This window comes from Morus notabilis, unplaced genomic scaffold (assembly GCF_000414095.1).
Source record: "Morus notabilis unplaced genomic scaffold, ASM41409v2 Scaffold538, whole genome shotgun sequence".
Lineage (NCBI taxonomy): Eukaryota > Viridiplantae > Streptophyta > Magnoliopsida > Rosales > Moraceae > Morus > Morus notabilis.
The window spans coordinates 352,078-477,953 of record NW_010359796.1 but is presented as its reverse complement, the minus strand read 5'-3'; the positions used below and the strand labels follow the sequence as shown (position 1 = coordinate 477,953).

Here is a 125,876-nt window from a genome sequence, read left to right as displayed (position 1 = left end):
AGTAGTTCGTGGGGTCGTATTAACGATTTCAAAATGTTAATGAATGATTTCTTAAGCAAAGAGATCTTGTGAACTGGTAATAGAGTCTATTGCTGTAAGCCTAGATAGGATGTGGAGAGTGCATCCTCGGGGGCAGAACCCGAAACTCGGTCCGGGTAGGCGAGGCACTTGGTTAGGTAAGTAATTTGTACTAATTACTTGCTGAAGCCTGTAACATGGTTATTTTCAGTTATATTTCCTTTGAGAAAAAGGATGTGAGGTTCCGGCTGTTCTGTCGGGACTGAATGTCTTATTTTATTTATGTATTCAATCATTTACTCATGCGCTCATTTATTTTAAATATTTCAAATTATATCCTACTGGGCCTTTTGCTCACGTTTTATGTTTCAAATGTCTAAAACCCCTCACAGGAGACTCTAGGAGCGGGGCACAGTAGCGGGAGTAGCTGAGTGGTGCTACGGAATGATCAAGTGAGGATTGTGTTCATCCTCTGACATAAAGTGTAAGGAATATGTAAGAATTTGTAATAAATGACATTTGAATTTACTAGACTGTGGATGATGTCTGTTGTAATGATTAATTACATGAGCATGTATGTACGATACTGTATGTCCTGTGGGGTGGAGCCCTATGTGTCAGAGGCTCCTGGATTCTGTAATTCATTTATATTTTAATGCAGTCAAATGTGGGGCCCGGTTTGGGAATCTGCTTTATTAATCCCTAATCGAGCTCCACGTCACCCACCCTGGTTGGGGGGCGTGACACTATCTCTCTATGTTGCATGGCCCATACAATCAAGGGGGCTAATGTTGATACCCAAAATTTTACAAGGTGTCGGCCCGGCCCAGATCTAATAAATATAACTCCAGATATAGTACGTGGACCCAAGCCACGTTTCGGGGACTTCTATGTGGGCCATGGTTTGGCAGGCTAAGGAATGTGACCGGGCCCATTTTATCCGGCCCAATTAGAGCCTTGGCCCACTTGGGGTGGTCTTGGGTCTATGAGGGAATTAGGATAACGTGGGTTATGGAGGAAATTAGACAGAGTAAAACAAATTACCTAAACTTGCAGTAGAAAAGCCTATTGGTCTATTACCTTGCAATAAGAGACAAAGTGGCATTTTTCCACGTCTTTGCTTTCTTTCCCAGGAGGCAAATGCAGTCTCTCCCCCAAAGAATAATAAGGAGTCAGGATATACACAAATAAGATAGGGCAAGCTCTTGACCATTTGGCTGCCACCCTCTGACCTCACCCAAAATGGCCACGGAACCCCATTTGGCTGCCTAATGACCTGCTTATTCATCTCTGGGGTAAACCTTCCTCTAGGATCAACGAAAGTTGCCCCTGAATCCCATTAGAAATGTCTTACTGACGGGGACCTTTGGGGGGGATTTCAGCCAAAGTTCAAAACGGCTGGCGGGAAAACTTTCCTCCCCTTTACCACGATCCTGGTCTATAAATACTGTTGTCTAAACCTCTCAATAGGAGACAAGACAAGGGAAATGAGGAAGAAGGGCAGATCAAATTACTCTGTTCTAATCCCTATGGATTTCTGGTTTCCATCAGAGTGACTGACGGAGAATCATATTCTCCATAACTTCCGGCGGAGTCCCTCTAGAACAAGTTTCTAGGTGTTCTCCCCATTGGAAGTGGTAACAAAAGCTCCCGAAACATCAAAAGCCCTTAACCATAGCCCAACACCTCGAGATTGACTGTTTGCTACCTTCACGCACTACATCCGTCGAAATCATTTTGTTCACAAACAGAGAAATATAACCCCGTTACCCACTTAGAAACCTCCTCCATAAATCGGTCACATCCCTCTCCCACACTATATGCTCACAGGGAGATCCCCATCAGAGATTCTTCACCCTCGCTGAGCCGAAGCCGCAACGGGTGTCGCCCTCGGATACCGTCATCCTCGGGGTCATCTGGGTTTTGCCTACCCCAGCCGGGGCCAATCTCATCCCCTCGGCCACCGTCGACACCAAGAAGTACCCACGGCAACTCTCTGACCATGTCAATCAACGAGAGCACAGTCCTCACAAACCAAAAAGGGGCCACGCGTCCCCTACCTTTCACGTCGACAAGCCCTCACCAAAAGAGCCCCAACAATGATATAACTATGATGTTTGATAAAGATTTATAAAAGCAACACTTTTTAAATTATTTGAAGAAATTGAAAATCATACCTTTTGAATTTGACTTATTTTTGTTATATTTTTACTTTAAGTAAAAGTAGTATTTTTTATTAAAAGCACAACGATCCCAATCTACGACGTCATTGAGTACATTACAGATTTCAAGAATTACATAATACAAGTTTAAACATTTGAGCTAATTTGGATAGTGGATGTCAATTTAGTCAGTGTCCTCGTGGCTTAGCCTGCATCTTCAATTATATGTACATACATAAACTTTGAACATAAAGTTTGCACAAGTTGCCGTCAGTACATACCACAACTTCATCATAAAGCTTAAACGTTGAACATAGATAGCGACATTACCAATCAGGTTAGTGAATAACATTTTATATTTCTTTATTCAAAAGTGACAATATAAGGCACGAGTGGTGTGATCAATGACGCCAAATAATACTGCTCAAAAAGTATGCTAAAGAAAAAAGAGTATCCTCACGCAATGCATTAAACACCAGTACTTAATTAATTTGTCAATGTTAGGACCAATCCATTTTAAGAAATCAACGAAAATTCAATAAATTTTATGACTATAATTCATATCTGTAATACTGTTAGGCTGGTCTCTTTGGTCCCCAAAAAAGTTGCGTGTTATTAAAAAATTGCTTGATCCAATCATGAGAGAGGATGGTCACCTCAAACTATATCTTGGTTTGAGCTATGAAAATCAAAGGATCTTTTGTCCTGAGCTTCAAAAAGATTGGAATAAATTCCTATCACCATTCTAATTCTGTATTATGTTTTCACGGAACTAAACGCCCTTAGGGCCCGTTCACTTCGCTGATTCGAGTTTATAATTCGAGTTGAGATGTGATTTTGTGTGAGAGCTTTTTACTGTAGCAAAAAAGTTAGATGTGACTGTTTCTGAGAGCTTTTTACTGTAGCAAAACTCGAATTCTAAACTCGAATCGGCGAAATGAACGGGAATGTGCGGGAAATAAAAATTGATTCTTTGATTTGTTTGGGTGGTGTTGTGGACCCCTTATGGAAATTAACTACAGTATGGAATGGAGTTCAATTGTATTTTGACAAAAATGCCCTTAACCTTAAGCTAATTTTTTTTATTCAATTAAAAAAATTTCTAATTCCAAGTGACAAAAATCATTATTTGAAAAGTAAAAATCAGAAACAAACAATATAGTTTTTTCTTTTCTTTTTTCTTTTTTTAAAGAAAGAACGAACTTCATTCAAAATTGGCAATAACAATTATTCTCACATAAAGTCCCAATGAAAGAGGAAGAAAACCTAAGCAAACCAAATCTAAAGGATGAAAAAAATGCTAAACCAGCCAAAAAGTAGCAACACCATTCCCCTTATGAGAGGTGTAGCAAACCATGCCACTTTTAACTTGACAGATAAAATCCTTATAAATGTCATCAGTAACCTCAGGAGCTCGCAAGGTAGAACCTTGAATTGATCGAATGACGTTGATGGCATCAGGTCATTCAAGCACCCACCTCTAAAAGCCTGAACATGAGGTCAAGCAACCTTTTTATAAACCAATCATAAGAAGGGTTACGGCCATTAATCGGGTTTTCAAGAAAGCTAATGGAATGCCAAAAGTATTTAACTTTAAGCACACGAACCACTAGGAAACTAGGATTGGTCAAAATTGCTACTTTGTTTGGCAAGAAAAACCTTATTAAAACCCATTATATCCCCGAACTCCAAACGTACCTCTCTTATGCTTTGTCGCACATAAGTTCTCTAATTTGACCCAATGAATCTTCCGATCATCATCACAACCATGCCATCTAAAGTTCTCATAACGTATGTGGAGGTAGTTTGGGCAACTTGGACTCATGAGAAACCACAAGTGAAAGGTACTCAAAGAGCTAGATCACTCGTACATTCTACATCAACTTTAGGACTTTTGCAAACCGCCAATTTCTATAAGTTGATTTATACTTACCCTGTGGCTCTCTCATTTCAATATATAAAAGTTTCTTTCATGCTAGATTAAAACTATTAATAATTAATTCCTTTTGTTTTTGTTTTATGCTAGAAACCTATTAGTTAAGCTCTAATTTGTTATAGAAGCTTAACAAAGAAGAAAAGAACTCAATGTTTAAGCTTCGGTAACAAAAGAACTTTTTTTTGTTTTTTGTTTTTTTGCTATGACTACAACAAAAGAACTTACATTAAGAACAAAAGTTATTATTATTAGGGACCCTATATAATTAAGTTCTTTTCATCAAAAGTTACCTATTGTTAGAGAAGCTTGAACTGTTGGACATTACATTATATGCACCAAAGAAAGTTGCAAGTAACTGGAAAAGGAATCACGCATGGTAAAACCATTTCAACTTTGCAGGTTAACTTTGGGAAGGAAAAAGGTGAAGAGGATAAGACCCGCAAAATGCATTGAACCCAAAAAATATAATAAATAAATAGAAGGAATAAAAGAGCCAGCTTTGGCCCTGATTAATTTATTATTATCAGTAGTAACCTAGCTATTTGTTTTTCCTGTTTTAGTGGAAAGATAAAAAAAGGACTTCCAAACTTCAAAGCGTAGAGATAGAGAGATAGATGGATGATGAATTATCAAAGACGAAACAGTCAGAGGAAGTTGAAAGCGATGTTTGGTCATGGCCAGTCAAAACGAGCGTTCCCTTTCATGGTGTTAGACGCTTAATATATATGTGTGTGTGTGTATTTGTCAATGTATATATATGTGTACAACAAGGCCTCTGTTCCATTCATCACATAATTGTCCTTCTTTTCGGCCTCTCTCTCTCTCTCTAGCTGTATAGAGATGGAGAGTTAAATTCTGCCCTCAAATTCTTATATATATATCTTGTTTCTTAGTGATGCTGACTGATCATCTATACTAAACGGACAGCATGATGTGTTGCTAATGCTAACCAATCTGCCACAACCGAACTCAACCCACGTGATGCTTCACTGTACCTGTTTTAATATGCTTATTTAACTTATAGTAGTACTACTAAATAGTACTATACCAGAGCCTATATTTCATACATAGCTAGGGCTCTATTACTTCTCTCTCTCTCTCTCTCTCTCTCTCTCTGTTCACTCAAAGGCAAGCATTTTAGCTAGTTTAGGTGTTCCTAATAATTTAGGGTTTCACTTTTCATACTCAAAAAAGATTATTAACAGGATAATAAAAACAGCAGAGCTAGCTCCAAGACTGTAAAAAACTCACTCACAAAATACCAAATTATCTCAGGTGGGCGTGCTACAGTCATATTCTCTCATCAGAATAATTAAGGATATTGTACTCGAGTCATGTCTTTTTAATCCATATAGGTGGTTTTGAGTTGCTTAAACAGATTTTCATACATACCCAGATTAAACCATACCATGAATTCTCTTTGATTTCCTTTTTCTGATTTTTTTTTTTGGGTGTAATTTCTATTACTGTTCTTTGTCTTCCTGAAGCAGTATACTGCCAGTTTGAATCCCACCTTGCAGATCATAGAAAAACAGTGAGCGTTTTCTCTTCAAAAATTCTGAAAAAATAGCATTTATTGACCACTAGACAAGTATGTTTCCTTTGAGCGGCATTTACCAACATTTCCCAGAGAACACTTCTGAGAATATTTACCATGATGAAAACCCGAATTCCTCAAACCAGGTTCAGCAATATTCCCGGTTGGCATATTCGAACTTACCGACGATCTTCGAAGACGATGGAATGCTCTTGAGTCACTTGTTGTCCCAAGAGCAACTGATCTTCGCCGGCAATAGTACTTCTCACAGTTCGCAAGCTCACACCGACGAGATCAGCGTTGTGGCTTCAAATCAAGCAGTACTTGATCATCATCACAGTCCCAGTACTCATGAAAACCCTTCAAAATTAGGGTTTACCAAGAAGCAAAGAGCAAAAGTGCAGGCCATAATTAGTATTCCGCGGAGGAGGATCGGGAAGAAGGACAGGCACAGCAAGATCTCCACGGCTCAAGGCCTCAGAGACCGGAGAATGAGGCTTTCGCTTCAAATTGCTCGAAAATTCTTCGATCTTCAAGACATGCTGGGCTTTGATAAGGCGAGCAAAACTATCGAGTGGCTGATCACGAAGTCGAAGACCGCGATCAAAGAGCTCAAGGCCAAGCAAAGATGTTCTTCTACTTCGGAGGGTGTAGTCGTGTCGAAAACCGCGGAGAAGGAAGATTCCGGTGATGATCATGATCATGATGAGTCCTTGATTCGGATGCGTAAAGAGAAAAAGATCAGAAAATCACACAAAGTGATTGCAAGGGAATCGAGGGATAAGGCGAGAGCAAGGGCGAGGGAGAGGACAAGAGAGAAAAATCTTGAAAAATCGAGACTAAGTACTACTCCCACTACTAGTTCAAGTCCAGAAGCTGCTAATAACAACACTACCAATACTAGTGTCGATTTGGGAAAGTTAAGGCCAAACAATTCTTCTCTGAAAATGGGGGCTTCAAGGTTTGATCAAGAATTTCCCGGATCTGATCAGATGCTAGATTACTCAATATCAAACCATATTGGAGGAATCTCAAGTGGGGCAAATTCCGAGGATGATTTTCTGGGCTTTCCGGGCAACTGGGACATTAATATCATCGATGAATCCTCAAAAACTGAGTCTTTTTGCGGTATCACAGTGGCAAACACAAAGCCTGTAGTCATCGGAAACGTGCGAACTCAGAATCCTTGTGCCATTTTCACGACAACCTTATCATTCGACACCGAAGAGAAGAAGCCTACTAGCTCGTTTTTCCCGGTTATCGCCACTTCAAATGCCCAAAGAGAGAACCCTAGTTCTATTTTTGTGACATCGTCATCATACACGCATATTGTTGAAGAAAACCCTAGCTCCGTTTTCATGGCTACGAGTACTATCAGCCATAATTACGCTGCCGAGGAACCCTAGACCGGTTTTCGTCACCACCTCAAACATTGTTCGTCAAGAGCAAAATCCCAGTCCAAATTTCCTCATCGGCACGGCGAATGTCTTTTGCAGTACTCTTAATTTCTGAAAAAAAAAAAAAAAGAGTCAAATTCTCTTGCAAGCTCGGATTAATTTTCTGTAAACGGTTAGCAGTTCACTGAACTCAGAAGTATTTGTATTATTTTCTCGAACTCTCCCCCGCTTGAGTTTTGAGCTGTCTTGTTGTCAATATCATTATAATATTCCGATCTATTTTCCTTATTTAGTATCGGTATTTATATATTCTTAATGATGATAACAACAATATTTCTGATCATAGTGAAACAACTATTTTTAGGGCAATGACGTCTTTGATAGATATCAGATTGTCCATATATAACACATCCAGTTAAAAATTGAAAGACCTATATATGTAATATAAAAAGAAAATTAATGGGTTGATTTTAAGTACCTTTTTCGGAGAACTAATTATTTATGATTGTACTAATTTTAGTAATGTCGTTGCATGCCACGCCACTTTCCTACTTAGTATTTATGTCAGTTACACAAAGTATCTTTTCTCTGGTCAGCAGGGTTGGGACTTGGGAGGATGGAGTACTATATCAAACATGAATAATCATATAACATAGGTTTAAATTTGATATCTTCTAGGAAAGCTTCTACAGAAAGTTTGATATAGATTCGAAGATTCAAGTTTAAGTTGTTCGCAGGGATGAATTTCATATGATGATGTTGGTGCAGCAAGAGCACCGCAAAGATTGTTAAGTCCTTTCAGTAACCAGGTATTGATCGATACGATCTATATATAAACTCCATTGTACATCACATTCCACAAGATGTGATTATGAAAGAGCTTGATAAGAAAGAAAAAGAAAAAAGAAGTTCTACAGCAGAGACACATATGCAACGAGTCTTGAATGGCATACATCCTTTATATATTTATATATATATACAAATTTATATATATATATATATATATATGTTTCTGTTATAAGGTCCAGATTCTTCTTCTCTACAAAGTTCATATATATATTTATTTATAGATGCACAATTTGACACAATTTGATGATGATGGACAGAAGCTATTTTCTTGTTTCTTATATATATCATTCACTGCAAAGATCTTATATGCAAGTGAGAGTGAACTAGGCCTTAAAATTCTCTTACCTTTTTTCTCTCTCTATGATGTCATAGTTATTTTCTTGTCTAGCTTAGTAAACTCATGACGCCAAACTTGATACTATATAGGTGATGATTAAATATTGCTGCAAACAATTACTACTCCGTTCATTTCACTAGTTCGAATCATAACTCAAATTTTTACTACATTATTTTCTTGCCTGAGTTAGTAAACTCATGACACTGGACTTGATACTATGTAATGCTTTAATATGGCTGCAAACAATTACAAGAACCCATGCAGGTAGGTTCTCATGTTGCGGAAGTGATATTATTATAATATAATTGGTGGATATGTAGTTTTGTCTGGAGTACCAGCAGAGAGTTGGTATAATTAGAGTTTTAGGTTCGCTAATTATAATTAATATTCCTATGTAATTTTATGTGCTTGTGCATGAATATAATACTTTATCTATACTTAAAGAATTCGTTACCTTACCTTATCTTGAATGATACCATGATGGAAAGAAAATTGTCACACAATAAAAATATGCATTCAAGGGTGATGCTCTTGTTTTTGGTATCTAAACTTTTTAAGCTAATTAGTAATTATATATATCCCTTTAATCAATTCCTAGTCATGCATTTGAGCTGGGGTCCATTTAGGTCTAATATATTTTATCAATATGGACATATGAAACTACGAAATATAATATTATTCTGATCAGCCCAAAAAAGGAAAAAAAAACAAAACAAAAAAACCGGCGAGACGATCGACTATATATTTATTGCATAATTGCAATGATATTGAGAAAATGCAAACGCGGAAATGTAATTTTTAAATTTAGATGAGCATATAGTCATGTATCTTTCCTCTAATTACTTTGACCTTAAGACCCCTTAGGATTTTTGGTTCCCATTTCTTGATCTTGCGTTCCTCAAAGTCAAGTATAATTGCGCAATTATACTTGCATTAATCATCAGAACCTTCTAATTTAATTAAGGCCAAGTTAATGATACGACATTAATTTCATTGTATGAATAATCGTGATGATCATTAGATAACTAATGTACCCTTAAATATCCGATCACAAGTCTAAAACATTTCGTATACGTACATGTAAAGATCAAGAACTTCAAGAATCAATAAAATAACTTTGTACCTTTTTAAGGGCGGCCTTCTTAATTACTTAGCAGAAAATTTCCATTCCTTACAAAAGGATCTCACATCTATTAAGTTTAATGAGGAAAACAGATTCGGTATTTTAATTTCAAATATTTGTAAAGAAAAAAAGGATAAGTGGTCAGTAAAAGGTGTCAAAAAAAAAAAAAAAAAAAAAAAAAAAAAAAAAAAAAAAAAAAAACTAGCATTAGTTAAATCTAAAGATGGCTAATGGCAAAAAATCGCTTAAATTAAAAAAAAAAGTATATATCTAGTCTACTTTCCACCTCTAGAGGCAAAAGATGTATGGCCAGCTATATACATATATAGTGTTAATTTTTCCTAGTAACAGCGTGTAGATAAACAATCTTCCGAAGATTATCTCTTTCGCTATTCTGAAATCGATGGTTTCAATTAACAAAGGCCGATCGAAGCATAATACGTACTGCATTATATATAATTACTAGCTTGAGAGAATAGTAATAATAAAAATAGAGAGAATAGTAATAATTGATATTACTATTTATATTAAACCTTTAAATTATGGGTTTAGGTTTAAAAATGAATATTAAACTCCAATTAGTCTTAACATATCATTACCAATGAATAAAAATCAATTAAAAAATGTACGTTTCATATACTACCATAATATATTACTCTTAAAATCCTATAAGTATTGACATATATTATTACTAATAAATAAAAATCCATTCACAAATATAATTTTAATATGTTAACATAACATATTACTCATAGTATTAATATAACAAGTCAAATAATAATATTAAAATTCCAAAAGCTAAACAAACAAGTTAATAAAAAAAGAAAATGAAATGAAATGAAATGAAATGAAATAAACAAAGTTAAAGTGTGAGGTGTAATATGAGGTGTGAGAGAATGCATTAGCCATGTGAATAAATCTTGACCATTGCATTTCAAGTTAAAAATAATTGGATAATGTGAACCATTGGATTAATTTTCAGAAGAGGGGATAACCACTACCAGAGATAACAAGAGTACAAGTCTACAGTTTACAGAGTACACAAAAACGTCATTTGAGAATTACGCCGCATTTAAAATACATGAAAAACAACAACAAAAAAAGGAGGAAAAACGGAGCAACCTCTTTATTGGTTTTTCTTTACCTTTTTTTTTCAGAACATTGGTATATGTATATAATTATGCATACGATTGTCTATTAGACGAATTCTTATTGTAACACTAACAGGCGTTTAAAGTAATCTTATTTTGCTGCTTTATGTTTTCATTTATGACGATAAAACTATTCAAAAGTTGCTAAATTATCGTGCTTTCTTAAAAAAAGGGTGGTATTTTTTTTTCTTTTAACCAAAAAACAGAGAGCATGAAAAAACTAGCAAGCAAGGACTAACTAGTTTTCCTTACCCTATGGTGTATGCTATGTGTAAACATAAATGAGATTAGCTATATATATGTGTGTGTGTGTGTGTGTTTACCAGACCATAATGAAATGAGGTGTAATAATTAAAAAGATAATAATAATAGAATTTGGAAAAACGTAAAAGAACAAGCATGAGAATTAAGAGATGTGGAATTAGAATTAGAAACGATATAATTTCCTATACACACACACACACACACACACACACATATATACCATGCTTACTCAATTTAAAAATATAAATTCTATCAATTTAATTACTAAATTTCCTTCTGCACTATTAAATAATGATCACTCGCTTGATAAGATATGTAAGTAAATACGACACTAATTTACATCGGAAAACAAACTAAGAAAAGTGTTAGAATTGATATGCTCTTCTCTCATTACCTAAAATGTGTCTGATCTGCCAAACTATCACTTCTCATTTTTCAAGTAAACACATGATTAGATGAAAAAATAGGAAACACCAAGGATATATTTTACTCTACAAACTATCACACTGAGTCCACAAATTTCCAAATATTATGGTTACGGCTATTATCTTTATGCTTTGTAACTTTGGAAAGTGCGTAATGGGAAGATATGCCAGGACAAAAATTTTTTCTCTACACAAATTTTTGTGTCAATTACAGCCGGCAATTAGCTTATCCCAAGTAATGGATTAAAGTTTACACTGATGAAGCGGCAAAATGGTGCCCCAAGAAGCTTGGTATAGGCTGTGGTTAAATCTATCAAGTTTATCGAGATTTTTTGTAAAAGTTGTTCTCGAAAGCCAATTTTGATATTCTAATTGCTTTTGAAGAGGAACTTAAGGGAGTGTTTACAGTGGTTTGAATTGGTGTCCCAAAAGTTTAAATGAGTTTCGACTCTTAACTATTTTGAACACTAATCTCATTATGGGCTTTGCATATTTAGCTGCTCATGGTGTTCTCGGAGATTCATTAGAGCAGTTGTTCATGGTCCTTGATTTCTGTTTGCAACTGGTTGGTTTGGATATGGCTGGCCTTTCTAGCTTTCATAGTTAGCCGATTCTATGTATAAATATGAGCTTTTTTCCTTTTTATTTTTTGTTTTCTATGAGTTTTGGCTAAAAGGTTTTTAACTAGGTATATTTGGATATGGCTGGCCTTTTTCTAGTTATCGCTTTCCTAGTTAGCTGATTCTATGAATAAATATGAGCTTTTTTTTCCTTTTTATTTTTGTTTTCTATGAGTTTTGGCTAGAAGATTTTTAACAAAGTATATTTTAAGCATATATATATATATATATATATTAACAAGGGGTGAGTCTTGGTTCTATCTTTCAGGAATAATTTTTAGCTTTTACGCTTTACTTGTTAGTAACTTTATTTCAAGTCTTTTAGATTGTATTTTCCACTCTTATGCGTTTTTATTTGAATTCTTTGTAATTTTCTTTCCTTTTATAGAGTTGAGTGGTAGACTTAGTGTGCGATTGGTTGTTCTTCAAGTGTCAACCTAATTGTGATGTGTGTTTCTACCCTAACTCTAACGCTATTTGTCCATTCTTGCTAGTTCAACTCTTTAAGAATGGGAAAAGGAAAAACTCGTGTATATATCTAGACATCTATTTAGTTTATTATCAGTTATGTACCTATCTAGTTAAGTGTAGTTACCATCTTACAATTGTTGGCATGGAAAGTTGTCATTGAAAAGGATGGTGTTGTGGTATTTTTCCTAAAGGGTCCAGAGGATAACCAACTTCCGATCAAATTGAAGTGAGCGATCAGAAGCTGATAGGGAAAAGGACTTCAATTTAGATGACAATAATGTGTGATTGTGTGTTCATAGAGGTGGATATGAAGAAGTTGTGGAATCTCTTGGATATTTACGAAACCTATGAATCCCGTGCTGAGATCGATGTAAACATCAATTTTCTGTACGACATCGAGATCGAACATGATTAATGGGATATCGAGATATCTACTTGTTGATGATGTTGATGATGTTTTAACTAAATAATTTTGAGAAATTTCTTTGTTAGAAATTGAAATTAAAAGGAACTTTCAGGATATTCTCATGATCATAACTAAATGCACGAGATGAACCCTGCAATTAGGATCTAGGTTTTTTTTTAATTGAAAACGTCAATAATAACAAAAAGAGATGGAATTGTTTATTAATTCATTCACACACTCTGAAATCCACTATATTTTGTAGGTTCTTAGTATCTCTCTTCATGAACAAAACTTCAAAAAAATAGTACTAATAATCCCAGCTTATATAGCAAACTAGTTCTAGTGTAGCGTATTTGCTTTGTTAATTAGGTTGCTTAAGCAGATTTGGTTCTAATTCGGTTTGTTCTTTAAACTTAACCTATATTTGTGCCTACTGTGTATGCCTATTAGAAATGTTTTAGACTCAAAACTTGCATACATACTAATATATAATAAATAAATATATGATCATGTATATATAGGGAGATAGGGCGTGAGTAGATTGAAGCAAGCAAGGTTGAATTAGATTCACATCTTTATAGGAGGTAGTGCAAAGCTCCTAGAAAACACAAAAGTTTTTTTTTTTTTTTCTCTTTTAGAAAAGGGAAAGTTATTGCTGGCAAAAAAAGAAATTTGATGCACATATTTACTAAAGTTGTGTGCTTTAAGAGATGTACACTAGTAAAAATTAGAAGTTTATTATTTTCAAAAGAAAAAAAACGGAAAACCAAAAACTAACCTATGAACTGTCCACAAAAATACAAAACAAGGATTTAGAAGAGACAGAAGGAAGAACTTTTCCATGTCAGACATCAGCTTTTTTTCTTTCTTTTCTTTTCTTTTCCTTTTGTTTTTTTTTTCCTGTTCTCTATTTAACATGCAAGGCCGTAAAGAACAGAGAAAGAAGTAAATGCAAGGCAGGAAAATAATTTATATATTGCTGGTTCAGTCTGCGACTATCAAGAAATATTAAAGAAGGTCAAAAGAGAAGATATAGTAATGACACCAGCTGTAGTCTTGGCAGATTTATAACGATATAAAACAGTCAAAGAACTGTTACTAGATCTAACTATTAGTTTCAGAAAAGTTCTATTTCTATTAAAAAAAAGAACATGTTAAAAGTATAACAACTTTTTCCTTTCTTTCTTAAAATCAAAAATCAAAAGGGCAACAACTTTTTGTCATTACTATATATGCACTAATTGGTATCTCTCTTACACCCTTTTCTAGTTTATAAAATTTTGAACATGAAGAAATACCATCAAGTTAATTTAATTAAGTGGAAGCAGCAGCAGCAACAAAAAGGGAAAAGATATAAGGTGAATAGGCCACTTAATAGACTCAAAGCTGAAGTAGGAAAATTTTATCTAATTAAAGTAGAACTGGCTAAATCTGTTTAGCTTGCTCGTTTGTTAGTAATAATTATATCCATTTGAAGCAGCTTGTTTGTCAGTAATAATTTAAGTGTATTTGCTTTTTGTTTACCATAGATTTGATAGAAAATAACTGGATAAGTTATCTTAAAAAAACTGCAGTACTACGATTGGTTAACAATGAATTATATATGTTCTTCTAAACGATATGTAAATAGATATATCTACAGAAAATCATTTACTTTTAAAGTAAATAAAAGAAAAGTTGAGAGGCAGTACTTGACTAGAAATGTGTTTTATTTGCGGATCACTCTATATTTCAAATGGCTAATCCTGGGCTGATAAAATCAAAGCCAAATTAAACTTCTCAGAAATGTGTTTTATTTTTATATTTTTTTTCCCTCTAAAAAGAAATTTGTTCATAACTTAGAATGCACCGGATAAAACCAAAGGTTCGTCATGGTATAGATTAACTTTGGAAAATCATGATCGTAACAACATTTACAAGTACAATCTATATTATATAATGGAAAATAAACCATGAAACAGTCCTCACAAAGCTTAATATAGCAGTGCATATGATTGTGCATTGTGCACTTATATATATGTGTGTATATCCCATACCGATTGCAATGAAGCTGTGTTTCCGATATCAATATCCCATTATACAAATCTATAACATAACAGATATCCATGCATGCAATTAAGAAATATAACGACCGATTTTACTCTCCCAAGAAAAACCAGAAACGTCCAAAGCATTTAGTACAGAGAGAGAGAGAGAGAGAGAGAGAGAGAGTGGCTAAGCCTAACACAAGATATATATATATATATATATAGGATGATTAGGTTCTAATACTCACTTGAAACGCTTTGCTTTCTGACTCCAAAAACCCCCCCGGCGGTTCCTCCAATATCGGCCAAAGTCGAAGCAGCAAATTAGAAGCAAATTGCTTAAACGACCCTCTCAATAATGTCTATATTTGAATACAAACAAATGGCAACAGTTAGGAAAATATACTTTTTCAGGATAGAAACCCTTATATCGTTGAATACATGCATCACATCTGGCTATATTATATTTATATTATATATATCTGTATATGTGTGTATGTATATGTATATCATAATAACAAGAGAAAGACGAGCGAAAAAAGAGCTATATACGTTGGATTTGCTTGTCTTTGACTCGTTTGCGTGATGTTATGGCAGTGTTAGGTGAACTAGTTTAGGCTTTTGTATATAGCCGGTACGAAAAAGATATATTTTCCTCAGTTGCTTTTTGAATAATTTATGATCCACGATGAGTCTATACTATAGTCTTTACAAGAAGGCTCTAGCTAGTAGTGTGTGTGTGTATATATATACACACACATTATTAAAACGAGATGAAATCTCTTGAAGAAAAAGACAAAAGAAGATCGGAGAGAATCCAAACAGAGTCGAAGAAGATCTGTTTGTGTTCGTGCACTGCAACAGCTACCTTTCAATATGTACATATAGAAAGCCATAATTTTACTTTAACAATGATTTGCTTTTCTTTTGTTTGTTTGTTCTTTTTTTTTTTTTTTGGATTGAAAAACTTTAATAGAACGTGTCAATTATAAATTTAATATTTAAGTGTAAAAAATACTCTCTAATATGATACTATTATTATGGTAAATTTTTCATATATTATATTTTGTAATAAATTTATAAGACCATCTCCAATTTAAATGCTAATGCCATTAGCTTCAAAAACTATGGTATGATATGTATTTTTATTTTTATTTCAATATATAATGCTATTTAAAATGTTAAATCTATTTTTTCTTATAATCATTAAAGTTTAAAAGTTATAAAAGTAAACTTTTATTTTTAAAATAATTAGAAAATGTAAAAGTTGCAACGATTATATGAAAAAATAAACATTTCAACCAATAATAATCAAATGTCAAATTTCTCATACGTTATACTTGGTGAGAAATTTCTCATAAAGTATATAGCATATGGTAAATTTAACAACAAATAACATTGCATTGGAAAGTAATTTTTGCACTCAAATTATAAATTTACAATTAGCACATCAATTATAGTATTGCATTGGAGATACTCTAACATATGATAAATTTGACATTTGATTTCTATTGGTTGTTATGGTTTCTATTTCATTCAATCATTACAACTTTTACTTTTCAAATGTTTTAGAATTAAAAATTTACTTTTACAACTTTCAAAGCTTAATAATTATAAAAAAAATAGATTTTAACATTTCAATTAGCATTATACATTAGAGCACAAATAAAAATAACATGTGCTATCATACTTTTTAGTGTCAAATATTAGCATTAGCATTTGCATTGAAGATGATCTTGTGGTGCATTTACTTCGGAATTGTCTTAAATCCCACACTAGGACCAGTCCAATGAAACATTTTGGTATTCTCTAGTATAATAAAACATCTTACAGATACTTTATCCTTTTAATAATATTAAAAAGATACCTTCAAGTTTTAGAAAACAGTTTTTTCATACCCTAAACCTGATTTTTTGTGCCTAAAATTTCAATTGCGCCCTTACCATAATTCGAAAAAATAATTAACATTACAATCATTTACAAGGTTTTAATCACCTCTTTTCAAATTACAACACTTTTCGGAATTATAATAACATTTCGACCCATTTAATGAAAAAGTTGTGGTAAAGACACAATTGACATTACAGATAAGAATTGAATTTAGGGTGCTAAAAAAATATTTTCTACAATTTAAAGTACGGTTTTAATACTATTAAAATAATAAGGTATCTATAAGATATTTCGTTATAATAACGGGTACCAAAATAATTATTATTTTACTAGAGTAATAAAGTAATAAATATAGATTTTGTTTATAAGGGTATTATAGTGATCGTATCACTATCAGGATTGGGAATCTCCAATTTGATAAATGCATAGGATTTCTAATCTTAATTCTAATTCTAAATTTATGTGGCGCCACACAATATGATCATTTAAAATAACAAAAAAAAAAAGAAATAAATATGGCATTGACTCTCAGATAAGTAAACACTTGCATTAATTGTTTTCGTAATGCGACAATTTTTTAAATTAAAGTATATGTTTTATGTTTTCCAAACTGATGTCTATGCGTAACCAACAGTAAGCTAGTAGTTTGTGTTTTGTGTAAAATTGCAATCATCAAATAGTAATACAGCCAGCAGGCTTTTGCGGCCAGAAAATGTATATACACATATATATATATTTATATACCTTGCAGTCACATGTTACCATCAATACTGCCAATTTAGTTGTCGGATCAGAAACAAACTGTTGTATATAGAAAACTTGTACAACTAAGACCTTTTGGATCCTGCTCAAGTACTGTTCATATTAGAATGATGTTTGTTGCGCTATATATATATAGACACACACACACATATATATATATAGCTGAAAATCTTTCTCTCAGTCGTATTGTGAGGATCACTGTCACACAAGAACCAGTGTTTTCGGGTCTCCCAAACCAACTCATAATAAATACTCCAATATGTGTTTGCTTTTACAATCTTTTTACACGGTTCGTTGTTTAAGCTGTGATTCCGGAATTCTGTCCATATCTCTTGTTTCCTTTTTTGTTTTTCCAGTTCTAGCTAGAACCCCCAAGATCTGACTACATATCTTATGCAGAATATGCACAAACACGTGACAAGTTATGTGAACTAATACTGGACGTTGAGACAGAATCCGACAGTAATCTATGCATGTGAATGTGTATATATGTATAAATATGTGTGTGTATATATATATATATATATATGCACCAGATATATAACCATATGCTTCGGAAGCGCTAGGTAGTTTAAATAGGCAGACAATCCTTTCTATACTGCTGAAAACAAATTATCTTGAGCTATAGGATTACTGATTTCATCTATGGGTTTTTTGTAAGTCTGTTCTTTTCGTTTTGTAGAAGGTCATGAGAGATCCATATGCACTCCAGCTAACCCTCCAGGCTAAGGCTTAGGCTTTTTATTCTTTTGTCCCCAACAAAAATTTTTGTTACAATTTTTCTTCTAGAATTTGCCCCTCACACCCTGAAAATTTTTACTTGCAATATCTTGTAATTTTAAAAAAATAAATAATAAATAAAAGGTATCAGAGCATGTTTTAACATTTAAAGATACTCATATTTTGATTAATTCTCTTAACCTAAACAAAAAAAAAGTAATTAACTCTACTATGTGAGCTTTGATTATATATTTTAACTCAAAACTTTGATTTAATTCATGCCACTGAATAAAATTCCTGACTCGTTGCTGGACATACCAGCATCTTATCCCTACAATCCTTATTCACTGAAAAAGGCAGAACAGATTCCAGAAGAAATGCGTAAAGGGTGCAAGGCTGGATTTTTTGGACACATTATCTTGTAGAGATACATACATACATGTGTGTGTATATATATATATATATATATGTTTCGATAAACTGGCGCCAAGGACATCTTTGCACAGGAAGAAAGATTTGCAGAGACCTTATGGGATGTTTGTTTCAAGGATTCATCATTGGTTTTAAATCATGGTTCTTGATTCTCTACGGTGTTTTTCTTTCACAAAAAAATTTAAATTTCAAAAATTAAAATCATTATTGATAATTCTAAACCTATAAACCAAACATCCCATAAATTACTACTTCTACTTCTAGAAGAGTAGTAGTTCAGCTGATAGCTGAAAATTGCTTCCTTTCTTTCCAGCTAAGTAAAGCTAAGTACTTTTATCATCTCAAGAGTTTTCAGATGAAAACAACTTCTAAAGTTCCTGCTTGGATTATGACCATTCAACGAATTCTAAGTCATGTGATGGAGGACATGTGCGGTAAAGAAAAGATAATTTTGTATTATAGAGCTAAAAGTTCTGCAATATGAAAGTATTTATTTATTCGTTGAAGTTGGCCATCGGACTGATGCTTTATAGCTATAGCCAGAGAGATCAATTTTCTGTTTGTTTTGCACCAAAATGGTGTAGCAACTTCTTTCTTATTTCAAAAAATGCATAATCAATATACAACAAACATCGCACGCTAAATCTGATTAATCTGTTCCTCAGGGAAAAAAAAAAAAAAAAAAGATTAATAAGTAGATTTACTATGAACATGATCTATCGATCAGATTAAAGGAAAACCAAAACCACATCCGACGTCGGAAAGCCTATAACACGGGGAAGGGTGTACCACATTATCATAGTGAACACTCTAAGCTAGTAATGTCTTGCAGTTACAGAAGCGCCCTTGCGTCGACTAGAAGCAACAGCAGTGTTTGACCATGACGACGGCTTGAATCCCCCGGTCAGGATGTTAGATGCTGCAGCAGCACTTATTCTCCTTTTCTTGGACTCCAGCTCTATTCGTTTATTAGACGCAGACGCAGAAGATCCAGCTGGCTCTGAAAATATTGAAGCAGCATTAATCAAAGCCCGCTTGTCCTTTCTATTTTTCTCAAACTTGGAAGAGAACTTCACACGTGCAGAAGCAGCAGAATCTTCTTTAGAAGCTGGAAGAAGTCGCATGCCTAGTCCCATTTTCCTGGAGGCAGCCTCTTCTTCAGCAACTCTTTTCTTTTGACCCTGCAATGGATGAGCCAGCAAAATTTTAGCAAAGAACTGATACGAGAATGGAGAAAATTCAAAGAACTGAAATTATGTTCGGGAAACACACTCGAAGTTGGGCACGGAGAACTTTGTTAAGGGCATAATCATCTGAGTGTTGAGCATCGGAGAAATTCTGTAGCCGCACCAATACTGGCTCGGCTTCTTTCTTCTTCTTCAAATCTTGTTCTTGGTGTTCGAGACGGTAAAATGGATCTGAAAGCTTTCCTCTTTCTGAAAAATAAAGTATCCAACCATGTTGGTAACTGAATATGGAAAACGTATTGAAAGTAGCTGATGTTTATTTAACAAAGAGATACCATTACACCTCTCTTTGTTTTTCAATTTTTGCTCAGATAGAAAATGACCTCAAATCAGAACTAATTTATAATCTCCTCTAGATGCTTAAAAAACCACAGCAGGAAGTGCAAAAGTTTCTGCATCCTCAATGTCAAATTCCTCGGTCTTTCGTGTGGCACCACTGATAATGACATACTCACAACTCTTTGGATCTGTTTGAATGACAATCTCGTGTTTACAACACGCAGCCTTCATGGTAAAGCTCCATATCTGGAAGAATAAACATTACTGTTAATAGATGCATCAAAGGAAACAGAAATATGTTGCTTGTGCATGTGTCAGATTTAAACTCTAAAATATTAGCATGCAGCTTGCTAAAGTACCTTTGTAGAATAGTAATTTCCCACTTGCTTTTTTTCAGCATTAAAACGAACGCCCTTTGCAATCATAGAATTGCATCCACCACACCATATATTGAATGGCATCTCAAACCTGAAATTAAACACAAAATTAGCGATTCAAAACGGTACTCTCGGTTTTATACTTGTAAAGATCTTTAACTAACATAACCCTCTGCACTTGTCTCCATCACTCACTATCCGGCACACTTTAAAGCTAGAATTTGGATTACAGACCAATGCTACAACTGATGGTAAGATTAACATAAAGCACGATCCAAAGTACAAGGGAATCCCCATACTATACTATCAGCAACTGTAAGAAAGGGCAAAATCACGTATAAACCTTTTTAGTAGTTAGTACTATCAAAAAGGTAATGTAGAAAGAGCATGCTTTGTTACCTTATGATCAAAATACCCTGGTCTATTTTTCTTGCCCTCTCCCTCAGAGCATGTTGACCATGGAATTTGTTCAGAGAACCCTGAAAAGAGACGCAACGTAAGAATCTGAAAAACTGATCAATCATACAGTATTCCAACAAAACTATAAAGGAAAACTAGGATACAAACATACCTGATTCGGGGTCCATTCTGGGGGATAGTAAAAGTTGTCTGCCCTTGCAGCTGCAAGTGAGGACTGTAGAAATCCAAAAAAACAAGTTTAGCAGATTGAATGCAATGACTATAAATTTAGGAGAAAAACTAGGAACTTAGGAGACAACATCTCCCCCAAAGAGGGAGATACTACGACCCAAGTAATACCTAATGTTGATATCAAATTCAAACATGACAATCACACATGAATTAATACAAGAATATTAGTATTAAAAAAATTCTCTCTTTCCAAAAAAAAATAATAAATAAATAAATAGAACATCTCTCAAAAATTACCATGAAAAAGTCTTTTACAAGCACTCAATCAAATGAGAACCCTTGTGCATATATCATAAAACCATATCTGACATGTATAGAGTGCTAAGCAAGTGTTGGACAAACCATCAAATGTTTGATATGACACGGCTTACATGTTCCCATCCTTAAAAGAAATTTTACTCTTTCTATTCATAAAACTTTCCCAACTTTTAGCGCATCAGAGTAGGATTTGTTGAGGCAACTCCTCATTAGTCATTACCATCTCAAAATTCTACGGTCAAGGTATGATGGTCCATTTTTCAGTTTAGAAACTTAAAATGCATCTTAAAGCGTGTGCTAGTAAATTTCTTGGAAAAGTTTGTATCTTCACATCGTAATTAAAAGGTACTATACTTTCCAAATAGATGAATTTTGTAATTCTTCCTCCATAATCTTGGGAAACATATCGTAAGATACATAACATTGTATGACAACTAACAAAGGACTGAAGAAGTATAAAACCAGCTTATGATCTGCAATAAAGAAATCTGAGCTTTCTGATAATAACCTTCCTATACAAGGATAGCGTCCTTTTTAGTTATGCATGAATGTGGCAAATGGCAAATAAATAATTGGGTGCAACGTCAAAATTGACAAGAGAGAATGTAGGACCCACTAGCAAGACAGGAAACCAAATTTAACTTCAACTATAATAATTAACATCAATAAGAAAATCACTTCAACGTCATAACGATATTACATAACAAAGTACATATCCCTGTAATCATAATTCACCTAAAAATCTTAAAAGCAACGCAATCTAAACTCTTTGTAACAGAAAAATCTGTATGCCCTATTTAATATTGCAAATGCCAACCCAAAAAGAATCCATTACATTCCAGACGAACTTCGATTACTGAAGAAAACCTAAACTGAATCAATAGGACCCAAATCCCTAACAGTTATTATTACAATTATCATACAGTCACTTCTTAATTGTTCAAACATACTGGAACTTGGAACAACTGAAGATGCAGAAAATCGAATATAGCAAACAGGAATTCAGCTACCAGGGGGGAGAAAAAGAAGAATTTCAAGCCTAGCTAAATAAAAAGGACAGAAATTTTACACCATTATTTAGGAAATAAATTCCAGAAGTACAAGTCTAATTGATGCAAAAACCCTAAATTTCATAATCATGTACCGTAATTGGGGAAAATACAAAGAAAGCAAAGAGAAGAAACCCTAATTGGTGAATTAAGGAAGAGACGAGAGAGATCGGAATGTTACATACCATTTTCGAGGATCGGGATTGAGACGATTAGGTTTCGGAAGAATCGGATTTCGGTCGAAATTTCTGAAAACAAAGATTAATTTTGTTTGTTCGTTGTCAATCTCGGCGAGAAAGGTCTCTCCTTTTTACGCGTAGAGTGAAAAGAATTCTCTCTCGTTGTTATTGTAAACTGGAAAACGAGAGACGGTGCCGTTTCGTTTCTGGTATCTTCTGGGCTATTCTTCTGAGCCCATTAATACTAACCCAACCCAATTCTTTTAAGTCGATTTTACGAATCTACCCTCTTTATGTCTTGCAAATTGAAATGGACAGCACATTCTTCAACAATAGTTTGATACTTTTTCAATTTGCTACTTAAAAAAAAAAAAAATCTCATTTAGGTGTTCTGTTATTGAAAACGTAAAGATATATATCATATAATTATCCTAAACCAATTTTCTGGAACATGAGATGATAATTCTTCCTTTTAGTAAAAAAAAAATAATAATAAACTCTTAACCCAAAACCAAAACAATTTCAAATCTATCTCTCATGACCAAAAATAATAATAATAATAATAAAAATAATCTTCAAAATGGCAATTTTATGTTTTAAAAAAGGGTTTTGGGGGTACTTGGGGTGATTTTTGTTAGAACAACATGATAATTACATAAGAATTCAAAACCTAAGGTACCAACTACCAAATTGAAAAATTATATATTAAATACAGGGTAACAGAATGATATATTCCCTCATATTCACAAATATTATATGTATATCCTTATTTACTCTAATTAAATTTAATTAAATGAAACTTGAATGCTTTTTCATTATCTATTGTCAAATACATTTGGGCAAGCTGTTGTGTACTGTATTTATTTTTTCTTAGTTTAGGTTTTGTCTCTTTAGGTTTTCTTAGTAAGGTTTTTAATGAGTCAATTTTAAGAATAATCTTGATAAATACTTCTTAAAATGAATGGGTCAGAATTTTTACCTTTTACTATTTATTCATAACCTTTTTAGTCAAATAATTACACTAACAAAATGGTATTTATTAAGAGTAAGGGGTAAAGGTCCAGACTCATGTACTCTCAAGGGTAAATTCTCCAGGTGCATTTAGAATTGGTTTCAAAATGATTTTATTTTCAATAAAAAATAAAAATGAGATTGTTTTGAGAATCATTTTGGTACCGATTATGAATTTGCGTTTGGTTAGTTTTTTAAGAAATTGTTGAGTATAATAAAAAAAGTGAAATCGTGTTTATTAATTAATATATTATAATATTGTTGATAACTACTAAAAAATGAAAATAGAAAAGTGAAAACAACGTTCAACTGTTTTCTAATTCCTTCACAAAAACAATTCTCACTCTTTTCGTTTTCAAAATATTTGCTAAACAAACGTCGTTTCGTTTTCATTTTCATTTTTTGCTTCTTGAAATACTTGAAACCCGTTTTCAAAAATGGTTCCAAATACGCACTCCATTTTTTCCAATTCTTCTTCTCTAAACGTAATTCCGATGAAGAATGTACGCTTTTTCTCTCACTAGAATTTTTTTTACCACATGTTTTTTTTTCTATATAAGATTTTAACAAGGCGCGTTTTCTGTACGGTGGACACCTAAAAGGTATTATTGTGAATAAATTAATGTAGATGTCACCCCTTGGTATTCAATAACGTGTATGGATATTAAATGTAAATTATTTAGCATCCACATTATGAGACTTATAACTTTCATTAATATTTATAATATTTATAATTTATGTCCTCTCATCTCACCTATTTTTATGGCTCTTGATGTATTTTTCATCATTTACAACTGAATGAAAGATTGAAACCTGTTATTGTCTCTCATATTTCTATTGTTCTCTTTAATTTCTTAGAAATTTTAGATTTTTCTATTATTTTACGTCGGTTTTGACGATTTTTTTAACACCCTTGATCATAATTGTTATAACAAATTTTTTATAAGTTCAGGTTAGTATTCCACATCGACAATGTCAAAATTCAAAGCTCAAATTAGATCTTGCTCAAGTCAGCTATGGAGTAATAAATAACTTGATAATAGTCAATTTTCTAGCTCAATTCCGTAGCTCGCAGCCAAACTTTAAAGCTTAATGCTATGTTTGGTATGATGGAAAAGAGGAAGGAAAGAAGTGGGCGGAGGAATGACTGTGTGAAAAATGATAAAGTGAGTTGTTTGGGAGGAAAGAAGTGATGAGGAAAAGGAAAATAGGGTGGATAAAAGTTGTTGTCGGATTCACCAATTTTTATCTTTCCAACATTGAGTGGAAAACTTTAATCCATCCATTGAGCCTAAAATAACTTTTGTACCCCTATTGTAAAGCTAAATTAATATTAAATAATTAGTAAAATAGTCTTAGCCTACTGAATATTTTCTTTTCTTCCATCATACCAAACAAACATAAAGGAAATTCAACTTCTTTTCTTTTCTTCACATTTTCTTTCTTATATGTGTTTTCTTTCCATTCTCTTTTATTTCACTCTTACCAAATGGAGTGTGAAGGAGGAAGAAAGCTCACAAATAGCTGAGCCAGGATCACAAATATGCGACTTATAAATGTGTGAGCTCGCAACCTAGTGAACTCATGGAATAGCTAGCCTATAGTTCAACCTAAACTCCTGCAAAGTAAGTGAGATCATTCCCCGCTCGCATTCCCTTTTTTTTTCCAAGTCCAGGTTTCCCTCTTGATTCCAACACTTGTTGAGTGGAGTCTGCTAGATCAAAACCACGACGTCTGATAGAATGTGGACTGAAGAGAAGAGCTATGTTCGAGAAAGAACCATGAGGTCAAAGGGGTGAACACGGGTGATGTGTGGTTACACCCAAAATGAGTGGTTTCTTAGGGAGAATGATTTATAAATATGAGGGGAGTAAGCTGAAAGAAGGGTCTAAAATTCTAATATCTTGAATCCTTACTGTTAGAGAAATTTGAGTGTAGAGGGTGAAAAGAATACATAAACAAGAGAGGATTTGAGGCGTATAGGAATACTTTTTTTTAAGGTTTTATTTGCCCTCCCTTCTCAAAGTTTGTTAATGAGTTTTAATGGCAAATTACCCCCAAGATACAACAAACCCTTGAACATAATATCTAGCAATAATATTGAGTTCCAGAGCATAAAATGAAGTCTGTAAATTTTCTGGAGAATTAATAAAGACAGAGGTGTCATTTCATGAATGAATGCATCCTCCTTAAACATTACAACCATTCACATAAAGGTACATTTTCAATGTAAAGGTATCTTTTCATGGATTAATACACTTATTACAATAGTTATATATATTACTAATTGGTGTTCAGATATGTATGAAAACATATCACCAATGGATGTAATGGTTCGAAACGTTTTAGATCACATAAACTCATGAAAACATTATTTTCAGCATAATTTCCGCTGCAGTGGATGTTTTCCCGCTGCAGCCGCAAAAAAACCCGAGACATGCAAACATTTCGACTGCAGCCAAAATATTTCAGCTGCAACCAAAATGTTTCGGCTACAGCCGGTTTGGCCGAATCAAAGCAGTTTTTTCTGCCACAACTTTTGAAGTCCCTTTAACACGAGTTTTCATGTTTTAATACTCAAACAACTTGTGATCTTGATCAAGATATATTACAATCTCTCTAACAATCCCCCACTAGATTGTAATATTTCTCCAGAATTAACAACGATAAACACACACATACATGAAAGTATCTTTCAATTTTAACCTCCAATTAGTGACTATACTTCAAAGTATTCACAAGACAACAGTGTGCTTTGTATTAAACTTTGTCTCTTGAGCAAATACTGAAAATATATCACATATGTGTTATCCCAAACTTAAAATCTGTTCCAATCGTTTAGCACTATTTCGGCCTTGTGCTCTATCTTGGATTCATGAACATTTACAAGACTAAACCACAGTCTTGTTAGGAACGACACCATTCCTTATGTTCACTTAGGTGAAGTTTCAAATTATTTCTCTAGCTACTATGAGACTCGAACTCCATTAAAAGTATAAACTCAACCTCAATCACGTAGCTATTTTGTACCGACATCTTGGAAGGAACTAATGAAATTTTGGCGCTAACCCGGTCACATAACAATGACTTGTTCTTACCCATTTAACTATGGAATAGCGGTACAACTACTACATAGTTGGGTTACCATCATTGGTAACTCTTTCAAATAAAGGTTTCAGTCTCATTCCACTAGATGTTTCTTTGACTAAGTCTCTTGAAAGACCTTTCATCAAAAGATCCGCTAGGTTTTTGTTTGTCCTAATATAAATAATATTGATAACACCATCGGTTATTAAATGTTTCACATATTCATGTCTCAAGCTAATATGTCTAGATTTTCCATTATAAACTTTGTTATAAGCTCTAGACAAAGTAGCTTCACTATCGCAGTACAAAGAAATAGATGGCATCAGTTGTGGCCACAAATCAATATCAAATAATAGATTTCTCAGTCATTCTGCTTCTTTGCCCGCAGCGGCAAGTGCTATAAACTCACTCTCCATCGTAGAATGAGTTATGCACGTTTGTTTCTTAGAAGCCCAAGACACGGCTCCTCCCGCAATTGTGAAAATCCAACCAAATGTGGATTTGTTATCACTTGCACTTGTTCTCCAACTTGCATCTGAGAACCCTTCAAGTACCACTGGATAGTCATTATATGACAAACCCAAATTTATGGTTCTTTTAAGATAACCAAGTACTCTACCAATTGCATTCCAATGTTCAACACCCGGGTTACTCGTGAATGTAGACATTTTGCATACTGCAAATGCTATGTCTGGTCCTGTACAATGCATGACATACATTACGCTACCAATAGCACTAGCATATTCAAGCTGTGCCACCGCTCGACCTGCATTCTCTAGTAATTTAATACTAGAATCATATGGGGTATTCGCTTCTTTAAACTTCAAATGATTGAATTTAAAAAGCACCTTCTCAATATAATGAGATTGACACAACGAGTAACCCCCACTATGCTTCCTCACTTTTACGCCTAAGATAGTATATATCTCACCAAGATCTTTCATCTTAAATTGTGAAGTTAGATATTTCTTAGTATCATTTACCCCTTGCATGTTTGTTCCAAAGATAATCAAGTCATCAACATATAAACATATAATCACACTAAAATTATTTGTAAATTTAGAGTATATGCATTTATCTGCCTTATTATGCTTAAAACCATGAGATAAAATGACATTATCAAATTTTTCAAGCCATTATTTTGGTGCTTACTTTAAACCATAAAGTGACTTGACTAACTTGTAAACCTTCTTTTCATTTTCAAGTAATATAAACCCTTCGGGTTGTTCCATATAGATTTCCTCATCAAGATCACCATTTAGAAAAGCCGTCTTAACATCCATTTGATGCACATGCAAATTGTATATTGATGCAATTGCAAATAGCACTCTTATGGATGTCAATCTAGCTACCGGAGCATATGTATCGAAATAGACTATACCATGTTTTTGTTTAACGCCCTTGGCTACCAATCTAGCCTTGAATGTTTGTATAGACCCATCGGTATTGTACTTTCTTCTAAACACCCATTTGTTGCTTATTGGTTTTGATCCCGGAGGAAGATCTACCAAGATCCAAGTTTGATTCGACATAATCGAATCCATTTCATCATTCACGGCCTCTCTCCAAAAGGAGGCATCCCTTGAAGACATAGCTTCACTAAATGTTTTTGGATCTTTTTCTACATTAAGCAACAATGGTATTTTATTAAGTACACCATTTCTATCTCCTTCAACCAAAAAGGTTAAAGCTTGAGATGAAATAAAATCTGGTGCTAAGTCATTTTCTTTTCTTTCACGTTGACTTCTTCTCGGTTCGAAAGATGTCATAGACTCTTTTCTTTTATTAGTGGAGGTACCGAGAATGTCAACACATGGTTGATTAACATTAGGTTCTGATTCAGTGGAAGAATCAAGGCTAAACTTGTTCTCAATAAATTCAACATCTCTTGATTCTATAATGACATTAGAATCTAGATTCAATAATCTATAAGCCTTAGAATTTTCAGCATATTCTATGAAAACACTTTTAATTCCTCTAGCACCTAACTTTAATGATTTAGGGTCAATCACTCTATAAAAGGCTAGACAACCCCACACCCTTAAATACATCAAGTTTGGTTTTCTTCCTTTCCATACTTCATATGGAGATACATGTGTTTTCATAGATGTAATTCTATTGTGAACATGGCATGCAGTAAGTAAAGCTTCCCCCCATAAATTATTAGGTAATTTAGCATTAAGAAACATAGAGTTAATCATATCGATAAAAATGTTATTCTTTCTTTCAGCCAATCCATTTTGTTGAGGAGTAAAAGAGGCTGACCTTTGGTGAATAATACCATGCTCTTCACAGAAAGTATCAAATTCATTTGAGAAATATTTACCACCTCTATCACTTCGAACCATTTTGATCTTCTTATGTTTTTGGTTCTCAACTTCAGCCTTATAAATTTTAAATTTATCAAAGGCTTCATCTTTTATTCTAAGTAAATACACATATGTGTATCTAGAACAATCATCAATGAAAGTGATAAAGTATCTCTTTCCTCCTCTTGTCAAAAGTCCATTCTACTCACAAATATCGGTATGATTCATATCCAATATTTGTGTATTTCATTCGGCTCTAGGAAAGGGTTTCTTAGTCATCTTTGCTTGTATGCAAATTTCACAGTTATCATTTTTAACATCTTTGCAATTAATTAAACCATGTTTAGACATATATTTCAAAGATTTAAAATTTAAGTGTGCTAAACGTGCATGCGAAACATCAAAAGAATCAACAATATAAAGAGAATTCACATCATCTTTATTATTAATGCTAAGTTTGTACATACCATCACAGGAATATCCCTTTTCCACAAAGACCCCATTCTTAGATACAATACAATTATTGCCCTCAAGTACAAACTTAAGCCCATTCTTACACATTAGACTATCGGATACAAGATTTTTCCTAAAGTTAGGATCATGAAGAACATTGTTCAAAGTAAGCTTCTTTCCGGAAGTAAAGTTGATCTCCACCACTCCTCTCCCGGCAACCTTCGCTGCATCATTATTCCCCATGAGAACCGTTTGTCCTTCCTTTTCCACTTTGTATGATGAGAATAAATTCTTGTCATTACAAATGTGAATTGTGGCACCGGAATCAAGCCACCATTCGGAGGAATTTGTTGCAGCCATGTTAGTATCGGTAATCATACCAATTTGCATTTCTGAGACCATAGCACAAATGTCTTTGGATTTCTCTTCAACAGTATTGGCCTTGGTGTTAACTTCTTCCTTTTTCTTCTTGTATCTGCAGTCATTTTGGCGATGGCCTACAAAAGAAACAATTTCCAGAAAATTTCTTTTGGCCATTACCGGGCTTTTTGAACTTCTTGTCATTATTGACTTTGAAGTTCTTGGAAAACTTACTAGCTTCGGCAACATTAACCTTAGAAGAATCAAAAATCTTTCCCTTGGGATCACGAGACTTAGTCTCTTCTTCGATCCTCAAGTATTTTTGTAATTCCTCCAAAGTTATGTCATCTCTCCTATGAAGGAATTTCTTTCTATAACCATTCCAACTTTGAGGCAATTTAGCAATAATTGCCCGCACTTGGAATGATTCAGAAATTTTAACTTTCAATTCATGAAGCTTAGTAACAATGACTTACAATTCATGTATTTGATCTAGAACGGACTTGGTATCAACCATAACAAATTCAAGAAATTTCAAGATGAGAAATTTGTCTGTATTTTCCTTCTCAGTTTTGTACTTGTATTCGAGAGCGTTCTAAATCTCCACCGGAGACTCCATCGAGTTGTAGAGATCATAGAGCCTATCGGAGAGAGTGTTGAGAATATGACCCCGACACATGACTTCATCATCTTCACGCTTCTTCCTTGCAGCCTTTAAGTCTTCAGAATCATCCTCCTTCGGTTCCGAAAGAGGCTCCAACTTCAGATCAAGCACATAGGCAATCTTAAGCACAGTGAGAAGAAAGAACAACTTTCCTTTCCAACGGGTGAAATTGGTACCATCAAATCTATCAAGTTGGACATTCGGATTGAGGAAAGACGTCATGTTCTTTTCAACCTCCATTGCAGCAACTTAAAACCTTAAAGAGTGTTACAGAAATTTGAGTGTAGAGGGTGAAAAGAATACAGAAACAAGAGATGATATGAGGCGTATAGGAATACTTTCCTTTAAGGTTTTATTGCCCTCCCTTCTTAAAGTTTGCTAATGAGTTTTAATAGCAAATTACCCCCAAGATACAACAAACTCTTGAACACAATATCTAACAATAATATTGAGTTCCAGAACATAAAATGAAGTCTGTAAATTTTCTGGAGAATTAATAAAGACAGAGGTGTCATTTCATGAATAAATGCATCATCTTTAAACTTCATGGATTAATACACCTATTACAATAGTTATATCTATTGCTAATTGGTGCTCAGATATGTATGAAAACATATCATCAATGGATGTAATGGTTCGAAACGTTTTAGATCATATAAACTCATGAAAATATTGTTTTCTGCATAATTTCCGCTGCAGTCGATGTTTTCCCGCTGCAGCCGCAAATAAACCCGAGACATGCAAACATTTCGGCTGTAGACAAAATATTTCGGCTGCAGTCAAAATATTTCGGCTGCAGCCAAAATATTTCGGTTGCAGCCAAAATATTTCGGCTGCAGCCGGTTTGGCCGAAACAAAGCAGTTTTTTCTGCTACAACTTTTGAAGTCCCTTTAACACGAGTTTTCATGTTTTAATACTCAAACAACTTGTGATCTTGATCAAGACATATTACAATCTCTCTAACACTTACTCTGTCAAATTATAATTTGAGAGGCTTGGTGAGGATTTGAGTGTGTATTATGATTCACCAGTTGTAGTATATTAGTCTTAGTAGACGTAGGCTGATTTTGAGATGAACCACTATAAACTTTGCCTTTTGATTTACAATTTACATTTCATACTTTTTTTTTTGTTATTTTGATCCGCTTCAATCAGATTTCTCATTTGAAGTTTGATTTCTTGGTTGTTGATGGAATTTTACCGTCAACAATGATTAAGTGACTTAATTTGTACCAACTGATCCACTTTTGATTACAATTTACAGTCCCCTTTATGTTAATTCCATTTCATGTAATAATTGATATGCTCATAATATCTTTTTCTTTAATCTTTTTTGCTTGAATGTTATGATGGAAAATTCACCCCATGAGAGTTAATACACCCTTTCTTTTAACTTAAATTGTGAAAAAAGGAAAGGATGTCTTTATCTTGCTAGTACCTTCAATGTCCACTTCTTCAAAAAGTATTTGATATCGTCCCTCACTTTTTTCCATAACTATTCACGGATGCTTTGTCCATAGAAAACGTAGATTGCATATTCCCCACTCTTTTTATTTAGTTGCAATTCACACTCAAAACAAAAGTACGGAGCTTCCTTCCAACCATTAATGGAGAGATAGAGAGAGGTTGACGTCCCTACATTCTATTTTGCAAACATATTATAATATAATTAATTACAAACATAATCAAACATACATGATTCAAGGTTTGACAATTGTTATTATGACCTTTTATACTTCCTTTATTTCTAAGGAACTTAATTCAGTGGGAAATTGCTCCTCTCTCTCTCAATCCCTCTCTTAAATTCTCCTCTCAGCACTAAACTTGCTATAAAGCTGCTAGTTATTCTCAAAATAAAAGGCAAATAAAGACACATTTCAAATTACATCTCCTTCCTTTCTTATATATTAGCTCACCATAATAGATTTCAATCAAGCTGTCAATCTCCAAAAGAATAATATTCTTCCTTCTCATATTAAAAACCCTCATCTATAATTCTCTGTGTTAGCTAGTTTTTTCATCCATATGCCTCCTCTTTCTAATCCTTTATCTCCTCCTCCATGGCCTTGAAATTTTCCCATCTACTTTTCTTCATTCTATGGCTCTCTCTTCTCTTCTTGTTGTTTCGCGAATTCCGCAACTTCAAGTCGAAATTCAAATCCAAGCAAAACATCGCCAATAATCTCATGATGACCCCCTATTCTTCCATCTCCAATATTCAATACCCCATTTTGATCAACAGCAGAAAAGTTCTAGCAAGCAATTTTGACTTCACCCCATTTCTAAACCATCATCATCATCAAAAACAACAACATACGAAACGTCACCGTTCCTCGTCACCCCCGCGCATGCCGAAGCCAGTTGAAGCCGGTGATGAACATGATGATCATGATGGGAATGAGATTGATCCACGTTATGGTGTTGAAAAGCGCCGTGTCCCAACCGGTCCAAACCCTTTGCATCATTGAAATAATGGGTTCTCAGGTGAATGTGATCACAATCAATGAAATATCAGAAGAAGGAGCTTATAGAAAAGAAAAAATATGGTTAGTGGGAGCTTTTATAATTACTTTCAATGACGTTCGTTCCAAATGTTTTGCTTTTTTTCCTATAAAATATTTTAACTAGATCATCAGACTAGATTTGTTATATATTATTGTTTTTTTTTTTTTTTCTCCACAGTGAATTTTATGCATCACAATCCAATCCATTCCGATCCGAACTTGAACCGAGATCGAATGTATAGACAACAAATCTTTCGAAATTCCATACGGGATATACATATATCTATGGATGGCTCTGCATAGACTAATATGCGATATTATGATCTTATGTACATGTGTTTGTCCTTTGATATCTATTATATATAATTACGGAAAGAAAATAGTACCATATTTTTTAAGGTTGATTTTTTCAGGGCATGATTATTATGTTGTATATATCTATGCAATATTGTTTCATTTATTAATGTAAGTATATAGAAATTCACTTTCACATGTTTTTAATAAAAAAAAATTCTAGAAGTAATTTGGAGGAAACATGAGTAGCTGTGACGGCACGGAACATATATATATCAAGAAGATATTTGGACGCACCATAATGAGATATATTAATTGGGGTTGGTTAGTGTAAAAGGCTTTGCTTCCTTTGAAGATTATTAATCAAAGCAGTGTGCATTACACGTGATGGGTTTGGTGCCACATGTCGCTTTTCTTTTGGGTGATCATATATACACCGACCCATTTAAATATTAATATCCCTAATTTTGTGACCAACAATGTTTTTCATCCACAAATAATTTGTTAAAATCTTCAACCCTAAGATTAGGATGTGATGTAATATTCTCTCTATTTTGGTTTAAATTAAATAAATATTCAAGATGAATATCCCGAAGAAAATCAAACGAATCTTGATGGCCCCTAAAATTAAATTGGGATGATAGGAAAATTGATGGTGAAAACGAGCTCTCAATATGAGAACTCCATGGTAATGCAGGATTCAAACATGGTGACGGTTTTGGAGTAAAGGGCCCGTTCGGTTCGCTAATTTGAGTTTTAATTCGAGTTGAGATGTGATGTTGTGTGAGAATTTTTTACTGTAGTAAAAAAATTAGATGTGACTGTTTCTAAGAGCTTTTACTGTAACAAAACTCGAATTCTAAACTCAAATCTGCGAAAAGAACAGAACATATAATCTTCCCGGTTCGCCTGCTTGAGGAAGCTGGACGAATAAATTATTAAGTTCATCAATAGGACTATGTTGAGTCCCACATTAAGAAGACATGGGATTGAGAATGAATTTAAAACGATTTGAAATACTCCTCCTAATTATAGATTAACCTCCCTAACCTTTTTGGATAAAACCCCAATAACCCAACAATTTTACGTTACTGTCTTCTAGATGATATCTTGTCCGTGATGTGTTTGTCTCGTCGTAGAGAGGAACATCACACTTTATAAGTACTAACTGTCATCCAACTTAACTTGTTTTTTGTCAATGATATTATATATTACAAAAAGAATAAAGCCGTTAAATATGTTATCATAGACTTTCAATATTTTAGCAACTTTATTTTTCGCTTTTTCCTATTTCGAGTTTGATTAACTGCAATATCGTGGGTCTCAATCTCAGACATCGCTTGGTGTAAAGTAGTACTAGAGTCACTTTCGGACGGTGATATAAATTTCCCTTGCGTCTTAAATTAATTTTGAAATATTTCCTTTTTTCTAAATTAATTTCATCAAATAATAAACAAGTAATAAGTATCTTAATAATATTCAATGCTTACAGCTTATCAATTAATGTAAGCGTTCGTAGCTAGCATTGACATCTTTAGATTTCAAAAAATAATTATTGTAAAAAGTAAAAAAAAAACAATAATTATTTCTGTAAGCATTTTTTTTTTTTTTTTTTTGGAAAATATCTGTAAGCATCTCTTAAAGTGATATCCAACTAGAGCAGTAATCGCTACGTACGTCAAAAAGAAAATGGTAGCTCAATATTTAAATTTTATTTACTTAAAAAAAGGTGTACACATTAGCTAGCGTGGTGACATATAAAATTATGACCAATTTTTATTTTTTTCTGGATGGTTAGAAAACAAATTATGATTGAAATATGTTTGAAAATAGGGAGTTTTTCTAGTCAGAAAAATGAACTACTTATAGTTATATATTTTTTGGTCATCAAATCTATAACAGAAACAGCTTGTTCTGTATTTTTTTTAATCCTATGTGTTTTGATCAGATCCAGTGATTAAAAACTGACACTACCAGATAAGAAGGCCTACCGGAAAAAGTCTTTTCAAATTAATAGCGAATTAAGGACCAAGTTCTTAGATCATTTATGGAAAAATCATAATTTTTTTTGTAGGTACTTTCACAATCTCAAACTAAAGTCCTCGTGCTTCTAGTTTAATAATAATAATAATAATAATAATAATAATAATAATGAGGGTAATAGTGATAATAATAATAATAATAATAATAATAATAATAATAATAATAAAACTGGATGAGGCTTATAAAAGTGGAAAGTAACATAGCATATGTATATGAATTTTTGATAAATTTTCAACGGCACAGTTTACCTTTATGAAGCAAAATACTGGGATATTATAAATTCTTCCAGATCGCTAATTTTCTAATTGCAAACTTTGTCTTCCATGGTGTTAAAGTTTGGTCAATTTTTTTTTTTTATTAATACATCTAATATTTTTCTACGTCTTTTTGAACTGAACTTGTATCCGTTTCTCATCCTCTTAATTAAGTGAACTATTTAACTGCCCAAATAATTAATGTCTTATATTATTCCATCAAATTAAATTTATAATATGAGTTAGATTACAACTAGCAACAAATATAAAGTATTGCCAAGAAAGGTCATCATACGCAGCCATGTTCTTATTAATTAGTTCAACAACCGTACGTACCTTTTGTGATCAACATATAGCCCTAGTTAGATGAATGTTTTTTAATCAATTTCAAGCACGTTTCCAAAGCAGAAGACAGTACCAAAATATATTAAAAAAAAAAAAACCCCCCTTTCAGAAAAGAAAGCAGATCATAAAATAATCAACATACTTGTGTTTATCAAATCGTCAAATGCCAACAAAGGTAATTTTTTGTAGGTCCATTTGATGTGGAGGGACAATATTTTTCCCTCACGAATCACGATATTGACAAAAGCTTTAATGTCTAACTCCAAACAGATGTGAAAAATCTGTTGGGATTTGTTCAGGATATTCATTTATATGCCTTGGTTTTATGCTTTATAATTTTGTTTGCATTTGATGAGTCATATCTTAATCTGATCATATATCCCACTAAATCTTGATCCCTTTAGTTATCAGCACCTAAAATTTGATGTGCCAACTTATTAATTAGGATTGTTGCATCATGTTTACACATCAAATAGTATGGACCTTAGCTTACCACCCACTAGACCTGCACCTCATGAGGTGACATAGAGATGGAATATATTAGTACTAGTGTTGGTGCAAAATTTTGTCCAACACCAACAACATGCTCTCGAACTTGTTATTCGGATCAAATGAATAACTTGATCAGTATCGTGACATGAACGCTTGGTTAAAAACGAATATCCTGATAAATTTGGACATTGCATTTAGATATTTTGTGTTTGTGGTATTATCAATTTAGATGTTGTGTTTTGTATTCATTTATTGTGATTACAGATTTGTATAGAATAAAAGTTTTATGTTTTTTTCACATTTTCTGGTCAAAAAAGACAACTAAAGATGTTGATAACCTGATAATTAACTGATGGCTACCTTCCTAATTACTAAAATTGAAAACCGACCAAACCGACCATTCCTTTATGCGGTTCGGTTTCGGTACACGGTTTTAAAAAATCGACATGGTCGGTTCGGCCACCAAACTAACTAAAACTGACGGTTAAAAACCGCCAAACACCCCTAACTGCTAGCTATGGTGTTTCAGTATATGCAGTCAATTCAACATTCAATATTATTTTTATGGTGGCAAAAATATTCTCCCACAAATCGTACCTATTAATATTATACTGTAGAACCAATAAAAGGATTTGCCGACTATAATTTCTATTAGCTTACGAAAGATTAATGTAACTTTCTCTCACTAGTTCCCCCCTTTTTTTTTTTTTCCTTTCTTTCTTTCAACAAGAATTTGTCAGCATCAACTTTTACCTATTTGCATCTTTGGAGAAGAACACTTTAAGAATGTCTGTGGTTATTGATACTGTCGAATATATATCCAAGTTGTTCTGTTGTTGTCAAAATCCGAATAAGGAAATGATTCATCATGAAGATATGATCGTACTCATAATTAGTACTATTGCAAACAACTTTTTATTGAAAGATATAATAATAAAGTGAAATTAATATTATTTACGCTCAATAATGATGCGCATGGTATCTATATGTGGGTAGAATGACAGGCCACCTAGAATAAGAACATGACCTTATAATAAACTCCGGGCAAAAAGTTTTAATGTCCGTTTAATTTACACGTTTAAGTCAATAATTTTAATTTATTAGTGGAAATTTTTTGAGAAAATCATTGTTGGGAAATTTTTGAATTTAAAATCTTTTAATTATGAAAAGAAAACATTATAGCAGAATCAGAATTATGAGTTGATTTAAACTGAATCAAAGAAGAGAAAAATAAAGAACTATCATCTTCAATAGAAAATCTTGTTTATGCTCGTGTTCTTTCCATAACAAATTTTGCCCGTAAAAACAGCAATTTTAGCAGCAATTTTTCTACACTTTTCCTGTGAAATTAAGTCGGGTATGTTGAGTATTCCAAATCCAGAATGTTGTAAATTATAACCTCATAATTTTAACTAATATTTGATAATTAATTTTGTATATCTATCATTAGAATACGATCATTTATATTTGAATTTTGGACCTAAAGGGGCATCTGCATCTCCTATTCCTTTTGGGAAGTGCTTATGCTTTTGAGGCAGATTTATAGGAATTATTTTTCGGCCAAAAATTTTTGTTGGAAAAAAATATTGATTTATAGGTATTGCCTTTTCTCCAAGCTATAAATAGTTAATGATTTAGTTATTTTTATTTGTTTTTCTTTTCAATTGGTTAGAGATACATTATTCGAATTTATTTTTGTTATTTTTATTTTTAATAGGCTTAGTAAAGGAAAGGTCCAACTACGGTCTGACAATTTAATTGGGATGTCCTAATTAGAGCAATTCTAACTATTCTATTCATTTTATTTTTTAGTTAAAATAGTTAATGATTTAGTTTTTTTTTAAAGCTTTTTCTCACTCCAATCATTAGCTAAATGGTTAACTAGATAATATCTTCTAACCTATTTCATAGCTGCATTAAAAGGCTATCCATTTCATTTTTTGTATTATTTTACTCTTTCAATGGTAATTAATGCTAAAATTCTTCTGTAAATTCAATAAAATAAGTTATATTTTAAATTCAATAAATAGTAAAATAATTTATATTTAGCTAAAATAGGAAGTATGGTTAGAGTGATTCACAAAAAAGTTAGAGCATTTCCAATTGAGCTCTCTAAATTTTAGTTAAATTCTAGCTAAAATGGCTAGAAATCTATTTTAGTTAGTAACTTTTTGATAAGTTACTCCAACTATTCTCTTTAGTTTAGCTAAATATAGATTATTTTAATATTTATTAAATTTAAAATATGATAGTTTTATTGATTTTACAAAAGAACATTTGTATTTATTAAAGTTGAAACAATAAAATAATAAAAAAAAATAGTTAGCCACTCCATAATAGTTATATTTAGCTAATGTCTAAGACATTTTCTAAAATAGCTAACCATTTAACTAATAATTGGAGTAGAAAAAGCTTTAAAAAAAGTTAAATCATTAGTTATTTTGACTAAAAACATCAAATAACTAGTATAGTTAGAGTTGCTCTAATTAAAATAGCTTTCTAACTATTTTAATTAAAATTTAGTTAAAATTTAAAGAGTTCCCTTAGTCTTAACTCTTAATATTAATTGTCATCTCTCTTTTTTAAGAAAATAAATAAATAAATTTGATAATAAAAGCATAATAATTTATAGTAATAAGAAAACATATAAAGTAGTATCAAATATATGTGTTTAGTTTAAACATCCATGTATAAAACTATAAGCCACAATGTAACAAGGTAAAGCTAATATTCCAACTTGTTTCGGGGAAGGGAGTTCTGCCCAATTTTTTTTTTTTTTTTTTTTTTTTTTTTTTTTTAAGACTTGAGATATTAACATCAAACTAACAGATTTGACAAATAACCGTACACGAATAATAACATACGAATAATAAAATACAAGAGGCAACAATTACCAACAAAAAAAACAAAAACAAAACAAAGGGGCAAAATGTTGGCGCTTGCAGAACTAGATATTGGTGGTGTCCATCAAACTTGCACCGTTCGTCTTAGAGTCAACAATCCTTTTTATAGTTAATAAAACACCGCAAGAGTGAAAGTAATTATGGTCATTAATTCATCATTTATTATCTTGATCTTTTGCATATTATACTTTATAATATGATTTAATCATATAATAAAATGTTTGGCATTCTCTGTCTAATTAATATATTGTTGGCATGGTGTATGAATTTGACAGCACTCTGTTCTTTTTAGGACTTTATCGACCTTGTCTAAACGTAATTTGAAATGATTTCTAGCTAATAATCATTTTAGACATGAATTGAAGCAAACACAAATTGAAATCTTCCACCAAGGCTACTGCTAGATCATTGGCACATGGGTTGGCTGCGAACAGAAAGAAGTGATGAATATAACATACAAATATACACCCCAAAAAAAAAAAAAAAATCTGATAGATTGTGAAAAAAATCCTATTTTGTATGGATACCTAGTCAACTTTACGATTTTAGCAAATTGGTCCTTTAACTTTTTTTCTTGACAATTCACTTATTAAACTTTAAAATTTATTATAATATTGGTTAAATTAAAAACGAAATTAAAAATTTAGATGGTATATTCTACGTGAATGTTCAATGAGAGTAATTAATATTTTTTGTATCGAATTGATCTTAATATATGTATCATGAGTGAAATTTTTTTTCCAAATTGGGAGTTAATTGTTTTGGGAGAAATATTAGGTCACCTAATTTCAAAAGAAATTTCATTCATGACATATATAAAGGGTTCAATTCGATGCAAAAAAGTCAAAATTATTCTTATTAAACACTTGTGTGAAAGATACCTTCCAAATTCTAAACTTCATTTTCAATTTGATCAACATTACAACACATTTCAAAGTATAAGGCATTAATTATCAAGCAAAACATTGAGAGACTAATTTGTGAAACTTGTAAAGTTGAGAGAATGTCCATGTAAAAAGCCAAAAGAAAATACTTTATTAGTAGATATAATTTTTAACTGTTAGATTTTTTATCAAATTTTGATAAATTATTATATCTTTCTTAATATGATATGATTTAATGATTAAAAAACTTGTATTTTTCATATCTTACCACCACAAATACTATATATATATATAGGGAAGAGTTTTCAATGGTAACATTTTTATCATATCCAAATAAAAAAATTGATAACATGACTTGATAAGAATTTAATTTTATGAGTTGTCATTAATTTTTTATTAACTACTCAATTTATTACAATCATCAAATTAATATTTTTAGTTAAAACAATAATGCTGATAAGTAAATATTAGAGTAGCTATTAAAACTACACCCATGTATAATTCAGCACTGCTGGTTGTGTTGCTAATGAGAGAACCCAGTACTTGATTTAAGGGAAAATTAAAGAAACGTCATGATTTTCAATTATGAACTTGTAAAGCTAAACAGGTTGAAGTGCCTATGAAACTTACGGGTCACCTAATCCGGCCACTTCTTTCGTGCAAAAGACATTTATGGCACTAACAAAAGAGCTTTCTTTTCCCCTTTAAATCTATTCAATTTATACCAAAAATAAGTTTTTTTTTTTTTTTTTTTTTTTTTTTTTTTTTTTTTTTTTTTGTGCATTGTGAAGAATGTCATTTTACTACACCGATAAGAACAATGTTTTAGCTATTGAATCAATTCTTTAACGTTTTAATCCGCAATAAGAGTAAATACCTGTTGCATGCTATAAATTTAATGCTAGCATATACAAATCTAACCACATAAATAAAACTGTAAGACTCATTTTGTATGTCGTGACCACTAAAAATCCGTGGCCAAAACAAGCAACTTCAAGATTTCAAGGCAGATTGTTGTGGTAGAGGACCATTTCGATGGGTGAGAAGGGCCATCCACCGGAGTTTTCCAGGCATAATTGACGACGACATTAATGGAAATCAGCTTTCCGAGATGCCCCAAAGGACTCCTTGGGTAGTTCCTTACACTACTCTTCCCACTCCACTAACTGAAAATCATGCAAACTAATTTAACGCAATATTGTTGGGAGTTTTTCTGATAGGAACAGAAAAAATAAATTATCAGTAGTTTTTTATTTTTCAACGTTAAATTTATATCAAAAAATATATATTATGCATATTTTTTCAATCTAAAATGATTTTTGCGATTACTCAAAAGTTTTTTGTATGAAGTTAATTTGCTTAATATATGATACGCCAATATCTTAAGAATGGATCACGGAAGTAGTAGTTGTGGTCTTTGTCCCACTTGGTCATCACCATTTCTTTTCTTTTCTTTTCTTTTCTTTTTGTTTTTTTAATAATTTGGTGGTCATGATTTTGCATGCCAACAGGGCTTTGGAAGATTTCTTTTTACACTTGAGCTAGCTATGACTCTCATGTCTAATCCAACATAATTCTTTTCATTAACACCAAGTTTGAGAACAAGATGGAAGGGGAATGTGTAAAGTAGATTAAAGGAAAACTTTTTTTTCCCCCTCATGAACTTAACTATGTTTGTAATTAATCATCCAATGGACCAATGATATCATTCTTTCCTAAGCTGGGGCTCTCAGTAGTACTCAAGCATATATTATTATGTTGTTAATTGAGCCTTTGCCAAGCTGATTTTCATACTTTCATTCTTCAAAAGGAATCATTTATGTGTGGTCTATTACCAGACCAATTTCTCACTTTACCAAAGAAATGTAAAATGACACTATAAAGGAACTTCTGATGGTTTAAAGTCCACTCCTTTATTTTGGGTCATTAATTCGGATACTGAAGCATTGGTTAATAGTAAGCCGAAAAGATTCAAAGATAAACTGTCTTAGAATCTACTCGAAAAGCTTTTTATGCAAATTGCAAAGCAAGCAACGAAAAAGTTTAAAGCGCATTTGTGTAAATTTTTTTAACAATTTTCGTCTACTAATTGACATTTATTAGTCATTGAATCATAGTTACAATAAAATTTCAAACGGTGTTTTTTGTCAAAATTGAAAATTCACGACCGAAGTTGTCAAACACTAAAAGTTAAAGGTGCAGCAATGCAATTAACTATAATCAAAATATAGGTATCTAGTATCCACGATATATATTTATACACACTTAAAAAAGCTAAGGAGTTAACCTCTAAAGAGGTCACATGTTGACCTCATTTTTCTTTTCTTTTTTTCCTTTTTTTCTCTATTTTTCGTTCTCTTTTTCATTTTTAAACCTTTTTTTTATCTAAACATACATAAAAGAGTCAAAGAGATTGTTTCTCCTTTAGTCATGTGTCATCCTATCATTTAGGGTGTGTTTGGTTGGGAGGAATGAAAAGGAATCAAGGTTCATTTTCATGTGTTGTTGGTTTTAAGAAAAAGAATAGTCATTCAAAATGGAATGACTTTTCTATCAAATGGGTGAATCATCATTCCTTCCTCATATGAGAAAAATACTCATTCCAAGCTCTTCTAATTTTCTTTTCCATCATTACCCTTAAATATTATAATTATTATATTAATATTTATAATATGATAGTTATAATAAAATAATGTAATTATATCTTGTAACATATAATATAATATAATATAATTATATAGGTGTATTATAATATATTATAATTATATAGGTGTATTATAATATATCATATTTAATATTATAATAATATCTTATATTACGTATTATACATTATAATTATATTTATCATTATAAATATAATATAATATACAATATAATTGTGATATATTATATATTATGATTGTATTATAATAATAAATAATTATATAACTATAATTATAATTATATATATTATATCCTTATAATTTTACATATATAATATTAGTTATTAAATGATTATATTAATATATATGATATTAGTTATATTAACATGAGGGGTAATTTTGTCAACATAAAAATATTCATATCCCATTTTATTACATTTGTAAAAGTAGAACCAAATAAATGAATTATCTTTCCTTTTCATTTTATTCCATTACCATTCCTATTACTATTACCATTCTTTTTACTTTTCTAAACATACATAAAAAAGTAAAGAGGTTGTTTCTTCTTTAGTCATATATCATCCTCTCATTTATTCTTTATGTTGGGAGTTGGCTTCTAAAGAGGTCATGTGTTGACCTCATTTTTTTATTTTTTTTTATTTTCTCTATTTTTTTATTTTTTTCATTTTTAGACTTTTTTATATTTTTCTTCTCTCTTTTATTTTTTGCCTACCTATTGTCTCTTTTATTCTTTTTGCCTACCTATTTTTTGCTACATCATAAAACAAACAAACGTTCACAATCACATATCAAAACCTAGAATATACAAAAATCGAAGCATTCCAAAGAAAAAAGAAAGAAAAAACACCGGGGTTAATTCAAAATTTCGGTAATATTTGATCACCTTCCCTATATAGGCTCAGAAAACGACATAGTAACACTAAATGCAGAAGACGAAACATATAGTTTAATAAAGCGTAACAAGCAGAGTAAAATGTACTGAAAAATCGTGAAAAATCGTGAAAAATTTTCATGGCCTATGATGTCTACGAGGCAAAAGGTCATCAAGAATAATTTACCGATCATCGACGCCAGCAGCCGTATTTACCGGTAAATACTATATTATTGGTCGTCAGTATCGACATCAGTACTGACGGCTTGTGACCGGTAAATATGATATTTACCGATCACTAGCTTTAGCATCAGTGTTGCCGGCCGTATTTATAGATAAATATGATATTTACTGATCGCTAATATTAGCGTCAGTCTCCGCAATTAGTGACTAGTAAATACTATATATACGGGTAAACAAGATATTTACCGATTGTAGCGTCATTGTCAATGCTGAAGGTGGTATTTACAGGTAATATGTAGTATTTATCAGTCTCAAGTGTAAATATCGGTACTAACTGTTGGTAAATACCATGTTTAAAGGTAAATATGATATTTATCATGACACTTTTTAGCTCTACGTTATCCAGGATAAGAGAATTTACAATTGCATAATTAAGCTATTGCGAATTAAAAAATAAAAGCTATGGTTAAAAATAAAAACAATTTCTTTAACATAAAAAAATTCCTCCAACCACTAACAGAGGAAAAAAAAATACACACATTATTGTATAGGAACACAGAAAAGAAAGAGGAGAAAAATAAGCCCATAACATCAGTACAAAACAAAAACAAAAACAAAAACAAAAACAAAACAAAACAATCAAACAGAGAAAAACGAACCATAAGAAATACAATCTAAGCCATATAACATGGTTACACTGTACATAAATTTAACAATTAGTTTCCCTTTCACATTTTATGTCTAATCTTTTTTTTTCTTTTTTCTTTTTATGTCTAATCTTTTTCTTCTTTTTTTTTTTTTTTTTTCATTTCCTTATTTTCAGACAAATTTTATGGTTACACTGCGTTAGTAATTACCCATGCTTTTCTCCATCCACGAGTCCACGACGCAACACTGAGCTTTATCATTGATCGTTCTTTGAGAATAATTAAGCGTCTGTTTAATTTGAATTTTATTGACTTAAATAGAAAAATTCAAATTATGTAGTTTGAATTGACATTTGGATAAGTTTTAATTTAAACATGAAATAAAATTTAAATTTGTATTTGATAGTGTGAAAAGCAGAGAATTGGTATATTTTACTGTTTAAAAATAGTTTAAACGGTTAAGCTTAAGAGATAACTAAACTCTAAATTAAATCATTTAACTCAATTCAACCAGAAAATATAATTCAAACTATATATTTACTAAACCAGCTGTTCAAAGTTTTGACTTTTTTCCAAACGGTATAGATGAGGGGTTTTCGTGGGAGGGCTTTTCTCTTTCTTTTGCCCCGAATTTGGTCCATCAAACCAGTATCATCAACTCTCTTACACTCTCAGTACCCACAAAAAAAGGTTCGTTATAGTGTTTTCTCTTACAAATACACGTAAATTAAAAATGATTCTAATATCATGATTTTAATCTATGAACCAAACGTCTCCCTAGTCTCTAAGGCCGGACGAGGACCGGAGAAGTACTTCTTACTCCGTCTCTGTCCGATATTATTTTTTACTTAAAAAAATAATAATTGCATTTTTTTAATTGAGAAAGAAAAACTACCGATTATAGTTGCTCATACCGAGAAAAAAATAACAATTATTAATCTTCTCATATATTATATATACACATATGGATGCATATCTAGCGCCTCCTCATCCTTTTTTAAAACTATTAGGAATAGGTACAAAAGGATAATTTACGTTTTTATTTTAATATTTTTAAACTTTTTTTACTTATGCATTAATTATTATTTTTAAATTTAGTTGACAATATGTTAAAAATTTTATTTTTATTATGGAATCATTCATTTTGATCTAAATTTATAATGAATTTTTTATTCTATTTTTATTTTAAGTTATTATAATTTTAAAATACAATAAAATTCCCTCAATAAAAAATCTCCGACTCTAATCCCGTTCTTTCTTATGCAAAGATGAGGACGGGAATGAGGATAATTTAGGAGACGTTTGGTTCATGGATTAGAATCATGTGATTAGAATTATTTTTGATTTACATGTATTTTTTGTAAGAGAAAATACTATAACGAACTATGAACTATGATTCAAATTATGGTTTGAATCCTTCAACCAAACATCCCCTTGAAAAACGGGGAGATGGGATGGGAAATAATAATCCTCCGATTGCCATCCCTAACAAGTAAACTGCCAACTCATTACCCTTTCTTCGACAAAAACTGCTGGATACAATCTTAACGATCAGAAAAACAAAGGAGGGACTGTCCGTCGGTTGGAAACCGAGGGATTGTAGAAAGCCCCGTGTATATATATATATATATATATAGACACACACACACACACACACACATATGTAGCACACACTGATTAATTGTGAAAATATCACCAAATTTAGTCGAAAAATTCGAAAATTATCTATTTGATTATCCAAAAAGGATCACCAATATTTTTACTTTTCCCAATAATAATACAGTTAGTTAAAACTCTCCCCACACTCGCATAGAAGCCCAACTAGTAACAGATAAAGAAGCTCCGCAAAAAAATGGCTTCGTTCTATTCTTATTCAATCCTCACAAAACTTCCCATTTCTTATGGAGCTCGCACAGCCACTGTACGCAGAAGAATCCAAGGTTCATTTTTGGTGACTGCCATGGCGACCCCACAAAAGGGCGACGATTCGACCAAGCTGGTCACTTTCTTAGGCAAGGGCGGCTCAGGGAAGACAACCTCCGCTGTTTTTGCTGCTCACGTACTGTTCCTTGGAGTTTCTGCATTTCTTTGATTTTTCTATGTTTGATGCGATGAAGGGCAATACTTGGTTTGGAATTCCAATCTATCTGTGAGGTTAGGAAAAAGGAAAAAAAAAAGAATGTGCTTGTTTCATGGCTACCCAGAAGTGAAAATGTGAACAAAATAGTGGGAATTGGGGTCAAACTGTAAGATCGATTGAATTGAATTACTTGGTTCTAAGTAATTTGGGCAGAATTAGATTTCACTTAGACTATGGAAGGTGAAAATGATTATGTGAAGTTTTAGCTCGAATTTATCAGGATTGATTTTTGTGGCTTATCTTCTCATTTTTTTTAGGCGTTTAGTTTACTGATTCAAGTTTTTAATTTGAGTTAAGATGTGACGTGAGAGCTTTTTATAGTAGTAAAAAATTTAGATATGACTATTTCTGAGAGTTTTTTTATTGTAGCAAAACTTAAATTTTAAATTCGAATCGGCAAAATGAACGGGACCTAAAATGTCTCAAAATTGTTTAGGAGTATAGAAATTAAGGTTTCTTATGTAGCCCAACAATTTGTTATTTAGCTGAATCTCATTCAGAATTTAGCATCAGATTTCACTATTGTGATTTGTGTCTTTTTTTTTTCTTTTTCTTTTTTCCTGAAACATACTACATTGGCAGCATTATGCAATGGCTGGGCTTAGCACATGCTTGGTGATACATACACAAGACCCTACTGCTGAATTCCTTTTGAACTGTAAGATTGGAACTACTCCGATTGCTTGCAACAGCAACCTTTCGGCTCTTAGGTTCGAAACCACCAAAGTGTGTTTTTCAACTTTTGTTTTTGTTTCCCTCCTTTATGAAGTTGATTTTGGCTTGTACTTAGCCTGTCTTTGATAAATCCCAGATGCTTCTTGAACCTCTTAATCGCCTAAAGCAAGCAGATGCCCGCCTTAACATGACCCAAGGAGTTCTTGAAAAGGTAGGTACTTGATATCTTTGATCCAAAGGGTATAATTTTCATTTAAATTCTTTATCTGTGGAGCAAGTTATGGGTTTTTTATTATTACCTTTTTTTATGTTGTGTTGTGGCAGATAGTAGGAGAAGAGCTTGGAGTGCTTCCCGGAATGGATCCTATTTTTTCTGCATATGCACTCGAGAGGCTTGTGCGATTTTTTAGGAAGGTTGCTGAGAAAAATCATGGTAAAGATAAATTTGACATAATAATATATGATGGTATGAGCTCCGAGGAAATGCTAAGGATGATTAGTTCAGCTGGTAAAGCAAGGTTGTGCGATCTTTCTCTCTCTATCCATCTCTCTATCTTTCTTACGCCGACATGTATTGAATAACAAGACTTACACAGATTGTACTTGAAATCCCTGCGTAATGTGGCTGAAAAGACTGATCTTGGGAGGTTAGCTGGTCCTTCAATTCTGCGACTTGTAGATGAAGCCATGGATATTAGTGACAGACCTTCCCTTCTCAACGGGCAAATAAGTGCAGAGATTTGGGACGCTTTGGAACGAATGTTGGAGGTAAATGCCAGTCCTCATTTAAATTTTCCACAATCACAGTCTCGCTCTAATTCATTTAGCTTCTCCTTGGTTATCTGTGGTGCAGAGAGGATCTTCGGCATTCTCAGAACCCCAAAAGTTTGGCTGCTTCCTAGTGATGGACCCAGACAATAAAATCTCCATAAATTCTGCGCTGCGCTATTGGGGTTGCGCAATGCAAGCCGGTGCACATGTTTCTGGTGCATTGAGCATGGCTTCTCCACATTCAAATGTGGAATCAATGGAAAGAGTTAAGGAAACATTTTCTCCATTACCTTTTGGCTTTATTCCCCATCTCTCAATTGGTTCCGCTCTGGACTGGAATTCAATTATGCTGAACACCGTCAGTGAAGGCGCGAGAAATCTTCTTTCAATGCCTGCAAGCAGCAGTAGCGGCAAGTTGTCACCTGTAGAGTTTGATGCTGCTAAAAAGACAGTAACTCTTCTCATGCCAGGTTTTGACAAGTCAGAGATCAAGCTTTACCAAGTATGTTTATCTTCATCTCAACTTCCAATTGCTGATAACATTACACAATAAAATTTCAATTATCTTCAATCCCCTTATGTAAGTTTCCCCTAGTTTCCCCTTGTGATAGATAGTTAAGATTGCATAAACAGCTTCAACTTAATAGAGAAGTATGGATGAACTTCACAGTTTGCATAATGAACTTCATTTGTTTTCTTTTTATCCAAGTAACCTCTTGAGATAGTTAATTATGCACACATGTTTACCTTCCAATGGCCAGTTGAACTCTTGTCATTATGATTCTATATATGCTGCATGTCGGCAGAGAGTCAATTAGGGATTTTATCCCGATTTAGTCATGATCCTAGAAGAATATTAGGATGTGTATCTAATGTAAATATGGAAAGTCAATACAGTAGAATAGGGAATAGGAAACTGTCAATATTTTATTTTATTCCTTTCCTTTTTTGTGTAATCCCGTGTACTTCCTCTTACTTATAAAGAGGGCATTGTATTCATTCAATAATATTATTCTAGACACAATTTCATCCTATCTTCTAAGTTGGCATCAGAGCCCCTCACTCTTCAACGTGTCTAGAACCCTAAAAACCTTTCCTTTCCTCCGTCCAAACGTAGCCATGCCTGAGGTCACATCGGAAGCTACCACAAGCCCTGCTGCCGCTGCACCAAAGAAAACCTCAGAAACTCAACCGAACCATTCCACCCATCCCAGCACTCATTCGGTCCAGATCACCATTATTTGTCTAAACGGCAACAATTTTCTCCGCTGGTCTCAATCTGTCCGGATGTATATTTGGGGGCAAGGAAAAATCGGTTACATCACCGGGGACAAGAAGGCGCCTGCAGTTGATGATCCATCATATGCTACTTGGGACGCAGAAAATTCCATGGTTGTGACACGGTTGGTCAATTCCATGGATGAGGATATTAGCTCTAATTACATGTGCTATCCCACAGCAAAAGAATTATGGGATAATGTTAGTCAGATGTTCTCTGACCTAGGAAATCAATCTCAGGTTTTTGAGATAACTCTGAAATTGGGAGAGATTCGGCAAGGGGAAGATTCTGTCACCAAATATTTCAATTCCTTGAAAAGACTGTGGCAAGACCTTGATCTCTTCAATACCTATGAATGGAAATCTACTGATGATTGCAATCACCATAAGAAGACTGTGGAGGATAACCGGATTTACAAGTTTCTTGCTGGCCTCAACAATGAGTTCGATGAAGTGCGTGGAAGAATTATTGGAAGGCATCCTCTCCCATCCATTGGTGAAATTTTTGCCGAAGTTAGAAGGGAAGAAAGCCGAAGGAGTGATGCTGCTGCCTATAAGACTGCAAACTATCAGCGCAGGGATGATGAGAAGTCTCGACTTTGGTGTGACTTTTGCAAAAAGCCACGTCACACTCGTGAGACGTGTTGGAAGATTCATGGCAATCCAGAAAATTGGAAAAACAACAAGTCAGGGGAGAAGAACAACCGTGGTCCTCCAAGGTTTCCCGCATCAAATGAAGCCAACTCGGGCTCCTTCAACAAGGAGCAAAACTTGGGTCCTTTCAACAAGGAGCAAATCGATCAACTCTTGACACTGATAAAGTCCAATTTCTCATCCGGTATTCCTAGTGTTTCCTTGGCACAAACAGGTAGAAAGCCTATAACCCTCTCTTGTTTAAATTCTTCTCCGTGGATCATAGATTCCGGAGCTTCTGACCATATGACTTGTTTTTCTCACCTATTCAACACATATTTCCCTTGTTCTGGCAATGATAAAATTAGAATTGCCGATGGTAGTTTTTCACCTATTGCAGGAAAAGGACTCATTAAATTGACTGAGAAAATTAATCTCAATTATGTTCTTCATGTCCCCAAACTAGCCTACAATCTTTTATCAGTTAGTAAACTATCCAAAGATTCTAATTGTCGTATCACTTTCTTTGAATTACATTGTGAATTTCAGGACCAGCACTCGGGGACGATGATTGGACGTGCTAGGATGATTGAAGGTCTTTACTACTTTGATGAAGTCTCTACAAGTAATAAAAAAGCTCAGAGCTTTAGTAGTATTAGTTCAATTTCTGTTCGAGAACAAATCATGCTATGGCATCTTAGACTAGGACACGCTAGTTTTCTTTATTTGAAACATTTGTTTCCTATGCTATTTATAGGAATTGTTTGTTCCTCTTTTCAGTGTGAAAGTTGCATTTTAGCAAAAAAATCATCGGTCTACATATGTACCGAAATCTTATCAAACTTCAAAGCCTTTTTATCTAATTCATAGTGATGTTTGGGGGGCTTCTAGAGTTATTACTCTTTCGGAAAAAGGTGGTTTGTCACGTTTATTGATGACCACACACGCTTATGTTGGGTATACTTGATGAGTAAAAAATTTGTTTAAAAATTTTTACACAATGATTGAAACCCAGTTTCAAACCAAAATTGGTATTTTACATTCTGGCAATGGAACTGAATATTTTAATGAACAATTGGGTGATTTTTTTGAAAGAAAAAAGTATTCACCATGTGGAAAAGAATAAATGATTATATTTTATTAAATTGCATTTGCAAGAGCCTCTAAAGGGATATTATATACACGGATAATGGATAAGAGATAAGAGGAAATAGAGACCTCCTAGGAGATAGAGACTTCCTAGAAGAGATATCCTAATATCCTACTTTGCTGTCATCTGAATCCCTAAAATCTAGGGATTAAGTGTTTTATCCAATTCCTAAAGTGTTTATCCTATCTCTAGTACCTATTTCCCACACTCCCCCTCAAGCTGATGAATAGGTGTCCCTCATTCCTAGGTTGGTAGTTATTTCTTGGAAGGTAGCACTATTGAGTCATTTTGTAAAAAGGTCTGCTAGTTGACTCTTTGTGGAGACGTATGGTGTGCAGATAAACCCGCTTTCTAGCTTTTCCTTGATGAAGTGCCTGTCTATCTCAACATGTTTAATTCGGTCATGTTGCACCGGATTATGTGCAATACTGATTGCTTATTTATTATCGCAGTAGAGTCTCATTGGTCCACTCCATTTAATCTTCAAGTCTTCCAATATAATTTTCGGCCACAACAACTCACAAACACCCTGCGCCATTGCTCTAAACTCTGCCTCTGCACTTGATCGGGCTACAACATTTTGCTTTTTACTTCTCCATGTTTACCAAGTTGCCTCCAAGGAATGTGCAATAACCTAAAATAGACCTACGATCCATGGGCGAACCTACGTAATCTGCGTCTGTATATGCTTCAAGAACGAGCTCATTGTCTCTTTTGAACATGATCTCCTTCCCAGGACTAGCTTTCTGATAATGAAGCACTCAGTAGGCAGCTTGAAGGTGAATCTCTTTGGGATTATGCATGAACTGGCTGATGACGCTCACTGAATATGCTATATCTGGCCGAGTATGAGCAAGGTAGATGAGCATCCCAACTAACCTTTGATACATTTCTCTGTCTACTGCTCAATCTTCAATAACTTCTCCAAGCTTATGATTTGCGGCCGGCTTGCTTGCGAGCATTCCGGTTTCTCTGAGAAGATCGGTGACATACTTTTGTTGTGAGATGAATATGCCTTGTTTGGAATGCATGACCTCATTTCCAAGAAAGTATTTCAACATTCCCAAATCTTTAATCTCAAATTCTTTGATTAAACACTGTTTTAGGACTTGTTGCTCCTTCTCATCATTCCCGGTTACAATAATGCCGTCTACATAGACTATTAAGGCTGTGACTCCCCCTAACTCTGAGTGCTTGATGAAGAGGGTGTGGTCTCCTTGACTTTGCTTGTATCCAGTGGCTAACATTACCTTGGTAAACCTCCCAAACCAGGCACGGGGTGACTGTTTCAATCCATACCAAAGCTTTCCTTAACTTGCATACGTTGTCCTTTTCAACTCCTTCAAACCCGGGTGGGATGCTCATATAGATTTCCTCTTCTAAGTCCCCATGAAGGAAGGCATTTTTCACATCGTATTGTTGTAAGTTCCAATTAAAATTGGCAGCTAGTGATAGTAAGATCCTGACGGTGTTCATCTTTGCAACTGGCGTAGAGGTCTCTTGATAGTCAACTCCATATGTTTGGGTGCACCCCTTGGCAACTAACCTTGCTTTGTAGCGCTCTAATGATCCATCTGCTTTGAACTTCAAGGAGAAAACCCATTTACACCCCACTGCTTTCTTCCCTTTTGGAAGATCAACCAACTCCCATGTCCCATTTTTTTCCAATGCATCCATCTCGACTCTCATAGCTTTTCTCCATTCTTCCTTAGATAGTGCCTCGGACAAAGTGTTTGGAATAACAGTTTCATTTAAACTCGTGAGGAAGTTCCTATGGGATGGTGAGAACTTTTTAAGGGATACAAAATGAGATATAGAGTATAGTGGTCTTTTGGTACACTCTCGAGTTCCTTTTCTCACGGCTATGGGCAGATTTTGGTCAAAGGTTTGAGATTCCGGAGATGGGTGTTTGTTTTCTACAAGTAGGAGTGAAGCAGGTTCAGATATTGTTACCTCATTCTCAGAAGCCGGATTGAAGATTTGAACTTGTGTTGATTCGAGAGCTGGTTCTTGTCGCCTTGAGTATGTCTTCCCTTTTCCAAATTGTATATGATCAAGAGTCCTATTTTCAGGTAGTATTGGTGACACAACAGGATCAGGAGGTACCGGTTCTATGGTTGAGATAGGTGATGTTGGGTTTTGAGGATGGGAGTGAGAAGGAGATGGGGAATCTGTTGATAGGTCAAGTAGAGGAATGGATCCTTATCCTTATCTTCCATAATATAGGACTCCCCCTGAGATAAGGTGTAGTGAAATATGGTTTGTCTTCTGCAAATGTGACATCAGCCGAGACATAGAGTTTCCTGGTGGGTGGATGAAAGCATTTGTAACCTTTTTGTGTGGAGGAGTATCTTATGAAGACACATTTGACTGCCCTAGGATCTAACTTGCCCCGATTGTTGCTATGGATATGGACAAAGGAAGTGCACCCAAAGATCCTAGGTGTAAGGTTGTTTGTTGCACTAATGTCGGGATGGAACTTAGAGAGAACTTCCATTGGACTTCTCGACCCTAAAACCCTTGAAGAAAGTCGGTTTATAATATAGGCAGCAGTAAGAACCGCTTCCCCCCAATAGTGTTTCGGTACATTTTGATGAAATAAGAGTGTTTGGGTAGTGTTTAGGAGATGACCATTTTTTCGTTCAGCAACCCCATTTTGTTGTGGAGTTTTGATGCAAGATGACTCATGAATAATTCCCTCTTTTTAGAAAAAAGGAGATAAAACTCGATTAAAGTAGTCCTTTGCATTGTCAGACCTAAACCTTTTTATTTTTGTACCAAACTGGTTTTGGATCATCGTATGAAAGTTAGGAAAGATGTTACTCACATCAGATTTGTTTTTTAGCAAGAAAAGCCAGGTGACTCTAGTGCAATCATCGATAAAGGATACAAACCATCGTGAACCAGAAATATTTGGAAGAATAGAGGGTCCTCATATATCACTATGGATTAAATGGAATGGAAAAGAACATCTTTTATTGCTAATAGGAAAAGACACACGAGTGTGTTTTGCATACTCACAAATATCACAATGAAATGTCCTAATATCTAATTCCTTAAATAAAGAGGGAAACATGATTTTTAAGGTTGTAAAGGAAGGGTGACCAAGGCGGAAGTGGTGCAACCAGATGACATCCTTTTTTGTGGAAGAAAGAAACCCGGGTGAATTTTTCTTGATCATACTTGGAAGGTTTGATATCTCAAGGTAATAAAGTCCATCCTTTTCTTCAGCACATCCAATCTTCTTCCCCGAATCTTGATCCTGAAATTCACAATAAGAGGGATAGAACATAACATGGCAGTGTCAGTCTTTTGTAAGCTTTGAATAGACACAAGATTGGTGCAAAGTTTAGGGACATGTAGAATGTTTTTAAGGATAAGACTAGGTGTGATATCAATATCTCCTATTCCGGCTACTGTGGTTATGGTTCCATTAGCAACAATAATCTTTTTATTACTTGGGCATGGGGTGTAAGTATTAAACTGATTTGGGGTATGTGTCATATGTTCTGTGGCTCCCGAGTCTAAAATTCATGTATTCATAAATACTTTATTAGAAACATTCAGTCCATAAGAAAATGGAGACTTACCTGAGAGAGCTAACGAACAGTTGTTGGAGGACGGTTTCTCAAGTGCTCCTAGCAGGTTTCTCAATTTTTCTATTTCCTCACTGTTAAACCCACCATGTTCTTGTGCTGAATCATGATTCTAAGTTACTTGTGAGGCCTTATAAGTCTGACCTTGTTGTCGTCGTTGTTGTCCTCCTTTATTTCCCTACTCACAGCTAGTTGTCGACGGCTTGCCATGTAATTTCCAGCAGCGTTCTCTTGTGTGTCTCGGCTTTTTACAGTAGGTACACCACATGTCATCTCGATTTGCTCCCTTTGACACCTCTGCCTTTCCATGCTCGGCTTTTGGTGGTTGCTCCAAAGTAAGACCCTATTGCTTGTTACTAGAAGTTGCGAGTGCAGATTCATCAGCCATTTCTGGTTCAAGCATCACTCCTCTTCGACTCTCTTCAGCTTGTATTAATGATATTGTCTCATTAAGAGACGGTACTTCCATCTTACCTAGGATTTGAATCCTCATCTGGTTAAATTCAGGGTTTAGACCTGCAAGAAAATCATAAACTCGATCTCTTTCTATGAAGGTTTTTATTGCCCCTGCACAGCTACTGCACTTTAAGTCAATTACTCGATAATAATCCAACTTTTGCCACTGATTTTGCAAAAAGTTAGCATACTCGGTCACAATTTACTTTCGTGTTTTGTGGATGCTGTCTTGGTCTTAATTTTGCATATTAGTGCTGCATCATGGACTTTAGAATAGGTTTGATTCAGTGCATCCCAGATTGCCTTTGCGGTTGCTAGAAACATGCATGTGTCGCTGATTTCAGGTGTCATAGAATTCCACAACCAAGACATGATCATGGAATCCTCTTCGTCCCATGCTTCAAAACCAGTTTCACCCTCTTTCGGTCCAGTTCCTAATAGATGACTCAATTTTCCTTTGCCTTTCAGAAGAGTCCGAACTAATTGGGACCACTTTAGGGAGTTTCTGCCGTTAAGTCTATAAGCAGTTTGGATATTCTGTAATTCTCCCGTTGAGCGTTGACTTTGTTCTTCCTCACGCTGTTCGGCTAATTGAACCACTGGAGTTGAAGAGGTTATTTCTGACATCTTTTAATCTGGATATGAAGTCACAAAGAAAGAGAGAAAACCCTAGCGAAGGAACACAAAAGAAAAAGAAAATGATAGATAAACGATTTTAAAAAAAAAAAAAAACTGCAATGAAGGCAAGTCAGGTTGAATTCGGCTATGATTGCCGAAGAAGGAAAAAGGTTTCTAATCCCAGGGAAAAACAAGCCCTATGACTCTGATACCATGTGGAAAAGAATAAATGATTATATTTTATTAAATTGCATTTGCAAGAGCCTCTAAAGGGCTATATATACGCGGATAATAGATAAGAGATAAGAGGAGATAGAGACTTCCTAGAAGAGATATCCTAATATCCTACTTTGTTGTCATCCGAATCCCTAAAATCTAGGGATTAAAGGGATGTTAGTTTCTTGTATTCGTCCCTGATTCTGAATCATGATTCATAATTCTTTACAGTGTTTTTCTCTCACAAAAAACACACGTAAAACGAGAATGGTTCTGAATTATGGTTCTGAATTCATGAACCAAACATTCCCTAAGTGTTTTATCCAATTCCTAAAGTGTTTATCCTATCTCTAGTACCTATTTCCCACACACCACCAATCCACTTGTCGGGATACTCCACAACAAAATGGCATTGCTGAACGAAAAAACAAACATTTACTTGAAGTAGCACGAGCCATAATGTTTTCTATGCATGTCCTGAAATATTTGTGGGGTGAGGCAGTTTTGACAGCCTCATATTTGATAAATAGGATGCCCCACTAAAGTGTTAAAATACAAAACACCCCTTGAGTGCTTGAAAACATCCTTTCCACAAACTAGGTTGTACTCAGATTTACCCATTAAAGTTTTTAGGTGTACTGTCTATGTCCATATTCAATTCCGTTCAAAACTTGATCCACGGGCTGTAAAGTGTGTTTTCTTAGGCTATTCTTCAAAGAAAAAGGGTTACAAGTGTTATGACCATCGAACAAAAAAATTCCATGTGAGTATGGATGTTTCTTTTCTTGAATAACAACCCTACTTCCCCCAAAATTCTCTTCAGGGGGAGACACATGAAATGGAAGACAATTTTAGGGATATCTCTGAACCTCTTCCTAGAATAATTCATTCTACACAGGATCAACATGTTACTGATAATGATCACTTAGGAGAACCAAGTTCAAGACAATTTTTGGGATATCTCTGACCCTCTTCCTAGAATAATTCATTCTACACAGGATCAACATGTTACTGATAATGATCACTTAGGAGAACCAAGTTCTTTGGTGCCTAGTGAAGATGATTCTCAAGCAGGGGGAGAATTACTACAAAACGATCAACATGATCGGAATTCTGAGCTTCAGGTTTATACTAGGAAGAGATTTCATCAAAGGAATGAAGATGTGACTATCAATCCGGCACAGACTCAATCCGAAAACCCAAGTTCAGGTACTACTCTTCCAACTTCTAGTCTAATTCCTTCATCTGATAGTTCACCCATTGTTCCTTCAAATATTCCAGATAACTTACCGGTTATTCATGATTTTGATGTTCCCATAGCTATTAGAAAGGGTGTCAGAATGCACTGAACACCCTATTGCCAAATACCTCTCTTACCAAAAACTGTCAAAAAACCATAAAGCCTTCATATCTAGAATTTCACATTTGTTTGTTCCAAGGAATATACAGGAAGCATTGGATGATCCAGATTGGAAGTTAGCAGTCATGGAGGAGATGAATGCTCTAAGGAGAAATGGTACTTGGAAAATAGTTGATTTGCCTAGAGATCTAAAGGCTTCACTCAGACTTATGGGATAGATTATTAGGAAACTTTTGCTCCTGTTGCTAAAATAAACTCTATTAGAGTTTTGTTGTCCCTTACAGTGAACTTTGATTGGCCTCTACATCAACTTGACATCAAGAATGCTTTCCTCAATGGTGATCTTGAAGAGGAAGTGTTCATGAGTTTACCGCCAGGATTCGAAAGGAAGCTTGGAAGTGACAAAGTATGCAGATTGAAGAAGTCCTTGTATGGACTTAAACAATCACCAAGAGCGTGGTTTGAACGCTTTGGGAAAGCTGTTACTAGTTATGGCTTCCTTCAAAGTTAGGCAGATCACACTATATTTTATAAACACTCAAAAATGGGCAAAGTTGCAATTTTGATTGTTTATGTTGATGATATCAACCTAACTGGTAATGATGAAACAGAGTTAGGCATTCTGAAAAAAAGACTTGCAGAGGATTGTCAAGTCAAGGACCTGGGAAGGTTAAGATACTTTCTTGGTATGGAGTTTGCTAGATCCAAAGAAGGTATCTTTGTCAATCAGAGGAAGTATGTGCTTGATCTACTCAAAGACACAGGTTTCCTCGGTTGTAGGGTGGCCGAGACTCCCATTGAGCCTAATGTGAAGTTACAAGCTGCCAAAACTGAAGAGGTGAAGGACAAGGAACGGTATCAGAGACTTGTAGGTAGAATGATCTACTTATCACATACACGTCCTGATATTGCTTTTACAGTGAGCATGGTAAGTCAGTTTATGCATTCACTAGGACCAGAGCACTTTGAAGCGGTCTACAGGATTCTGAGATATTTAAAAGGAACTCCAAGGAAATGCCTACTATTCAAGAAACACGGCCATCTGCAGATTGAAGTCTATACTGATGCAAACTGGGCCAAAAGTGTTACAGATAGAAGATCTACTTCGGGCTACTGTTCCGTTTTTGGAGGAAATCTAGTTACTTGGCGAAGCAAAAAATAGAATGTGGTGGCTAGGAGTAGTGCAGAGGCAGAATTCAGAGCTGTTGCCCTTGGAATTTGTGAGGGAATATGGATCAAGAGAATACTTGAGGAATTGAAGATTTCTCATTTGTTACCTATAAAAGTCTACTGTGATAACAAGCCTGCTATATCTATAGCTCATAATCCAATTCTACATGATCGAACAAAACATGTAGAAGTGAATAAGCATTTTGTCAAGGAGAAGCTTGACACAGGAGTAGTATGCATGCCATACCTTCTAACGACAGAACAAGTCGCTGATATGTTAACTAGGGGCTACATAGAAAGCAACTTGATAAATTAGTTGACAAGCTGGCTATGGTAGATATCTTCAAACCAACTTGAGAGCTTGAGGGGGAGTGTCGGCAGAGAGAGTCAATTAGGGATTTTTCCCCGATTTAGCCATGATCCAGAAGAATATTAGGATGTGTATCTAATGTAAATATGGAAAGTCAATACAGTAGAATAGAGAATAGGAAACTATCAATATTTTATTTTATTCCTTTCCTTTTTTGTGTAATCCTGTGTACTTCCTCTTACCTATAAAGAGGGCATTGTATTCATTCAATAATATTATTCTAGACACAATTTCATCCTATCTTCTAAGTGCTGCATATTATGCAAGATAAAATCTAGCTTCGATTGTTTAATTATTTGGCAATGCAGTACAGTGGAGGATCTGAATTGCTGGTGGAAGCAGGAGATCAACGGCGTGTGATTCGATTGCCTTCAAAAATTCAAGGGAAGGTTGCGGGTGCCAAGTTCATAGACAGAAGTCTTGTAATCACCATGCGATAGTTCACTTGAATTTTGATCTTAAATTCCCAATATGATCGTTTCATAAAGATTTCGGCATCTATTTAAAATTCAATATTGAATGCTCTGAAGAGATACCAGCCCGGCTTGTTATGATTTAAAGTGGACAAGGTAAGGCAAATTCAAACTGGAGACTGGAGGTTCATAGAAAAGAACAAAAATTCTGAACAGATTACTGTGTAAATTTTCTCTTTGGTCTGTTTTGTTCATTGTACAATATCAAACACATACAATGTGTCTTGAAACATGGATTTACTCATTGAATTGAACAGGAAAAGTGAAAAATGAAAGAAAACTAGACAAAAGATTCTTGTTGTTCAAGCTTGTTATCATCAGCTGATTGCGTTCGGATACGGCTTCTTAGTTCTTCAAACGCCTTCATGCTTTCTGCATCGAAGCCACCCGCAAACTGGAAACAAGTCCAAAGACAGCTTCTCAACTTTTAACTTTAGGATTTAGATTTTGTAAAATCCATATACAGAATAATGTCAAAATCTCATACATAAATACTAGAAGCGCCTAGACTTTGCCCCATGTCCCAGATCGGCCCTCACTTTCAAACTTCCCAGTTAAACTCTTCCACTTATGAAATCGAATCAGTTTAGGTCCATAGGCATACTTCAGTTTCTTTAATAGACATTTATTTTATTTTTTTTTATTTTTTTTTCTATAGGAAAAATTGCAATGGCATCCTTGACTTATACCAATATTACAATGATACCTCCTTGATCAAACTTAATTAAATGACACCCACTGGACTTCTAAAATTTTAAAAATTCACATAATACCCCTAAATCTGTTATAATAATAATAATAATAATAATAATAATAATAATAAAATAAATAAATAAAACCGATTCCGTCCACCAAAAAATGGATAAAATAACAGTCTTACCCTCTTATTAAGACAAATTTCTTTGACCAGCTAGGTACATGGTTAAGACACTAATCTCTTTTGTTTCTTTTTCTTTTTTCAATTAAGACACGATTAACACTTGATTGAGATGCTTTTAAAATTCGAGGGCCAATCTGAGCAAATGTAAAGTTTAGGCCTCTAGTGTTTTAATCCTGTTATCTATTAAAATGTCAAACTTTATGTTAAGACGTAAAGATGGGCAAGAACAGATTGTACCTGATGTACACGGAAAGCAAAACGGACGCCTTGAAGCACTAAGAATTCTCTGGATGGTTCCTTTTCTGGTCCACTCAACGTGTCAAGCTCTGAGGCTACACGTTTCATGTACTTCCTTGCCAATTGGACTGAAGAGAGCTTGATCTGCAATGAAAAACATGTTAATTTTATGCCTCGGCTCTTAAGAAAAAAATGTGTAGATCTGATAAAGTTTTAGAGAATTATGTGGTATGGAAAGAAAATATGCTTGGACAATAATTTTTAACCGTCACGTCTCATTCAGGTCCAACTTTAAACCATCAGATCAAATAAGAATTACATTAAATCAACTAAAGTAAGACAGTTTATGAAACCGAATCAAGATCTGACGGTTAAAATCCGTGTCGGTAACAATTCTCAGACGGCTTTTTGTTTAATTGTTCAACAATATGATATCCAGAAAAATCTAAATAATAGATGAAGCAAACACCAACCTTGCCAACAACCCCAGAATCTAACAACCAATCAACAGGAATTCCAAACTCTCTGTATCGTGAGATAGCCATGTCCCTTGTTCGTAAGAGTGCATATACACTCTGCTCTACTCTGGAGACATAACAAAAACATATTATAAGCCATGTGAAACTGAAGATGCTTCATAACGTTTAAAATCCCATTTTCTAAGCATATCTAGAGCTCTACAAGCATCAATATCATGCATTGGAAAAGAAGGAAAAAAATAAAAAGAAACATACTTTTCAAGCAATGAGTACATCTTCTTCAGAGCAGCTTCACATGAAAGTTTGGGATCGTCAACAAAAGAGGTGACCCGCTTCTCCAACTTCACAAGATCTTGGTATTCAAAAGCTGCTTCTCTTAATGCATCTGCCTTTCCCTCAGGCCAATCGAAGTGTTTCAGAACTGCCCGTTCATCAACCTTAGGAAGCAAGCAAAAGAAATAGATATTAGATAACAGGTATAAACAGGCAAAAGAAACCTTGATTGGACTTTTCAGATGGTTTAGTTGGTATCTATGTTCTCACATGCATATATTTTTTATATAGGAAGAAGTTCTTCTGAAAACCAATGTGGTTATGGATTCAGAATTATGTGCTTGGCTATGATATTTTTGGTTACCTAAATTATGATGAACAACTTTCATTGAGTGATATTAGATTAAACAACTGAAAATTCAAAAGGGGTACATACCAAGAAAGAAAGTTCCTCATCTAGCCAGTTTACAAATGCCACGAGGTCTTCGATGTTGGTGAAGGAAGCTGCTCTGACTTCAGTTGCCAATGACATGACAAAATCACCCTGGGTTTCCACATCGGCTTTCACCTGGAACCAGTCCATACAAGTATTAAACACTTTGCTTCATTCCTTGGAAAACAAGATAATTGAGTAAGGAGGAAAGTTGTCCACATACCGCTAAGAGGAATGATGATTTGTTCGCGATTTCCCCAATCATGTTGCTCCTTGCTTCGGATGCATTGTTAGACACTGAAGATAGCAAAGACGATGTATCCTTCTTTGCCTCGCGTTTCATCAATGTCTGGTAAAATTCAACAAGCTCAGGTGCCCTGTGGACCTTGTCACCACTGCCTGCTCCCCTTGGTAGACTTCCTGGAGGAGGTGGTGGACGAGGTGGTCCACCAGGAGGTGGTGGTGGTGGAGGGGGACCAGGTGGAGGAGGTGGTACTCCACTTGAAGGGTTTGGATTTTTACCTCCAGGAGCACCTCCAGATGGTCTAGGAGGCGGCCGAGGTGTCCTCGGAGGCCTCTTCTCAATCTCAGCCAGTTTCATCTTGCTTATTGATTGAGAATCAACAGACTTACCATCATTAGATTGGTCATTTGTATCAGCAGAGACAACTGGTTTCTCCTTTATTTGAGAGAGCTTTGGAGGTAATACCACTGCATTTGCTCTTTCTCCCTTGGTTGAACTCAAATTCGAACTGTCACTAAATTTTTTTGCTCTTGCTCTATCTGCTTTCTCCTTAATTTGCTTCTCTCTCTCTAATGCTAACTTATGCCGGTCTTTATAAGCCGGATATTTCTCATCTAGAACCCCCTCAACTGACTTGGACATTAGTTGGAATGATGATGCAACAGAATTAAGCGAGTCGCTGGAAGCTTGTCTTTTCATGTTTGGAAGAGTTGGAGTTTCAGGAGAGGCAGGAAGGTCCTGCTCCATCGTGCCATATGTTGTGATGGCTACGCTATCACCTACATTCCGAAGCATCAAGACTTCCAGTGGACCCTTGGGCCGAACACTCATACTCATTCTGCTAGGAGAGCCTCCGGACAACGATCTGGATGGTGATAAAAGGGCACTTGAATCATCTTTGCTTCTGCCCCATTTCTTCAGCTTTTGAATTAAGCTAGTTTTCTTACCGAGACTACTGACTCTGCTGGTAAAGCTATCAATAGAAGCATTATCAAAGTCCTCACTTCCTGGAGAGGACGGGTGAGAGAAATTACTCTCGATATCTGTATCCCCCTGGCCGCGTTCTGATCCTGCATACTCTAACATAAGCTGCTTAGCCTTCTCTTGAGATCTTGGGCTCAGACTCTTGTTAAGATCACGAGCTGACATCTTTCCTGGAGGAGCCTGGTAATTGCGGAGTTCATACCTCAAGCATGCATTGACCCAACGGAGGTACACTAGTTCTTCAACTTCACTAAATCTGTTCATCTGAAGACCTTCCACTTGCTTTAATAAGTCTTCGTTTGCATGCCTTAGATTATTTACCTCCTCTCTTGCATTTGCCACCTTTTCACTCTGCAACAAAACATTGTAAAGAGGAAGTTAACAGCACACGTATGAGCGGTTTATCAAACATTTTACTCAAAACATTGAGGAAACAGCCTATGCCCTATCCCAAAAATAAAAATAAAAATCAAATTCTAGGCCGTTATTGCATCTATGAAGATCAATTTCTGCAATTCGAATCATCAAAGAAGGCAAAACAGAATTCTAAACAATTTCATAATAGTATACAGCCTACTTCCTTTCCACAGACCACCTGATTATATGATCTAAAATCTGAAACTTATCCGGAAAAAAGAAAAAGTGCTTGAACCTGTTGCAAAAGAAAAGTGTTAAAAAATAGAAGAAAAAAAGAAATGGATGAGCTATAACCTCAGTCATACTGGAGAGTGCTGTTACTCTGGCTTGGGCAGCATCCAGCTTAACGATCAATTCTCTCTTTTCATGCTGGAGTTCTTTGTTTTTTCTCTTGAGCTCCACAACTTCCACCTCTAACTCCTTCACAGCTTTTAGCTTCTTCTCAAGTTCAGCATCTTTCTTAACAGCTTCTTCCTCCTTAGCCTGTAGACCAGAAACTTGTTGCTTCAGCAACAAAAGCTGGCCTTTTGTCTGGTTAGCATCAAGCTGAATCTGCCTTTGAAGCTCTTTAATCTTGTTCCTCGCCGCCTCCAGTTCTTTTCTTGCTGAAGCTCCTTGGGCAATCTCATCTTGAAGCTTCTTCCTCTCAGCTTGCAGAGAGTTAATAGTAATGTTGAGCATGTTAACCTCGACCGACTTGATCTTAAGCTGACGTTGTAACTCATCAATGTCTGATTCTTGCTCCTTCAATCCATAGTACTCAAGCAATTCCCCTTCAAGCTTCACTTCCCTTTCCTCCAATTCCTTTACCAGTTTGCGCAACCGTTCCAGCTCACTTGCATTGTTTGCCATCTCAGTTTCATACACTTTGTCTTTCTGTGACTTGTCAGATTTGCTGCTGGGCAACGGAAATTCAATCTCCCCAGATAAAAGATTTTCAAATTCTGGTAAAATATCTTCATCATCAATGTTGCTGGGGGGACTATCACTAGCTCGGTTAAATATGCTGCTAATCAACTTAACCTCTTCTTCTTCCTCCTCTTCCTCCTGAAGTACACATGACTCAATCTTAATTCTAATACATAAAGAATAGCTTCAAATATTTTAAGCGTCAAAAGCATAAAAACACTTGTACTTACATCCTTTTCGTTGTGGTAATCATGAGTATATGCAACCTGCTCTTTGTCTTCTTCCTGGCTTCGATGTTGTTCGGAGTTTGCTTTGCCATGTCCTGTATTACCATAAGAACAACATAAGCATAAAGAGAATGAAATTTACAAGAAAAGACAAAATAAAGTAAGTCTAATCTCTGATCTAAGACTAGGCAATTATCATGGATTTCATGGTGGCAACATCAGATGAAAAGGAGTGACAATCCTATTTGTATGGCCTCATTTGGATCATTGAACAGAGAGAAAGAAAAGTCATATTGAAATTCATAGGGAAGCATACCTAAACGCCTTCTTTTCGATTTTGAGAACCCCGAGTTTTTTTCATTCAACTGCTTCACTGCAAAGGCTGCAACTGAAGCAGCAACAAAAAGGCCTACCCTGACTATCATGAAGGTATTCTAGGCAGAAAAAGATTAACTTTTCTTTCATCTATGTGTCGAACCCGATTCAATAACAACCAAGAACCTATTTCTTTCCACCTCCATAACTGAAAACTCAAGCCATCAGAAACCTGCAAATCAAATCACAGTTTAGTTCAGAATCTATAATTATCTGGGGTGCTTAACAAGATAATCACAGTGGCCAAGCCATATCCAACTAAAGACATATCTATATCATGTTAGAGGACTTGCATTTATTTGCCTATGAAATAGCCATTTCCGACCATAAAACATTCCCAGACCATCAGCTTTATCGTCTTATCACTTTTCACAAAGAAAACCTGCTCCTATGTAGAGTCCCTTGTAAGAAGAATTCCAAGACAAGTCTAGAGCTACGAGATACAGCAACCACCAATAACTAGTGGCCAATCTTTCTCCGAAAGGATTGACAATTCGACATTTGATGAGTCTAAGCATGTTATCAATCCAGTTTCGGAGAATATATATGCTGTCAAAATAAGCCAAGAACAAAACTGAAAAAGACGTTGGAAACTGTAAATTTCAACAAGAAAAAGAAGCTGCCCAAGTGTTCTCTTTTCTTGTTTAAAGTAATTTTTTATTAGCCATAAGGTGGGCTTAAAGTGAGGATAAGAAAATTGTCTTATCTCCTTTTTTTTTTTTTTTTTTTTTTTTTTTTTTTTTTTTTAAAGTAATTTTTTTTTAGCCATAAGGGGGGCTTAAAGTGAGGATAAGAAAATTGTCTTATCTCCTTTTTTTTTTTTTTTTTTTTTTTGCTTTTTTTGCTTTCAAGGAAAGTCTTATCTCCTATTTTACCACTCAAAAACAATTTGTGTGTGGCTGCTCTTCAGCTAATCTTGGGCTTTTTATCAAATTAACATCCGCACTTGGAGTAAATCAAAGCTTAGGCTAATCCGAACTCAAGACAAAAACTTGGCCAATCACTACTATTTGCACACCAACCACAAAAAAGAAGCATTGATCAAAGGGTTCAGGTTTATTTTAGATATGCTTCATTTGGGTGGCTACAAAGTGGGTCCACGTCAAGGTACATGTACATTATAGACTTTGCTCTATTTGAGTTGTCAAAAAATGAATGTGGAAAAGTGGAAGCCTGAAAGATTGGTTAGATAGGTGAGTAAAGTTTGTTTCTGAAGTTTATTTCTCAGCCAGTAGCTTATTGGACTCTAGCACTTGAACACGTAGCAAATTTGCATAAAACCAAACTTTTATGGTGCTTGACCCCTCTAACCCACTACCTTTTTTTGGCATTTCTTTAAAACATTTTTGGTTTTTGGAATAAAGGATGACGTACTCCCATAGATAATTTTGAGAAGGCAATGCATCCCCACATGACATACGGATTCCTCACGAAGGGGATTGTCCGTGTATTTTATGAACCATGATGTAACTAACTCAAATCCATAATCTTTATCGGATAGAATGAGTAGCCTTACCACCAATCAAACGATATTAAATTTCTCTTTAACTTGTTCCTTTTGTGTTGTGTTCATTAAGCTCAATAAACTAAACCAAACTCTTTAAAGGAGACATTATAAATGGTAGACTTTTGGGGTCTCTTAATATAACATCTACCCAAGAAGAAAGCATTAAATTTGGACCATCCCCATGTTAGAAAAACGACTCAGAAGATAATTCCTAAAGTCCAATTATGATGAAAGTGAATGCCCAATTATGACGAAAGTGAATTGGGAAAACATGGAATGACTGAATGAACCATGACAAACGAATCATAGATGTTGGCAGGTCAACAACAGTCCCTAAAATATGCCCTTTTCTGGCCGAGGAATTTCTTTTGGTGCAAACTTGTCCGATTTGGATATTATCATAGACTTAAAAAAAAAATGAAAATAACACAACATACAAAAAGGGGAAAAAAAAGGAAAAGAAAAATCGCTTCCTGTGTCATAAAAATTGTGGAGTCCACTGAAACATTAGTAGCCAAAAAGTTATCCGAAAGCCCAGTGGCTCTGGGGCTCTAACAAATCCCTGCCACTAAACATCCTCACGACAAAACAAACTCTAAAACACATTGTGATATACACTAGAACATGGGTTTTCACAAAATGATAAAAATTAGTGGTGTAATGACAATTAGCTAACATGCTTAACTAAGCTAACCAAGTTACAGGAAAAAAGAAACTGACAAAGAAAAACATTATACTTTAACGAAGTTACAGAAACGGAAAGAGAAACAACTCACCAGTTTGGGTGTTTTGGAGCCTTGGAAGAATCGAAGTAAATGAGGGTTAAACATGAACATGAACAAAGCTGGTTTAACATTTGGTTTGTGAAAGTTGTTGGTAAAGCTTTTAATTAAACTGCCCTTTTTTTTTGAAGAAGATGGACAATGGCCGAGCGGGAAGCACGTGTTAAAGCAGAGGACAATGCCCGGCCCTTTAATTCTTTTTCTTATTGTTATTAAAAAGAAGGGAGTATCCACCCGTAAGATTAAAAAAAAATAAAATTATTGATAATTTTATTTTTTAATCATTTTTTACCGTTATATTTATAATAAAAATTGTTTATTTATATATTTTTTTAATCTCATTTAATTTTGATTGCGACGGTTAAAAAATTAATCATATTGGTAGGACGGTCTACTGAAGATAGTTATTAAAAAGAAAATCAAAGTATTAGAAATTGTCTATTATGCATACTTTTTTAATCGCATTTGATTTTGACCAAATTCAATGGTCAGAAAACTGATCATATCAGTAGGACGACCTACCAGAGATAGTCTCTAAAAAGATCAAGAAAGTATTAGAATTTACATGTTTGTCCAAATGAGCACGAGTCAGACCAACTTAAGACCCGTATGGTAAGAATTTGAATAAAAAAAATTTCACCAATAGTTCCCTTACAAAAAATTTAAATATGAATCAAAATCACTAACTTAAATGCGTAATAGTTTCGAAGGATAATTACTTCTTATGTCTCCCTCTATAACCCTCTTATGAGTTGAACATGTTCTCTACTTTTCTAAAAAAAAAAGTGGGGAGAAAAAAAGCTCAACTGCTTTTAGACAAAGAACAAAACAATAGAACAATGTGTTTAGGATGTTTCGTTTTGTGTCGAATTTTAGTACCAAAAGTTGTTTGGAGCTAAAATAAATAATTCAAAAAACAAAAGGCTACACCGAGACGATTGCTTTTGGATTCGACTCTCGTGCCTCCTTTCATGTTACTCCAATTAGTTGTAGTATCACAACTATGATATACCAAACCAAAAAGAGTAGATAAGGACCACAACCATCCTATTACGAACTACAATGCAAGTCCCCCGTAATGTTTTTTTCACAGGAATATTACTACGCAAGGCCTCGTTGGACTGCCTTTGATGTGTATAACAATATTAGACGAAAACACTGAACAGGGCTGTGACAAGAGGAATCAAATTATATTCCTTTTTTTTATTTGCAGTAAATAAATTTGTATGATCGCTGGATATGCTGCACCCTGCAAACAAAATTCTTATCCCAATCACATCCATGTGCCTCGCAGAAATTTCTATGAGGAATCTTATAACAGAGCCAACAAGCAAAAGACTCTTCTTTACAGTCATCTCTGCTAATCTAAATCAAACAAACATTGTACATTCCTCCATATTTCCAGACTCCAATAGCTCAAGGTTGATTCTCCCATTTCCACCTTCGTCCTACCTCCTCGAGAACCTTCGCACGTGCATGGCTTTTTCTTGCTTCATCCTCTACCCAAGATCTGAATTCAAGTGCTTCTAAAAATGAGAAATAATGAACTATATCCGTGCAAAAAAATTCTAAGCAAAAAAAAAAAAAAAGAAAAAAAGAAAAGTGTTGTTGAACAATATCGCATCCCCCACAAATTATTTTGCAAATCATGTTAGATTAAACTTAAATTTAAGGAGCACATGATCCCGAATATTACCTTAGTATCCGGAGAGCTTCTTTCTCAGCCTCGAGTATAGATTTTGTATCGAGCATTCCTTCCTGCTTGGATTCTAAATCACTAAGCATATCTCGCAAATCACACTGCTCAGCCACATACAAAGCCCTCTCAGATGCAAGCTTTTCTGACATCTCATTGACCTCTTCCTTGAGACTGAGAAGCAATTGCCTCTGACAGTCCATAGCTGCTTTCTCCTTTAAATTCTCCGCATAATGTTTTTCTTGAACGACCCTCTCCTGCTCCAAATCACTAACTGCATCAAGATACACTTTCTGCACCTCAAGACCATGGATTTTCTCTTCATTCATCTTCTCATCCCAAAGCCTCTTTATGTCTCCTCTTTCAAGCAACTCGGACCAAATTACTTCCATCTCAGCTTGCCTTGCGGAACTTTCGGCTTCAAGTCTCAACAACTCGTTTTGTATTGCTTCTGTCATCCTGCCACTTGTCAGTGCTACGGCTGCTTGCGCTTTTGTTGAAGGTTTATTTGGTTGAAACCGCTTGCTTTTTCCTGCAAAGAGAAAGAAGGTTTTCAACTAAATAGGATTATTTGCTGGCATGCATTTATGTCTTTCTGTGCAAACACATGTATTTCTGCCTTCAGAATGAATTAGTACAGTAGTTCCATCCATGATGAATTCCAATATTCGATCAATTTTTTCTTTTCCAAATTATTTAAGTATTCATTAAGTTTTGATTTTGACACCACGCAGTTATTTGTTCTTTTTCTGCTGCCTGCATTTTCTCATAACCTTAAAAGTAGTCTTTTACATCGTCTGTTGTTACTTGTGAATGGCTATTTGTTCGATCTTACATGCATGCTTGAAGTTGCCAAAGCAATTTTGGATGAAAAAGAAACCCAACACGTTGTGTGATGATGCACTATAACAACTGGGAAAATATGGTGAATGAAAAAGTAAAACAAGAAAAATACCAAAAACTTTTCTGATAATGCTATTATCCCCAGCCAACATATCCATATAAAGGCCTGGCGATCCATCTGGTGTCAGCTCTTTCATATCCATGAAACCTAATTTTATTGTAAATATCTGGACTGTATACAAGTCAGATTTTAAAGATATGGTACTCTGAAAAATAATCAGCTTCATCATAGTGCAAAAAGAAAAGAAAAATAGCAGTACATTTTTTTTTTGGCAAGAAAAACTTGCTTTCATTTATATTGTAATCAAATATAGAGGAAAGGGGATGAGAGATCCTACTAAAATAAAATTAAAAATTAAAATTAAAAACAAAATAAAAACAACAAAAACAAAACAGAAACAATAACAAAATGACATCTCAAATTTTTGTACCTGTTCAATTAATCCTGGCAAAATTTGATACTCTAGTTGAGTTCTCCAGTCTATTAGATCTTGCCGAGAGATAAATCTGCAGCATCATATATGCTTTGTTCAGTAAGAACAAATCTAAATTTATTAGCAAAGAGGAAAAAGAAAATCAAGCAAGTATTCTACCTGTCAGGAGAAAAACGGGCATCTCCTTCCCCTTTAAACCCATTATTGGCGGAGTTATGAGCTAATTTGCTGGAAACAACCCCAGCCTCTGCCAGGGCTTCAGATTTGGAAGCAAAGATTCAATTATTTGCTTTTTAATGATAAATGAACTTAAGATTAGGACTAATCCTTACCCTGAATAGAACCAAAATCCGGGTCCTCAACACTCACATCATTGAATGCAGCCTTAACAGACCCTGAAAGTAATACTGATGGGATAATTCGATGCCTTGGGTTCCTACAATCCAAATTTAATAAGCAGGCCATAGAAAATCATCAATCATATTAAACAAAAGATTTTCCAAGTTATTTCCATGGACAAACTACTACCTTTCTAATAACGAGTTCATTCGAACAAGCCATCTTGCATATTCTCTTCTAGTGCACAACTCATCAGCCTTGACATCGTCTTCAATGATCTGCATGCCTTAGTATCAGTAGAGATTACGCTCAGTATTGAACCCAGAGTTTCAACAAGATTACTATATTATTTCATCACTATGTCCATTCACACTATAATATATGAAACATAAAGTGGTTCTATTTAACAAAATAAATAAATAAACAAATAAACAAATAGAATAATGGAAAAACCCATTAGTCACGAAACATTTTCAAACACTATCGTCTCATTCAACTGATTATTCATCCATTTCAAGCTCGACAACTCAGATGTGCAGTAAATATTGGAAATTAATAATTCTGCCACTTTCTATTTGTTGTAAAACAAATTTTGGAGCAAAGTATGAAATTCCAATGCAGGCAGAAACTAGAGAACAATCACCAAATAATCACACCTTCAGATTCTTCAAAACTGACAAAGCTTTCCGTTGAGTAGAATCCACAGCTACGGGGATTATAACACGTTCAACCTTTTCTGTAAATGCTGAATTATGTTAAAAGACCAATTAGAAACCATTGTAGCATAAAACAACATAGCAATGACCACATTAGCTGAGAAATGTGAAATTTTGACATACTTGAAGCAACATTTTCACTAACAACATCCGGTTCCAACTGCAAACCCGTCTCCATATCAAGAGAGTCTCCATCAGATTTGTCATAGTCAGTAGTTCTGTTTTCACTACCTTTAGTATCATTTGCAGTCAGTATCCCATGCAATGGGCTAGTAATTTTAAAGTCAAGTCCTATAAAAACAAAATGCACTGTCCTCAACAAAGACAAATACCCGTTCAATATTCATAACCATAATCCTAAGTATTTTAACAAAACCTCAATACCATGAAACCAAATTTTCACCTTCAATTCACCAATTATAAAGACTGACCTTTCCTTCGTAGTGACAAGTACGCAATGGCAGCAAATACACCAGCAAATGAAGCCCCAAAACCCCAAATCACAAACATACGCAATCCAATTCCTACCAAAATTAAAAAATAAAAATAAAGATAAAAGAAACGAAACTCTTGAACTATATGTAACTAATTAAGGAAAATTGAATGAAAACCTTGCTTCTTGAGGTGAACCGGAGTGTCGGAGACGGCCCAGCCGCCATAACCGTCGTCGGAATTTGGGTCAACCCACGAGAGCTCGATGGCTTTCGTCTCCGCGATCGAGGCGAAGAGACGGAGTCCGGAGCGGGAGAGTCCGGGATTGGAGTGAAACGACTTGGAAGAGACGGAGAATGGAATCGAATGACGTCGTAATCGAGAGGGGGGATAGTAGAAGGTGGGGAGGAAGAGAAAGGAATAAGAGGAAGCAGAAGAAGTGCGCATGTTTCGATGATTTGGAGAGCTGAAGAAGAAGAAGAGGATGTTGGGTTCAGATTAGGGCTTTTGGGTGGGGGAGACCGGGCATGGACTGTTTGTTGTTGCAGAGAGTTGAACTGAACTGGATTCCTCGGTCTTCTTTCTTCTTCTTCTTCTCTTGGATGAGATGAAAGTAAAAAGTTTGGGTTTTTAACGTGAAAAAATTTCATTTTGATACCTGTACTCTATTATATCGAAATAGAATTTGATACTTTTTATTTTTTATAATTTTATATTAATATTTTGATTTTTAAAAAATTATCTTTTGATATCTTAAAATAGTTTTTTAGGACACAAAAAGATAAAATTACTCTTATAAATATAAAAAAACTTTTTAAAAAATCAGGGCCCGTTCAGTCTGTTAATTCGAGTTGAGATGTGATGTTATGTGAGAGTTTTTTACTGTAGCAAAAAGTTAAATGTAACTGTTTTTGAAAACTTTTTACTGTAACAAAACTCGAATTCTAAACTCAAATCAGCGAAAAGAACAGGGCCTTAGACTTCCAACTAAGTACCAAAACTTCATTCTGCTCCAAACATAAAGCAAAAACCTTGCTTGCAAGTTTAAGATTTTTTTAAAAAGCTTTTTTATATATTTAATAATAAAGATAATTTTGTCTTTTCGTGTCCTAAAAGCTGCCCTAAAGTAGTATTGTCAAACGTGATGTGCCGTTGTGGTGAATGAGAGTGAGAGGAAGAGTTGAGAGTGAGTTGTTGTGGTGAATGTTGTGTGGGATTTAGGAGTATTTATAGGGTTTTTTGGCTTGATTTCCGCAATGTGATTGTTGGGCTCGTCGCGTGCCAAATGGTCACATTGCGGCGTGCTTGGGCAAGCCGAATCACGTGCTTAGGCTGAATCGCGTGCTTGGGCCGAATCGCAAGTCATGCTCGGGCTTTAACGGGCTAGAGACAGGCCTAGGCCGCAGGCTGGGAAGCTGAGGCCCATTCCTAGTCTGTGTAACGTGCCGGGCCAGCACGGCCCATAATAATACAGGTGCGGGCCGTGCCGAACCCGGCACTGTAGCAAGATGGGTCGGGCCGTCCATGGACAGCCCGGTCCATTTGACATCTCTACCCTAAGGTACTAAAAGAAGATTTTCTAAAATTTTGAGGTACCAGTATGAAATTATTAAAAACAAAGTGTACCAAACTCATATTTCGATATAACACATGATACCAAAATGAAAATTTTCCTTTTTAACATTGTTGCCCCCACAAACTTGTGTTTTTCAGCATCTTATTGGTTACAATGTGCTCTGTATGAATTGTAGTGTTAGAATTTATTGTTGTTTATTGAATAATAATAAATTAATTCATACAACCATTTAAAGTTTTTTTAATTTATTTGAAAAAGAAATATTTGTAAAGATAACAATTGAGGAAAAAAATTAAGTAGGGATACATTTAGAAAAAATTATTTTAACCAATCAAAAATAAAATAATAACACATGTGAAAAAATTACTCTCATAATTGTAAAGTGAAAAATAATATAGTTTTAAAAAACACACAAGAAAATTAAAATGTAAAAAAATTCACAAAAAAAAAATAAAGATAAAAAAGGAAAAAAAAAAACGTTAAATGGAGGGGCTGCCACATAGCAATCCAATAAAAAAAACTTTGGCTCTTTTATGTGTTGTTAGGTTAGATTAATAATTTAGCTCTTGAACTTTCTAACTTACAATAAGTAGTGCTAGAGACACCAACTCAAATATCAACTTTTGTGTACTAATTAATGTGGCACATGAATTATCATTTTTTTATTATTCGATGCAATCTCTTATCATTAATTGGCGTGTCAATATTTTAAACACTCACTAATAAAAAAATAGCATCCCAAATAGCATATCAATTGATACACAAAAATTAAAATTTGAGTTAGTATCCCTAACATATTTATAATCTATTTTGCTAATTTTTCATTAAAATTGATAACGAAAAGCTCATATGCGTCCATGCGCGACGGAAAATCCCATATTCAACCAAAGTTACCAAAATCTTAATTCAATTTTTGTTCCAATTCGAAATCTAAATCCTCAATTTAATGAAAAGTGGTCGAGTACTAATCGAACTCGGAAAAATTGTTTGTCGAAAGCCATGTTACTTTCTTTTCTTTTCTTTTTTTCTTATCCTATCCCTCAAATGAGAGGCAGTCACGCGACAAAATTGGTTGAGTACTAATAAAACTGTTAAAGCCATGTTACTTTTTTTTTTCTTTTATGTTTTTTTTTTTATGCTTCATTTTCCCCTTGTTTTGAGAGGATGAAGAACATTATGTTAAAACCAAACAAAGACATGCAGATCATGCCCATCCAAAATATAGGCTGTAGAAAATAGAAATTGGCCTCACAAAAAAATATATATATATATTTCAAATTTATATGCTTAAATTTGGTTGTTATTACCCTAAATTCTTAAAATAACAGTAACTAAAGAAAAAGAAAATAAGTTTTTTTTTTTTTAAGAAAAGGTATACATTTTCATTTAAAAAAAATAAAAGAGATATTTATCTTTTTGTATATTGTGTTTTAGGTTTATTTAAAAAGCATACCCTTTATTTTTTATGTTATTAGATATATGCCTTCAAATAAAATTTAATACACAAATTCATTACTTTTCTTGATCAACATAAGATGTTGACCTCAAAGTACCAACACTACCCTCAATTTGAAAAAGTAAAAACTTTAAGAGAATGAACAAAAAAAAAACTAAAAAAATAAAATTAAAAGAGTTTTTAGCTTCTAGTTTTTTTATATTATTTTTTAGAGATTTTTTAGTGCTTTTAAAAAAAAATTTATTTACTTATATTTGAGAGTATTTTGGACATCTTAACGTCACAATTAAATCTAATATGAAGGAATGCATTTAATAAGGTCAAAAAACTAGAATATACTTACTAAATAAAGCTAAACCAAATGACACAAAAAGATAAATAATCCCTATAACCATCAAACTGAATTTTGCACGTACCCCTGACTACCAAAAGACATGTCGAAGTGCACTTCTATGAGTAGTATAGCATGTTTTGTTAGTTTATGAATCGTGGATAATAATATAATGTGTCTTAAATTTATGATTTATTCTTTCGATAACTTGGGTAAGCCTTATCTTGTACACTATTCGCTGATGATGTCTTATTGTTTGGGAGAGCTGATGAAGTGAAGCCTCTTTTTTGAAGGAGTGTGTGGATAAATTTTGCAGCTTGTCTGGAGATCAGTTGGCGAACAATAGTCTATAACAAATCCCATTTCTTATTTAGTATGAATCTGGATATCTGCAGTCTTATTGGTGTTAAAAAGCTTCATGGACACCGGAAAGCTTGTTAAGAAACACACGTGGACTATTTGTTTAGAAAATTAGAAGTCTTTTTTCTGTTTAAATACGACATGTTATATATATATATATATCTGAAGTTTTGATCTCATTTAATTAGAAAAACAATGTGGAGTTTCTTGTACTAAAGTGTGTATATCCTATGTTTTAGGCAAAAACAAGACGATTCCATTATTGTTTTATGCTTGTAGCCGTTGGATCGCAAAAAAGATCACGCTGTTTCTTCTAAAGTTTATTGTCTATCTTAACAACGAGATGCGGTTTACTGGAAAAAGTTTTAAAGTTGTTCAATTAGGAAATCGTCGTCATGGCGTTGGTTTGTCGACGTGCGCGTGCAGTGTTTTGCTCCGTACGCGACATGTCGCTTGCTCTAAAAAGCTTGTTTTTGTCTCCCAGAAACAGCACGCTATTTGGACAAATCCATAGATTCCTTTTGCTGAAGGTTTTGTGCCTCAAGCTATTGACACTTGTAGAGTAGACGACTCGCTTCACGGTTACAACTCCTACGTACCCTACACAGAGGTAGGTTGTATACCTTTTATCTCCCCAATTTACAAGGCCTAATTCTGAGAATATCTCATGTAAGTTTGTTGATATCTGTCTATCCTTTAAGAATATCGTATCTTAGTACGTAGTGATCTTCCACATACATAAATTTGTCTCTCTTTATTTGCAAATCCTACTTGCTCCTCATCGCCTTGCCATCATTAACACCGCCTTTGTACTGGATGTGGGCTTTTTCGAGGGGCGCAATCGCGGGGTGGCTTCTCATCGTGCAAGAAGGGTTAATTCATTACGGTTTACATAGATTTTATTTTTCGATGCATTTAATTAAGCAATTTGATAAGAAACCTTAGGGTGTATAGGGGCATATACCTAAGTAGCCATAATGGTCGACGGTGTAATTAGAATAACGGGTGGTCAATGAAGAAACTAGTTGTGCTCATACCTGATCAACACCATCATGGCCAGCTCTCCTCTCCTTTTTTACAACACCAAATTAAGCAGGTTGTCCGTCTGTGAATCTATCTATATTGAAACTATAACTAGAGGCTAGCCTACTAGGGCAAACATCCTTCATTGAAAGTTTTACTTGAGAAGGCTTAGAGAAATTAAGGGCATGTTGTTTAGTACACCGTATAAACATTCCGTATTGTATTGTTTAATAATAATAATAATATGTTTAGTAACACTTATACATTGTATAATTTAATATGAGATTCAAAATTAATACAATACGAAGTGTGATATCTATTACGGAAAAAAAAAAACCTATTTATTAGACCGTATTATGCAATTTAACTTAAAATATCATATTAAAAACATATAAAATATTTCACAAATATCAAGACTCGGGGTTAAGTTTTGGGACTGACGTTGGGGTCGAGTTTCGGGACCAGTCCCAGAGTTATGTTAGGTTTATATTTTTATAATTACATTTCAACCCCTAACCTTTTCAAAAATTATGTTTTGACCCCTCATTTTTTAAAAATTATATTTTTAACCCCTCAACTTTTGAAAAATTACAATTTGACCCTATTTTCATTTTTTTTTTTTTGCAAAAAGACCCATATGTAGCAACTCTACTTTCTCTCTTGCTTCCTCCAAATGTTGGGTTCGAGTCAAGATTAGAGTCGAATTAGGTTATAATTCGGCTTAAATTTTATCTTATTACAAACTAATACGTAAATAGATTACAATGGTAAAAATAGTATAAAGTTTAAAAATGTCACTATTCAAACACCTTATTGTATTAAAATTATACAATACAATATTATACGATATAATACAATACAATACGATGCACCAAACATGCCCTTAAAGTTTTGATATAGGTTTTAAAATAACATGAGTTTATGTATCAAGGAGTTAGTTTATCTCGGGTAAGATATGTGGCAAGAGGAAAAATATATATATCAGTGTCTTTCTTTTTTATAATATAATTACATAATTAATTAATACTGTTAGATCTCATGTTACGTTTGGTGTTCCAGATGATGTTGGAACATTGTCTGGAACACGGCTTAATTAATTAAGATCCGAGTTAATTACGTTCAGTTTCTCAAGCAATATAAAGTGCAGAAAGTAAAGGAACACACAATATGATATCGCAGTTCGGTGCACACACCTACATCTGTGGGGTCACACCCAGACAGTAAACAATTTCACTATGTTCCAAAAATTACAGACACCGGACTCACTTATTCACTTAAGGACTCCCTCCTAGACAATGACACCACTGTGACGAATCTCCACAGTGATTGTTTAGTGTGCACCACCCGTCTTCTATTCACCTAATGAACTCCCTTCAATTGACAGAGCTTTCTCCCGAAGGCAACAAATTCTTCTCCCGAATGACCATCTCAATAGCGCACTAGGCTTACAAAAACTCACAGACTTTTTCTGAAAATATGCTATTAAACCCGTACTTCCATATGCTAAGAAACAAAACCTTTAAATAAAGTGAAAAAATCTAATTCAAACAATTCGTCCATCAATCATTTTATCTTCACATTTCACCACTTCTGAAGGCTTTGAATTGTCCAGCCCCTTTTTAAATTCAAATCTAGATATATATATATATATATATATCCAAAGATGATGCCTTTGAAGTATATCTCGTAGTGGCTAAATTAAAACAAACCAATGCATATTCGGATTATACATCTACTTTTCAAATCCGAATTACTCTTTTAAAATAGTAACTTAATCTCCACATTATCTTACTAGAATCACATTTAAATTCAAATAACCAATGTCTTATCTTCCTTTGACCAGGGTCTTATCCTTATCTCTCCAAATCTCAACCAATATCTTATCTTCCTTTGACCAAGCCTTTATCCTTATCTCTTCAAATCTCAACTCAACAAAATCTGCAACTTTAACTTAAAATCTTATTCTGAATCTTCTTCTGCAATACGAAATCTTCTTGAACCTGTTTTTTTTTTTTTTTTAATTTTTACAAGATTGCCAATAAATTGCCAACTAATAAAAATACCTAACAATTTCCCCCTTTGGCATATTTTGGCAAAACTAACAAGAGATCCCAAAAAATTCAAAAATGACAAAAACAATATAAAATTACATTGTTCTCCCCCTTTTTGACAAAAATAAGCCAAAGACACACAAAAAAATTACACCCTAGACACGTCTTCAGCAGCTGATGTCGCAAATTATGTTGGAACATTTGCTGGAACACTTGGTGCAACACTTCGCACTAGATATCTTTGAGGGCATTGAACTCTGTAGCTTACTCCCCCTGAATGTAGCATTCTTCCATGTATAATGCTCTTAACACCTGTCAATCGCTTAGTGCAACCGCCATCACTACACCCACAATCATTAGTACATGCTTCTAAATAAGTATAAGCCTTATGACATCTCAAATCAAATTTCCTTACCCACACACGTCTAGAAAAATTATTTTTCACATCAATCTTCATGTTAGGTGTCTTTTTTGAGGTTGCGGAATTTGATGGATTAATAAACATACCTTTCTTTAAAGCATTTAAATACTTGTAGCATATTGGTCTTATGTGGCCAGGTAAACTGTTGTAATGGCATGTGGGGACAAACTTTTTATGTCGAGGGAATGAGATAGTAGCCTTCTTACTAGAGGAAGTCGGAGGCTTAGGGGCAGACATCTTCTTCACAAACACTATTTTGGACGTTGAGCTCTCACCAGTATAGCTAAGGCCATGTCGATCACCACTCATTTTTCCTATCGAAAGAATGTGATCCAATTTCGTAGTGCCGGAATTCATCATCTTCAATGACTTTTGAGTGTGCTCCAATTCAGCTCTTATCTCCTGCAGCTTTAGCAGCCCGAAATTCATAGTTTGCGGCAGCCCTCTTAAGTACATCCTTCTCTTTAATAAGGTCATCAACTCGTTCCTGCAAAGACTTATTCATTTTAACCACCAAAACCCATTTGTTGAGCATGGTTTCATATGCCTCCTGGATTGTCTCCTCAATCAGTTCTTCACCATCGCTGGAACCGTCAGAATCTGAAAAATCTCTGTTTTCTTCTGGTTTTTCAGAGTGTGTTGCAGATGATGTTGCAACATGAGCTGTGACACGATCTGTAACACTGCAGTTTGGAACATCTTCGTAGACATTGAACGCAATATAGTTGTTCACATGATCATCATCTTCCTGGTTGCCTTCAATTCGGGGGGATGTGCCCCATGAAACTTAATTGGAAAATAAAATGTATAAACGAGCGAGTGAAGTGCTTCACGGATTTGAAGCACGGAACGAATAAAAACAAGCAAGGGGAAGGGGAGGGGGTTCGGGGGAGGGGAAGGGTCCCCTCCTTTAGCGTCCCGCCATTCCGAAGGAATGGAATAAAGGGACGACTTAACGTTTCCCTTCATCCCGTCATTCCGAAGGAATGAAGTAAGGGACGACCTTATCTTCTTCCTCGGACCGCCATTCTGAAGGAATGGAGTAAGGGACGACCTTACCATCCTCTCTCGTCCCGCCATTCTGAAGGAATGGAATAAAGGGACGACACTACTTATATTAACGGTCCACCATTCCGAAGGAATGGGATAAGGGCCGACTTCCTCATCACTCCATGTGACGTTGAGAGACTTCTTCCTCTTCTTGAGAGTGTTAGCACACTCAGACTGAATGAGACCGTAATCGTCGTACTTTCGGCATTGAATTCTCCTATTCTTCTTCTTATCATTGGGGGAATTTTTAGCTCCCTTATTTTTCTGAAAATTGTTGGAGTTGTTGAAAGTTAGAGTTTGGTTCCTCTCGTTGAACTTCTTCATCACCCTGTTGAAATTTTTAGTCAATCGAACAAAAGACTCCACTAAGTCTTCATCTTCTTCTTCAACATTATCTTCCACTTCGGCTTGGGAAGCAATCCCCCGAGAAATCTCCTTCTCATTCTTATTTTGACTCAAATTCACTTCAAATGCCCTTAGTGATCCCATCAATTCATCAAGTCTCATAGTCTCAATGTTTTTCGCCTCTTCGATAGCAATGACTTTGTAGGCAAATCTCTGTGGTAATGATCTCAACGTCTTACTGACAAGTTTTGCCTCGGGAATTTTTTCACCAAGAACAAAGGATTCATTGGCTATATCACACAACCGTGAGCAAAAATAATTTCAGTTTCATGCATTCGAAGAGTTTTGAACCTAGTTATGAGCATATTCAATTTTGATTGTCTGACCGCGGCTGTTCCTTCATGAGCCACCTCCAGAATCTCCTATGCTTCTTTTGCCGATTCACACGTCGATATCATCTTGAACTGATTAACATCAACTCCATTGAATATTGCATTAAGTGCACGTGAGTTGTAGTTGGACAACCTGTCTTCATCAGTGCTCCATGACTCTTCAGGCTTGAGAGTCTCTTTTCCTTCTGCATCTTTAGTTACAGGATGCTTCCAGCCAGTCAGGACTGCACGCCATGCTTTTTCATCCTGAGCCTTGATGAAAGCCTTCATCCGAGCCTTCCAGTATGAATAATTTGAACCATCAAGCAGAGAGGGACGTGCAACTGAACGTCCTTCTTTTAGAAAATCCATTACAAACATAGTAGATCAACTCTCCAAGATCTCACTGAACTTATGGTCAGTTAACCGCTCTGATACCATTTCTTAGATCTTATGTTACGTCTGGTGTTCCAGATGATGTTGGAACACTGTTTGGAACACGGCTTGATTAATTAAGATCCGGGTTAATTACGTTCAGTTTCTCAAGCAGAATAAAGTGCAGAAAGTAAAGGAACGCACAATACGATATCGCAGTTTGGTGCGTACACCTACATCTGCGGGGTCACGCCCAGACAGTAAACAATTTCACTATGTTCCAGAAATTACAGACACCAGACTGACTTATTCACTTAAGGACTCCCTCCTAGACAATGACGTCGTTGTGACGAATCTCCACAGTGATTGTTTAGCGTGCACCACACATCTTTTATTCACCTGATGAACTCCTTTCGACTGAGAGAGCTTCCTCCCGAAGGCAACAAATTCCTCTCCCGAATGACGATTTCAATAGCGCATTAGGCTCACAAAAACTCACAGACTCTTTCTGAAAATATTCTATTAAACCCGTACTTCCATATGCTAAGAAACAAAACCTTTAAATAAAGTGAAAAAAAATCTAATTCAAACAATTCGTCCATCAATCACTTTATCTTCACGTTTTACCACTTCTGAAGGCTTTGAATTGTCCAGCCCCTTTTTAAATTCAAATCGAGATATATATATATATATATATATATATATCTAAAGCTGATGCCTTTGAAGTATATCTTGTAGTGGCCAAATTAAAACAAACCAATGCGTATTCGGATTATACATCTACTTTTTAAATCTGAATTACTCCTTTAAAATAGCAACTTAATCTCCACATTATCTTGCTAGAATCTCATTTGAATTCAAATAACCAATACTTTATCTTCCTTTAACATGGGTCTTATCCTTATCTCTCCAAATCTCAACCAATATCTTATCTTCCTTTGACCGAGCCTTTATCCTTATCTCTTCAAATCTCAACTCAACAAAATCTACAACTTTAACTTAAACTCTTATTCTGAATCTTCTTCTGCAATATGAAATCTTCTTGAACCTGTTTTTTTTTTAATTTTTACAAGATTATTAATAAATTACCAACTAATAAAAATACATAACAAATACTAACAGTTTGTCCAACAGAGTATATTTACCCAAAAGCTTAGGAACAAAAGAATTCTCGTGTCATTAAAAGAAAGAAAACCTACATAACCACATTTTCTCTTTATTCCCAAAATCTAGGACAGTGTATATACACACCAAACCCCATAAAATGCAGAATATGTAGAACAATAGAGGGAAAAAAAATCACAAAGAAGACAGGGATTTACTATCTGAGTACACGAGTTTGGATTGAAGGGTTTGGTATTTTGGCGAAATTGCAGCCGAAATAACAATGCCACTGAGCAGTGCCAGGCCCAGGCCCAACCCATTGACAAGCATGGACTCGGGACATCTTTTGGACAAATTCCTATTTGTTTGTAGAAATGTCAGCTTCTCTAAAAGCCCAGTTTCTGCTGTGGCCACTGCCAAACCATACGTGTAGAGCCCAACAAATATGTGCCATGGTAACACTCTTGCCCTTGCTCTTCTCAACTCTCCTCTGTGCCAAAAGCTCAGGAAACCCATCATCCACTGCATGTTAATTCAGGCCATGAAATGCATTAGCCATTGTTTCAACTCCAAATTTGGTAGGAATCTTGTGTTACAATTGGCACACTAAATTATAAGAATAACATAAAAGTGAAATGATGAATGAAAAACATCTTAAGAAAATCTCTACTATTATTTTCATAAGTCCAAATTTGTTGTCCTCATTTTCCAGTTTTTATGGCTATCTCTCCACCATTTATTTGTTATGTCATCTAAATTTACGAATTAAAAGACAACTATTGAGACAGAAAAATGAGACAAGAAAATGAGAGAGCAGATCCTTATCTTATTTTCAATTTGAAACATGAAAAACGCAAAAGAAAAACTCGTGCAATATTTGTTTGTAGCATGGCATACTATAGGCACCCTTGTTTACATTGCAAATTGGCAATTTAAGTTCAGCGCACCATCATGTTTAGTTTAAAAGAATTATTTTTAACATGTTTAGTTTAAGTAAAATGAAGTAAATAAAATTTGTGGCCTAAATTTAAGAAATCACATTCAAATTGTTTATATTATTTATGACAACACGACTCCGTGTAACATTTTCACGAAGAGTCAGCTCAAAATCGACATGAAAAATTACGATTGACACGACCAAGAGTCAAATTGCCAACCTCTCTAATCTTAACCTTATATATTGGGCCTTCTAGGTCCACTAAGTACATTTATTGGGCTTGCAGACGGCCCATATAGACTATGGATAGTTGCATCCTGCTGACGTACGTTGCTTCTAAAACGTGTAAGCAACCATAGCATCTGTCTTTATTCCATTTTAATTAATTATTGATTATTGAAAAAGACAGCATTTTGCCTCTAAAACTACAACTTTAATATATTTGTTTACCAAAAACAACTTTAAATCAATAATTTAGCAAGTGTTTCTTTTACATGGAACTTTGTGAAGATGCTCTGGGGACCACACTCAACAGTGGCATTCCGCATTTGCATCCAAATAATAATGGGCATGTTCTTTAGTTTAAAAAACTCAAAAAAATTTTAAAAAAAATAAATTAAATTTTAATTTTATTTAAATTCACATTTTCTTAAATTTTAATTTTATTTAATTTTACTTAATTTTATTTAAATTATAACTTTAACTCAAATTATAATTTAAATTCAACTCAAAAATTAACAACCTAATGTATTTTTGCCTTTGGCAATTTCCCACTAAGAGAAACTATACAGTTTCTCAAGAAACAACCGATCTTGTGACTTGTGAATTAAAGAGGAAACCAAGAAAATGAAAGAAAAAGGGGAAAAATAAGAGCAAGAATTGAGGGAGTGAAGAACAACATTATACCTGAAAACCAAACAAAGACATGCAGATCAAGCCCATCCAAGAATGTAGACTGTAGAAATTAGCCACAACCCCATTCTCCCCATGAAACTTTGTCCAAATCCCAAAAATGCCACAAGCCAAAGCCACCCCTTGAAGACATAAATGCACTGATTTCTTCAAACTCTTTGTACCAGGCAACCATCTATGAATCAAAATTGCTATAAAAAAAAAAATAAATAATAATAAAAACTCAAGACCCATCTTTTATTTTCTTAAAAAAAGGAAAAGGAAAATAAAAATAAATCATTTTAGTCAATGTTTAATCATAACTCTCTCTCTACCTTCTCCACTAATAAGAATGAAACCAATGACCATCAACAAAGGATGAAGAGCCTGTCCAAAACAAACAAGAAAAGAGAGAAACCCCATCAATTAACTCTCAAAATAAGAGGTCATTCTTTACTGGTTTTCTAACAAAATGGGCAAAGGATATGGGAAAAATGGTAAATAAATACATACCGAGTAGATGAGGTCCTCTTGGGAAGCAGTGTGAGGGAGAAAACTGGACTTAAAGGATAAAGCCCAAAAGAGCACCAATATTGCAACAAAAAGTGCTGCTATTCTAGCAAAGAAGAGAAGTAGAAGAAAAGTGGTAGATATTATTGTAGCCATTGCGGGGTTTTGGGTTTCAGTAGCACTACTACCGACAGAGAAGCTTTTAAATCGACCACTACAACACTGTACTTGAGAGCATTTGAGTAAAGTTGTGGCTTTAACTTTTTTTTTTTTTTTTTTTTTTTTTAGGAAATAGAGGATCATTATTTCGTCTTCTTATATTTGGATAAAATTAGAGTGCTTTCTATTGTATAATATCTTTGTGTATGCTATGGATTAGAGGTGGGCCCCTTGATGCTATATATATATATATATATATATTATGTTATTGATGAAGCGGGGCTTATTCTCATTTTTAATCTCTAAGTTGAATTTCGTTTTGTTTTATGATTTTTAAAACGTAGTCTCAAAATGAGTATATGATCTATTAAATTATTTTCTGTCTATCTGAAAGAAATCGAATTTTTTTTTGTTTAGAAACAATTAATTTTGAAGACCAAAAATAAGTTTTAACTTCTAAAATAAAAGCGACACAAAATTACAAGTCATTTTATGCAACAACATTGGAATTGCCGTAAATAGAAGTATTCCCTTTTTATTATATATATGTGTGTGTAGAAAACATAATTGAAATATTGATTGTTGTAATGGGAATCGTTATTCTATCTTTGCTAACAACTGTGCTATACTTTCAATTTTCAAACCAGTGGATTTCTAATTTTAAAGTTATCGAAACTTTATAAATTATTTAAGATAAAAATCAATTAGTTATTAATTTTAATTTCATTTAATTTACAGTTTTAAATTTTTAATTTAAATTAATATGTGATTTTATATGAAAATTTTTTACTGTAATAAAAAAATTAAATGTAATTTTTTATAAAAATTTTAAATTATAATAAAATTATAATTAAAAATTTAAATTAATAAAATAAATGAGATTTTAAAATGGGTTAGAAGTGGACAAAAGACGACGAACAAAAAGGTTAGTAAAAAATCTTTAATGTCGAGCAACTAAATTTACTTTCCCAAGACTTTATTTAATGCAGTACTGGTCGAGTACGTCAATCAAACAATTAATTAACAAAGATTGTGTAGTTGGGTAATTATTTAGCCCCGTTCATTTTACCGATTCAAATTTAGAATTTGAGTTTTGTTACAATAAAAAATTTTTAGAATCAGTTACATTTAATTTTTTTACTACAGTAAAAAGTTCTCACATAAAATTACATCTTAACTCAAATTAAAAATTTGAATCAGCGAACTGAACGGACTGCTTTCACTTTCTCAAAAGAAAAATAGAAAAATTAAAACAAAAACAAAAAAGTGACGGTCCCATTAAGAACAACTCACTGTGCCATGTTGGGTTCAGGTGACACCGGCCCTTTAACCTTCCACTGCCAAGAGCGGGAGGTTTTCACTGCTCTGTGAAACCAGCCTCACGCGGTACCCTCCTCTCTAGGGGCCGTGAAACTTGGGCCTTCGCCTAAGTCGCACGGCCCAACTCACGGCTTGGAACGAGCAGGCCAGAAGATAGCCACGCCGGACCCGGTACAATGAGCTGAACCAATATCCAACCACCTTAAAGCCCCCCACTTGGGTTACAAGCTCTCGTTACTAAGCCCGGCGGTGGAAAGGCTTATTTCCTAGCATTATAAACAACTGATTTTCGTCATAATCTAGCAATGTGGGACATTTTCCCACCGACCGCCCATTAAGGTGCACATTTCATTGTCAAAATGAAATCTTTCGAAAACTAATTATCTGGTATTATTGCAGCAAAACATTAAAATTACGTGAAAGTGATTCGGCTCGAGTACATTCCTCATTGAATTAGGCGTAATGACTAGATGCTGGCTGCAAAATTCGTGCTAGATTTTCTTTGTAAAATTTGGCGCTGCTCCCTATGACATGATCCATGTCATTTTTTAGGAACTATACATGATTTATATGATTTCTCAGATGCCAAATAACATCTAATGTTTTCAAGTCTTTCAAATTTTGAATATTAGTATTGTATTTAGCTTACCAAGTCAGAGTCAAACAAAGAAATGAGGAAATAGAGTGGGAAGACGCGATTCTTCATCCACCAATGCAGAAAATGCTGGAGTTTTCCATTATCATATGAGGTCGGAAAGTTTATTGGTAACAGGTCGGTACGAAGTGATTCATCATGCTCAAACATGTGATGATTAACTAATTAAATAGATTCAATTTCAGTGTTCTTTGCCTTGCAGAATCACCTTAAGATAGCCTAATGGCAGCCAACAAAAAAAAAAAGGAAATAACTTTTGCATTTTTTTCTTAACAGAAACTTGTTTTCAGAAGAATGAGTAAATTTAGCAATTTTTGATAACTTTAATAACTTTGTCGAGGGCTAGTGCCGTGCAGAACCTGCAAAACAGGACTAGCCTAGATCTACAAGCTTGAATATGTGTGTGTGTACACACACACACATGTGTGTGTGTAAGTTAAACTAAAAATAAGCTTGGAAAGTAGCTACAATTCAACTAGATTGGTGTAACTCATTTAGTTATTAATACAACAAAATTGGCTGTTTATTGCAGAACCGGAATTTTCGCAATTAAAGCTAGAAGACAGAGCCCATAGACAAAATAGTTCACATGAAAACAAATGTACATAGTTTGGTGACACCAAAGAACGATGAAGTATATGTAATGATGTCTTCTCGGGTTTTTTCGTTTCTGTTTTCTTGTTTGACCAAAATCCCCGGGCGGCATTTGAACAGCCATACATTGATCCACATATGCCCTTTCATGGACGTAGAATTCTCCTTTGTATCTTGGAAGCAGAACAATTCACACAAACGTTAAGCTTGATTCTTGTGAAAACTACAAAGAAACAGAAAATTCTGGATTCTCCTAGCTAATATCCAAGCAAAGAAGCTTGTGTAAAAATAATTTCTATATATGTTTTATGTATACAATTTATGTACAAACGTTAATCAATTTTGATCCTTCCATAATAGGATCTCGTACCAATAGTTTTTTAACCATTAGATCTGGTCAAACTTGCATTAAAATTAAAAAGTATGCATGAATATATAGTTTTTAATACAGATCTTGAAAACACAGACCTACTCGGTAATTAATTTTTTCAAGCCCTACCATAGGGGTCTGCAGTTTTTATGTGTTTACTAAGTTTCATTTGAGCCAAAATCCTTGTATTAAAAACAAGACCAAGTATGATACTAAAGAAAAGTCGCACCAAAAAAAAAAAAACAAAAAAGACTAGGTAGTGAGAATCTAAAATCTGCCGGATAACCAAACCTCTTTCATTGTGATTTCCGTCATAGCAGCCCCTATATATAAACTCATTTGAAGAAAACATTAAAATCATAAATCACACAAAAGAACATATATAGCAGAAGAAGAGAAAAAGAAGGGAAAAAAAAAATGGAATACAGTTGTACGGACTTCAAGGTGGGAAAATGTGAAGGCGAAAAGGTGGTTGATGGTGAAACCATGCCATTAGTCCTGCAACCTCCGGAGTCTAAGAAAGGTGACTTTGAGTCACTTCTGTCAGCACTGAAGAGGAACAAAGAGTGGTTTGAAGAGATGATCATCAAGAGCAGCGCTGTTCTTCTTCGCGGTTACGACGTGAGAAATGCCGAGGATTTCAACGAGATCATCGAGGTGTTCGGTTGGGATGATATTCGTTATGTCGGGCCAGCTCCAAGAACTCATGTCCACAAGAGAGTTTGGACTGCCAATGAGGGACCCCTCTCGGAGTTCATATACTACCACCATGAGATGGTTTTGGTAAGTTACTTATTGCAGTATTAACTGTACAAGTTTGTTTCTAAATATAGTTAAAATAATGATGAACCTAAAGATTCAAGTCATTGTGTTCCTTTCATTTGTCTTGATAACTTCCCATTTGGTCAAAAAATGAGGTGATGATTAGATTTCTCACCCATTCGGCCTATCTGCCGTCCCCATAGATATAGTATTAATCTGAAGAGTTGACTCTATGTTCACAAGCTCAAATAGGCTCTAAACCATACGAGCAAACCTTTGACCAGATTAAGGAATTTCCCAAGAAGTTGGTTCTATTTTGTGAGACGCCACCACCAGAAGGAGGACAAACACCTTTTGTTCCAAGCTTCCGGATAACGGAACGGATGCTGGAGGAGTTCCCAGAAGCTGTAGAAGAAATAGAGTCAAAAGGGCTAAAATACACGTTCACCGCGCTAAACAACAAGGACACATCCTTCTCCTCTTCCTCCTTTAGCTCCATGAGAGGTAGAAGTTGGGAGGATGCTTTTGGGACATCAGATCAAGCTGAAGCTGAGCGAAGGTACGCACATTTGCTTCCATTTGGTACACCGCGGTAATTGCATTGTATTTATATTAATCCTTCTATGAAATGGAACCGCTGAAAATCCGGTGCAGGGCTAAGGCTCTAGGCATGGACGTGGAGTGGCTACCGAATGACAGAATGAAGACAATATTGGGTCCAAGATGTTTAACAAAGGTGTTTGATGGAAGGAGAGGAAGGAGAATGTGGTTTAACACGCTCGTCGGCATGTATGGGAAGACGCATAGCTCAGCTATGATGGCAAATGGGGAAGAGATTCCAGAAAATGTGGTCAAGAGATGTGAAGAGATCATTGAAGAGGAAAGCATCCAGTTTGATTGGGAGAAAGGGGATGTTCTTTTCTTAGACAACTTAGCTTTGCTCCATGGAAGAAGGCCTTCTCTTCCCCCTAGAAGAGTCCTTGTTGTCACATGCAAGTAGTTAACATACCTCTCTACAACAAAAATATGTTTTCATTCGATTTTAACACTCAGTTGGTCCTGTCTGCGCGATGTGAAATCGTTTGTTATGCAACCGTTTATTCAAGTTCCAAAAGAGTCAAATCTTTTTTCTCTACGCAACGCCGAGTGCTTAAATTAAAATTGATCACAAAACCATTGATCTGTCGTAAGTTACGAAGTTGCACAAATAAACACTTGAAACGGTAGAAATTGCTAAAACCATTGGCTAGTACATCTGATATTTCTTCTCTAGACCTAACGCATATCCCTCTAGTACATTGATTAGATCCATACAAGAACTATTGAAATCGGGACAGACTAAATCAACAAGGAAAAAAAAAAGAGAGAAAAAGAAACGCGTATCCCTGTATTTATTTTCTGGACAAGCAAAAACTTAAAAAGGAAAAAAAAAAAAATGAAAGCACAACATCCGCATGGCCCTAATATCTATCTGCTCCATTGTTCTGCTGGGCAACTGACTCGCGGCTTATCCCACTATAAACTCATAATTTCAACTGCGAACTATTGTCCACGGTTTGGCATAGCTCGCCCACGGCCTCTTCCATTGTAACCGTATCCCCCTCGTCCATAGTAACCACCACGGCCACGGCCGCCACGTCCAGGCCCACGACCGCCACGACCACCCCGATATCTACTAAAATCACCAAAAGTCTGCATCCGCAAATAGAAAACATTATTGAACAAAATCCCCAAAATTTTCATAGGGATGCAAACAAAGGTTTAAGCATTACCTCGGTGTCTATCTTCATTTGCTCAGAATACCTGGTCCTTCCATTCTGTGGGTCATTATCAAGCCCATTGCAAGAGAGAGAATCAAAGAAGTCATCTTTATTGTATACAGGCTGCAGAAAATAGACGAACCCAACAAATTGAGATTAGCAAATGCATTATACAAGCCCCTTGCTTGAACAAAATCCAATTCCACTCCATAGAGACACGCAACATGGGAAATCTCACCTTCTCAATCTTAGCTAACCCGACATCATCTTCGTTTTGGGTATCATCTTCATCACTGATTTCTCCATTCCCCTCTTTGGTTTTATTATTCTTGCCAAGGTGACCCCAAACTTCATCTTTCTTGAACTTCTCATTCATCGCCATGAAATCAAAGTCTTCAGTGAATTTTGTCACTGGACGTGACTGCACAGAGAAGGTTCAATTTTAAGTTCTTTCAAACTTTTCAACAACTTCCATATTCATTAGCAAAATGGAAAGGTAAACAAAAAATTACCCCAGTTCCTCGTCCTCTTTCACGGCCCCTATAACCATGTCGACTTTGGAAAGGTGCTCCATTTGGCTGGAGAGAGTTAATTGTAAGACACCTTAATCAAGACATGCGCAGTAGTAATGAAGTGCTAAATGAACATAATAGAAAAACAGTAAATGCATAATACGTTGGAGAACCCACAAAAATTAGGGCCTAAAAAATCAATCCGGAGCTTCACTTTCCTGATTCTAGTTAATCGTAGTAGAACAATTCATTATAGTTTCCTTTCTACATTTTTAGATCGTTTTATGTCCCTAGAAATCAGATTTTTTTGATGTAACTAGGAATTTAGGAAATTTCCATTGTATAATTGAGTAGCGTTTCGCATTATGTAAATTTTTTCTCAGGCAATAACAGCACAACTAACCCTTTGACCAGCTCGAGCAGGTGGTGGTGTTGGCAATATGGGTGGCTGAGCTTCTGCTGGAACTGGCACTGATACTTGAACAACCTCAACATCCTTATGGACTGTTTGTGAAGGTTGGGAGGAAACTGCAGCAGGAGCAGACTGTAACAGCTGTCCAGGGGTTACTAGGGAAGGTGCTGGCGCCTCAGTCCGGACAGTATTGGATGGCCCAACAATGGAGGAAGTAGACTGAGAAACAGTTTGATAGGGTAAAGATTGACCAGAAATTGCATTTGGCTTGTTAGCAATTGGCAGTAGAATAGAGCTTATGTCTGAAGTCGTAGTCAAAGGAGGCAGTGATGGCAAATTAGCACTGAAGGTGGAAGCAGATATGCTAGAATTTGGTTCCTTGTTAGGCACTGAACTCATTAATGTCTCAGGAGCTAATGAAGCAGGAGGCACCACAGGTAGAGTTGTCAGCAGTGTTGATGGTGTTACAGAAGTAGAGGTTAAATTTGGAAAGCTAGTAGTAGCAGCAGAAAGTAAAGGAGATGGAACCTCAGGCAAGTTTGGAACTCCGTTGGGTAGAGGAGGATTAAAATTGGGGTATGGCATTGGCTGCTGCATGGAAGAAGGCATTGATAACCCAGGTGGTGGCCGAAGTAAAGGTTGTTGGTGCATTTGAGGAAGCCCACTTGCAGGGCCATAATATCCTTGCCAATACATTGGCATGGCAAGACCACCACCGTTTGCATTTGGTGGAGGAGGTGAAGCGCCCCATGATCCTAAGTTCCCTCCAGGTTGATACAAAGGCAACGCACCTTGGAAATTTGAACCAGGGAGTCCCAATTGTGCAGTATGAGAACCAATATCAGTCACAGACCCACTAACAGTGGACGGCAAACTAGATGGTGTGGAAACGGCAGGACGAGAATAGTGAGACTGCATAACAAATGAGAAAATTCTCATAATGTGTTGACATTTTAATGAAAAAACTTTCTTTTTTTCTTTAGGGAGCAAGTAATGATGAGTTAATAAGTTAAAAATTCATTAACACACCTGAATAATTGCTGGATCATTGTTAATTGGTGGTGTGGGCTGAACAGGCTGAGCAGGTGGAGAAGATTTAACCTGCAAATCCTGCAAAATAGAAAACCAAGTCAAGAATGTTCTATAATTTACTTTGACATATTTACTTGTCCGGAGATGATTCAAAACAAAAACTGAAACCCACATTCAGAAATAATAGTGATCATCCTAAACTAGGACGCCGAGGTGTCCTCTCTTCAACTTCCACTAACATAGTAATGTGACCATGAAGATACTTAACTTTCTAAGTTTAACATTTATAAAATTTTAGGGCATGATTTGACTAAAGTATAGTAAGCAACAATTAATCCTCTCTTTATAATCCTTTCCAAAAGAATTCCACAGATTACTCAGAACTACCACTTCATCCAGTATTTACAAATCATTAGATATACAAAAATACAATAGCAAGTACAAGCATAGGTTATGGCTTCTTTTGAGTTTTACAGGGGGAAAAACAAAACAAACAAGAATAAATAAAGACTTGTAGTTATTGTCTCAAGTTTAAGTAACGCTCTTCACCAAAGACCTTATGGGCAGGTTTAGTCCGAGAGTCTTATATATCCCTGTCCAAAATACCTTTATGTCACTTCCACGGAAGAGTATATACTCATAAACTTTATCACTTGGGGGAATTTGTGGCCCATCTTTTTTTCTTCCTTCTGTTCCAAAAGATCGAACTGCCACATAAACAAAGCAAATTAAGACCTACTAGTTGATGGTTTCATACAGTGAACACATGATGTATATACTCCATATTCCATAAGGAAATCATTCATTCACAAGATTGAGCAACTTGGAAGTTGCAAGAACACAACCAAAAACCAACTCAGGATAAGACTACTAATTTAAAGTTTAAACTAAAGCAATAATTAAAATATGCGCAAAGATAACACCTAGAGCAACAAATTTAAGTACACACGACGGTTATCCAAAGAGAAACATATTCAACGTCTCAAACCCTCTTCTTCCATGTGTAATCCTGAATTAATAGAAATTGGCGAGATATCAATAGCAAGAGAATAATCCTGAACCAAAGATTGTCAGGTTGGAACACTATTTGGAAATCTTTCAGTAAAAATGCACAATAGGAGCAAGAAGTCAACCCCAAATGGCCCAACGACACATAATTCTGTCTTGCTCATATATCAAATGTAACGCTAGTTGGCACGCTCACTCTTCCACATCTTTCCAATATAACGAGCAATGAATAAGTTATTATAATAGTGAGGCCAATTTGAACAGTTCAACCAAGATTACCCACTCTTCTACATCTTTCCAATATAACGAGCCTAAGAACAACCAAAGATAGACATAAATTACGAACTAATAAAATCCTACTATACATCAAGACCTCAAATTCAATCAAAAGGGAAAAATCCCCAGAAATGAATCACATCTCAAATGCACAAAACCATGTACCAAACCTACAAACAACTAAAACCCGACAAAAAAAATACGCAATCATAAACCCTCAATATTCTTCTCACCCAGCCATTTCGAAACCTTTAATTACCAAACAAGTAACTAAAATAAACTCCGAAAACCATGAAATCCAAGCGAACCGAGTCAAATCCCCAGAAAATCAAATTCAAGAGTTCAAAATCTAGCCAGAAAGAAAGAGAGCAAAACCATTTCTGAGTCCGATACTGGACTCTTCGGTGTTGATATTGTAAAGAACTCCTTCATATCTGATCTCACTCTTGGAAGTCAAACTAATCAAGCTTCCTATGTACGAATCGGCCGCCGAGCTCGATCTGGAAACACTCTCCGAAGCCATGGCGTTCAAGAGCCCAAGCGCATCGAAATACAGGTAGAGAGAGAAAGAAATAGGAGAGAGAAACTAGTCTGCTAGGGTTTGGAGTTCTGGCTTAGAAATTATCGATTTACGTTTGTGGAAAAAGGGGAAGATCCTAATATCGGCGATTTTTTTTCATCCTGTTTTGGGTAATTTTTCGACAGTGACCGATTAACCAATTGGAGGACGCCACGTAGATGAACAGTGGACTTGTTGGTCATTTCGGTGTCAAATTTCACCTCCTGCGAAACGAGGAGCGGCCCAGGGATTCGAGGGCTTCAAAGTCAATTCAAGTAGGTATAGACTTACGCGAGCAGCAACTTAACCATCAGAATCTCGACACGTGGTGAAGTTTTGACGTTGATTACCAAGTTACCCTTAAAAGTTGGAGACAAAATGACTTGAAAGTCCGTCTATCTATCAAGGGTGTACACCGAATCTATTGAGCCTCGTTCATTTTATGGATTTGAATTTTCAATTAGAGTTGAGATGTAATATTTTTTTAGAGTTTTTTACTGTAGTAAAAAAAATTAATGTGACATTTTCTAAAAAATTTTTACTGTAGAAACTTAAAACTGAAAACTCGAATGGTGAAATGAACGAGACCTCAATCAGTCCAATCCGCATAATCTAATTTAATCCGTCAAATTAAATTGGATTGAAAAATTAAAATTTTAGATTGATAACGGAATGAGATTTTTTCAATCCGGATTAACAAATTAAATTACGGATTGAACATTTCTCAATCTGTATAATCCGTTAATTTGAACTATATATATTATATATTTTTTAATATATTTTTAATAATATATATAAGCTTTTTTCTTAATGTATATATACATATTTAACTATATATATTATGTTAGATTGTGTTGTAATGAATTCGTGGAACTATTTAAATTTTGTGTTATGTTATGTTTGTGTTTAATTTTATATTTAATTTTATGAGAATATCAAAAACATAAGTTAATTTGTCAATTCGTATAATCCAATCCGTAAATTCAGAATGGATTGGATTGGATTGAAAGTCTAACAGATTGGTAGAGCCGTAGCGAATTGAGATTTTTTCAGTTCGCATAAACAGATTAAATTGCAGGTTGACCCTTGATTCGCATAATTTGATCCGTGTACACCCCTATTTATCATGGCCCACGGTTTTTGTTCTTATTTTTTATTTTCTATTTTGCATGAGATATGAGATAAACATAAACAAACAATGCAGAGAATAAAATAAAATGACATAGTACTTGCAAAAATATATATATGAAATTGAATGGGGTCCCCTTTTTTTTCTTATGAACGTGGGGCATTGCTACAAATTCTTTGTACTTTCACTGTGTTAGTTGAAATTCGAATTTTTGCAAAGAGAAAAAAAAAGTTAAATTTAAAGAAAACTAACTTTATTGAGTTTGGATACTACAAAAGAATTATAGGTTAATATATATAGATTTTACTTGACGTGGGGAAGCTATACAAGAATATTACAAAACGCAAGTAATACGAAATGTATGACAAGAAATGCCAATGAAACCATTTAAATCGTATTCCAGGATATACGTGATTTAATTAAAAAAATAGACTTATCAGCAAAAAAAAAAAAAAAAAAAAAAATTGCAATATTTGTGTAGGTCATATCCAGGGGATGGACAATTGAGTTTAGAACATTATTGATTAGCGTTTTTACAAATTATAGTCAAAGGTAGGACCCTTTTTGTCCTTTTATGGGAGCTGCCCTAGTGCCTTTTGATAGTGCCAATTTGTGGCGTAAGTAGACCATCCTTGTGAATCATTTTTAAAAAAATAAAAAGTTACATGCGTCCTTATCATCTTTTTAATCTAAACTAGTTGAAGTTGAGTCACTTACTATATATGTGTAACATTGTAAGTTTAATCTCACGATAAAATATGTGACCTCTTTAAAAATTAAGTCCATTAATTAAATAAGAAAAAATTTATTTCAAAAAATCACATCAAAAAATAATTAAAATTATATGGGAGTTTTTTATTAAAAAAATAAAAAAAAATACTTAAGTAGGGAGATATTTGAAATGAATCATTATATGAGAAAAAGAAAGTATTTTAAAGAATGATATTGTATAAAAAAATTATAAAATAATTTAGGGAGAAAACAAAAAAAAAAGACAATAGGCAAAAGAAAATAAAAATAAAAAATAAATGTTAAAAAATGAAAATAAAAAAGGGTAAAAAAAACTGTACAGAAGTTTAAAAAAAACAAGAAACTAAAGGTGCGTTTGGAATTCGTTCCAAAATGATTTTGTTTTCTGTATGAAAATGAAAACAAAAACGTTTTCATTTTCATTTTGGAATCATTTCTGAAAATGCATTTGGTAGTTTTATTCCGAGATTGTTTTCAATTTAAAAAAAAAAAAAAACTGAAATTGTGTTTGGGGGCTTAATTTTTAAAAACATGTAATAAGAAGAATTTTGGGAAGGGGCAGTTGGAGAAGAGTTTTGGGAGGGGGGCAGTCAGAGAAGGGGAGGGGGGGCAGTCGGAGAAGCCCATCCACACCCGAGGCGGCGAACTCCGAGTGCATCTAGAGGAAGCGCGAATCTTTTCGTCGGAGCCGACATCGACCTCGCGGATCCACTCATCGAACTCGGCCGGCTCGAGCTTCTCAACGATGCTGGTGAGGATGTGGCAGAGTTCGGCGACAGAGACGAATCCCATGGCGTCCTTGTCAAGGACCTTGAAGCCGTCGCAGAGCTGGCGATCGAACGGCTCCGGCTTCATGTGCTTAGCCATCAGGTCCAGGAACCGCGGGAAATCAAATGGCACCGAGAGATTCTCCTTGGCGATGATGGATTTGAGCTACGTCTGGTCATCGCTCAAATCCTTGCCCACCACCCGATGGAGACCTGTCCCTCACCCACTTCGCCCTCTCCCTCATCCGCCGCCGCCACCGACCCATCATTTCTCTCCACCACATCGGTCATCATCGACAGCTCCATCGCCCGATGGAGACCTCTCGCTCACCCACTTCACCCTTTCCCTCCTCCGCTCCTCCGCCGCTGCCGCCGACAAGCCATCCTTCTTCTCCACCGCATCCGTCCTCATCGACAACTCCACCGCCCGATGGAGACCGAAGATGAGGGAGATTGAGGGGAGTAGAGGAAAGCAAGTTAAAATGAAAATGGGAAAACTATACTGAGGAAGAAGAGATTGACACCGAAAAAAATGAAAATGAGAAAATGAAAACAAACCTTGCTTATAAAATTAGATCTAGGATCTATTCATTATAACAAGTTTAGGAACTTGTCATGTCATTGACCCAAAAATGAAATTGAATTCCTAAGAAAAGTGCTCCTAACTCCCAAGTCATTGTGGAAAGTATTCAGACAAAAAGGGGGAAAGAAAAAATCCCCCAAACTCAAACGCTAAAATATAGGTATACCCTCTATCTTCTCACTTTTTCAATTTTTTTTCATATGCCACTCAAGCTTTGTGGGAGGGCCAAAGTCCAACCTCGTCTTTGGGCGGGCTATATTAAAGGTTCATTTGGTTTATAGGTTCAAAGCAGATGATTTGCACGACAATTTAAAATTGTGATGAAAAACACTATAACAGAACTATTTAAACCGGGATTTGAATCCGTTTACCAAAAATGTTCTAGGTTTTCAACCTTGGTTAAGGGCCCCGAAGTGTACAAATCTCAAGCTAAGGGTGCTAAGAGAGGGCAAAATTGAGGCGGGGGTTAGAGAAAGGGGGCTGCTGACGAGTTTTCGAACGCCTTTTATGTGTCAACCTCTTATACGGTTGTGGGGCGATTAATGGGCCCCCATTTTTGGTGTTGCATTGCCTCTGTTACATGGTGGGTCTCAGCGGGTGCTCGCATCAAGGTACATGCATCGGTGGCTTCTTTCTTCACCGTAGTACTACTCATTTTGATCTCCTCCTATGTGGAAGCCGTTGCGGTACCAAAAGTGTAGTTCATGTGGATTGAGATTTTTGTATTGGTTTTTTAGTTTTTATAATTTTAACTTAATAAAAGTATTTTTGAATTTACCGTTTTATGCTTTCATCGTGAAATAAAAATTTTGTTGCCTAATCTTTCTATGGTGGTGATAGATCTAGTTCAATAGGTTTTATCCTAGGTTGTATTGTGAGTCACCCTAGGTTATGGGATTTTTTTGTCTTGGTGGACTAGTTTAATCCCATCAACTATAGTGGTTTTACTAAAAGTTTTTGTTATGTTTAATTATTAATTTGCCAACGAGTCTTTTTCTATTAGGTTTCGGTACTCGTGTTTGTCTTTACGCCTGATGAATTCAATTTTTTTCTATAGTTGAATACTCTTGTATTTGCTGGTCATTTGTGAAACCCAATGAAGAAAGCTTTACGTCGAAGAAACCCAACCAAAACAAAAACTAAAATCTAGAGGGGAAAGTTTATCCTTTTTTTGATTCTTCGAAATTGAAATAAAAACAAAACAAAACAGGAAAAAGCCAAAAGACTAACTAACACAGAAAACGACATTGATTGAAAAAGATAACAACAATAAACGACATCACTGAGAAAACGAGAACTACCTAGAAACGACAATGATATAAAGTATAACAACGAACAATCATCAAACCAATATAAGAATCAACCTAATCTAGAAAGAAGTCATCACAAAACGACAACAACATTAAAAAAATCAGTTTTTTCCCTAAAAAAACATAAGGTATCAAAATAATTTTTTTCTTAAATAAATAAAAAGTAATAAGAAAGAAAAAGAAGGCGAGGGAGTAACAAAGGTCAGAGATGACAGTAATCTCTACCGAGATGAGGATCCATCCGTGAACGGGATAGGAATGAGAAATAATAATTGAAGATGAAGGCGGGAATGAGCACAAAATATTATTACCCGTTATAGCAGGGTAGGCCGGGCCTTGATATACACATTATATATTATATATAAAGAAAAGAGAAAACTACTCTTTAAAAAGATATGTCTCAAGATTTTTATTATTTATTATTGATTAATAATATTGTTAATCAAATATTTTTATTAGTAAAATGATATTATTTAAGAATGAATGGTAAAAATTTAGACCCATACATTTTTAATGGTAAATTCTGTAATTTTCTCATTATTTTTATTTTATTTATATATTAAGGAAATGAGATCAATACCCTCTTAAGAGTGCATGAGTCTAGATTTTTACCCCTCATTATTAATTAATATCTTTTTAGTCAAATAACTATATTAGTCAAGAGGATATTACTCTTGATTAATATTCTTTTAGTCAAATAACTATATCAGCCAAAAGGACATTAATAAAGAGTAAAATATAAAAATCAAAACTCATACACTCTTGAAGATAAGTTTAATAATTTTTTCTTATATATTTTATATAAACAAATTCAAACAAAATTAATGGTTTTATGGCTTTATTATTAAGTTTGATTTGCATAAAATTTGTTTTGTAGAGTCTAATTTGGTTTTGATTTCAATTCACTTAATTTTTATTTTAAATTGCTATAATTTTAAAATGTATAATTATTTTAAATGGGAATGTAACTGGTATGGAGAAGATCTCCCCAAGAGAAATTTATGATTTAGGTCTCACCTCTTCTTAAGCGGTAGTTAGGACGAGGATGAGGATCATTTTAGCGGGCGGGGTTGGGACGAGAGATCAATTCCCCACCTCACCCCATCCGGTTGCCATCCTTAAATAAGGGTGCGCCTTAACCTGTTTTAGAGGTGAAAGTTTAGACCGCCTAGATTGGGCGGTCCGAATAGAACTTTCAGATCGGACCGGCCCAACCTTAAATGAAATAAGGATGGTCTAGCTTGACTTTAAAGATTGAAATGCGTTTGGAATAAGGATTCGTGTCATGATTCAGATCATAATTCGTGGCTCGCTATAATATTTTCTCTTATAAAAAATACATGTAAATAAAAAATAATTATGAATCTATGAACCAAACGTCAAATCTAATTTAAAATTTTATAAAGTATTTAAAAAAAATTTAAAAAGATGACCTTGCCATGCTCCAATAAACTTTTAAGTTCAAAACCTTGGTCTAATTCAGCCCGAAAATTATGACCGGTTCGAACCACTGGTGACGCGCCTCAGACAGGCATGTTTATTCTACCCAAACTTACAAGTCTGTCCTGCTTCCACCAAGACGGTGCGTTTTAAAAAATTTTACAGATTTGTTCCAGGCAATCGTCTTTGCCGGCCCCTTTTCCTCCTCCGCCTCTTCTCTCTCTCTCTCTCTCTCCGGAAGCCTCGCCTTTGCAGCGCCTCTGAGTTTGGATTCCTTCCTCTTTCTCTCCCCAATTCGAGTATTATTCTTCGCTTTCTCTTCCTAAGAAAATTTTTCAAGAGTTAGGGTTTTGATTTCTACTCTGTTTGCCGCGACATTCCTGTACCCGCGCCGATAAGATTCGTTCTCCGAGTAGTCGCCTCCCAATTACCCCCTGGAATTAGTGTTTTTGGGGTTCAATAAAAACTCCGCATTTGCAGATGTTTTCGCCGCAGAGGAAGGCGACGGCGTCGGCGCTTTCGCTCACGCCGAGGAGCGGCGTCTTCTCCCGAAACGCCGGCCAAGACAAAACGGCGGCGTTTGTGGAGGGCCCGCCGCCGCCGCCATTGGGTTCACTGAGCGGGGCGAAATCAGCGTCGTTGGAGTCGGAAATGGGGAACATGGACGACTGGAGAAGGTTCAAGGAGGCTGGGTTGTTGGACGAGGCGGCGATGGTGAGGAAAGACCATGAAGCCCTCACCGAGAAGCTCTCCAATCTCGAAAATCAGGTTTGGGGAAAATTTTCAAACCGCATTCTGTTTTGGCAAGAAAAAGTTGCGAAATTTTTTGGCTTTTCTTAAGGTTGGGGCTGTGATCGATAAAGAACAGAGCCAGATTGATCGTACTGGGAGAAATGTGATGATAACCTCCTTTTTTTTAATCTGGATTTAGGAACAAACTGCGAAGCAAATTAAGTAAGCTTGTTAGATAAATGAATCATATCCCAAGCAAGAGTGTTACAATTTAACATGTTTTTATTGATGTTGGAGAATACTTGGTAAATCGATATCTCCTTTATTTACTCTTGGGTGGGGTGGACTGGAAGTGATGAAAGATTTACAATGTAGTTAAAGTGAAGGAAGATTATTAAGGGTTGTTCGGTTGCATTTTTGAATTATAGGGGTTGTTTTTTGCGACAAAATTCAGAAAAAATTTGAACTTAAGTTATAACTTTATTTAAGTTCATGTTCTTTTGTAAAATTTAAATTTGAACTCGAGTTTAGAGTTTGAGACTAAACTCGACTTTAAGTTTCTTCTTCAATTCGAGTTCATAAACTCGAACTCAAGTTAATGAACAGTATTTTTTTTATTCTTAAAAATATCATAATTTTTTCATTTTAATTCTGATTAAGATGATTTTTTTCTATGCATTCACAATGAAAAGACGAATAAAACTCTACTCATATATCTTATTAAAATTTTTTTATTACTATTGAGTTTTTATTAAAATACTATTTGAATACAAATTTAAATTTTGATCCACCCAAACACAAACTCAAATAGATTCTCAATTCAAATCATAACTCAAATGTGCACATCCAAACACAAACTCAAGTTACAACTTTAACTCAAGTTATACTCAAACTTAAATTAAGATCATCACTCAAGTCACACTAACTCAAAAATGCAAAAGAACAACCCCATAGTTTTGAGTGTAGATTTTGAGTTGAATTTGAGTTATAACTTGAGTTGAAATTGTAACTTGAATTGAAATTGTAACTTGAGTTTATGTTTGGATGTGCATAATTGAGTTATGGTTTAAATTGAGAATCTATTTGAGTTTGTGTTTGGGTGGCTGAAAACTTGAATTTGTATTTAGATAATATTTTAATAAAAACTCAATGGTGATAAAAAATTTTAATAGGGTATATGAGTGGGATTTTATTCGTCTTTTCGTTGTGAATGTATAGAAAAAATCATCTCAATCGGAATTAAAACGAAAAAGTTATGGCGTTTTTAAGAATAGAAAAAATACATTTCATTTACTTGAGTTTGAGTTTAGGAACTTGAGTTGAAGGAAGAGCTTGAACTCAGATTTTAGTCTCAACTTAAGTTAAAACTCAAGTTCAAATTCAAATTTTATAAAAGAACGTGAACTTGAATAAAGTTGTAACTGAGTTTAAATTTTTTTTTGAGTTTTAGTCCAAAAAAACAAGCCCTAAATGATAATGAACACCAACTAGCCCAGCAACCGGTGTCGGGACGAGAGAAATATTCTTGTTTTAAATTTTAAGAGTTGTTGTGTGGGATTAATTCTTTGGGTTATACTCTTATTTAAATGTTTTAGGCTCTAAATTCGTGAATACAAGCGGAGAAATGTTCCTTTAATCTACTTTGAAGAGAAATACCAGGTCTTTGAATGTCAACACTCTATTTCAATTGACTTTCTAATGACTTTTTATTCTTTCAATAGTCAGCAACATTTGGTTTAGTTATGGGGAGATATTGTGGTCGGAGACTGTCTGGACTCTTGTTTTCTTTGTTGAGTGACATGCCTAAAGTGGTCATTAGTTTCACTAATATCTATTTCTTTAGAACTTCGTGGGAAAGAGTCTTCTTATTTATTTATTTTTATATTCTTTACACTGCACTACCTGTTTTACTGTTTATTTTAGATAACTAGTCAAGAATTTGGTTTATGATAACTAGTGAAGAATTTGGTTTATGACATATTATATTTGAGTACTTGGTTTGCACCATCTTATGAAGTATCTTCTTGGCAGCTCTTCAATTACCAGTATAACATGGGGATCCTTCTGATTGAGAAGGAAGACTGGAATTCAAAGTTTGAAGAACTGGGACAAGCTTTAGCAGAAACACATGAGATTCTGAAACGTGAACAATTGGCTCATTTGGTCGCGTTATCTGAAGCTGAGAAACGAGAAGAGAATTTGAGGAAAGCATTGAGTGCTGAGAAGCAATGTATAGTTGAGGTATGTTCTTTCTTGTTGTATTGCCTCTTTAACTTATATTAATCAATCCTTGTCTTACTTCTTTGGATTGAATGAACTTTTCCTGACATCATGTCTGATATTCTCACACTAAAGCTAAGTTGAGTTCTCTTTTTGTACATTTTGCTCTTTGAATAAATTTTACTTGGCTTCAGAGAGAAACTATAGTTGTTCATTTTGTCACAGGTGATTTTGTTTCCTTCATAAAGAAGATAACTTAATGAAGTCATGTCTCCTTTTATGTGTATTGTGCGCTTTTCTTTTATGTTCCTCATATTATGATTTCATTTTTATTATTATATGGGGTTAGTGCTTTTATAGTAGCTATATCTCTTGTACAACACAGTATTCTACCTTTATTCTTGTATATTTAAGGGATAAGTGATGAGCAAACGTTCCCTTCTTATGAGACTCTACAGTGTGGCACCTTCGGTGCAAAAGAATCTTTTCTATTTGAGGCTTTTATCTTTCTCTATATCTCTTGTTGTTGTTGTTGTTGTTATACCATTCTTATACAGTTATTCAATTTCTGTTAGTTTGTTAAGCTATTTGAGGAATATGTGTCAGTGCACTTTAATTTTGTTTGTTTGTTTAACTTGTGTGGTGTATTTGTTACCAATAACTCTTCTGATTTATATCAACTGATTTCCTTACTGCAGCTTGAAAAAGCTTTGCGTGAAACAAATGAAGAGCAGGTCCAACTTAAGCTTGCGTCCGATTCAAAGCTGGCCGAAGCAAATAAATTGATAATTGGAATTGGGGAGAAATCTGCGGAGATAGAAAATAAGTTGCAAGCTGCCGAAGCTAAGCTTGTCTATGTGTGCATAAAAAGTACAGAGTTGAATATAAGGTTGGAAGAGGTGGAGGCTCGTGAAAGTGTGCTTCAAAAGGAGCACCATACATTAATCGCAGAGTATTATTTCTTCACTATATTTTATGTTGAAGTTCTTTATTCTCTGTAATTAGTTTTTATCATAATCACATTCCTCCAGGTATTTGGTAAATGCCATATCACAATTGAAATTTGACTGGTCTAATTGCTCTTAGGCGAGAAGCACACAAGGCAACATTTCGTAAACAACAAAAAGACTTGCAAGAGTGGGAGAAGAAGTTACATGAAAGGGAAGAAAGGCTATGCGAGGGTCGGAGGGCCGTCAAGGAAAGAGAGGAAAAGACAAATGAAAATGAGAGGATTTATAAACAGACAGAGATGGAACTTCAGTTGTTAGAGAAAAATATTGAATTGTCTAGCTTGGATCTGAAAGAAAAGGAAGAAGACATAAGCAAACGGCTAGAGGACTTATTATCCAAAGAGAAAGTGAGTGCCTTTTTTTATTTTTATTTTTTTAATAATTTTTGGGATGGTTGAGGCTCCTTTCAATAACTAAAATTGAAACTTTACGCATAAATACTCTGTTTTGTTAATTTTGTTGCAGGAAACTGATTCTTTGAGAAACTCTCTGGAGGCGAAACACAAAGAATTGCATCAACTGGAAGAAAAGCTTAGTTCACGAGAAAAAGTGGGTGCATATACTAGAGATTCTTCTTTGAAACATGGGATTGATGTCTTGGGCACATCTCTAATTTATCCGTTCTTGTTTTGTATGCAATAATCATATGGGATAGCAACTAATATTTTATCTAGAGCTGATTGTAGTCATGTGATTGGTTTAGCAATCTCAGATCATGTTTTGTTTGGAGGTGTGTTGCAGGTTGAGGTTCAACAGTTGCTTGATGAACACAAAGCTATTTTTGACGTGAAAATGCAGGAACTTGAGTTGGAACTAGAAGGAAAGCGGAAGTCTGTTGACAAGGAGCTCTCTGGAAGGGTAGATGCATTGGAAAAGAAGGAAGCTGAAATCAACCACAGGGAAGAAAAGTTAGAAAAGAGAGAACAGGCATTGCATGAGAGATCTGAGAGACTTAAGGAGAAAAACAAGGAGTCTGAAGAAAAATTGAAAGCTATAAAGGCGAGGGAGAAGATTATTAAATCTGATGAGAGGAAGCTGGAGGTGGAAAAGCAGCAAATCATCACTGATAAAGAGAGTTTACAGATTCTGTTAGCTGAAGTTGAGAAGATAAAGGCTGAAAACATTCAACTGGAGCTTCAAATTCGTGAAGAGAGTGAGAGCAAGAGAATAACTAACAAAGAAAGGTCTGAACATGTCCGTTTGCAGTTAGAATTGAAACAGGAAATAGAGAAATATAGAGGTCAGTCAGAGTTACTATCGATTGAAGCTAAAGAACTAAAAGAGGAGAAAGAGAATTTCGAGCAAGAGTGGGAAGATTTAGACAAGAAAAGATCCGTAATTAGCAAAGAGCTCAGAGAACTTGCTGAGGAGAAGGAAAAATTGGAAAAACTACGACACTTGGAGGAGCATAGATTGAAAGAAGAGAAGCATGCAGTACATGAATTTAGGCAGAGGGAGTTGGAAGATCTGAAACGGGAAAAAGATTCACTTGCGGCTAAAATGGAGATGGAGCAGTTAACTTTATCTGAAAAGGCTCAATTGGAGCATAGTCAAATGATTCAAGATTTTGAGCTGCGGCGAAGGAATCTTGAGTCAGAGATCCAGAATCAGAGAGAGGAAATGGAGAAGCTCCTTTATGAGAGAGAAAGAGCGTTTGAGGATGAGAGAGAAAGAGAACTTAATAATATTAAGTATTTGAAAGGTGTTGCTCATAAAGAAAGGGAAGAACTAAAGTTGGAAAGGCATAGAATTGAAAAGCAAAGAGAACAGCTTACATTGAACAAGGAACAATTCAAACAAAACGAACTCGAAATGCAGAATGATATCGATCAGCTAGCTACTCTTAGCAAGAAGGTGAAGGACCAGCGTGAAGAGCTTCTTAAGGACAGAGCTCAGTTTCTTGCTTTTGTTGAAAAGGTCAAGACTTGTAGGGATGGTGGAGAAGTAGAAAGAGAATTAAGTGTTTCCAATTTTCATGTACCTGAAGTGAGTCATGGGAATGCTGCTCCTCTGCCAACCCTTCATGAAGAACATTTAGAGAACTCTCCAGATGATTTGGCTGTTTCCAATTTGGGATCTTCAAAGTCGGGAGGGCGTATGTCATGGCTTCAAAAATGTACATCAGTTTTTAAACTTTCTCCAAATAAAATATCCGAGCATGTTCTTGCTCCGATACCTATAGAGTTGCCACCATCATCAGCGGCGCAGGTCAAAACTGATGAAAAAGCCAAAGAGCCTGCACTTGGCAGTGATGGAGTGAGAGGGCCTGATATTTCTGAAGATAGGCCACCTGCCCCTTTGAGAATTTCAAATGATGTAGTTAATGTTCAAAGAGTCCAAGTTACAAACATCGTTGGAGAAATTCATGATGGGTATGCTCCATCAGTCGATGATCATAGCAACTTAGACAGTAAGGTGGAAGCAGCACCGGAAGATTCCCTGCAATCAGAATCCAAGAGTGCTCTCCGAAAACCTAGCAGGAGACACAAATCTGGATTGCATAGAACACACTCGGTGCAGGCTGCTGTTGAAGATGCAAAGGCTTTTCTTGGGAAAACCCTCGAGGAACCTGGTTCAAGTGCAACGATTCCACCTAGTGATTCTTACAACATAAATGAGGAAAGTCGTGATGATTCAGTTCATATAGAGAAGGGGAACACTGCTAGAAAACGACAGCGTAGTCAGACATCTCACATTTCAGAAAGTGAGCAAGATGTTGGTGATAGCGAAGCTTGTTCCGGTAGTGTCACTGCCGGTAGGCGCAGAAAGAGGCAGCAAACGGTTGCTTCAGGCTTGCAAACACCTGGAGAGGAGCGGTACAACTTCAGACCACGCAAAAAGTAAGTTTTAATTTTTGTTCTATAGTAGCATGTTTGAGAGACATGACATTGTACGCTTCTTATTGTTTTTGCTGTTGTTAACGACTTTAAGATTGTGTCCAAATATGATCAGTGGCATGGTTAAAGACCTGAAGAAGACAAGGGAGAAAGAAGCTGGAGGTAGTCGTACCCCATGTGTAGCAGCAAATCCTGAAGCTGTCTCTGTATCACTGACTGAAGTAGCGCAGAAGAGCCCCGAAACCAAGCAAACGGTGCACGTTATAACAACAAAAACAGTGGAGTTCTCGGAGAATAAAATCGTTCGGGTAGAATCTCTTGATTTTTTGGTGTCAGCCGTTTCCTGCGGTGATTGAACATCTAACCAAGTTTTGTGTACTTTGTCGCAGTTTATAACTTCAGAAGACATTGGTGATAGTACTGATGCAGCAGAGTCCGTTGAAAATACAAAGTTGAGTATGGAAATCAACGGTACCTCCGAATGTGGTGATGAAGATGAAAATAATAGCTCAGTCCATGAGAGCGCTGATGATGACTACGATTACGAGGAGCAGCCTGGTGAAGTGTCAATAGGAAAAAAGATATGGACTTTCTTTACAACATGACGGCTCAAAAGACTTTTTGCTGTATTTACAATTCGCTCAAAATTGTCTCTCAGAGACTTGTAGCTTCACCCTTGAGTTGAAGGGATTTCTTTTCAACTCTTTTTTCCACCCCTGAAGTTTTATGAAAAATCATTTTAAAAGAATGAGAGTTATGATATTTCAATGCTTAAAACTTGTAGCTGATTTACCTGATACTCGCTCCCTCCCTCTTTGATTTGTAGTAATTTATTAGATGGTTCACTTGGATAGTATTACTTACGTTTTTTTAACCCCTTTTCATTTATCCATCAGAAAGCAATGATTTCATCCAAGTGGTCCAAACATTTCCTCATTTCCAAGACAGAATGTTATTATTGTCATGGCCCGTAATGGGTTGAGGCTTCTTTTATATATATATATATATGTATATATATATATAAGGAAAATAATTAGGCGAACTTGCATAGATGGTAGGTTGCAGATATATGCTACTCTGTTATTTTCTGGGCTTAGGAAACTGGAGATTATATATGATCTGTTTCCCTTTTGACTTCTGAGTTTGGATCACATCGTCTCTTACTAATTTTGGGGAAAGTTATAAAAAGGAGGAAAAGGGAGTTCCCTTAGTCCATTGAACAAAATGTGAATACTTTTGTGAGGATTCTCGTTTCTCCCGGTCTTCCACGACAAGGGACGACCAAATTAGACAACAGAACAGGACAATTATTTCAAAATGGAATCATAGCAAATGAGAGACCTGGTTAGATGATAAGATGCTGCAAAAAACCATATTTGTTACATAAATTCCTCTCTCTCTCTCTCTCTCTCTATATATATATATAATATATATGTGTGTGTGTGTCTCGGTGTAGGCAGGCAGTCTGTGAAAAAGCTTGGAGAGAAAACGACTTGTCAGGCTAAGCTAGGACTACCAAAAAATTTAGAACACCTTTCTTTAGCCTCCCATCTCCTCCCCACGACTGAGACCGTGAGGTCCATAGTCCGAAACATCCCATACTTTTCATTTCTTTTTCCGTTTGCTGTTTATTATCCTTTGGTTTTTAATTTTTATCATCTCACAGAGACTTTTTGGTAGGTCTTCCTTGTACGACGACAAGGCTTTTGTTAATAGCTGTTTAATGTTTATGGGTCCACATTGTTTACTCTTCCTTTTTTTTTTTTTTTTACTCTTTTATTTATTCATCATAGACTTCATAGTTACTTTCACACTTTATAACAACAAGTGAACTGGGATATGGTTATGCTCGTTACTTTCTCCTTCGAATGTGAAAAATGAAATTAAATGTTTTCTTACTTTATTAAACTGGTACATAAAACAATTTCTTTCTTGGCTTTCCTTACATTTCGCTAAAGTACCTGGACAAGAAGGTTAAAAATTGCCAACAAATGTTCATATTTAGTGCATTGTGTAGTCAAATATATATAGACATATCCTTCTATATTATATATATATATATATATATATAATTGACATCTTTCATAGTTACTCTATTTATTTCAATTAGGCTAAAATTGTAAGCCAATTTGCAGCCGTCCCTTGTGAGTGACCACTATCTAAAACAATAAATGTCGTTTTTGTCTTCTTCCTCCAATTTGTTTCAGAAGAAACTGTAGAGTTGGCAAAATCGCATGAGAGATCCAAAGCTAGAGAACAAGAATGCCTATGAGAGAGAGAGAGATAGTATAGAAAAAAACCAAACTTTGTCTTGCATGCATTTACGTTTTTACATGCACAATATATCTCCTCTCTCTTTTGCATGGCCGGGGACCAATTTTCAGTGGTCCCCATTAGCTCCTTATAAAACTCCCTTACCCTAACTAATCCCACCACAACCTTAACCATCATAATTTGGCAGCCCCATTAAATGAGCTTAATGACAAAAGCCAACCTACATTAACTAAGTAATAAAAAAAAAATAATGGAGTATATTAGTTGTGGTATATCAAAAGTAGAACCGTATGAAAAAAAAAAGGTTACTTCCTTTCGCTTTCATCATCAAACCCCCTTCAGTTACTTCTCTGAAGACCTCATCGTTGTCATTGCTATTATTGCTTATAAGATATCAGCTCTTCGAGAACTGTGCTTGGATCTTGTTCTTGTGTTTGTTGTGTGTGTATTTATCAGTACATGTGTGTGTATTTATCAGTACATGTGTGTGTGTTCTCTCTTCTCTCCTCTCTGATATATACTTTCCTTAGCTTTTCCATAAACACTAAAAAGGAAAAAAAAAAAAAAAAGAAAGAAAGAGAGAGCTTTGATTTATATATATTTATATATATTCTGTTTTTTCTTCTTTGTTTCTTTGCATTTTCCTCTCTTTCCATTTTTTTCTTCATCCAAAAACTTTTTTGAGTATTTGTTTTGTTCTCAAAAACTCTCTAGTTGGGTCCTAGAGAATATAATATCATGTGAAGTACTCCGTCCTCTTTAAGGAAAACCTTCATTTCTGCTGTAGTTATTTCTCATGAAAATATCCCATTTCTGTTATAAATATTCCTTTGCTTTGAAGATCACTTTTTTGAAGTCAACTAAAGCTTCAAAGTTTTTTTTCTTCCTTTTATTATCACTTTTTTGTTGAGTTACTATGTTGGCAATGAAGTTTTTTAGTAGCAAAAATGTTGTTGGTCTTGTTCTCTTCATGGTGTGTTTGAATGGTTGGTGCTTTGGAGAATCAGAGATGGATAATATGGCTTCAATGGAGAAGGCAGAGCAAGAAGCTCTTTACTCAATCATACAAGGCTTTGTTGGTAGCTGGTGGAATGGCTCAGATCTCTATCCAGATCCTTGTGGTTGGACTCCTATACAAGTACTTTCCTATTCCCTTTATTTATTTTATTCCTTTTTTTTTTTCCTCTCATTCTCTAGTTGGAAAAGACATTAGACAAGGACTCTTCATTTTTCTGTTCATGATTAGAAAGTTAAATGAGTATTTGTTATTGAAAGAATTCTCTTGCTCGATTCCAGCCAAAAAAAAAAAAAAAAAAGAGAAAAGAACTTTCTTGCTCAAATGGGATATTATGTTCATATTTTTTAGTGTCACTATTTTGACAGTAAAAGAAAAATAATCCCATCAATACTTCTAGCTTCTAAAGTAGCCCTTATTAGAGGTTTTTGTTTTTGTTTTCCATTCTTTTTTACAAGTACTAAGAGATTTAAATTGCGACGAGGTAAATGTTGCTGACCCTAGCCTTCTATTACCATTTATTAGAGGTGGTTGTGAGTTGTGACTTTATAATTTAGCGGTCAACATCTTTGTTGGTTAGTCCCAGAAAAAAAAAAAAAAATAACAGAGGAAATTGGGCGTGCATTATTTTCTTGTCCTGATATATTGCATATTGTGCTATTGCAATAAAAATTCCTTTGTTGGGCCTTGCGCTTACAAAATTTGCTTCACACTTGAAGCATAAAACTGACATTTGGTCCCTTTTTTTTTTTTTGACGGAAATACTTGCATAAAATGGTTCTAAAACTTTGAAATCTATACTTCTTATATAATTGCTTAATGAATATTATACTTACTTTAAACAACATTTTTATATACAAGAATACACTCTTCTTTATGTTGTGCGCAAAAAGACGGTACTTATTTTGTGCACTCAAGTTTGGTAAAACAACTTGTTACTACTGCCTTAAAGATTGGATCTCTTAATTCACTTAGAGGGCATAAATAAAGTTTGTGTCCTATCAAGGTTAATCATGTAATATTTGATTCTTCAACAGGGTGTCTCTTGTGATCTCTTTGATGGGCTTTGGTATGTCACTGCCTTGAATATTGGACCAGTTCATGAAAATTCTCTCGTATGCTCCGCGAATGTGGAGTTTAGACCACAACTGTTTGAGCTCAAGCACCTAAAAACCTTGTCTTTCTTCAATTGCTTCGTCTCACACCACAAACATCCGGTTTCCATCCCAACTAGTAACTGGGAAAAACTCGCCGGCAGGTTAGAATCACTAGAGTTCCGATCGAACCCCGGTCTAATTGGACAAGTTCCTGCAAGTCTTGGCAGCCTCGTAAAGCTTCAATCTTTGGTATTTCTAGAGAATGGATTAACAGGTCAATTACCATCTGATATTGGCAACTTGGTCAACTTGGAAAGGCTAGTTCTTGCCGAAAACCGGCTCACAGGAAGAATTCCAGACAGTTTTGGTGGATTGAATCAGCTTCTAATCCTTGATTTGAGTAGGAATTCACTATCTGGGCCTTTGCCTTGTACTCTTGGAAGTTTAACTTCGCTCCTAAAGCTTGACTTGAGCAACAACTTATTAGAAGGCAAGCTTCCAAGTGAGATTGCAAACATGAAAAATTTGACTCTTTTGGACCTCAGCAACAACAAATTCTCTGGTGGTTTGGTTGAGTCACTTCAAAAGTTGTATTCCTTGGAACAAATGGTCTTATCCAATAACCCAATTGGTGGGGACTTAATGAGCCTAGAGTGGGAAAAGGTGAAGAAATTAGCCATATTGGATCTCTCCAACACAGGCCTTATAGGAGAGATTCCAGAGTCCATATCAGCATTAAAGAGGCTGAGGTTTCTGGGTCTTAGTGATAACAACCTCTCAGGAAATCTCTCACCAAAGCTTGCCAAATTGCCATGTGTTGGAGCTCTGTACCTGAATGGGAACAACCTGACAGGAGAGCTTAAATTCTCTGAATGGTTTTATGGGAAAATGGGAAGGCGTTTTGGGGCTTGGGACAACCCAAATCTCTGCTACCCCATTGGGCTGTCACCAGCTAGCCATGTCCCATATGGGGTGAAACCATGCCAGACAAAGCTAAAGCTGCTCGAGCCAAATTCAGATGTTCATTTGGATGATGCCATTTTGAATCAAAATCCACATTTCATGGCCTCATTGGGATGCTATTGCAATGCCATTAATGGGTTCTGGTGGCTTTTTTCTCTAGAGCTGTTGCTAATGTTTCATTTCTTTGGTGTGTAACTGTAGGCCTTCCTTGTATAAGTAGAGTGTTAACCTTATAGGATGTAATTTGTAACCTGATCTTTCTTTGTTTCTCTCAAATGCCCATTTAGGTAGTTCCAATTTGAAATCAGAACTCAAATTCCACGGCCTCTTTGGCATTCACATCAAGCAATAGCATTAGTGGATTTTGGTGCTTTATTTATCTAGAGTACTTTATTAATGATGTTTCATTTTCTATATCAGTTCTTTTCTTTTCTTTTCGTGTACAAATGCCAAAAGTTTAGAATATAACATGAATTCATTTTCATTTCCCCTCTCTCTCTCCCAGCCATGATGCCAATAATTCCCTTCGTGTGAAATTAGAAACAGCTAAACTCACTTAAATTATACTTAAAAAAAAAACAAATAAGTTCGCTTAAATTATCTAAATTACACACACATACATATATATACCTATAAATCACTCAGCATTGAAAAAAGAAAAAAGAGACTTATGGAGGTTTCTGAAATTAGTTGTTTGAAACAATTTTTGAGAACTTGGCCTAACAAGAACCTAGAACTTAAAAGTTGGCCAGTTGCCCTTTTACTAACAAGATTCGTCATGGGTTCTGGTGAAGAGAAGAAAATAACCAACCAAAACCAAAACGTCTTAAATGCAAAGACCAAAGGTGGCTCTAGTCTGTCAACTGTTGTGTGGCTTTTCATTAGCGTCTCAAAAGGATAGGAATTAAATCATCATTTTAAATATTATGAAAATGAAGTGTGAGGGAATAGACTCGTAGCTTTTCAGCCTCCATTTAGACACCTCTGCTTTGGTTGCTGTGAGCAGATTTTTTTTATCCTCTGCACGGTTCTTTTTTGGAAACTTATCTTTACTACAGAGAGAGAGAGAGAGAGAGAGAGAGATTACTAACCGAGAGAGAGAGAGAGAGAGATTACTACCGAGAGAGAGAGAGAGAGAGATTACTACCGAGAGAGAGAGAGAGAGAGATTTCTGAGTTGAAAAGAAACCACCACGTGGGATGGTCTAACGGTTCTTGTGATGGGTATGCAATCAAAGGTTCAAGTGCCGGGTGATTTTCTTTTAAGGATCTGAAACGTAAATGCTTACACCGTCAGCCTACTACTCGATTTTAAAATGCTTAAGATCGTGCCTCCACGTATCTTTACAGCAAACATATTTAATGGGGTTGGCTGACGCGTTTCTCATCAAGAAATAAGGCCAAATAGTAAAACTTTCCACGAATATTTTTGCAATAACATTTTAGGGAGTATGCTAACGTCAGTTATCCCTACCCGGCCTTTCCCTTCAAAACAGAAAAAGAAAGACTAGTACTATTAAATCTGTCCCAGCTCTGGAGCAGCTTCATTATAGTACTTGGTTTCTTATATTCGCATTAAAGAGCTCTGGCTTGCTTTAGTGATATAATGTCCCCTTTTATATGCATAGACTTTATATTTTCTATTGGTTCCTTTGATAGATCTTGGTTGAGGGTGTTGTGACATAATAATAGCTAATAGTAGTAATACCAATAGCTGCAGCGAAAACAAATGACATGACAAAAAGACCATATTTTCATTTAATAAAAAGCTCTCTCTGTGATGTTGGCATTACATAAGAATAGTATTACTAAACACAATGGCGTCACAAAGTGCTTGTTCATTTAAAACTAAACTCTAAATGAAAGCCAAGTCAAAATGGGAAACTAATAAAAAGTTCCACCAGAACCTTGCGTACGTCTTCTGTAAAGAATGTAAATAACCGATGACACTCTTAAAATATCCATAGCAAGCTTTTAGTTAGGTTCATGAGCATCTGTATCATGCATCGTTGATTTTACCAATTTAAATTTTCAATTTCAGTTTTATTACAGTTAAAAGCTATTATAAAAAGTCACATCTAATTTTTTCTGATACAGTGAAAAACTCTTATATAAAATCATATCTCAACTCGAATCTACGAACTGAACGAGGCCTTAAATGGCGTTTGGTGTGAGGGTTCTAGAACCAGAACCATAATTCTGGTTCAAACCTTTGTTTGCAAAAAGTAAAAAATAGTTCTTAAAAGTCAATATTTAGTTTAGATGGTACTAGTTCAAGGTTTGAATTTTGATGTGATGTTTTAAACCAGAAACCACCTTAAAAAATAAAATCACCTCCCTCCTTGATTTTGGATAGTTCAAATCTCTAGTTCTGATTTCAGTTCCATAAATATGGTTTGGACCCCAAATTTAAACTATAAATCATAGTTTTAGTTTTAAAACTAAAACCACCATAATTTAAACCCTCATATCAAACGCAACCTTAATGACTAAACGTGTGTGCACTAGCAGCGGAAGCGCAATTTTTATCTTTGCAATTAAAGTCAAATTTGTGTCATGTTCATTGTTCACTGATGTTAATGTGTTCTGTGTAGAGGTGTCAATGTAAGATGGGCCAACTTAAAGCCCGAATATTTAGTCCAGGCTTGGCCGCTTAAATATTAAGGTCGGAGCGGAAGTTATGGTCAATGTGTAACCAAACCGGACAACCAGACCTGATTAATTTTTATGAGAGAAATAGTTGAAAATAAGCTAATATGAAAACTTTAAGAAAGTATATAGGTCAATTTTTAGTTATAGAAATTAATAGGTCATAACTTGTCAAGTTATGGTTCATAACTAGATAAGTTATGGACAATTATGGATAATAACTTATCAAGTTATGGTTCATAACCAGACAAGTTATGGACGAAAACAGTAATTTGACCTATTTATTAACTTATGTAAACTATTAATTTATTAATTTTAATTCATCTCAAATTTTGACCTATTTCCCTCTTTTTTCCTTTTTTATGACTTATAAAAAGAGGCCTGATCCAGCCCAGCCCATGCGGGCTTTTGAGCCGGTTGGCCAACCTATTCTCAAGCTCTTCATTTTCTAGCCCGTTTCGGTTTCACCTTTCCAACCGTTGGGCGGGACAAATTGAATTTACACCTCTAGTTCCATGTATTGTTCTGGTTTGGATATCTAAACTATAAGAGATTTTTTTTTTCTTTTTTTTTTTTTTGTTAAGAAAAGATAACCCACCGTTAAAACTCTTAGGGGATGTTTAGTTGAAGGATTCAAATCATGATTTGAATCATGGTTCATAATTTACTACAGTATTTTTTCTCATAAAAAATACACGTAAATCGAAAATGATTCTAATCACATGATTCTAATCTATGAACTAAATATCTCCTTATATTTACACATTCCGAATGGTCGGATATCGGCTCTTAGTTTGAATTTTCGTCTTATTTCCATGATCTAATACATGAATGTAAAGTTCAATCTCGGCATACCTTTTAAACTTTTGGGAGAATTGACAAACAAATGTAAAATTTTCAAAAAGCCAAATTTACAAATAAAATATACACACACATATATATATCTTTAGTAACCAAACACGTGCTTAAGTTGTGGAAGATTTTTTTTTTAATCTACAAAATATGCTTACCAAACACGATAAAGAGAAGTATAATAATCTAAGAAAGATGCAACATTGCACTTTTAACCATATAAAATAACAAAAGTTACGTTTCTTTTCAAGAAACTTAAAACAAGTCAATCATAAAAAAATAAATTTTTGTATTTTTCTTTTAGCCGCATAAAAGCTAATAAAAAAACATTCCTATCTAAATAAATTTGACTTTAATCCCACTTAAGAAGGGTCATTGTATTTGACTTCACATCATAGATAATTGTAATCTTTTAGTGAAAACATTTACAACATTACTGCCTTTTTCCCTGCAAAATGGTCTGTAATATGTAGTTAGATTGTTGGCTGATTTGTCCCCCTTCCTAGCTAAACACTCTGTGGTAGGTAGCAACTTTGAACACTTAATGTGTAATTATAGCTTAACAATAGGCTTTTTGATAAGTGTGCTTTTCAGTCACCAAACAACAATTGGATTACAGAGAAACCAACACCCAAAAATCAACTAACCAAACACATGTTTTGGTCTAGAACAATGGTTGACACAGTACTCGGAAGAATTTTCTAGTAGGACATAGAATACAAATTATGGAGTAACATTCTGGTCCCAATATTGTTTATCAACCTTGTTTATAGTTTGAATATATATATATATATATATATATATATATTGACCTTCATACACAAGGTTATGTCAATTGTACATATATATACAGTTTAAAAATTATATATTAAATTCAACTATAACTTAACATCCAGCAACTCTTACAATTACCAACTTATTAGTTGATGTTACAACTTTTTACTTTTCTCTTTTTGCAGTAGGCCAAAAATTGTAAGTAGGGTAGGGAAAAATTTAGACATGTAGTATAATTTTACTAGTTATGTTTAAATGTAATAAAAAGTTTAGACTATTTTACAAGTTACAAAAACCATAATCATTATAATAGTTATTGCGTAATTATGTATGTAGCATAAAACTTGACAATTTTACAATAATTACTAGGGAAATAGTAGGAAATAGGCCAATATGAAAAGCTTAAGAAAGTATATAGGTCATTTTTTAGTTATAGAAATTAATAGGTCATAACTTGTTAAGTTATGGTTCATAACCAGATAAGTTATGGACAAACTTGTCAAGTTATGGTTCATAACCAGATAAGTTATGGATAATAACTTGTCAAGTTATGGTTCATAACCAGACAAGTTATAGACGAAAACAATAATTTGATATATTTATTAACTTATGTAAACTATTGGCCTATTAATTTTAATTAATCTCGCTTATTTCCCTCTTTCTCCCTAATTACTATGTAATGTAATTGGGCTTGAGGTCCAATTGAATGTAGAGTAATTAGGCTTAAGGCCCAGTTATATGTCACCAGGCCTTATTCTTCATATTGGATCGAAGGTGTGGCAATCGGACCTCGAGACTGATGGTGAATTTAATAGTGAAAGTTACACGTTTAGTAAAGACTAGCCGTATATCCGCTCCGCGCGTTGCAGCAGATAATAGTCTTGTATTATACAAAAATCTGGTAATTTTTATGGTATAAAATTAGTTTATATGTACATATTTATTTATATATGGATATGTCTATATAATATTGTCATAATAAGCTTTTTACAATGTATTTGAGCTAAAATCGAAGAAGGAATAAGACTTAAGGCTTCATTTGGGCAGAAATGATCATGAAGGCCCAACCAACTAACAAATGCAGGAACAAAAACCTAGGGCAAAACTTCAAGCATAAAAAGACAGAAAGTCCCTGGACAGGAGAGGAAAAAGGAAAAGGGAAAAAGGGCAAATTCGGAACGCCATTTTAAAAAAAAATCAGAGGCAAGAAATGCAAGAAGATGATAATAAAGACAAAGGATTAGGATTAACAAAATCTATTAGATAAAAAGATAAGGAAATTAGCCAAATGAGATGAAAAAAAACGGACGCAATGAAAGCGTGAAAGAAGCAACAAAGCCTAGCATTTCATTTGGATCAAAATAGCCGAAAAGGCCCAACCCCAAAATAAATTGAGAAATAAAAAACTCATAGAGCAAAAGTGTATAGTCATATCATAGAGCAAGAAAAGAGTGAGAAGCCCCTGCATAAGAGAGAAAGAAGAAAGGGGGCAAAAAAAAAAAAAAAAGAAGTAAAAAATCTAAATTCAAGAGGCAGACTAAAGGCATAAATATCAAAAGTCCAAAGTAAGGGAAAACTGTAGGTAAAGAAAAATCTAATAACATAAAAGAAAGACTAGTGTATGAATGAATGAGTATAAGCTAAAACAGTTACAATAGATAAACAAAATTAATGTATGTGTAAAAAAGTTTTGAATAAAATAGTAATATTAAGAAGCCAAAAGGACCAGAATAAGTTAAAAAAGAAAAGAAAAAAGAGACGGATAAAAAATTTTAGTAAAGAAAAATAAACAAAAGCAGAATTCAAACGAGGAACATATATTCACAGCAATTTTTGGACAACTTACATAAAACTCAACATGTCAAAATTGATTATAACCATCACCGCTACTGTAAAAATGGAATAAAAGTAAAATATGTCAATTGAATAAAAAGGCAAAATCCAGCAACAGAAAAAGAAAATGTATGTTTGTGTTTATAAGTTTTGAATGAAAGAGTCATCCGAAAAGGCCAAAAGCATCAAAATAAGCAATAAAAAACAAAAGAGATATGGCTAATAAATTTTAGTAAAAAAGGATAGACAAAATCAGAATTTAAATAAGGAAAACATATTCAGAGTAATTTCTGGACAACTGGCATAAAATTTAACATGACAAAATTCACTATAACCATTGTTGTCACATTAAAAAACCAGTTAAAAATAAAATATATCAAATGAATATATATATATATATATATATATATGACCTAAAAAAAAAACAAGAAGTCAATATCTGAGCAAAATTTACTAATGAAAGACAGAAAAAAAATAGAGAAAGAAAAGACACAACTTACTAACATTTATTAACAACAGAACAAAATTTTTGTGACCAACATATAGTAGTAACATCTATTAATAACATAATAAAATCATTTACGAACAAAAATTATAAAACAGAAACAACACACATTAATACCACCATAACAAACTAATATACTCAACGTCAATAGTAGATATTAAAGAGTTGTGGGCAAGAGTTATTAATAGTACTTGGAATGATATAAATATTCCTTTAAGCATGAAATGTCGGCCAACCAAATGAGAACAAAGGGAAAGAAAGGATATAGAGATAACAAGACAAATCGGTAAATAATCGACAATAAAGTAAAGCAGTAAATGCAGGAGAGAAAAAGTAAAGTACAAGGGAAACAAATAGGGATATACAGAATACATTCAACATCAGTCTTTATAAATAAAGAGCAAGAAAAGAATTAGGAAGAGTGCATAACCTATAAGAACCTCACACGTAACAACAAAAAGTCAGTTTATAGAGACTAATATATTAATATTCCTTAATTAAATGATAAGAGAAATATATTATTACATTAAGGAAAATAAAAAAAGAAATAAAGATTAAATAATAATCACCTCAGAGGAAGAAAAAGGCGAAAAAAGTAGGAAGAGAAAGACTCAGAACATATTTTTTTCCCAAATTTCTCACGTGAGACAATAAAGGAAAAAATTATCAATTCATTCTTTTGCATTTTTGAGTTAAGGTAACTTGAATGATGATCTTGAGTTGAGTTTGAGTTATAACTTGAGTTGAAGTTGTAACTTGAGTTTGTGTTTGAATATGTACATTTGAGTTATAATTTGAATTGAGAATCTTTTTAAGTTTGTGTTTGGATAGGTCAAAACTTAAATTTATATTTATATAGTATTTTAATAAAAACTCAATGGTGATGAAAAATTTTAATAGGGTATATGGGTGAGATTTTATTCGTCTTTTCGTTGTGAATGCATAGAAAAAAAACATCTCAATCAGAATTAAAACTAAAAAGTTATGACATTTTTAAAAATAGAAAAAATAATGTTCATTAACTTGAGTTTGAGTTTATGAACTCGAGTTGAAGGGGAAACTTGAACTTGAGTTTAGCCCCAAACTCGAATTTAAATTCGAGTTCAACCTCAAATTTTACAAAAGAACATGAATTTAAATAAAATTATAACTCGAGTTCAAACTTTTTTTGAGTTTTATTGCAAAAAAAAACCCTTTAATAACTCTGCAACAAAGTCAGCACAGATCATCAACCTAAGCAGACAAATCAGCACTCTAAATAGTACTAATCAACAAATTAATAAATGCAGAAGAAAAAATCTAGAATGATCTATGTACTCCACGAAATCAGCAATAGAAAAGATCGAAATATCCAAATAAAACCATTTTATGCACAAAAGAATCAACTAAAGCGGGAAATAAAGCATCACAGAAGACTTTTAAGATAACACTCTCTATTATCCAGTAAAAAAATAGAATAAATTTTAATAAATTTAGTAAAATTTAAACACAACGGACACCATCGAAAACAACCAATAAAAAGACTAAAAAATTTAATCGGACCAGCCACAAAAGAACATAGCTAACAAAAAACGGAGCAAAAAATATTAAAAGAGAAGAGGGAAAAAAAGCACAAAACATGTACTCCGGCAAAAGCACGTAGAAAACCAAACCAGAATCACAAATTAACCCAATGGAGAAGCAGACAAGAAGAATCCAAAAACCCTCCACCAAAACCAAATTCAATTGAAAAAGCCTCCATCAAAACCATAGAAAACTCTCAAACAAAATTGAAGAACTAACAACCGAATAACCGAGAATGAAGAACAAATGGAGGCCCCCAATTTCCATCAAAATCAAATGAAAGAGGCGGAAGAAATAGAAGCATCAAAGAAGAGCGCTAAGGTTTCTAAAAAAATCAAATGAAAGAGGCAGAGAGGATGGAATCATCAAGGAAAGAATAAGCCCTAGGGCATTATTTGCACGAAAAAGACCAAAAAATCAACCCCAAATAATGAATAAAAGAACAAAAACCTGAGGGCAGAATCATCAAAAACCCGGGGGGGCATTAAAACCAGAAAAAAAATAGCAGCTCAAACTTTTTTTTTGGAGATAAAATATTATAATAAAAAAATTAAATTTAAATATTTGTGAAAAAATACTATAACAAAAAAAATATTGTGAAAAGAATAAGACCTTATTATACACTGTAGAGCACAACTTGATTGGCTAAATTTTATAAGAGGAAAGAGAAAAAAAAAAAGAAATCTTCCCTTTTTAAAACTGGAGGGTTGTTTATTTGACACAATTAGAGGAGAAATGGTTAATAAGTTATTCAATTTAATATAAAGTGTATTTTATTTTAGAAAGGTGCATGCCACTCCCAACGGCAGAAAATGTACAAAAAGAAAAAAAATCACTAATTTCAATATATAGAGATATATATTTTTTCTTCGGTGGTTAAGAAGTTGCCTTTTTGACTATGGCTCAGAGCATATCACAATAGGGCAGCTTCTTCTTCTTTTTCTTTTTGGGTTAATTTCAATTTTGGTTTCTGAGAAATATTATTGTTCTGTGTTGTCCTTTAAGTAACAATGAATTGTTCATATATTCGTTTATTACAGTAAAATTAGTTCGAACTCAAGATATTATCAAGAAGCACGAGCAGTGTTATCATCAGATGAACATGGTTAGCGTAATAGTGCTTGTATTATCAACAAATCAACGGTTGCATGCTTGAAGAAAGGCTATATACTATTAGTTGGCATAATATCTAACGTACCTCTCTCTCTCTCTCTCTCTCTCTCTCTCTCTCTCTCTCTCTCTTCTCTCTCTCTCTCTCTCTCTCTCTCTCTCTCTCTCTCTCTCTCTATATATATATATATATATATATATCCTTTGGGTTTGAGATGAGTGATGACGATCGATTTTATTAGGGCTAGCAATTTGGATAGTAACACGATTCGAAACTTGCACGAAATTAGCGGGTTTAAGTTTATTATAAATGAGTTTGAATTATAATTGGGTTAGCACGATTAACACGATTAATAAATGTGTTGGGTTATGGTTGACCTCTTAACATGAAGTGACACGAATTAACATGATTAACTATATGTATTATCTGTAATATAATGATATGTGATATAACATGAAAGTTTATATGACATATTAAATTCAAATAATGTGAATTTTAATATATGTAGGTAAAAATTCATTTATTTTTCTTAAAGAAAAAGATAAATTGATCAATAAATATGTTAAACCTGTCTTGACCGTGTTAAATAAGTCATTATTATATTAGTTATTTATTCAATATATTAATTTAAACGAGTTATACGGGTTGATACAATTAACACGATTAATAAATGGATCGTATTTGAGTTGACATTTTTGACACGTTTAATAAACATATCATGTTTAGGTAAATATTTTCTGACACAATTAATAAACGAGCTGAGACGAATTAACACGAATGGCCACCCTTAGTTTTTATCCCCACAGAGAAAGAGCCAAATCGTACATCATAATCCATGTTTATGGATCAGTAGCACTATATTGGTCCATAATTACCAAATCTCTGAAGCTAATAATATGATAAGGTGACTATATGTTTTGTAGGAAATTGACTAGCAAAAGGAGGTAAATCTTGTACGTAATTAATTGCTAATTGCTGAGTTACAATACAACAAAAAAGGGTTATTAGTGACGACATTATTAGCGACGACATTTGTCGTTGTTTAAAATTACAATATTAGTGACGACATGTCGTCGCTTAAAAGAAAATAAAATTTTTGAACGACTTGTCGTCGCATTTAATATTTGCGACGACATGTCATTGCACAAAATTTATATAATTACGATGACATGTTGTCGTTAAAATGGAACGGCATATTAGCGACGACATGTTGTCGCTAATACCCATTGGTGCAAAAACCAATCTGGCGCCAGTTTGTACATTATTTGTGAGGACATGTGTCGTCGCAAATATTGATGGTTACAGCTGGCGGTGATGTGGTCAAAAAGAGGCAGAAAATTTGGCAGTTTTCCACGAATAGGTTCCAGATGTTTCTTCTTTTTTTTTGCGATGACTATGCAAATCATCGTCACAAAAAATGGTTCCAGAAAATTCTTTTCAGAACGACTTTTTTGAGACGACACATGTCATCAGAGAAAAGGGTTCCAAAAAATTCTATCAAGGACGACTGTTTTTGCGACGACACGTATCGTCGCAAATAACATGGGATTTCATTTTTCTCAAAAAAGGGCGGAAACTTTGGCAGTTTCCTCAAAATTATTTGCGACGATATTGTTAAATTGTCATCGCAACAAAGGAACCAAGGTATATTCCTCAAGAATATTCTTAGAAATATTAATGAGGTGAAAAAAAACGCCGTCATTTTAACATGAATTGCAACGACTATTTAATCTTTGTTGCGACGACATAATGTCGTTGCAAAAAATAACCTGCATAAATGAAATCGCGGAGCTCCTTCCGCCATTTTTCCCAGTGGAGCTCTCGCATTTTCCATTCCTCTCTCCATCCAAAACCTCCAAAAACCGTCCATAAAACACTAAAAATAGCTTAAAAATATCGTCCTCTCTTCAAATCTTTCATTTGTGGAGAGAAAAAGTCAAAAAATGTAGAGTTTTCATCTCCCTCTCGCCTCCCACATTTTCGACTGAACTCGCCGTTTTCAGGCTGCACTCGCCATTTTCCGGCCACCGGCGTCCTCTTTTTTTGCTGCCTTATCGTTCTCTAACCCCCGGTATTTGTGGGTTTAGATTTTGTGAGTTAAAATTTTGATATTTTGTTAATTGATTTTTGTATTTTTGTTATGGTTTATAATTTTGTTTTCGATTTTAGGTATAATTTGTGGTTTTGAATTTAGAATTGTGAATTTTAAATTAGAATTGAAATTGAAATATGGGATAATTAGATTGAAATTTGTATAAATTTTATTTAATGATGATTATGTGATAATTAAAAAATTAGATAAAATTTTAATTAAGATTATATTAATAATAAAATAATAAAATAAATTAATGTTAAATATTTATTATAAAATAATTTGTGTTAATTTTCATAAAATTTGATAAAACTTTATAAATTCTCCGTAGTGGAGATGTCAATGGACAAGAGTTGGATACATTTAAGGAACCGGTTGTCTGATGAGTACTGGGATGGTTTATGTGCTTTTATTGAGGTTGGAAAGAATTATGCAAATTCACTCAGGGGTATTAGTTGTCCATGTATGAAGTGTAAAAATCATGAGATGCATCTACCCGAAATAGTGAAAGCGCACATAAAATAGTTTAATGTTGACAGATGTCTAATCTGTAAGAGCGGAACTTGCCAGACGCGACCGCACAATTAATTTCTCTTTCGTGTGGTTCAAGCTTCTCCGTTAAAAGCTACTTCGGCTGTGTGGTGAACGGAGTCAAGTTTCTGACATACAGTCGGGATATCAATCGACATATTTAGAATATTCCATATACAAAAGCAGCCGACATTACAGTAGTTCAAGATACCGAGTCTATGAATGTTGACTTAGTCGTGGAACTCCTCGAGATTGACACTTTGATGTGCAATTGACCTGATATATCATCTGATGTTGTCTTGTCCGCTGTTGACGCAATTTTAAAATACAAGTCTTCCGTTTGGGATAATGACTCCGATATACTGGTCGATGATGATGAAGAAGACTTAGTTGAAGAAGACATCGACGATTCTGAGGATGATAGTGACATAAATGAGGAGGGCGACAATCAAGACATTAACAGTGACGATGAATAGAAATTATGTACTGCGATTATTATTTTAATAATTATAATTGTTCATATAACATAAGATCTATGTAAATAAGATAATAACGTTTATGATGACTTCTTAACAGGCAATCATGTCTGGCCCAGTCGCTACATATGCTGGCTCTTCAGGGGGAGCGCAGCCTCCACCCGATCCTTATAGGTTGCCATCACACTGTGAGTCAGGTATGTTAGAACATAATTATAAATTTGTTAAATTAATTACATCAATATTATATGATCACTAAATATATTTCATTCTATAGCACCGATGCCGCACCTTGACGACGTCATGGAGGTCGATGGAAGGCTAAGGGTCACGAAATCGCAGCTAAAGTGGCAAAGGAAGGAAAGATTACCCCCATGTTTGACGAACGTGGAGGTACTTGGAAGGCAGTTGGAAATTACGGCACCTGGTTCGATAGTGCCGTTGGAATCCATGTTAGGCATGTCTGTGAGCCTTTCCATGATGCCTGGAAGGACGTGGACATCCAGCATAAGAGAGAGATTCAGCATCGCCTGCTGGTATAAATTATTTAACGTTATTATTTTTTAATTTAATCTAAATTTTAATATAATAAAATCATTTAACATGTTTATATTGTATTATAGGAATGGTTTAACCTTGATTATGACTGCGACGATGGTACACTTAGGTCTGTGGTCGACAGGGAGGCTGCAAAATGTTATAAGGATTGGAAAAATGACCTCCATGATTATTTCAAAGATCTTGGTGGTTCACAAAATGAGAGTGCAGTTAGGGCCCACCCTCCTAAAAATCTCAGGAATCCAGCTCACTGGGGTCATTACTGCGATAGATTCATGTCCGACAAGTTTCAGGTAATTGAATCTATTTTATATGTTGTTTTTATAAAATATATAATAAAGGTTAATTTTACTAACGTTGAACGTAGTCATAAATAGAAAAAAGTCGGGGATCAATAAACTTAAACGTAGCAACCAAAAGTGGTCGAGTTTTCATGGTCGGCTGTCGTACTCCCAACATCGCCATAAGAAAGTAAGTATTTGTTATTAATTTATTCCATATAAATGTTAATTTGATAATCAATTACACTATATTCATATACATTTAAACTACTATACAGTCTACCATAGTGTTGGGAATGGTGTCCTAGAAGCATGAGATGTAATAGGATATTTATTATTTATTTAATAAAGGAGTTTATTCTTTATTTTATGTGCATATATTTATGAATATTTTATGAATATCAATGAAAATTCTATGGTTATTTATGTAACCTTAAACATTGTATATAAGTGTTATATACGAGAGGATAATGTTTAAGGATAATAATCAAAAAGCAATGTTCATAATGAATTTAATTAAAGTTTGGAATCTTTAATTAAAACATTATTAATACATGTCATTCCCATTTAGAATGGAACGGTGTTATCCGCACTGTT

The 125,876-nt window shown here is 34.6% G+C and overlaps 11 protein-coding genes across 14 annotated transcripts; 6 read left to right on the top strand and 5 right to left on the bottom strand.

Annotated features, from left to right (window-relative positions):
• The first annotated feature begins 5,709 nt into the window (after positions 1-5,709).
• LOC21405736 (transcription factor TCP12) lies at positions 5,710-7,059 on the top strand. The gene has a single exon (XM_010095082.1). It carries the CDS (start codon positions 5,710-5,712, stop codon positions 7,057-7,059), a length of 1,350 nt encoding a protein of 449 aa, XP_010093384.1.
• A 12,020-nt stretch (positions 7,060-19,079) lies between these two features.
• LOC112091013 (coiled-coil domain-containing protein 130-like) lies at positions 19,080-22,730 on the bottom strand. The gene is made up of 8 exons (XM_024163658.1): positions 22,574-22,730; positions 21,002-21,064; positions 20,830-20,909; positions 20,413-20,521; positions 20,144-20,299; positions 20,058-20,061; positions 19,800-19,963; positions 19,080-19,708 (listed from the first exon to the last, which is right to left on the bottom strand). Exons 1-8 carry the CDS (start codon positions 22,574-22,576, stop codon positions 19,343-19,345), a joined length of 945 nt encoding a protein of 314 aa, XP_024019426.1. The 5' UTR covers positions 22,577-22,730; the 3' UTR covers positions 19,080-19,342.
• A 9,779-nt stretch (positions 22,731-32,509) lies between these two features.
• LOC21405735 (CLAVATA3/ESR (CLE)-related protein 12) lies at positions 32,510-32,964 on the top strand. Its single transcript, XM_010095081.2, has one exon. It carries the CDS (start codon positions 32,513-32,515, stop codon positions 32,918-32,920), a length of 408 nt encoding a protein of 135 aa, XP_010093383.1. The 5' UTR covers positions 32,510-32,512; the 3' UTR covers positions 32,921-32,964.
• Positions 32,965-46,224: 13,260 nt separating this feature from the next.
• LOC21405734 (uncharacterized protein At1g26090, chloroplastic) lies at positions 46,225-59,496 on the top strand. 2 transcript variants are annotated; one of them, XM_024163617.1, is made up of 7 exons: positions 46,225-46,594; positions 47,258-47,401; positions 47,487-47,561; positions 47,675-47,868; positions 47,947-48,118; positions 48,204-48,623; positions 59,277-59,496. In XM_024163617.1, the coding sequence occupies exons 1-7, from the start codon at positions 46,388-46,390 to the stop codon at positions 59,406-59,408; spliced, it is 1,344 nt and encodes a 447-aa protein (XP_024019385.1). In that variant the 5' UTR covers positions 46,225-46,387; the 3' UTR covers positions 59,409-59,496. The 2 variants fall into 2 exon arrangements, with proteins under 2 accessions (XP_024019385.1, XP_024019386.1); XM_024163618.1 differs by having other exon boundaries at positions 59,282-59,362.
• A 71-nt stretch (positions 59,497-59,567) lies between these two features.
• Positions 59,568-65,065, bottom strand: LOC112091005 (protein CHUP1, chloroplastic). Its single transcript, XM_024163616.1, has 9 exons — positions 64,841-65,065; positions 64,528-64,619; positions 63,683-64,435; positions 61,967-63,322; positions 61,747-61,878; positions 61,293-61,474; positions 61,032-61,143; positions 60,559-60,702; positions 59,568-59,835 (listed from the first exon to the last, which is right to left on the bottom strand). The coding sequence occupies exons 1-9, from the start codon at positions 64,947-64,949 to the stop codon at positions 59,722-59,724; spliced, it is 2,994 nt and encodes a 997-aa protein (XP_024019384.1). The 5' UTR covers positions 64,950-65,065; the 3' UTR covers positions 59,568-59,721.
• Positions 65,066-68,334: 3,269 nt separating this feature from the next.
• On the bottom strand, positions 68,335-72,326 carry LOC21405733. 3 transcript variants are annotated; one of them, XM_024163649.1, is made up of 11 exons: positions 71,888-72,326; positions 71,708-71,800; positions 71,400-71,567; positions 71,217-71,305; positions 70,750-70,838; positions 70,554-70,657; positions 70,381-70,477; positions 70,219-70,294; positions 69,840-69,954; positions 68,885-69,416; positions 68,335-68,698 (listed from the first exon to the last, which is right to left on the bottom strand). In XM_024163649.1, exons 1-11 carry the CDS (start codon positions 72,153-72,155, stop codon positions 68,605-68,607), a joined length of 1,725 nt encoding a protein of 574 aa, XP_024019417.1. In that variant the 5' UTR covers positions 72,156-72,326; the 3' UTR covers positions 68,335-68,604. The 3 variants fall into 3 exon arrangements, with proteins under 3 accessions (XP_024019417.1, XP_024019418.1, XP_024019420.1); XM_024163650.1 differs by having other exon boundaries at positions 71,217-71,296; XM_024163652.1 differs by having other exon boundaries at positions 71,400-71,507.
• A 9,937-nt stretch (positions 72,327-82,263) lies between these two features.
• Positions 82,264-84,751, bottom strand: LOC21405732 (probable transmembrane ascorbate ferrireductase 4). Its single transcript, XM_010095078.2, has 4 exons — positions 84,513-84,751; positions 84,335-84,386; positions 84,015-84,211; positions 82,264-82,693 (listed from the first exon to the last, which is right to left on the bottom strand). The coding sequence occupies exons 1-4, from the start codon at positions 84,663-84,665 to the stop codon at positions 82,367-82,369; spliced, it is 729 nt and encodes a 242-aa protein (XP_010093380.1). The 5' UTR covers positions 84,666-84,751; the 3' UTR covers positions 82,264-82,366.
• Positions 84,752-88,024: 3,273 nt separating this feature from the next.
• On the top strand, positions 88,025-89,369 carry LOC21405731 (clavaminate synthase-like protein At3g21360). The gene is made up of 3 exons (XM_010095077.1): positions 88,025-88,390; positions 88,654-88,928; positions 89,024-89,369. The coding sequence occupies exons 1-3, from the start codon at positions 88,025-88,027 to the stop codon at positions 89,367-89,369; spliced, it is 987 nt and encodes a 328-aa protein (XP_010093379.1).
• A 199-nt stretch (positions 89,370-89,568) lies between these two features.
• On the bottom strand, positions 89,569-93,986 carry LOC21405730 (protein decapping 5). The gene is made up of 8 exons (XM_010095076.2): positions 93,745-93,986; positions 92,692-92,792; positions 92,083-92,163; positions 91,045-91,965; positions 90,642-90,707; positions 90,368-90,550; positions 90,142-90,252; positions 89,569-90,061 (listed from the first exon to the last, which is right to left on the bottom strand). Exons 1-8 carry the CDS (start codon positions 93,890-93,892, stop codon positions 89,912-89,914), a joined length of 1,761 nt encoding a protein of 586 aa, XP_010093378.1. The 5' UTR covers positions 93,893-93,986; the 3' UTR covers positions 89,569-89,911.
• A 6,096-nt stretch (positions 93,987-100,082) lies between these two features.
• LOC21405728 (protein CROWDED NUCLEI 1) lies at positions 100,083-107,565 on the top strand. The gene is made up of 8 exons (XM_024163644.1): positions 100,083-100,675; positions 102,671-102,880; positions 103,558-103,811; positions 103,946-104,216; positions 104,335-104,418; positions 104,611-106,709; positions 106,822-107,014; positions 107,096-107,565. Exons 1-8 carry the CDS (start codon positions 100,388-100,390, stop codon positions 107,309-107,311), a joined length of 3,615 nt encoding a protein of 1,204 aa, XP_024019412.1. The 5' UTR covers positions 100,083-100,387; the 3' UTR covers positions 107,312-107,565.
• A 2,292-nt stretch (positions 107,566-109,857) lies between these two features.
• LOC112091014 (piriformospora indica-insensitive protein 2-like) lies at positions 109,858-112,420 on the top strand. Its single transcript, XM_024163660.1, has 2 exons — positions 109,858-110,118; positions 111,033-112,420. Exons 1-2 carry the CDS (start codon positions 109,897-109,899, stop codon positions 112,248-112,250), a joined length of 1,440 nt encoding a protein of 479 aa, XP_024019428.1. The 5' UTR covers positions 109,858-109,896; the 3' UTR covers positions 112,251-112,420.
• Positions 112,421-125,876: the final 13,456 nt, after the last annotated feature.

What these genes read in the sequence shown, in the direction of transcription:
- LOC21405736 (XM_010095082.1), top strand. Translation starts at nt 5,710, where the DNA reads ATGTTTCCTTTGAGCGGCATTTACCAACATTTCCCAGAGAACACTTCT.
- LOC112091013 (XM_024163658.1), bottom strand. An exon ending in CAGGGTATTTTGATCATAAG is followed by an intron (nt 20,522 to 20,829) that starts GTAACAAAGCAT and finishes GTTTAATTTCAG; the next exon opens with GTTTGAGATGCCATTCAATA. An exon ending in TTCTCCGTGCCCAACTTCGA is followed by an intron (nt 19,709 to 19,799) that starts GTGTGTTTCCCG and finishes CATCCATTGCAG; the next exon opens with GGTCAAAAGAAAAGAGTTGC.
- LOC21405735 (XM_010095081.2), top strand. Translation starts at nt 32,513, where the DNA reads ATGGCCTTGAAATTTTCCCATCTACTTTTCTTCATTCTATGGCTCTCT.
- LOC21405734 (XM_024163617.1), top strand. Translation starts at nt 46,388, where the DNA reads ATGGCTTCGTTCTATTCTTATTCAATCCTCACAAAACTTCCCATTTCT. An exon ending in TTAGGTTCGAAACCACCAAA is followed by an intron (nt 47,402 to 47,486) that starts GTGTGTTTTTCA and finishes GATAAATCCCAG; the next exon opens with ATGCTTCTTGAACCTCTTAA. An exon ending in AGTTCAGCTGGTAAAGCAAG is followed by an intron (nt 47,869 to 47,946) that starts GTTGTGCGATCT and finishes AGACTTACACAG; the next exon opens with ATTGTACTTGAAATCCCTGC.
- LOC112091005 (XM_024163616.1), bottom strand. Translation starts at nt 64,949, where the DNA reads ATGATAGTCAGGGTAGGCCTTTTTGTTGCTGCTTCAGTTGCAGCCTTT. An exon ending in ATTACCACAACGAAAAGGAT is followed by an intron (nt 64,436 to 64,527) that starts GTAAGTACAAGT and finishes TGTGTACTTCAG; the next exon opens with GAGGAAGAGGAGGAAGAAGA. An exon ending in CACTCTCCAGTATGACTGAG is followed by an intron (nt 63,323 to 63,682) that starts GTTATAGCTCAT and finishes GTTTTGTTGCAG; the next exon opens with AGTGAAAAGGTGGCAAATGC.
- LOC21405733 (XM_024163649.1), bottom strand. Translation starts at nt 72,155, where the DNA reads ATGCGCACTTCTTCTGCTTCCTCTTATTCCTTTCTCTTCCTCCCCACC. An exon ending in GGTTCACCTCAAGAAGCAAG is followed by an intron (nt 71,801 to 71,887) that starts GTTTTCATTCAA and finishes TAATTTTGGTAG; the next exon opens with GAATTGGATTGCGTATGTTT. An exon ending in CTTGTCACTACGAAGGAAAG is followed by an intron (nt 71,568 to 71,707) that starts GTCAGTCTTTAT and finishes TTGTTTTTATAG; the next exon opens with GACTTGACTTTAAAATTACT.
- LOC21405732 (XM_010095078.2), bottom strand. Translation starts at nt 84,665, where the DNA reads ATGGCTACAATAATATCTACCACTTTTCTTCTACTTCTCTTCTTTGCT. An exon ending in CATTCTTATTAGTGGAGAAG is followed by an intron (nt 84,212 to 84,334) that starts GTAGAGAGAGAG and finishes TTTTTTTTATAG; the next exon opens with CAATTTTGATTCATAGATGG. An exon ending in TGTCTTTGTTTGGTTTTCAG is followed by an intron (nt 82,694 to 84,014) that starts GTATAATGTTGT and finishes ATTAACATGCAG; the next exon opens with TGGATGATGGGTTTCCTGAG.
- LOC21405731 (XM_010095077.1), top strand. Translation starts at nt 88,025, where the DNA reads ATGGAATACAGTTGTACGGACTTCAAGGTGGGAAAATGTGAAGGCGAA. An exon ending in ACCACCATGAGATGGTTTTG is followed by an intron (nt 88,391 to 88,653) that starts GTAAGTTACTTA and finishes ACCTTTGACCAG; the next exon opens with ATTAAGGAATTTCCCAAGAA. An exon ending in CAAGCTGAAGCTGAGCGAAG is followed by an intron (nt 88,929 to 89,023) that starts GTACGCACATTT and finishes AATCCGGTGCAG; the next exon opens with GGCTAAGGCTCTAGGCATGG.
- LOC21405730 (XM_010095076.2), bottom strand. Translation starts at nt 93,892, where the DNA reads ATGGCTTCGGAGAGTGTTTCCAGATCGAGCTCGGCGGCCGATTCGTAC. An exon ending in ATGATCCAGCAATTATTCAG is followed by an intron (nt 91,966 to 92,082) that starts GTGTGTTAATGA and finishes TTTGTTATGCAG; the next exon opens with TCTCACTATTCTCGTCCTGC. An exon ending in CTGCTCGAGCTGGTCAAAGG is followed by an intron (nt 90,708 to 91,044) that starts GTTAGTTGTGCT and finishes AACTCTCTCCAG; the next exon opens with CCAAATGGAGCACCTTTCCA.
- LOC21405728 (XM_024163644.1), top strand. Translation starts at nt 100,388, where the DNA reads ATGTTTTCGCCGCAGAGGAAGGCGACGGCGTCGGCGCTTTCGCTCACG. An exon ending in TCTCCAATCTCGAAAATCAG is followed by an intron (nt 100,676 to 102,670) that starts GTTTGGGGAAAA and finishes TCTTCTTGGCAG; the next exon opens with CTCTTCAATTACCAGTATAA. An exon ending in AACTTCAGACCACGCAAAAA is followed by an intron (nt 106,710 to 106,821) that starts GTAAGTTTTAAT and finishes AAATATGATCAG; the next exon opens with TGGCATGGTTAAAGACCTGA.
- LOC112091014 (XM_024163660.1), top strand. Translation starts at nt 109,897, where the DNA reads ATGTTGGCAATGAAGTTTTTTAGTAGCAAAAATGTTGTTGGTCTTGTT. An exon ending in GTGGTTGGACTCCTATACAA is followed by an intron (nt 110,119 to 111,032) that starts GTACTTTCCTAT and finishes ATTCTTCAACAG; the next exon opens with GGTGTCTCTTGTGATCTCTT.